The sequence below is a fragment of the Triticum aestivum genome, chromosome 6A (assembly GCF_018294505.1).
Source record: "Triticum aestivum cultivar Chinese Spring chromosome 6A, IWGSC CS RefSeq v2.1, whole genome shotgun sequence".
Lineage (NCBI taxonomy): Eukaryota > Viridiplantae > Streptophyta > Magnoliopsida > Poales > Poaceae > Triticum > Triticum aestivum.
In genome coordinates, this window is record NC_057809.1 from 21,984,617 (window position 1) to 22,128,795 (window position 144,179).

Here is a 144,179-nt window from a genome sequence, read left to right on the forward strand (position 1 = left end):
CCGAGTGGGAGAACTTAGGCGAGTACCGGACTGCAGCTAAGCCCCCGAGTGGGAGGATTGCTCTCCACTCGGTAGGATTTTTTCAAACTTAGGCGAGTGCTCGACTGCAGCTAAGCTTCCGAGTGGGAGAACTTAGGCGAGTACCGGACTGCAGCTAAGCCCCCGAGTGGGAGGATTGCTCTCCACTCGGTAGGATTTTTTTCAAACTTAGGCGAGTGCTCGACTGCAGCTAAGCTTCCGAGTGGGAGAACTTAGGCGAGTATCGGACTGCAGCTAAGCCCCCGAGTGGGAGGATTGCTCTCCACTCGGTAGGATTTTTTTCAAACTTAGGCGAGTGCTCGACTGTAGCTAAGCTTCCGAGTGGGAGAACTTAGGCGAGTACTGGACTGCAGCTAAGCCCCCGAGTGGGAGGTTTCCTCTCCACTCGGTAGGATTTTTTCAAACTTAGGCGAGTGCTCGACTACAGCTAAGCTTCCGAGTGGGAGAACTTAGGCGAGTACTGGACTGCAGCTAAGCCCCCGAGTGGGAGGATTGCTCTCCACTCGGTAGGATTTTTTTTTCAAACTTAGGCGAAACGGATTCGCAGCCAAGTCACCCACTGGGGGGTTTTGTATGCAAACAAAGTGATAGCAATTATTGGAACACTCTTGTCTTTGATAAAAATGAATTGTAGAATTTTTTTTCTTATCACATCTCATCTAAGGGAGAACTCAGGTGTAAAAGGGGCGGAGCAGTTCCGCGTTCCAAGCTCGTGGCTCGTCGATCTGGCAATCAACATTGTAGAGGTGGTACGCTCCATTGTGGAGGACTCTGGTGACTATGAAGGGGCCTTCCCAAGTAGGAGCAAGCTTGTGTGGTTTCTGTTGATCCACTCGGAGGACCAAGTCTCCTTCTTGGAAGGCTCGACTCTTCACATTTCGGGCGTGAAAACGGCGCAAGTCTTGCTGATAAATGGTCGATCTGATCATGGCCATCTCCCTCTCTTCTTCTAAGAGGTCGACTGAGTCTTGCCGGGCCTGTTCTGCTTCATCTTCGGTGTAAAGTTCGACTCGGGGTGCATTATGAAGAAGGTCACTCGGCAGGACTGCTTCGGCTCCATAAACCAGAAAGAATGGAGTTCGTCCAGTCGACCAATTAGGGGTAGTCCTTAATCCCCACAGAACTAACGGAAGCTCGTCGACCCAAGCGCCTGCCGCGTGCTTGAGATCACTCATCAGTCGAGGCTTTAGTCCTTTGAGAATCAGACCATTTCCTCTCTCAACTTGTCCATTCGACTGGGGATGGGCGACCGATGCGTAGTCGACTCGTGTGCCTTGAGAGGTGCAAAAAGCTCTGAACTTGTCCGAATCAAAGTTTGACCCATTGTCAGTGATGATGCTATGCGGGACACCATATCTGAATGTTAACCCTCTGACGAAACTGATAGCAGTGCAAGCATCGAGATTCTTGATGGGCTTAGCTTCGATCCATTTGGTAAATTTGTCGACTGCCACAAGCACATGAGTGAATCCACTCCTGCCCGTTCTTAGTGGACCAACCATGTCCAGTCCCCATACGGCAAAGGGCCAGACGAGTGGAATGGTCTTCAGGGCTGATGCAGGCTTGTGTGACATGTTGGAGTAGAACTGGCACCCTCCACACTTGTCGACTATCTCTTTTGCTATCTCATTTGCTCTTGGCCAGTAAAATCCAGCTCGGTATGCTTTAGCCACAATAGTCCGAGAGGACGCATGGTGACCACAGGTCCCCGAGTGGATATCATTAAGGATTATCTGACCCTCTTCTGGTGTTATGCATTTCTGACCGACTCCAGTCGCGCTCTCTCTATACAGCTATCCCTTTATGACTGTGAAGGCCTTGGATCGGCGGACGATCTGTCGAGCCTCTTCCTCGTCTTCCGGGAGTTCTTTCCTTAGGATATACGCGATGTATGGTATCGTCCAGTCAGGGGTGATTGCCAAGACTTCCATGATTAGGTCGACCACCGTAGGTACTTCAACTTCAGTCGGATCTGTGGCACTTTTCGGCTGCGGGGCTTCTTCTGTGAAAGGATCCTCTTGGACTGTGTAACGCCCCGAGACCGATGTGCCAGGTGTCCTCCAGTTATTCGCTGTTGTGGTGTTGTCATTTGCTTGCGTGTCATGCATCTCATATCATGTCATCATGTGCATTGCATTTGCATACGTATTCGTCTCATGCATCTGAGCATTTTCGCCGTTGTCCGTTTTGCAATCCGGCGCTTCATTCTCCTCCGGTGGTCATTTCAACCTTTCTTTTGTGTGTGGGGATTAAACATTTCCGGATTGGACCGAGACTTGCCATGCGGCCTTGGTTTACTACCGGTAGACCGCCTGTCAAGTTTCGGGTCATTTGGACTTCGTTTGACGCCCCAACGGATAATTATAGCGGCAATAGTAGCCGGTCTAACGTCGGACGTTTTCGGTCTCCGGAAACTGTTGTCGGGCTTTCCCTCTCTTCTCTCAGCTCGAGACCGTCCACACAGCCCACCACTCATCACCAGGCCCTACCTAACCTCTCTCGTTAGCCCGCAGCCCTCCTCGCGCGCGTCCGAAAGTTGTCCCGGACCCGACCCGGACTGTCGTTACCGTTGGATCCGGATCATCTCCAAACGTCTACAAAACGTCATTGTTTTTTTATTTGGACTTCCTAGTGTTTTATTATCGACCGCTCGATTTTAATTGGAGGGACGGATTAGCCCCTAAATTTCCCTCTTTTGTATATATATAGTCCACTCCTAGACTATTTTGGACAAACCCTAAAACCTAGGAGTTTGTCCCATCGCCGCCGCCACCTGACCAAATCCCCCCTCGGGATCTCCCCGCCCGATCCACTGATCCGGCCTTCCCCGCTCGATCTACGAGATCCACAGCTTCTCTTTCTGCAGCCTCGCATTCCCCTCCACGAGCTCAGCCTCGAGCCACTCCCGTGCCCGATGGCCTCCGCCCGCGCCATAGCTTGCCGCCGGTGATAGCAGCAGCAACACCGACCTCCCCTCCTCCTTTTTCCTCCTCGGTTCCCCCTCTCTCTCATGCTGTCTCTCTCTCCTTTCTCGTTGGACAGGGAGATCTCCATGGCCACGAAATGGAGCTCTGCCTCCATGGATCCTCGCCGGTGCCCCGTCCTGGACTCCTGGTGCCATCCCATGCCCGGGGCCGTCTTCGTTGCCTCCTTCGTCGCGTCGCCAGCCTCGCTCGCGCCCGGATCCAGGAGCCGCGCCAAGCTCCGCCGTCGCCTGCCCGCGTTCTGGTCGCCCGCTTCCGCCTCCTCTGCAACGAGCAGAAGCCCGTTCATCAGGCGCCCGCCTCCCCTGCTTCTGTTGTGCGAGGAGAAACACCGCAGCGATGTTGCCTCCCTTGCGCCGCCTTCTTGTGCCACTCCTGCGTCGCCGGTCTTCCTCCGTGATGCTGCCGCTCGAAGGGCCATGGCGCCTTGGCCTCCTCTGCTTCCCACATCGCCGGAGTCCATCGAGCCCCATCCGCCGCCGCGCCCTGCATCGCCTGAAACCGCGCCCGCGTTGACTTCGCTCCGTGCCAGATCCGCACCAGGCCCAGCCCAGCTCCCTCCGTGGTCTGCCCGCACCACGGTGGCGCCGAGTCCCAGCAGGCCCAGATCCGGTGGCCCACCTCCTCGCCTCGGCCTACCTCTCCCTCCTTCCTGGGCCGCGCCCGCCTTCGGCCCAACGCGCCGCCCCGCCTCGTCCGCCCTCTCTCCGCGCCGGCCTGCTTCCCTCCAGCTGGGCCGAGCCCATGGGTGAGGCCACACCCGCAGCGCCCCTCCTCTTTTTTTCCCTCACTGTTGGGCCATTCAGTTTCGGCCCGTCATGTTTTTTTTCCGTGCCTAGGTTTTTCCTATTATCCAGAGTATTACAGAATTGCAGAAAACCCCCTTTACTTCATGCATTTAATAACTAATTAACCGTGCATCGGATGTAAATAATTTATATATGAAACTTGACTAGAATTTCATATAGTTTAATAATATGTCATTTTCATCCATGTTCAAAATGTTTAAATTGTTGTTTGCATTATTTTGCTCCTATGCCATGCTAATATGATTTAATTCATAACTATTCAACCGTAGCTCCGAATTAAATAAACTTTATATGTAAATGGGGTAGAATTTTGCCTAGTTTAACATGGTGGCATCACTTTGCATGTTAAACAACTCTAAAATTGTGTTTAGGACAGATCAGGACCAAACCTAATATTTGCACATGGGGATTTTCCGGACTTGTTGTTTTGTTGTTCCGGCCTCATTTAAACTTGACTAGATAGGTAGTTTTCATTTGCTTCACCCCCTTGTCATGTTAATCAACATTTAATATTGTTGGGTACATAAACGAGAGAGAACTAAATAATTGATGTGGTGTTTTGTCAATATGCATCCCGATGCATATTGAGCTCCACTTAACTTGTAGTTTTGTTTGTGCTCTTTGCCATGCCATGCCTCTTTAAACCAGACATGCATCATACTTGATTGTGCATCATGCCATGTTGATGTGTTGGTTGTTTACTATGTTGTGTGCTTCTTTTCCGGTGATTGCTTCCTCGGGTTGTTTCCGGTAACGTCGTGATTGTGAGGACCCGTTCGTCTACGTCCGTTTGTCTTCTTCATGGACTCGTTCTTCTTCCTTGCGGGATTTCAGGCAAGATGATCATACCCTCGAAATCACTACTATCTTTGCTATGCTAGTTTGCTTGCTCTTTTGCTATGCCAATGCTACGATGCCTACCACTTGCTTGTCGGCCTCCCAAATTGCCATGTTCAGCCCCTAACCCACCATGTCCTAGCAAACCGTTGATTGGCTATGTTACCGCTTTGCTCAGCCCCTCTTATAGCGTTGTTAGTTGCAGGTGAAGATTGAAGTTTGTTCCTTGTTGGAACATGGAGATGTTGTTCCTTGTTGGAACATGTTTACTTGTTGGGATATCACCATATACCTTATTTAATTAATGCATCTATATACTTGGTAAAGGGTGGAAGGCTCGGCCTTATGCCTGGTGTTTTGTTCCACTCTTGCCGCCCTAGTTTTCGTCATATCGGTGTTATGTTCCCGGATTTTGCGTCCCTTACGTGGTTGGGCTATAATGGGAACCCCTTGACAGTTCGCCTTAAGTAAAGCTTTGCCAGCAATGCCCAACATTGGGTTTACCATTTGCCACCTAGCCTTTTTTTTCCTTGGGAGTCGCGCATCCCGAGGGTCATCTTTATTTTAACCCCCCCGGGCCAGTGCTTGTCTAAGCGTTGGTCCAAACTAGAGCCACTTGCGGCGCCACCTCGGGGAAACTTGAGGGCTAGTTTTAGCTGTACGTAGTGTTCATCCGGTGTTTCCCTGAGAACGAGACATGTGCAGCTCCTATCAGGATGTCGGCGAATCGGGCGGTGTTGCTGGTTTAGTTTTACCCTGTCGAAATGTCTTGTTGTACCGGGATACCGAGTCTGATCGGAACGTCTCGGGTGGAGGTCTATTCCTTCGTTGACCGTGAGAGCTTGTCATGGGCTAAGTTGGGACACCCTGCAGGGATTTGATCTTTCGAAAGCCGTGCCCGCGGTTATGGGCAGATGGGAATTTGTTAACGTCCGGTTGTAGAAAACCTAAAGTTGACCTTAATTAAAATGAATCAACCGCGTGTGTAACCGTGATGGTCTCTTTCCGGCGGAGTCCGGGAAGTGAACACGGTTGTTGGAGTTATGCTTGACGTAGGTAGTCCAGGATCACTTCTTGATCATACTTTTATCGATCGTGCTTTGCCTTCTCTTCTCGCTCTCATTTGCGTATGTTAGCCACCATATATGCTAGTCGCTTGCTGCAGCTCCACCTCATACCTTTACCTTACCCATAAGCTTAAATAGTCTTGATCGCGAGGGTGCGAGATTGCTGAGTCCCCGTGGCTCACAGATACTTCCAAAACCAGCTTGCAGGTGCCGATGAGTCCGAGCAGATGACGCAACCAAGCTCAGGAGGAGCCCGATGAAGATCTTGTCCTTTATGTTGTTTCGTGCTAGTTGATCAGTAGTGGAGCCCAGTTGGGGTCGATCGGGGACCTTTGTCGCATTTGGGGTTCTTCTTTTATTTTGGTTCCGTAGTCGGACCATGAGTGCATTTGATTGATGTAATGGTTATTCATGTAATTGTGTGAAGTGGCGATTGTAAGCCAACTATGTATCTCTTATTCCTTATTATATTACATGGGTTGTGTGAAGATTACCTCACTTGCGACATATGCCTTCAATGCGATTATGCCTCTAAGTCGTGCCTCGACACGTGGGAGATATAGTCGCATCAAGGGTGTTACAGACTGACGGCGAGTGAATGTGTTCCAGGAACACGTTGTTGGGAATGGCTTCTCTCTTGGAGCCTATCTTTGCCAAATCGTCAGCTGCCAGATTTTTCAGTCGGGGGATGTGATGAAGCTCTAACCCCTCGAATTTCTTTTCTAGCTTTCGCACTGCATTGCAATAACCAGTCATTGCTGGACTCCTGACGTCCCACTCCTTCATCACTTGATTAACCACCAAATCTGAGTCGCCATAGACCATGAGGCGATGGACGCCGAGTGAAATGGCCATGCGCAACCCATACAAAAGTGCTTCATACTCTGCTCCGTTATTGGAGGAATCGAAGTGAATCTGGAGAACATATCTGAGCTTATCTCCTCGGGGGGAGACTAGGACTACCCCCGCACCCAAACCATTCAGCATCTTGGATCCATCGAAGAACATGGTCCAGTGCTCCGAGTGAACTTGAGTTGGAAGTTGCTGTTCAATCCACTCGGCGATGAAATCTGCGATTGCTTGGGACTTGATAGCCTTCTTTGCTTCAAACTTGATATCTAAGGGAAGGAGTTCAATCGCCCACTTGGCCACTCGACCAGTTGCGTCTCTGTTATGCAGGATCTCTGATAGTGGGGCGTCGCTGACGACTGTAATGGAGTGGTCAGAGAAGTAATGTGCAACTTTCTTCGTGGTCATATAAATCCCATATACAAGCTTCTCGTAGTGAGGGTATCTTTGTTTTGAAGGGGTCAAAACTTCAGACACATAATATACTGGGCATTGAACTTTGAAGGCCTTTCCTTCCTCTTCCCGCTCGACCGTAAGTACTGTACTGACAACTTGTCCTGTGGCTGCAATGTAAAGCAGCAGAGGCTCTTTGCTGATTGGGGCAGTAAGCACCGGTTGGGTGGAGAGCAGAGCTTTGAGCTCTGCAAACATTGCATCAGCTTCTGGAGTCCACTCGAACTTGTCAGACTTCTTCATCAGTCGGTAAAGAGGCAACGCCTTTTCACCGAGACGAGAAATAAATCGACTTAAAGCGGCCAAGCAGCCTGTAAGCTTTTGGACATCGTGCACGCGTACAGGACGCTTCATCCGGAGTATGGTGCCAATTTTTTCAGGATTGGCGTCGATCCCCCGTTCGGAAACGAGAAAACCGAGTAACTTTCCACCTGGAACTCCGAAAGTGCACTTTGATGGATTGAGCTTGATATCGTACCTCCTGAGGTTGGCAAAGGTTTCAGCAAGGTCAGCCCGTAGGTCGGAACCTTTCCGGGACTTGACCACAATATCATCCATGTACGCCTCCACATTCCGACTGATTTGAGTGAGTAAACACTTCTGAATCATTCTCATGAATGTGGCTCCGGCGTTCTTGAGGCCGAACGGCATGGTGACGTAACAGAAGCATCCGAATGGAGTGATGAAAGCTGTTTTGATCTCGTCGGGCCCATACAGACGGATCTGATGGTACCCGGAATAGGCATCTAGAAAAGACAATCTCTCGCACCCCGCAGTTGAGTCAACTATTTGGTCGATGCGAGGGAGAGGAAAATGATCTTTCGGGCAGCCCCGATTGATATGTTTGAAATCAATGCACATGCGGAGTGACTTGTCCTTCTTGGGGACCATGACAACATTGGCGAGCCACTCGGAGTGGTAAATCTCTCGGATGAACTCTGCTGCTAAGAGCCGAGCCACCTCCTCGCCAATGGCTTGCTTCTTCTGGACGGCGGACCGTCGAAGATGTTCCTTCACAGGCTTGAATTTTGGGTTGACTCATAGACGGTGCTCAGCCAGCCCCCTGGGAACTCCAGGCATGTTAGAGGGTTTCCATGCGAAGATGTCCCAGTTCTCACGGAGGAGCTGGATGAGCGCTTCTTCCTATTTGGAGTCGAGCGTCGTCGAGATGTGAGTCGGAGCAGCATCGGGATCGGTCGGGTGAATGTGGACTGTCTTTGTTTCACCAGCCGACTGAAAAGCTGACTCAGAGGCAGGCTTCTTAGCTCGCAGCAATTCACTCGGATCGGCAGTCTTTTGGTACTCTTTCAGCTCGACCACTGCCATCTGAGCATCAGCGATCTTTGATTCCTTCTGAAAACACTCTTCTTCTTTCTTTCGGTTGCTCGTAACAGTGATCACACCCTTGGGGCCAGGCATCTTCAATTTGAGATACACGTAACATGGTCGAGCCATGAAGCGTGCGTAAGCTGGCCTGCCCAAAATGGCGTGATAAGCACTCTGGAAGTCCACAACCTCAAATATCAACTTTTCCTTGCGGTAATTCTTTGAATCACCAAAAACTACATGAAGAGCAATCTGGCCGAGTGACTCGGCTTTCTTCCCAGGAATGACTCCGTGGAAGCTCATGTTACTGGTACTGAGTCTGGACATCGGAATGCCCATTCCTTTCAAAGTTTCAGCATACAGTATGTTCAGGCCACTACCGCCATCCATCAGGACTTTGGTCAGTCGAGTGCCTTCGACAACTGGGTCGACCACCAAAGCTTGCCTCCCTGGGGTGGCAATGTGCGTCGGGTGATCAGACTGGTCGAATGTGATGGTAGTATGAGACCACTTCAGGTAACTGGGTGCTGCCGGAGCAACCATGTTCACCTCACGGTTAATGACTTTCAGTCGAATTTTGCTTTCGACTTCAGCAAAAATCATCAAGGTGGAATTGACTTGGGGGTATCCATCGTCACTATCGTCCTTGTCCTCAACTCTGTCTGGCTCTTTTTCCTTATCTTTGGGCTGCTTGCCCTGAAACTGCTGGATCAGGGGCCGGCATTGTCGAGTGGTATGTTTTGGGAAAATAAAATTACCCTCTTCATCTTTCTTGGTGTGGATGTGACATGGCAGGTCCAAAACATCATTCTCATCCTGATCCTTAACTTTCTTGGGCTTCCAGGTGCCCTTGGGTTTCCCCTTTAAGTTTCCCTAGGCCACGGCCACGGCCTCCCCAGGAGCGGCTGGCTCGGCCTTCCGTTTCTGCTTCCGACTGGAGTTTCCTCCGGTTTCCTGGGCGACTGATTTGAGTTTGCCACTTCGGAGTCGGTCTTCATCTTCACCATTAGCGTACTTGGTGGCAATCTCCATCATCCGATTCAGAGACATCTCTCCAGTTCGACCGAACTTCAGATTCAACTCTCTGTATTTGACGCCTTCCTTGAAAGCGCAAACTGCTTGATGGTCTGGCACATTCTCAACCGAGTGGTGCAGTGTGATCCACCTCTGGATGTATTCCCTCAGTGTTTCATTCGGCTTCTGTACGCAAGACCGCAACTCTGTAAGGCCTACGAGTCGCTTGCATGTTCCTTCGAAGGTTGTGATAAACACTCGGGAGAGGTCCTCCCAAGTGTAAATACTTCTGGGTGCCAACTGATTCAGCCACGCTCCGGCTGAGCCTTCTAACATGAGAGGCAAATGCTTCATGGCCACCTCATCATTGCCACCGCCAATCTGCACAGCCACTCAGTAATCTTCGAGCCATGTGTCGGGCTTGGATTCACCGGTGAACTTGCTGACTCCAGTCACCAGCCTGAAGTTGGGAGGAATCACCGTGGCCCTGATGGCTCGACTGAAACATTCTGGCCCCGAAGCATGTACCCTGTTGCCGGCGGGCACATCTCTGTTGTGGCCCTCTCGATGAGCTCTGTTCCTGTCCACCAAACCTTGAACGAGGATGGATCTCGCGTCAAAGCCTGGGTCCCTGGGGTCGACTGGAATCTTCTGCCCAACATTATGGGGGCGCCTGTCATCTCGATGTCGAGGCGCATATGACCCACTCCTCGGGGGAGGGGATGGCACTCGACGTCGATCATCACGGTCGGGTCGGTGATCATACTGCTCATTTCTCCTGTACTGATCGTGCCGGTCCCCACGTCCCTCACACCTCGGGGGCGATCTCGGGCTGTGAGCCGACTGGACTGTTTCTGTTGCAACGGACCGACTGTGGATCCTGTTCCGTGACTGAGAAACGGCGGAATTCTGATTTCCTGCCGCTCAGAGCAACGCTCTGATCTGCAACAAGCCCCTGCCAACCTCCGACTGGGAAGGCTGAATTGACTCCGCTATACGGGCCGCGGCGGCCAAATTCTGAACCGGAGTTCGGTATACCTGCGGCGGCGGGAAGAGCTGACGTCGACTAGATTCAGGAGCTTGCTGTCGTCGATTGGACTCGGGAGCTCGCTGACGCGCTTGCTCGTCGAGTATTCGCTGTAGATTCTCCAGTCGAGTGCGCTCGGCCAGGTTAGCCAAGCGCGCGTCCTCCAAGGCCCGGGCCTCGGGGGTTTCTCCAACAATAGGAGTGTGGAGCGCGTCCATGTTCCGGCGGCGAAGCTCCTCTCGCGGCAATGACGTGAGAGGTTCGGGGAGGTACTCGTCGTGGGGATGCGACGGGTCGCCTCTATCCGCACCACCATCAGCGCATTGGAATCCGGGAGGACTGTGTGTCCCCTCGACCGGCAGAACCTCATCCAAAGGGTCGCTGCTATCGCACTCGGATGCGGTTTCCGCGGAGCCAGTCGACAGGTCGAACAGGCCGCAGAGGGATTCGTCGGGCTCAATTACCGCGACTTGTGGGGCCGCCGACTGGCGGGCCATGGCGTGCCTCACCCACCGCTGGAGTCTCGACCGACCTGAGCGCTTGCGCTGGTGGGAGACAGGGCGGGGAGACGACACGGGGGCCGACCGATATTGGGTCGACGGCTGCCGCAGGAGGACGCCACGAATGCACGCGCGGAAGTGCGTCGCACCGCAGACGGGGAGCGCGTCGATGTCGAGCGGCGCCTCCTGGAGCCAGGCGGAGTCGTCGGCGATGAAGGTGAGCGCGCCGAGACGGATCTCGCGGCCCGCTACCAAAACTCCGCAGGAAACCATGATCAAATGGATCGGAAAAATCGCAACTTCTCCAATTAGGCGCTAAGACTAATGCTCCACGGTGGGCGCCAACTGTCGTGGTTCTAAGTCTGACAGTAATGTAGGGGGGTGTGTATGGAGAGGCTAGATCTTAGCTATTGGGAAGTTGTAGGCACACAATGTTTACGAGCTCAGGCCCTTCTTGGAGGAAGTAACAGCCCTACGTCTCGGTGCCCGGAGGCGGTCGATTGGATTATGCGTGTGTAGATAACAGGGGTGCGAACCCTTCATACTGAGGAGGGGGGTGGCTTATATAGAGTTCGTCGGCCCCCTCCTGCCCTCAGTAATGCAGGGTTTTAGGTACATTTAAGGTTGGGTGTTACTGGTAACGCCTCTAATAAGGTGTTATAATGACTATAAAGACTACTTAATAGCCGACCGTTTGCCTACGGAGTGACTTCAGGTCTTCTGACAGTCGAGTGGTTGGCTTCATGGTCGAGTGATAGTTTCTTTGGTCGAGTGTCTTGAACCCGTCAAGTGGGATACCTTCAAGTCGTTTGAAAGGTGACTCCTTCTAGGGATGTCCCCGGGTAGGGCTTTTTAGGACGGGTCCCCGTGCCCCTACCCTAGGTACATAGCTTCATCATCGCCGGGTGAAAGCGCGTCGTGGCGCGTGAACTGCGGCCCGCCGCCCCGTCCCGTCCGTCCCATCGTCTGCCGCCCCGTCCCCTCGTTTGTCGCGCCGCCGCCCTCGACTACCATCGAATTGATAGCCCAACCACCCGTCCGCCCGCTGCCCCGCCGTCTCCCTATAAATCTCACCCCCGTCCGCCCGTCGCCGCAAACACCCACCACTCCTCTCCCGTCTCCACCTCCCAAAAAGGCCACCGGCGACATGTCGTTCCACGGTGGGAGCAGCTCCGGCACCGGCGGCGATGACGGACCCAGCGCGTGGCCGTCGAGCCTGAGCACGCCGGAGACGGAGGAGCTTTACCGGTTCGGGCTCCTTGTGCCGCCGGGTTGCCGTCTTCCGCACGGCTGGAAATTTGACAAGGACGGCTACCCGAGGCGCAGGCCCGGCGCCACTGCGGAGGAGAAGCGGACCGGCGGCCGCAACAACATCGCCGGCCGTCATGCGTTCTGGGACGGCAAAGAATACGCCGCCATCATCGGCGCGTACCGGCTGGCAGAGTCCGGCGTCACGCCTGACCTCATCGGCGACCGTCGCCGCCTTCTTGTCCCGCGCCCCCGTCCAGCAGCGCGCGGCCGTCGGGCTCCTCCACCACCTGCGCCGGCGCCCCCCGACCCCCCCGCCCCGCCGGAGGTGGAACTGCCACCGGAGCAGTTGGTTCTTCGGGAGGACGGCGATCCCGACGATACGCCGGGTTACCTCGTCGCCCTGCGCGCGTCGGTGGCTGCAGCGGCGGCTGCAGAGGCGGCGGCGGCTGCAAGGGAGGCCGGCGAGCAGGCGGCAGCGATCCAGGCGGCGGCGGCGATTCCGCCAGTGGTCCCGCAGGCGGAGGCGGAGGCGTTGGAGTCGTCGGACGACGACGTCGTCGACTGGGAGCGGTTAGCCCAGGTCAGCGACGACGATGACGACGACGGCGGGGGTGACGGCGGTGACGGCGCGGAGGTCGTCGATCTGTTGGCTAGCGACGAGGAGGAGTAGTATTTTTTTTAAATGTTCTAACTATGAACTATGTATCGTTTAGGTTCGAAAAACCTCGTTTGGTTTCGGTATTGTTGAATGGACCATGTAAAATATCTCTATGTTCAATCTAGTTTGTTCGAGTCTTGTTTAAATTTGTCTTCAAAGTTTGTTCAAAAAATTAGCTAAATATTGAACGCTTATTTTGAGAAAAATTGAAAATTTTCCAACCCATGCATAAAATGTTCACAATATATTTAAAATTTTTGCATCGAATATACATAGCACAGAATAAGGTATGCAATTATCGAAAAAATTTAGAATAAAAAAATCATGAAAACACATAAAATAAAAAATAAAAAGTGTATCTAAATGTTTATAAAGTGTTTTAGAAATGTTCAGATTTTGTTTAAATATGTCCATATAGTAAAGCCGGTGGATGAAAAAATTGAAATTTTGAAATAAAATATATATAACAAATAAAAAACAAAAAAAATTAATAAGGTGAGATATTTTAATTCATTAACATTTTCTGAAATATTATTAAATTCATTAACATTTATGAATCAGAGAATATGTTTAAATTCATTAACATATATGAATACAAGAATTTGTTAAATTTTTTGTTTTATATATGAATAAGAAAATTAAAATATATGAATACAAGAATTTATTTTTTATTTTTTTAACATATATGAATAAAATACAAGAACTAAGAAGGTGAGAAATAACAAATAAAATACAAGAATTCATTAACATATATGAATACAAGAATTTGTTAACATATATGAATTTGTTATATATGAATACAAGAATTTGTTAAATTAAAAAGATTCATAAATATTTTTAAATTCTTTAAATTTATGAACCAGAGAATATTTATAATTCAGTAATATTTATGAATCCGAGAATTTTGAATTCATTAACATTATCTGAAAATTTTTTAAATTCATTAACATTTATGAATTTTCTGGAATGTTTTTAAATATTTGTAAACCCAATTTTTTAAATATTTTCTGGAAAATCGTAGAAAATCCATACGGACTCGAAACGGGACAAATTTTTGCGTGCGTGCCCTGCTAGGGCACAGTAGCACGTGGAAAAAAATTGGGCATGTTTGGCGGATGCGAAGCGGAGACGTGCGACCGAGGGTCCCCTCCGGCCATACCAGAATCACCCCTTCCACAGCAAGTACCTGAGCGGTTTGACGGGTTGCACCCAACTTTTGCCAGCGTGTGTGGGGCCCCACCCGGGCACCCCACGGCCAAAATGAACGAAATCCGACAACGAACGCACGTTGCGTCACGTCCGGACAGTATTTTCTGGGTTTTCGGCCCGGAAAATCGTAGAAAATCCATACGGACTCGAAACGGGACAAATTTTTGCGTGCGTGCCCTGCTAGGGCATAGTAGCATGTGGAAAAAAATTGGGCATGTTTGGTGGATGCGAAGCGAAGACGTGTGACCGAGGGTCCTCTCCGGCCATACCGGAACCACCCCCTTCAACAGCAAGTATCTGAGCGGTTTTATGTAATAGACTCTGCTTCCAAATAGTTATATGTAATAGACTCGGCACTTTTCCAAATGTCTTTTATGTCCACATGATATTTTGTTTCATAAATATTATATAATCAGTCTTTTTTTGTTTACATGATTTTTTTTTGCCGAATAGTTATATGTAATCATGTAATCGTGTCGTCGTTAAGTTTTTGTACACTAAACTATGGCAGCACACTGCGTGTTACTTTGTTAGCAAAAACTTGGTTTACAGCACACTGGGTGTTAGTCTAGTTCAGAAAAGCGTAAAAAATATTTTACATAAAAAAATTGCCCGCCCGTCCACAGCGTGTCTTAGTAAGCCCGTCGTTATCAAGCCCACCAGGCGATTACGACAGGCATTTCGGAGCACGCCGTGGAAACCAGGCCCAACAGGGCAGCATCGACGCGGCACATCGACGGGTAGTAATCAGAGGAGTTCAATGTGCCGACGGGAGATGAGTATATAAGCTGGTCGTCGTCCCCTTCGGCCGGCGAGGTGGGACTAAACTTGCGTCGGCCGCGGGGCGACGTGGACACAGCCACACGCGACGTTGGCCGGCCCAAAAAGGCAATGGACGGCGCGGTCTTCTCGACGGCTCGACGCGCCGTGGGCCGGCCCAGTTACCCCCGCTGAGACGCCGCGCCAGGGAAACTAACTAGTTTAGTCCCACCTCGCCGGCCGAAGGCGACGACGACCAGTTTATATACTCAGCTCCCGGCGGCACATTGAACTCCTCTGATTACTACCCCGTCGATGTGCCGCGTCGATGCTGCCCTGTTGGGCCTGGTTTCCACGGCGTGCTCCGAAACGCCTGTTGTAGTCGCCCGTTGGGCTTGATAACGACGGGCTTACTAAGACACGCTGTGGAGACGGGCGGGCATTTTTTTTCATTTTTTTTCAGCAACAGTTCGCAGAGTACTTCTCTTATTTTAATATATTTGACAGCCGACGGGACTGTAGTAAATACATACAGAATTCATAATGTAAACAATGAATAGTGAACATGTATATCAATAACAATGATGTCTCAACATAACAATTGTCACTACAGTAATTTTATTGTAGTGGACAGAAAATAACAAGTCTCAAATGACAACGGTCTTCTGTAGGCAATAATCTTGTTTCACACATATAAAATACTCAACACGAACATAAATTTAACAAATATTTTTCATATAAATGGAAGAGGTAAAACACTTGCTGAAGGAAATATGCCCTAGAGGCAATAATAAAGTTATTATTTATTTCCTTAAATCATGATAAGTGTTTATTCATGCTAGAATTGTATTAACCGGAAACATAATACATGTGTGAATACATAGACAAACAAAGTGTCACTAGTATGCCTCTACTTGACTAGCTCGTTAATCAAAGATGGTTATGTTTCCTAACCATGAACAAGGAGTTGTTATTTGATTAACGAGGTCACATCATTAGTTGAATGATCTGATTGACATGACCCATTCCATTAGCTTAGCACCCGATCGTTTAGTATGATGCTATTGCTTTCTTCATGACTTATATATGTTCCTATAACTATGAGATTATGCAACTCCCGTTTACCAGAGGAACACTTTGGGTACTACCAAACGTCACAACGTAACTGGGTGATTATAAAGGAGTACTACAGGTGTCTCCAATGGTAGATGTTGGGTTGGCGTATTTCGAGATTAGGGTTTGTCACTCCGATTGTCGGAGAGGTATCTCTGGGCCCTCTCGGTAATACACATCACATAAGCCTTGCAAGCATTATAACTAAGATGTTAGTTGTGAGATGATGTATTACCGAACGAGTAAAGAGACTTGCCAGTAACGAGATTGAACTAGGTATTGGATACCGACGATCGAATCTCGGGCAAGTAACATACCGATGACAAAGGGAACAACGTATGTTGTTATGCGGTCTGACCGATAAAGATCTTCGTAGAATATGTAGGAGCCAATATGGGCATCCAGGTCCCGCTATTGGTTATTGACCGGAGACGTGTCTCGGTCATGTCTACATTGTTCTCGAACTGTAGGGTCCGCACGCTTAACGTTACGATGACAGTTATTATGAGTTTATGCATTTTGATGTACCGAAGGTTGTTCGGAGTCCCGGATGTGATCACGGACATGACGAGGAGTCTCGAAATGGTCGAGGCGTAAAGATTGATATATTGGAAGCCTATGTTTGGACATCGGAAGTGTTCCGGGTGAAATCGGGATTTTACCGGAATACCGGGAGGGTTACCGGAACCCCCCGGGAGGCAAATGGGCCTATTGGGCCTTAGTGGAAAAGTGAAAGGGGATGCCCAAAAGGGCTGCGCGCCTCCCCCCTTCCCTAGTCCTATTAGGACTAGGAGAAGGTGGCCGGCCACCCCTTCTCTCTTTCCCCCTTGAGGATTCCTATTAGGAATAGGATTGGGGGGGGGGGAGTCCTACTCCCGGTAGGAGTAGGACTCCTCCTGCGCCCCTCTCCCTGGCCGGCCGAACCCCTCCCCTGCTCCTTTATATACGGGGGCAGGGGGCACCCCATAGACACACAAGTTGATCCTTGAGATCGTTCCTTAGCCGTGTGCGGTGCCCCCTGCCACCAAATTCCACCTCGATCATATCGTTGTAGTGCTTAGGCGAAGCCCTGTGTCGGTAGTACATCAAGATCATCACCACGTCGTCGTGCTGACGGAACTCCTCCGCGAAGCTTTGCTGGATCGGAGCCCGGGGATCGTCATCGAGCTGAACGTGTGCCAAGAACTCGGAGGTGCCGGAGTAACGGTGCTTGGATCGGTCGGATCGGAAGAAGACGTACGACTACTTCCACTACGTTGTGTGATCGCTTCCGCAGTCGGTCTGCGTTGGTACGTAGACAACACTCTTCCCTCTCATTGCTACGCATCACCATGATCTTGCGTGTGCGTAGGAAAATTTTCGAAATTACTACGTTCCCCAACAGTGGCATCCGAGCCTAGGTTTTATGGTTTGATGTTATTTGCACGAGTAGAACACAAGTGAGTTGTGGGCGATACAAGTCATACTGCCTACCAGCATGTCATACTTTGGTTTGGCGGTATTGTTGGGTGAGACGATCCGGACCAACCTTACGCGTACTCTTACGCGAGACCGGTTCCCTCGACGTGCTTTGCACATAGATGGCTTGCGGAAGACTGTCTCTCCAACTTTAGTTGAACCAAGTGTGACTACGCCCGGTCCTTGAGAAGGTTAAAACGGAGTCTATTTGACGAACTATCGTTGTGGTTTTGATGCGTAGGTGAGATGAGTTCTTACTTAAGCCCGTAGCAGCCACGTAAAACTTGCAACAACAAAGTAGAAGACGTCTAACTTGTTTTTGCAGGGCATGTTGTGATGTGATATGGTCAAGGCATGATGCTGATTTTATTGTATGAGATCATCATGTTTTGTAACCAAGTTATCGGCAACTGGCAGGAGCCATATGGTTGTCGCTTTATTGTATGCAATGCAATCGCGATGTAATGCTTTACTTTATTACTAAGCGGTAGTGATAGTCGTGGAAGCATAAGATTGGCGAGACGACAACGATGCTACGATGGAGATCAAGGTGTCGCGCCGGTGACGATGGTGATCATGACGATGCTTCGGAGATGGAGATCACAAGCACAAGATGATGATGGCCATATCATATCACTTATATTGATTGCATGTGATGTTTATCTTTTTATGCATCTTATCTTGCTTTGATTGACGGTAGCATTATAAGATGATCTCTCACTAAATTATCAAGAAGTGTTCTCCCTGAGTATGCACCGTTGCAAAAGTTCTTCGTGCTGAGACACCACGTGATGATCGGGTGTGATAGGCTCTACGTTCAAATACAACGGGTGCAAAACAGTTGCACACGCAGAATACTCAGGTTATACTTGACTAGCTATGCATATAAGATATGACCTCGGAACACAGAGACCGAAAGGTCGAGCGTGAATCATATAGTAGATATGATCAACATATCGATGTTCACCAATGAAAACTACTCCATCTCACGTGATGATCGGTTATGGTTTAGTTGATTTGGATCACGTGATCACTTAGAGGATTAGAGGGATGTCTATCTAAGTGGGAGTTCTTAATTTAATTAACTGAACTTAAACTTATCATGAACTTAGTACCTGATAGTATCTTGCTTGCTTATGTTGTTTGTAGATAGATGGCTCGTGCTGTTGTTTCGTTGAATTTTAATGCGTTCCTTGAGAAAGCAAAGTTGAAAGATGATGGTAGCAATTACACGGACTGGGTCCGTAACCTGAGGATTATCCTCATTGCTGCACAGAAGAATTACGTCCTAGAAGCACCGCTGGGTGACAGGCCTGCTGCTGGAGCAACACCAGATGTTATGAACGTCTGGCAGAGCAAAGCTGATGACTACTCGATAGTTCAGTGTGCCATGCTTTACGGCTTAGAATCGGGACTTCAACGACGTTTTGAACGTCATGGAGCATATGAGGTGTTCCAGGAGTTGAAGTTAATATTTCAAGCAAATGCCCGAATTGAGAGATATGAAGTCTCCAATAGGTTCTATAGCTGCAAGATGGAGGAGAACAGTTCTGTCAGTGAGCATATACTCATAATGTCTGGGTATAATAATCACTTGATTCAGATGGGAGTTAATCTTCCAGATGATTGCGTCATTGACAGAATTCTCCAATCACTGCCACCAAGCTACAAGAGCTTCGTGATGAACTATAATATGCAAGGGATGAACAAGACTATTCCCGAGCTCTTCGCAATGCTAAAAGCTGCGGAGGTAGAAATCAAGAAGGAGCATCGAGTGTTGATGGTTAACAAAACCACTAGTTTCAAGAAAAAGGGCAAAGGAAAGAAGAAGGGAAACTTCAAGAAGAACAGCAAGCAAGTTGCTGCTCAGGAGAAGAAACCCAAGTCTGGACCTAAGCCTGAAACTGAGTGCTTCTACTGCAAGCAGACTGGTCACTGGAAGCGGAACTGCCCCAAGTATTTGGCGGATAAGAAGGATGGCAAGGTGAACAAAGGTATATATGATATACATGTTATTGATGTGTACCTTACTAATGCTCGCAGTAGCACCTGGGTATTTGATACTGGTTCTGTTGCTAATATTTGCAACTCGAAACAGGGACTACAGAATAAGCGGACACTAGCAAAGGACGAGGTGACGATGCGCGTGGGAAACGGTTCCAAAGTCGATGTGATCGCGGTCGGCACGCTACCTCTACATCTACCTTCGGGATTAATATTAGACCTAAATAATTGTTATTTGGTGCCAGCGTTGAGCATGAACATTATATCTGGATCTTGTTTAATGCGAGACGGTTATTCATTTAAATCAGAGAATAATGGTTGTTCTATTTATATGAGTAATATCTTTTATGGTCATGCACCTTTGAAGAGTGGTCTATTCTTGTTGAATCTCGATAGTAGTGATACACATGTTCATAATGTAGAAGCCAAAAGATGCAGAGTTGATAATGATAGTGCGACCTATTTGTGGCACTGCCGTTTAGGTCATATCGGTATAAAGCGCATGAAGAAACTCCATACTGATGGGCTTTTGGAACCACTTGATTATGAATCACTTGGTACTTGCGAACCGTGCCTCATAGGCAAGATGACTAAAACACCGTTCTCCGGTACTATGGAGAGAGCAACAGACTTATTGGAAATCATACATACCGATGTATGTGGTCCGATGAATATTGAGGCTCGTGGCGGATATCGTTATTTTCTCACCTTCACAGATGATTTAAGCAGATATGGGTATATCTACTTAATGAAACATAAGTCTGAAACATTTGAAAAGTTCAAAGAATTTCAGAGTGAGGTCGAAAATCATCGTAACAAGAAAATAAAGTTTCTACGATCTGATCGTGGAGGAGAATATTTGAGTTACGAGTTTGGTGTACATTTGAAAAATTGTGGAATAGTTTCGCAACTCACGCCACCCGGAACACCACAGCGTAATGGTGTGTCCGAACGTCGTAATCGTACTTTACTAGATATGGTGCGATCTATGATGTCTCTTACTGATTTACCGCTATCGTTTTGGGGTTATGCTTTAGAGACGGCCGCATTCACGTTAAATAGGGCACCATCAAAATCCGTTGAGACGACGCCTTATGAACTATGGTTTGGCAAGAAACCAAAGTTGTCGTTTCTTAAAGTTTGGGGCTGCGATGCTTATGTGAAAAAGCTTCAACCTGATAAGCTCGAACCCAAATCGGAGAAATGTGTCTTCATAGGATATCCAAAGGAAACTATTGGATACACCTTCTATCACAGATCCGAAGGCAAGATTTTTGTTGCTAGATTCGGAAACTTTCTAGAGAAGGAGTTTCTCTCGAAAGAAGTGAGTGGGAGGAAAGTAGAACTTGATGAGGTAACTATACCTACTCCCTTATTGGAAAATAGTACATCACAGAAAACTGTTTCTGCGACACCTATACCAATTAGTGAGGAAGCTAATGATGATGATCATGAAGCTTCAGGACAAGATACTACTGAACCACGTAGATCAACCAGAGTGAGATCCGCACCAGAGTGGTACGGTAATCCAATTCTGGAAGTCATGCTACTAGATCATGATGAACCTACGAACTATGAAGAAGCGATGGTGAGCCCAGATTCCGCAAAGTGGCTTGAGGCCATGAAATCTGAGATGGGATCCATGTATGAGAACAAAGTATGGACTTTGGTTGACTTGCCCGATGATCGGCAAGCAATTGAGAATAAATGGATCTTCAAGAAAAAGACTGACGCTGACGGTAATATTACTGTCTATAAAGCTCGACTTGTCGCAAAAGGTTTTCGACAAGTTCAAGGGGTTGACTACGATGAGACCTTCTCACCCGTAGCGATGCTTAAGTCCGTCAGAATTATGTTAGCAATTGCTGCGTTTTATGATTATGAAATATGGCAAATGGATGTCAAAACTGCATTCCTGAATGGATTTCTGGAAGAAGAGTTGTATATGATGCAACCAGAAGGTTTTGTCGATCCGAAGGGAGCTAACAAAGTGTGCAAACTCCAGCGATCCATTTATGGACTGGTGCAAGCATCTCGGAGTTGGAATAAACGCTTTGATAGTGTGATCAAAGCATTTGGCTTTATACAGACTTTTGGAGAAGCCTGTATTTACAAGAAAGTGAGTGGGAGCTCTGTAGCATTTCTGATATTATATGTGGATGACATATTACTGATTGGAAATGATATAGAATTTCTGGATAGCATAAAGGGATACTTGAATAAAAGTTTTTCGATGAAAGACCTCGGGGAAGCTGCTTACATATTAGGCATAAAGATCTATAGAGATAGATCAAAACGCTTAATCGGACTTTCACAATGCACATACCTTGACAAAATTTTGAAGAAATTCAAAATGGATCAAGCAAAGAAAGGTTTCTTGCCTGTGTTACAAGGTGTGAAGTTGAGTAAGACTCAATGCCCGACCACTGCAGAAGATAGAGAGAATATGAAAGATGTTCCTTATGCTTCAGCCATAGGCTCTATCATGTATGCAATGCTGTGTACCAGACCTGATGTATGCCTTGCTATAAGTTTAGCAGGGAGGTACCAAAGTAATCCAGGAATGGATCACTGGACAGCGGTCAAGAACATCCTGAAATACCTGAAAAGGACTAAGGATATGTTTCTCGTATATGGAGGTGACAAAGAGCTCACCGTAAGAGGTTACGTTGATGCAAGCTTTGACACTGATCCGGACGATTCCAAATCGCAAACCGGATACGTGTTTACTTTAAACGGTGGAGCTGTCAGTTGGTGCAGTTCTAAACAAAGCGTCGTAGCGGGATCTACATGTGAAGTGGAGTACATAGCAGCTTCGGAAGCTGCAAACGAAGGAGTCTGGATGAAGGAGTTCATATCCGATCTAGGTGTCATACCTAGTGCATCGGGTCCAATGAAAATCTTCTGTGACAATACTGGTGCAATTGCCTTAGCAAAGGAATCCAGATTTCACAAAAGAACCAAACACATCAAGAGACGCTTCAACTCCATCCGGGATTTAGTCCAGGTGGGAGACATAGAGATTTGCAAGATACATACGGATCTGAATGTTGCAGACCCGTTGACTAAGCCTCTTCCACGAGCAAAACATGATCAGCACCAAGGCTCCATGGGTGTTAGAATCATTACTGTGTAATCTAGATTATTGACTCTAGTGCAAGTGGGAGACTGAAGGAAATATGCCCTAGAGGCAATAATAAAGTTATTATTTATTTCCTTAAATCATGATAAGTGTTTATTATTCATGCTAGAATTGTATTAACCGGAAACATAATACATGTGTGAATACATAAACCAACAGAGTGTCACTAGTATGCCTCTACTTGACTAGCTCGTTAATCAAAGATGGTTATGTTTCCTAACCATGAACAAAGAGTTGTTATTTGATTAACGAGGTCACATCATTAGTTGAATGATCTGATTGACATGACCCATTCCATTAGCTTAGCACCCGATCGTTTAGTATGTTGCTATTGCTTTCTTCATGACTTATACATGTTCCTATAACTATGAGATTATGCAACTCCCGTTTACCGGAGGAACACTTTGGGTACTACCAAACGTCACAACGTAACTGGATGATTATAAAGGAGTACTACAGGTGTCTCCAATGGTAGATGTTGGGTTGGCGTATTTCGAGATTAGGGTTTGTCACTCCGATTGTCGGAGAGGTATCTCTGGGCCCTCTCGGTAGTGCACATCACATAAGCCTTGCAAGCACTGCAACTAATATGTTAGTTGTGAGATGATGTATTACGGAACGAGTAAAGAGACTTGCCAGTAACGAGATTGAACTAGGTATTGGATACCGACGATCGAATCTCGGGCAAGTAACATACCGATGACAAAGGGAACAACGTATGTTGTTATGCGGTCTGACCGATAAAGATCTTCGTAGAATATGTGGGAGCCAATATGGGCATCCAGGTCCCGCTATTGGTTATTGACCGGAGACGTGTCTCGGTCATGTCTACATTGTTCTCGAACCGTAGGGTCCGCACGCTTAACGTTACGATGACAGTTATTATGAGTTTATGCATTTTGATGTACCGAAGGTTGTTCGGAGTCCCGGATGAGATCACGGACATGACGAGGAGTCTCGAAATGGTCGAGACGTAAAGATTAATATATTGGAAGCCTATGTTTGGACATCGGAAGTGTTCCGGGTGAAATCGGGATTTTACCGGAATACCGGGAGGATTACCGGAACCCCCCGGGAGGCTAATGGGCCTATTGGGCCTTAGCGGAAAAGAGAAAAGGGGCAGCCCACAGCTGGCCGCGCGCCCCCCCTTCCCCAAGTCCTAGTAGGACTAGGAGAAGGGGGCCGGCCCCCTCTTTCTCCTTTCCTCCTTGAGTCCTACTTGGAATAGGATTTGGGGGGGGGGGAGTCCTACTCCCGGTAGGAGTGGGACTCCTCCCGCGCCCTCTCCCTTGGCCGGCCGCACCCCTCCCCTGCTCCTTTATATACGGGGGCAGGGGGCACCCCATAGACACACAAGTTGATCCTTGAGATCGTTCCTTAGCCGTGTGCGGTGCCCCCTGCCACCAAATTCTACCTCGATCATATCGTTGTAGTGCTTAGGCGAAGCCCTGCGTCGGTAGTACATCAAGATCGTCACCACGCCGTCGTGCTGACGGAACTCCTCCCCGAAGCTTTGCTGGATCGGAGCACGGGGATCGTCATCGAGCTGAACGTGTGCCAAGAACTTGGAGGTGCCGGAGTAACGGTGCTTGGATCGGTCGGATCAGAAGAAGACGTACGACTACTTCCACTACGTTGTGTGATCGCTTCCGCAGTCGGTCTGCGTTGGTACGTAGACAACACTCTTCCCTCTCGTTGCTATGCATCACCATGATCTTGCGTGTGCGTAGGAAAATTTTCGAAATTACTACGTTCCCCAACACTTGCATCGTCTTCACTTGAGTCTTCAAGCCCAGCTACTGCATAGAATAAATAAAAAATTGTGAGAATCAATGTACGGTAGATGAATCAACGAAACTAACATAAACAAAGCAAAAGGACGTACAGTTACGTATAAATGGAAGTAATAAAACAGATGCACCGTCCTCACCTTCTGTCTTCAAGCCCAGTTGCTGCATACAAAAAAATATGAGAATCAATGGACCGTTAATGAAACAACAAAACTGACATAAGCAAATAATAGACATACTCTTCATTTTTGCTGCATGTGCTCCTGTTATGACCTGAGCCGCGGCATACGCTACATTTTCGTTCAGATTTCTCGTCAAATGCTTTAGGCCTCTCTGCTGTTCTGCTTAGGTGCGCCCTTGGTGGAAACCTTTACTGGATCACGAACTAGAATATGATCTCGGTTAGGCTCAAATGTATTATTGTTCACGAAGCTTCGCTGAATATCATCTTCATTTCCCTGAATGTCCTTATTCACTATAATATCATCCAGAGCTGCCATCAACTTGTCGAATAAGAAAGGATTATTGCATGCGACATGACATGCTTCTGAAGATTTGATGGTCAACTCACTATATCTAGCTCTGTCCTCACCACTCGACCAACCCCATGCAAACAAATCGCTGGTGCGCTTCACGGGCAGTCCAGCTCGTGCTTTTTTTGAGAATCTTCGCAGGACACAACACTTGGGTATCACAGGTAAGTTCAGTACATTCAAAACATGAATAATATGCTTGCAAGGAAGCCCTTTGCGAGTCATACTTCGACAACTGCACTTTATAGTTTCTGCCGAGTTACCTGGCGTATAGTCCACATTAAATCTGTGATCCCTGTTATTCTTCCACGCAACCACAAATCTCAAACTATCGGTCCATGTCAGTCTATCAATTACCTCAAGCTCCTGTACCTTCTTCATATCTTGTTGTAACATATAAAAGTTTGCCTGCGTGAATGCTTTCGCAGCATACGACTCAATGGCCTGACACTCAGTCACTGTTACTGGAAGAGTCTGTGAGGCCGTGTAGTCATCATAAGCTTCATTCTCACGGAGGCGAACAATACAATTCTCGTAGTGTACAATCATGTCAACGATCGTCATACCATAGTCAAGATGAAGGTGCAGGCTGGAGTTCAGACTCTCACTCCTCTGATTACTGCGCATACTAAGGAAAAACCCACCAGACAAATATGATGCAGCCCAAAGCGTCCTCTTCCTGTACATCCTATGGAGCCATGTTTTCGTTTTCTCCGTCTGCCATTTGCACACAAACGCGGCCCATCTCTCCTCAACAACCTTATGTGTAGTGGCATAGTACAATAATGCCCTAAACTCCTTCAATGACTTGTGGTTGAGGTGTTTCTGCATATTCTTTTCAATATGCCATGAACATAGACGATGCCACACGTCAGAAAGCACCTTCCTAATAGCCCTTATCATCGCTGCATCTCCATCTGTAATTACAGATTTGGGCCTCTTCTGACAGTTAGCTTTCAAGAACGTGTTAAGCAACCAAACATATGTAGCCTCAGTCTCGTCTGAATCAATGGCGCAGGCGAATACCGTAGTGCAACGGTGGTTGTTCAGACCCACAAAAGGGATGAACGGCATTCCATACCTGTTCATCTTGTATGTGCTATCGAACACAACAACATCACCATAGTCTAGATAATCCCGGCGTGACTGCGAATCACACCAGAAGAGGTTTTGGAGCCTGCCTTCAGCGTCAACCGTGTGCTCAAAGAAGAAGTCTGGATCTCTGTCCTTTCTGGTCAACATGATTCCTACGGCAGTATCGGCATCACCTTGTGCAAGCAATTTCATCTTCTCCCTATAGCACATGTTATACAGCTTTGTCCTCTGAAATGGTGACTTTGCATATGACCCATACCTGCTAACGATGTTGTCAAAAATGATATGTTTTCTTATCCCAGCTCCAGCCATAGCTAAGATCTCGGCTCTCTCAAATGCTTTGATCTGATTATGAGATCGGAGGAAAGGGACTTCGTCCGGTCGTGCAAGAGTGTGGCTGTGATCATCGGAGAAACTGCTGACATACCAAAGATTGAGCTTTTTATCAAGCTTAACTGTCAAATGGGCTTCGCATAAGAATCGACTCTCCGGTCTAAGCCTGCGGGTCCGGCCTTCCATGGTACAGAACTTGGCCTGTCGTTTTCCTGCGGCGGAACAAAGATACCTCCTCAAGCGCGGAGTCCTTGCGCGATCCTTCGAAAATTTTAGCGAGTCCTTCCTGATGCTGAACCCACGTTCTATCGCGTGCTTGTTGTAGAATGTGTACACCTCATCTAATGACCTGAATATCTTTACCATCACTGCCCAATGCCTATCAAGTGACTCTTGCTGATATTTATCATAGCACATTTCAAGGTCAAACTGATCATCATCGCTGTGCTCATCATTCCCGCTAGGACCATCAACACCTCCCTGCAAAATATGACATATAACCTTGCATGTCAATCTGTTCTTGTATTATTACTAACCATAAATAATGTAAAGAACTTACTTGGCTACCGCTCACACTACAAGATGCATCGACCTCGCTCTCGGCATTGTCATCATCTATATTATTACGCTCATTGTCACCATTAGCATTTATCTGTGCACATGTAAAGTAACATAAGTGGTCATACAATTTTAATGTCAATCATTTCTCTACAATTTTTTTAACATACCTGACTCACACTATCTGCATAAAATTGTTCATCTATATCATATTCCTCATCGTCAGCATTGCCATGTAGCTGTACAAATTTAAAAGGACATGTTAGTGTCAAATAACTAGTTTGTATTTAATATGTTTTGGTCAACATTGAAGGCACTTACATTACCACTGTACGATTCATCCTGACTCATATAGTTGTCTCCGAGAGGTTGGTTCGCATTCAATGACGAGGATCCATTATCGCTACCGGAATCATCACTGGCGTATCCGGTTACTTGCTCCATCTATGCACATACAAATAAGGTGTGAGATCAATGCCAAAATTCCACAAAACATCATCGCGAATACAGTAAATTCGTCAACAGTGACATGACTATGTGGCATGCATACAAATTTGAACATACAAATTCATTATGAGGTCATTAAGAGGTCACTACTCTCCTCTCTTATTTACCTAAGTAGGGAATCATTTTGCATAAAAAATGCACAAAAATACAATGGACAAATCAAAAAAGGTACAAAAAGAGCCATCCTAACCTACTGTGCACCGTCGAGGGGTCCTCGCCTGGGGTCGACGCCGATGCGTTGCTGCCACCCACGTCGTGGAGGGCGTGTACCAGGACAGAACGTTCACGGGAGCGCTGGGCGTTTCACCGGCGACACGGCGTGTGGGTGACTACGAACACCGTCGGTGCTCGCGACTAGACGGGCACGTCGGGGTCGACGTCGTGACGGCGGTGCACCACGGCGGCGTTGATGCCGCTATGGTTTCCTAGGCGGGGATGGGGTGTCGGTTTCATGGCGCGTGGGTGACTACAGACGCCGGCCGACGTCGTGACGGCGGTGGACCACGGCGGCGTTGATGCCGCTAGGGTTTCGTACGCGGAGATGGGGTGTCGGGGTGGGGCGTATTTTCCTTTCCCGATCGCACTATCGAACCGCACGCATACGACGAGGGAGTACGGGGCGCAACGTACACGGGCGGCCGGCCCTACGACGGACGGCGGGTACACTAATACATAATTTAGTACGGACAATACTACCCCTTATACGTTTATTGGGGGGGGGGGGGGGGGGTTGTATCGAAGTCCTTCTCTAATTTCCATACTTCAACAGAACGCTCCACTCAAGTCGCAGGTCGCAGTATTAGTTGATTATGTAGTGTTCACATTATCGGGACTTAAGATTGAACAAGGCATAATTAACCGATCACACTGATGGAGTGCCGATACAGAAGCTAGGAGATGCGCCTACAAACCTTCAGACCTAGCCTGCAAGTGGAAAGTACATGGAGTCGAGTTGGTCGCTTCTCCCAAGCCTGAGGAACAGGGAACTCAACATACACGCATCAAGTCCATGAGAGAATAGAATTGCCTTGAATAACAACCGTACCAGCATATGACCTCCATCCTGGGGCCGAGACCATCACCTCGATCTCGTAGCGTTCGTGCTAAAGCTGGACCAGCCATACCGATGGCCTCCATCTTCGGCATAGAGCACCACCTCCGTCTCATAGTAGTCAGGCCGAAATCGGAGTAGCCACATTGTGTCGTCGACTAATAAAAAAGTGACCCACCAAAAAAAGTAATACGTGCAAGCCTAGCTATTAATACACAAAATCAAATGAAGCATCTGGTTAATCCATTGTAAATTTTTTAGGAAGTTTAATTGATTACTCTAGATTTGTTAATTATTTACCTCAACAGACCATGGTTAATGCATGGTTTGAATGTTCAGCGAATGACCTTTTTTAACACTTGTACTATAGCCATAAGATCCACTAATTATGATAGCATGCAATTTCATCTCATGAATATCTGTAAGCTGAAATAAATAATAAAGTAAAGCAGTTACCATGATAGAGTTGAGTTAGGAGACGTGCAACCTGAGTACGATTAGACTGGCCGGCATCTCCGCAATCTTGAGCTCGCTGTGACAACTGCAAGTTTCTGAAAGAAAGTATGGTTATAACCCAAGGATAGGTTCTAACACACACATAAATAACTTTCATGCTAAGAAACTTATGCATAGAAAATACTTTTTTTGCAGGGTTACGCATAGAAAATACTTGATGCATGGTAGCTAATCTGGTAATGTAGAAAATATCAGGAACCTATATACAATCTTATCCTTAGCTATACTGCACGTTGAATCTTTCTAATTAATCTAATTAGTTAAGTCTTTACCCGTCCATCTTATACTTAGTTGAACCTATATACTATCTTATACTTAGCTATACTGCTATGAACGGCAACGAGTATCGGATTAAGGCTAGTTAAACCTTTCTAATCTAATTGCTCTCCGGCCCTCTGCAGTCCGCTCCCTACTATTTAATTTGTGAATCGATTATCTTCCATGACCCCTCTTGCATTGGTTCTAACGATGTTGTTTTCCAGGTAGTATGTACTGGAGCACAGGAAGCACTTGTGTGTGAGGAACCGACAACCGACCAGGATGAAGTTTTGGCATGTGCATGCTATGACCGAGCTGCATGTCAGCAGCGAATAAATTGAGCATCAAGCAAGCAGCAGGAACGGGATAGGTCGACCCAGCATGATGGCGCTACACTGCTGGTAGGGGCCCATGTCATCTGATTTTGTACGGGATTGCCTCCGTGCTTAAATCCATAAGCTTGCATAGGCTGTCAATGTGTAGCAGCATCAACTCGGCCATTAATTAGCGCAAGCAGATTAAGGTGTTTATATCGTGCAGGACGGTGAAACTTTGTTGGAGTAGGTGAACCACTACATGTAGATAACAATTGGCCAGCGACTTATATGTAGGTAACAACTGACCGGCAATGCGCACAAGATTCGTTGAGCTTAGATCAGCGATGTCATTGAGTACTTTCAGGAGTACCACCGTTGCGCGAACGTCCAGGCTGCAGCTCGCCTTCTCTGGCCAGCCGCCGTGCGCACTGGTTGTTTAGGGCTAGCCCCTTTCACTATGCTTTTCAGTGACGATTTAATGGCAGCACTTGATCGATCTAGCAGCCACTCATAGACGCATAGAGGGGAGCCGTTGCCATCTGAATCAGCCGCTAACGTCGCCCCGCGCCGTCCATCTTTTCGCAACAGTGTCACAAGAGTCGCTCTCCTCTTTCGTGATGTGGAAGCCTGCCCTCTATATTGGAGAGGAAGTCACCTTGCCCCATCGATCAGGAGGAGGGGGATATGAATCAGAAAGGAGGGTGGTGGAACAGGTAAATCAGAGCGGACAAAAATCGGATGAGTAAATCAAGCCGGTCCCGTGAGGAGAAGGGGGGAAGGATGAGGATTCGTCTGAGTCTGGAGGTGAGTCGGGAGGTAAAAGAAATCTGGCTCAGACTTTTTCTTTTTCTTGGCTCTATGTGTTGGCTTCAGGTTGAGGCTCAGCCGAGAGAAGTACGAACGAAGTAACGTATTACCTGGTCTCTATGCGAACCGTTTTTTGACTGCAGGTTATTTATTAAAATAGGTATATAGACGAATAAGTTACAGGTTAAAAGGAACAACGTCTTCGACTAGAAGCATATAAAAGGAAGACCATGATGACGTACAAAAAAGTCCAGGGCGTATACGAATCTCAGATGGGTACAAATAGATCTAGTTTTAATCTCAACCGTCAATCTTTATGGTTAACATAAAATTAACGGATGTAAAGGGGTGACGTATGAAGAACTATGAAAACCTCCGTATTTTATTACTCCCTCCGTTCCTTGATATAAGGTGTATAGATTTTTGAGAAAAAATCCAAAATATAAGGTGTATTACGTTGCACCACTCGTTTGGACAATTTTTTTAGGGATTTGATTACATTTCCTTATATCATGCAAGCTCCTCTATTTTCTCATGTCAATTAGTTAGGTGTAATCTCGCCCAAAACTTGTGAAATTTTCCCTTCACATACGTTCTTTAATTTCCGTGCCAGAAACTATACACCTTATATTTAGGAACGGAGGGAGTACTAGGTAAAGATATCTAAGTCATGCCCTGTTTCTTCACTTGAGTTAGTTCAGATGAAACTATGCTTCTTACTAATACATGGTATGATGGTAGGGAGAAGATCGGAACATACTTTTGTAGTATCTTGTTTGTCTACGTTTATAAGTTGTTCGCATATCTTTGAAATGTTCTCTAGTTCTTAAATCGTGCGTAATGAAAGGACAAGACCAATGTTTTGTTAGGACATGGACTAGTTTTGAATCTGTAGCATGTCTGCAGAATTCTGCTTTGCGGTGATAGTTGTACGAAAATTATTGTGCCACGAAACAGTATTTGTTCTTAACATAGACCTGGTGCCTCAGAGCAACATTTGTTGTCTCTCTTTGTGTTGTACTTCCTTCTTTCCGGTTTATAAGGCTCAAGTATCAAATCTCATCAACCAAGGCATTTTGTGAGTGGAGGAATGTATTTCGTATTTTACAAAACTACCTCAATTAAACTCATGCATTAATTTGGATCAATTGTAGTGCATGCATGCTTGGCCACTAGATGAATAGGAACATTACATGCATTGGTGTTGTTCCTCTTTAATCTTGCATGCAAAGATTTAATGCGCATTGGAAACTAAAATGAGATGGAGATGAGCCCTCTAAATTGGAAAAAAAAAGTTGAGATGAGCCTTATAAACAGGAAAGGAGGGAGTAGATGACATCTGAAACTTTTCGATGTACTTGTAGAATAAACATGCAGAATTACTTTGCACAGGGGGAATATACAAGCATATTCTGGCAGGTTGAACTCATACACCACTGTCTTGATCCGACAAACTCAACACTCTCCATAGCAAATCCTCACTATACATGAAGAACACAACTCTCGACGGGGCCTTGTTGTTGCTCTCTAAATTAAACTCCCAATGCATCTCATTCCATAGGAGATTACACCATCTAACCACTAATCGTCCTCATTATTTTTGCTCTCCTCTCGCACTTGGTCATTCTCCCTCTAGCAACTACTGCACATGATTGCCATGCATGTGAATCTATTTATTTATAGAAGGCCAGTGAATGGACATAGTGCGTGGCATGGACATTACTCTTTCACCAAACATCACATGTCAGTTGTTGTGGCCACTTATTTCTACCATGGGTGTCATCTATTTCAACTATGAGTGATTTAGTTTTTAAATAACCATTGACATCCTTAGTATGAATTGCTCATCTACAGTATGGGAAACCATACACCAAATATTGAAATCAAACCAGGACAAAGCAGTCAATGCATACTGGAGCAAGAGCAAAAACCTTGTTGGTATTATTTTAGAAAAATAGTAGGAGTGTCTTACTGTATATTACTGAAAAGTTATGCGTATGTAAACGAATAACGGGTGTTGATTGATTTCCCATTATGGATAGAAATGAAACAGATGCAATATGAAATCATGTTAGCAAGTTAAAAGACAAAAGTTGTCGAATTGTCAATTATGGACAAATAACTGCAATCTTCATAGACAGAAAAATCGTACGCCAGGTTTGATTATAAATGGTCACTAATTAGTAGTTCAATTTTGTATGTGACTAATGCAACGAATATTGACTCACCAAACTGAATAGCTTTATAGGGCTTTGCAATACGCCATTCTTCAAGATGATTGGATGGGAACCAGGGCAACGTTAATGGTTCTGTTTGGTTGATAATCATCTTCCACTAGTAGAAAAGGGGCCTATTGTCCCGGTTGGTGAGGGCCTTTAGTCCCGGTTCATGAACCGGGACTAAAGGGTCGGTACTAATGCCCTGACCCTTTAGTCCCGGTTCAATCCAGAACCGGGACTAAAGGGCGCGACCACGTGGAGCTCCACCTTTAGTCCCGGTTGGTAACACCAACCGGGACTAAAGGAAATTTTATGATTTTTTTTGAAAAAAAATTTGAATTTTTTTTGAATTTTTTTTATTTTCAAATTTCTAAATTATTTTAACCTCTAGTCTATAATCACCACCCCTCATCAGAACAGTCACCCATCCTCCCACTCCCCCAGCCTGAGCACGCTTAACTTCCGGTTTCTATTCTCCCTCGCTCCAAGTCTGCACTTGTTGTTTTCCTGACAATAGTAAGATGTCAATCCTATTAACCTTCAGGAATTTTGCTTGAGCATGAAGTGACACATTTCACTGTTTGAGTTTGAAACTATTGTTTTAAAAAATAATAATTATTTAGTAACACTAATATTTCTTGAATAATTAGTTTGACCACAGATTGACCAGATTTGACCAAAATTGAAATAACTAAAATAATTATTTAGTAACACTAATATTCTAGAATAATTAGTTTGACCATTGTTTGACCACAGTTTGCCCACTGTTTGAATATTTTTTGATTTTTTCCACTGTAGATCTTAAAAGCCCCGTAACTTTTTTTTCTATTAGGTTTTTTAGGATTTTGCAAATGTTTAACGGGGTTCCCCAGTTAAATTCGGATGTAACTTTTCGAGTAGATGATTTTTCATATAAAAAAAACTTTTTCATCCGAGTTAGTATGCAAAAGTTATGCCCATTTTTACAAATTTCAGAGAGATTTTGCAAATAAAGTCAAAATTCACATTTGCAAATTTCCCAACAACTAGACCACATATCACATGAGAAACTTATTTTCTTTTTTTTTTGACATTTCCATCATTTTTTTAAGACTAAAAGGGCGATCCACCGGGGGGGGGGGGGGTAGAGTTTGAAAATGAGACCTTTAGTACCGGTTCGTGGCACGAACCGTGACTAAAGGTCTCAACCCCATTAGTCCCGGTTCGTGCCTCAAACCGGGACTAAAGGTCTAATCTTTAGTCCCGGTTTGAGGCACGAACCGGGACTAAAGGTCATCGCACTCTTTAGTCCCGGTTCATGTCTTAAACCGGGACTAAAGGGCCCGAGTGAACCGGGACTAATGCCTTAGCCGCACGAACCGGGACCAATGCTCACATTAGTCCCGGTTCGTGACTGAACCGGGACTAATGTGAATATTGCCCCGTGACCATAGCCCTGTTTTCTACTAGTGTTCACAAACTAATTAAACACTCCCTTTTATGTGTACACCAGTCAGTGGCGGAGCTTGACAAAAACCTATGGGGGGGCCAAAGAGATTTTTTTTAACCAACTACAACAAACCAGAACTTTTAGCCTCCAGGCAAATTTATACTTATATTACCCATATTGGTCGCAAAATACATGTATGATTAGCAATATATACATCATAAGGAGCTAACTACACCAAAATATACGACTTCTCTATATGGATATACTGCTCATCCCTCAAACTTCAGAGACATTCTCTGAGCAAACCAACAACTACAAATTTGTGGTCGCAATGCAGGATCTTGCTCCAAGAATTCCATACCTCAAAACACAACATGAAGAGGAACTGGATTATTTGTTCCAATTCAAGAAGCAGAGGTAAAGGTTGCGCTGGTGGAGGATCTTCTCGTACTGCATCTTGTTGATCTGTCGTTTGTCTTTTGAAGTACTACTGAATGTTGCCGCTGCTGCCATTAACCATGGTCACTTGATCAATCTAATCCCGTTTTGAGATCAAATACAAATATGTGATGCAAACACAAAAAATCCCGAGTTAGATCAGATGAATAGGCATACTAATTGCTATATGACTGATCAAACTCCTACAGGAAGCAACAAAAATAACAAATTTTGGTGCTGCCCCAGTTTCCCCAGTTTCACTATCCTACTCGTACAGATCACACGGACGGGGGATCCAAATTGCAAGTTTCCAACAGTTGTGGGCGCAGCCGCATGGAGCACTTACAAATTCGTACGGGGAGGACCGGAGGAGTGGCCGGCCGGCCGTCCGATGTGGACGACCACCAGACCCGCGAGGCCAGTGGCTGTTCCTCCCTCCTCGGCGCCGGGATGTTCGACGGCGGCGTGCGCAGATCAGGGCGAGCTTCTAGTCGACGCCGCCGCGTCGAGCGAGTGCGGTGGCATGGCGGCAGGTTGACTGGTGGCTGGAGGCGAGCGTGGTTGTGGAATGGCCGAACAGGGAATAGAGGCGAACAGTGGACGGAAGCATGTTACGCTGGCTCTCAGCCTGCGGTGCGCGTGCGTGCACGATGGTCTGATGGGCCATTAGCCCATTACTTACATTAGTAATACCTAGTAAAAAAAAGTTCCCATTTGGGCTGGGGGGCCACGGCCCCCTCATACCTCTACATAGCTCCGCCGTTGACACCAGTAGAAAAAGGGCCATTTGTCCCGGTTCATAAGCGTCTTTAGTCCTGGTTCTGGAACCGGGATTAAAGGGTCGTTACTAAAGCCGCCCCCCTTCCCTCCCCCTTTAGTCCCTGTTCTAATACGAACCGGGACTAAAGGCCCTCCACGCTGCATGGAGGTCCACCTTTAGTCCCGGTTGACGCCACCAACCGGTACTAAAGGAAATTTTATGATTTTTTCAATTTTTTAATTATTTTTTAAAATTATTTCCCGAAATTTCAAATTTCTGGATTATTTTAACCTCTAATCTCTAATCAGCCCTCATCGCTGCTCAATTTAATCTCTAATCTCTAATTACCCCTCATCATTCCAAATCATCTAACTTCCTAAACGGTCACCCATCCTCTCACTACCCTAGCTTGAGCACGCTTAACTTTCAGATTCTATTCTCCCTCATTTTCCAAGTCTGCACTTGTTATTTTCCTGATAATAGTAAGATGTCAATCCTATTAACCCTCAAGAGTTTAGCTTGAGCATGAAGTTACACATTTCACTGTTTGAGTTTGAAACTATCGTTCTAAAAAACAATAATTATTTAGTAACACTAATATTTCTTGAATTAGTAGTTTGACCACAGTTTGACCAGATTTGACCAAAATTCAAAAAATTGAAATAATTATTTTGTAACACTAATATTCTTGAATAATTATTTAGTAACACTAATACTTCTTGAATAAATAGTTTGACCATAGTTTGACCAGATTTAACGAAAATTCAAAAAAACTAAAATTTGAGCATAACTTTTTTTTCCTTTTAGAATTTGAGAATTCTAAAAATTTGCAAACAGGCCGTAGGCTGTCAAAACCGGATGCGGATTTTCGTGCTGAACATTTTGATATATTACACGTTTTTTCTGACATTGTATGCAAAAGTTATAGCCGTTTTACATTATCCCTACACTTTTTGCAAAACATGTCCAAATTTAAGTTTTTAAATTTTCCTAACTAGTAGATGTAGTAACATAACTACATCTCGAAGGATTTTAACTTTTGAAGTTTTTATCATTTTCTTTTGCTTTTTACAAAACTGAAAAGGCGATAAACGGGAGGGGGGGGTATGTAACACCCTCGATGCGACTATATCTCCCACGTGTCGAGGCACGACTTAGAGGCATAATCGCATTGAAGGCAATGTCGCAAGTGAGGTAATCTTCACACAACCCATGTAATACAATAGGGGAAAAAGTTACATAGTTGGCTTACAATCGCCACTTCAAACAATTACATAAATAAAGCATTACATCAACCAAATACACTCATGGTCCGACTATGGAACCAAAATAAAAGAAGAACCCCAAATGCGACAAAGGTCCCCGATCGACCCCAACTGGCTCCACTACTGATCAACGAGAACGAAACAACACAACGGACAAAGTCTTCATCGAGCCCCTCCTGAGCTTGGTTGCGTCATCTGCACGGACTCATCGGCACCTGCAAACTGGTTTTGGAAGTATCTGTGAGCCATGGGGACTCAGCAATCTCGCACCCTCGCGATCAGGACTATTTAAGCTTATGGGTAAGGTAAGGTATGAGGTGGAGCTGCAGCAAGCGACTAGCATATATGGTGGCTAACATACGCAAATGACAGCGAGAAGAGAAGGCAAGGCACGGTCGATAAAAGTATGATCAAGAAGTGATCCTGGACTACCTACGTCAAGCATAACTCCAACAACCGTGTTCACTTCCCGGACTCCGCCAGAAAGAGACCATCACGGTTACACACGCGGTTGATTCATTTTAATTAAGGTCGACTTCAGGTTTTCTACAACCGGACGTTAACAAATTCCCATCTGCCCATAACCGCGGGCACGGCTTTCGAAAGTTCAAATCCCTGCAGGGGTGTCCCAACTTAGCCCATCACAAGCTCTCATGGTCAACGAAGGAATAGACCTCCTCCCGAGACATTCCGATTAGACTCGGTATCCCGGTACTCCAACACATCCTCGACAATGGTAAAACAAGTCCAGCAAGACCGCCTGATGCGCCGACATCCTGATAGGAGCTGCACATATCTCGTTCTTAGGGCAACACCGGATGAACACTACGTACAGCTAAAACCAGCCCTCAAGTTTCCCGGAGGTGGCGCCGCAAGTGGCTCTATTTCGGACCAACACTTAGACAAGCACTGGCCCGGGGGGGTTTAAAATAAGATGACCCTTGGGCTGGCCTAACCCAAGGGAAAAAAAGGCTAGGTGGCAAATGGTAAAACCAAGGTTGGGCCTTGCTGGAGGAGTTTTATTCAAAGCGAACTGTCAAGGGGTTCCCATATACCCAACCGCGTAAGGGACGCAAAATCCGGGAACATAACACCGATATAACGGAAACTAGGGCGGCAAGAGTGGAACAAAACACCAGGCATAAGGCCGAGCCTTCCACCCTTTACCAAGTATATAGATGCATTAATTAAATAAAATATATAGTGATATCCCAACAAGATAAACATGTCCCAACAAGGAACAACATCTCCATGTTCCAACAAGGAACAAACTTCAATCTTCACCTGCAACTAACAATGCTATAAGAGGGGCTGAGCAAAGCGGTAACATAGCCAAACAACGGTTTGCTAGGACAATGGTGGGTTAGAGGCTGAACATGGCAATTTGGGAGGCTGACAAGCAAGTGGTAGGCATCGTAGCAATGGCATAGCAGAAGAGCGAGCAAACTAGCATAGCAAAGATAGTAGTGATTTCGAGGGTATGATCATCTTGCCTGAAATCCCGCAAGGAAGAAGAACGAGGCCATGAGGAAAACAAACAGACGTAGACGAACGGATCCTCACAAACGCGACGATATCGGAACCAACCCGAAGAAGCAATCACCGGAAAAGAAGCACACAACATAGTCAACAACCAACACATCAACATGGCATGATGCACAATCAAGTATGATGCATGTCCGGTTTACAGAGGCATGGCATGGCAAAGTGCACAAACAATTCTACAAATTAAGTGGATCTCAATATGCAACGAGATGCATATTGACAAAACACCACATCAATTATTTAGTTCGATCTCGGTTAGGTACTCAACAATATTAAATGTTGTTTAAACATGGCAAGAGATGAAACATAAAGGGATTATCTATCTAAACAATTTAAATGGGGCCGGATATAGCAAACTACAAATCCGGTAAATCCCCATATGCATTAGTAAATTAATGCAAACAACAATTTAAACCATCTCAATGTTGTTAACATGATGCGGATGACATGTTCAAATTTATGCAATTTTAAGAAAATGTAGACAAGAGCATTATGAAGCATTGTCACCGTGGTGGAAGGAAAAAGGGGGTGCCACGGCAACGAATCCGAAAATGATGTCGCGGCAATATATCGGTTCCGGTAACTCGCGGAGATACCGGCGCAAAAGGAAAAGTGACGGGAGCGTGACACGCGATAGGAGGTGGGGTGATCCCGGATACCGGGTTCCCACAAGATGGTGGCAAGGCAAAAGAGGGGCAACGTGCAATGACAACTCGGCCATGGTTCGAACATGAGCATATCAAACAATGCAAGCATCCGTTCACGGGCGTCGTCTCGGTGGTTATACCTTCCAAGGGAGCATACTCGGAGCGGATCGGGTTCATAGAGGAAGTAGGCGTTCTCGCGATGGTAGAGGAAGTAGTGGTACACGTCTCGGAGAAGGACTTGACGCATTTGATGTTTCCGAAGGCGACGGTAGTGGAACTTGGTGAATCCGAGTTTGTCGTCATCGAACTTGGTCAAATACACGATGTGGGTAGACGTTCCCTCGACGTCTTCGGCGATGGCAGTTGTACACGGGTCTTCGGCCACGGAAGTAGTCGTGCACGTGTTCGTAGAGGTTCGGGGTCAACGACACGGAACTTGACGTCCACGAGGTCTTCGAGGGTCGACGGTAGTGGAACTCGGGTCATCGGCGACGTAGTCGTACACGGTTCGTAGACGAACTTGTCGGGTCCTCAACGTCCTGGTACTTGGCGTTCTTGACAATTCCGAAGATGGCGGTAGATGTACTTGGTGCAATATGGTCTTCGGGTACTTGACGACTCCGGACGGGGCAACAAATCCTAGTCGAACTTGACATTTCGGTGCTGTAGTGGAACGAACGTCCGTGTAACCTTGCCGGTGTAGGTACTTGACGGTATCCGTGCGTAGAGGTACTTGGCAGGTTCATGTAGACGAACTTGAGGCTCACGGGGTCTCGGTCATGCGCCGGTCTTGCGGGCAGCGTGAAGGAAATATGCCCTAGAGGCAATAATAAAGTTATTATTTATTTCCTTATATCATGATAAATGTTTATTATTCATGCTAGAATTGTATTAACCGGAAACATAATACATGTGTGAATACATAGACAAACAGAGTGTCACTAGTATGCCTCTACTTGACTAGCTCGTTAATCAAAGATGGTTATGTTTCCTAACCATGGACAAAAGAGTTGTTATTTGATTAACGAGGTCACATCATTAGTTGAATGATCTGATTGACATGACCCATTCCATTAGCTTAGCACCCGATCGTTTAGTATGTTGCTGTTGCTATTCTTCATGACTTATACATGTTCCTATGACTATGAGATTATGCAACTCCCGTTTGCCGGAGGAACACTTTGGGTGCTACGAAACGTCACAACGTAACTGGGTGATTATAAAGGAGTACTACAGGTGTCTCCAAAGGTAGATATTGGGTTGGCGTATTTCGAGATTAGGATTTGTCACTCCGATTGTCGGAGAGGTATCTCTGGGCCCTCTCGGTAATGCACATCACTTAAGCCTTGCAAGCATTGCAACTAATGAGTTAGTTGTGGGATGTTGTATTACGGAACGAGTAAAGAGACTTGCCGGTAACGAGATTGAACTAGGTATTGGATACCGACGATCGAATCTCGGGCAAGTAACATACCGATGACAAAGGGAACAATGTATGTTGTTATGCGGTCTGACCGATAAAGATCTTCGTAGAATATGTAGGAGCCAATATGGGCATCCAGGTCCCGCTATTGGTTATTGACCGGAGACGTGTCTCGGTCATGTCTACATTGTTCTCGAACCGTAGGGTCCGCACGCTTAAGGTTACGATGACAGTTATTATGAGTTTATGCATTTTGATGTACCGAAGGTTGTTCAGAGTCCCGGATGTGATCACGGACATGACGAGGAGTCTCGAAATGGTCGAGACGTAAAGATTGATATATTGGAAGCCTATGTTTGGACATCGGAAGTGTTCCGGGTGAAATCGGGATTTTACCGGATTACCGGGAGGGTTACCGGAACCCCCCGGGAGCCAAATGGGCCAACATGGGCCTTAGTGGAAAGGTGAAAGGGCAGCCCACAAGAGCTGTGCGCCTCCCCCTCCCCCCTAGTCCTATTAGGACTAGGAGAAGGGGCCGGCCACCTCTCTCCCTCTCTTTCCACTTGAGAGTCCTATTAGGAATAGGATTGGGGGGGGAGTCCTACTCCCGGTAGGAGTAGGACTCCTCCTGCGCCTCCTAGCTTGGCCGGCCAGCTCTTCCCCTCTCATCCTTTATATACGGGGGCAGGGGGCACCCCATGACACACAAGTTGATCCTTGAGATCGTTCCTTAGCCGTGTGCGGTGCCCCCTGCCACCAAATTCCACCTTGATCATACCGTTACAGTGCTTAGGCGAAGCCCTGCGTCGGTAGTACATCAAGATCGTCACCACGCCGTCGTGCTGACGGAACTCTTCCTCGACGCTTTGCTAGATCGGAGCCCGAGGATTGTCATCGAGCTGTACGTGTGCTAAGAACTCGGAGGTGCCGGAGTAACGGTGCTTGGATCGGTCGGATCGGGAAGAAGACGTACGACTACTTCCTCTACGTTGTGTGATCGCTTCCGCAGTCGGTCTGTGTTGGTACGTAGACAACACTCTCCCCTCTCATTGCTATGCATCACCATGATCTTGCGTGTGCGTAGGAATTTTTTTGAAATTACTACGTTCCCCAACAGTGGTATCAGAGCCTAGGTTTTATGGTTTGATGTTATTTGCACGAGTAGAACACAAGTGAGTTGTGGGCGATACAAGTCATACTGCCTACCAGCATGTCATACTTTGTTTCGGCGGTATTGTTGGACGAGACGACCCGGACCAACCTTACGCGTACGCTTACGCGAGACCCGTTCCCTCGACGTGCTTTGCACATAGATGGCTTGCGGGCGACTGTCTCTCCAACTTTAGTTGAACCGAGTGTGGCTACGCCCGGTCCTTGAGAAGGTTAAAACAGAGTCTATTTGACAAACTATCGTTGTGGTTTTGATGCGTAGGTGAGATGAGTTCTTGCTTAAGCCCGTAGCAGCCACGTAAAACTTGCAACAACAAAGTAGAGGACGTCTAACTTGTTTTTGCAGGGCATGTTGTGATGTGATATGGTCAAGGCATGATGCTAAACTTTATTGTATGAGATGATCATGTTTTGTAACCGAGTTATCGGCAACTGGCAGGAGCCATATGGTTGTCGCTTTATTGTATGCAATGCAATCGCGATGTAATGCTTTACTTTATTACTAAGCGGTAGTGATAGTCGTGGAAGCATAAGATTGGCGAGACGACAACGATGCTATGATGGAGATCAAGGTGTCGCGCCGGTGACGATGGTGATCATGACGGTGCTTTGGAGATGGAGATCACAAGCACAAGATGATGATGGCCATATCATATCACTTATATTGATTGCATGTGATGTTTATCTTTTTATGCATCTTATCTTGCTTTGATTGATGGTAGCATTATAAGATGATCTCTCACTAAATTATCAAGAAGTGTTCTCCCTGAGTAAGCACCGTTGCCAAAGTTCGTCGTGCCCAGACACCACGTGATGATCGGGTGTGATAAGCTCTACGTCCATCTACAACGGGTGCAAGCCAGTTTTGCACACGCAGAATACTCAGGTTAAACTTGACGAGCCTAGCATATGCAGATATGGCCTCGGAACACGGAGACCGAAAGGTCGAGCGTGAATCATATAGTAGATATGATCAACATAACGATGTTCACCATTGAAAACTACTCCATCTCACGTGATGATCGGTTATGGTTTAGTTGATTTGGATCACGTAATCACTTAGAGGATTAGAGGGATGTCTATCTAAGTGGGAGTTCTTAAGTAATATGATTAAATTGAACTTAAATTTATCATGAACTTAGTCCTGGTAGTATTTTGCAAATTATGTTGTAGATCAATAGCTCGCGTTGTTGCTTCCCTGTGTTTATTTTTATATGTTCCTAGAGAAAATTGTGTTGAAAGATGTTAGTAGCAATGATGCGGATTGGATCCGTGATCTGAGGTTTATCCTCATTGCTGCACAGAAGAATTATGTCCTTGATGCACCGCTAGGTGACAGACCTATTGCAGGAGCAGATGCAGACGTTATGAATGTTTGGCTAGCTCAATATGATGACTACTTGATAGTTTAGTGCACCATGCTTAATGGCTTAGAATCGGGACTTCAAAGACGTTTTGAACGTCATGGACCATATGAGATGTTCCAGGAGTTGAAGTTAATATTTCAAGCAAATACCCGAGTTGAGAGATATGAAGTCTCCAACAAGTTCTATAGCTAAAAGATGGAGGAGAATCGCTCAACTAGTGAGCATGTGCTCAGATTGTCTGGGTACTACAATCGCTTGAATCAAGTGGGAGTTAATCTTCCAGATAAGATAGTGATTGACAGAATTCTCTAGTCACCATGACCAAGTTAGTAGAACTTCGTGATGAACTATAGTATGCAAGGGATGACGAAAACGACTCCCGAGTTTTTCATGATGATGAAATCGATGAAGGTAGAAATCAAGAAAAACATCAAGTGTTGATGGTAGACAAGACCACTAATTTCAAGAAAAGGGTAGAGGGAAGAAGGGGAACTTCAAGAAGAACAGCAAGCAAGTTGCTGCTCAAGTGAAAAAGCCCAGGTCTAGACCTAAGCCTGAGACTGAGTGCTTCTACTGCAAAGGAACTGGTCACTAGAAGCGGAACTACCCCAAGTGATTGGCGAATAAGAAGGATGGCAAAGTGAACATAAGTATATTTGATATACATGTTATTGATGTGTACTTTACTAGTGTTTATAGCAACCCCTCAGTATTTGATACTGGTTCAGTTGCTAAGATTAGTAACTCAAAACTGGAGTTGCAGAATAAACAAAGACTAGTTAAGGATGAAGTGACGATGTGTGTTGGAAGTGGTTCCAAGATTGATATGATCATCATCGCACACTCCCTATACTTTCGGGATTAGTGTTAAACCTAAATAAATGTTATTTGGTGTTTGCGTTGAGCATGAATATGATTTGATCATGTTTATTGTAATACGGTTATTCATTTAAGTAAGAGAATAAATTGTTGTTCTGTTTACATGAATAAAACCTTATATGGTTACACACCCAACAGGAACAAGTTCGTTGGATCTCGATCGTACTGATACACATATTCATAATATTGAAACCAAAAGATGCAAAGTTAATAATGATAAGTGCAACTTATTTGTGGCACTGCCGTTTAGGTCATATTGGTGTAAAGCGCATGAAGAAACTCCATGCTGATGGGCTTTTGGAATCACTTGATTATGAATCAGTTGATGCTTGCGAACCATGCCTCATGGGCAAGATGACTAAGACTCTGTTCTTCGGAACAATGGAGCGAGCAACAAATTTGTTGGAAATCATACATACTAATGTATGTGGTCCGATGAATATTGAGGCTCGCGACAGGTATCATTATTTTCTGACCTTCACAGATGATTTGAGCAGATATGGGGATATCTACTTAATGAAACACAAGTCTAAAACATTTGAAAAGTTCAAAGAATTTCAGAGTGAAGTTGAAAATCATCGTAACAAGAAAATAAAGTTTCTACGATCTGATCGTGGTGGAGAATATTTGAGTTACGAGTTTGGTGTATATTTGAAAAATTATGGAATAGTTTCGCAACTCACGCCATCCGGAACACCACAGCGTAATGGTGTGTCCGAACGTCGTAATCGTACTTTACTAGATATGGTACGATCTATGATGTCTCTTACCGATCTACCACTATCATTTTGGGGTTATGCATTAGAAACAGCTGCATTCACGTTAAATAGGGCACCATCTAAATCCGTCGAGACGACGCCTTATGAACTATGGTTTGGCAAGAAACCAAAGTTGTCGTTTCTTGAAGTTTGGGGTTGCGATGCTTATGAGAAAAAGTTTCATCCTGATAAGCTCAAAACCAAATCGGAGAAATATGTCTTCATAGGATACCCAAAGGAGACTGTTGGGTACACCTTCTATCACAGATCCTAAGGCAAGACATTCATTGCTTATAATGGATCCTTTCTGGAGAAGGAGTTTCTCTTGAAAGAAGTGAGTGGGAGGAAAGTAGAAAACTTGATAAGGTAATTGTACCTTCTACCTTATTGGAAAGTAGTTCATCACAAAAAATCTGTTCTTGTGACTACTACACCAATTAGTGAGGAAGCTAATGATGATGATCATGTAACTTCAGATCAAGTTACTGCCGAATCTCGTAGGTAAACCAGAGTGAGATCCGCACCAGAGTGGTACGGTAATCCTGTTCTGGAGGTCATGTTACTTGACCATGACGAACCTACGAACTATGAGGAAGCGATGATGAGCCCAGATTCCGTGAAATGGTTTGAGGCCATGAAATCTGAGATATGATCCATGTATGAGAACAAAGTTTGGACTTTGCTTGACTTGCCCGATGATCGGCAAGCAATTGAGAATAAATGGATCTTCAAGAGGAAGACGGACGCTGATAGTAGTGTTACTATCTATAAAGCTAGAATTGTCGCAAAAGGTTTTCGACAAGTTCAAGGTGTTGACTTCGATGAGAGCTTCTCACTCGTATCTATGCTTGAGTCTGTCCGAATCATGTTAGTAATTGCTGCATTTTATGAAATCTGGCAAACGGATAAACAAAACTGCATTCCTTAATGGATTTATTAAAGAAGAGTTGTATATGATGCAACCAGAAGGTTTTGTCAATCCGAAAGGTGCTAACAAAATGTGCAAGCTCCAGCGATCCATCTGTGGACTGGTGCAAGCATCTCGGAGTTGGAATATACGCTTTGATAAGTTGATCAAAGCATATAGTTTTATACAGACTTGCGGTGAAGCCTGTATTTACGAGAAAGTGAGTGGGAGCACTACAGCATTTCTGATAAGTATATGTGAATGACATATTGTTGACCAGAAATAATGTAGAATTATTCTGTAAAGCATAAAGGAGTGTTTGAAAGGAGTTTTTCAAAGAAAGACTTCGGTGAAGCTGCTTACATATTGAGCTTCAAGATCTATAGAGATAGATCAAGACGCTTGATAAGTTTTTTCAATGAGTACATACCTTGACAAGATTTTGAAGTAGTTCAAAATAGGAGCAGTCAAAGAAAGAGTTCTTGCCTGTATTACAAGATGTGAAGTTGAGTAAGACTCAAAGCCCGACCACGACAGAAGATAGAAAGAGAATGAAAGTCATTCCCTATGCCTTGGCCATAGGTTCTATAAAGTATGTCATGTTGTATACCAGATCTATTGTATACCCTGCATTGATTTGGCAAGGGAGTACAATAGTGATCTAGGAGTAGATCACTGGACAGCGGTCAGAATTATCCTTAGTGAAATAAGGATATGTTTCTCGATTATGGACGTGACAAAAAGGTTCGTCGTAAAGGGTTACGTCGATGCAAGTTTTTGACACTGATCCAGATGAATCTAAAGTCTCAATCTGGATACATATTGAAAGTGGGAGCAATTAGCTAGAGTAGCTCCGTGTAGAGCATTGTAGACATAGAACTTGCAAAATACTTACGGATCTGAATGTGACAGACCCGTTGACTAAAATTATCTCACAAGCAAAACATGATCACACCTTAATACTCTTGGGGTGTTAATCACATAGATATGTGAACTAGATTACTGACTCTAGTAAACCCTTTGAGTGTTGGTCACATGACGATGTGAACTATGGGTGTTAATCACATGGTGATGTGAACTGTTGCTGTTAAATCACATGGCAATGTGAACTAGATTATTGACTCTAGTGCAAGTGGGAGACTGAAGGAAATATGCCCTAGAGGCAATAATAAAGTTATTATTTATTTCCTTATATCATGATAAATGTTTATTATTCATGCTAGAATTGTATTAACCGGAAACATAATACATGTGTGAATACATAGACAAACAGAGTGTCACTAGTATGCCTCTACTTGACTAGCTCGTTAATCAAAGATGGTTATGTTTCCTAACCATGGACAAAAGAGTTGTTATTTGATTAACGAGGTCACATCATTAGTTGAATAATCTGATTGACATGACCCATTCCATTAGCTTAGCACCCGATCGTTTAGTATGTTGCTGTTGCTATTCTTCATGACTTATACATGTTCCTATGACTATGAGATTATGCAACTCCCGTTTGCCGGAGGAACACTTTGGATGCTACGAAACGTCACAACGTAACTGGGTGATTATAAAGGAGTACTACAGGTGTCTCCAAAGGTAGATGTTGGGTTGGCGTATTTCGAGATTAGGATTTGTCACTCCGATTGTCGGAGAGGTATCTCTGGGCCCTCTCGGTAATGCACATCACTTAAGCCTTGCAAGCATTGCAACTAATGAGTTAGTTGTGGGATGTTGTATTACGGAACGAGTAAAGAGACTTGCCGGTAACGAGATTGAACTAGGTATTGGATACCGACGATCGAATCTCGGGCAAGTAACATACCGATGACAAAGGGAACAACGTATGTTGTTATGCGGTCTGACCGATAAAGATCTTCGTAGAATATGTAGGAGCCAATATGGGCATCCAGGTCCCGCTATTGGTTATTGACCGGAGACGTGTCTCGGTCATGTCTACATTGTTCTCGAACCGTAGGGTCCGCACGCTTAAGGTTACGATGACAGTTATTATGAGTTTATGCATTTTGATGTACCGAAGGTTGTTCGGAGTCCCGGATGTGATCACGGACATGACGAGGAGTCTCGAAATGGTCGAGACGTAAAGATTGATATATTGGAAGCCTATGTTTGGACATCGGAAGTGTTCCGGGTGAAATCGGGATTTTACCGGATTACCGGGAGGGTTACCGGAACCCCCCGGGAGCCAAATGGGCCAACATGGGCCTTAGTGGAAAGGTGAAAGGGCAGCCCACAAGGGCTGTGCGCCTCCCCCTCCCCCTAGTCCTATTAGGACTAGGAGAAGGGGCCGGCCACCTCTCTCCCTCTCTTTCCACTTGAGAGTCCTATTAGGAATAGGATTGGGGGGGGGGGGAGTCCTACTCCCGGTAGGAGTAGGACTCCTCCTGCGCCTCCTAGCTTGGCCGGCCAGCTCTTCCCCTCTCATCCTTTATATACGGGGGCAGGGGGCACCCCATGACACACAAGTTGATCCTTGAGATCGTTCCTTAGCCGTGTGCGGTGCCCCCTGCCACCAAATTCCACCTTGATCATACCGTTACAGTGCTTAGGCGAAGCCCTGCGTCGGTAGTACATCAAGATCGTCACCACGCCGTCGTGCTGACGGAACTCTTCCTCGACGCTTTGCTGGATCGGAGCCCGAGGATCGTCATCGAGCTGTACGTGTGCTAAGAACTCGGAGGTGCCGGAGTAACGGTGCTTGGATCGGTCGGATCGGGAAGAAGACGTACGACTACTTCCTCTATGTTGTGTGATCGCTTCCGCAGTCGGTCTGCGTTGGTACGTAGACAACACTCTCCCCTCTCGTTGCTATGCATCACCATCATCTTGCGTGTGCGTAGGAATTTTTTTGAAATTACTACATTCCCCAACACAGCGAGGGAAGGAGCAAGGGCTCACTAGGACTTGGCGCAGGCTGCATCCCGCAACGAAGCAGAGAGGAGACGAACGGCGCTGCGGGTCGAAGCAAAGGACGTAGTTGTCGCGGCCGGGACGAACAGCGAGGTAGAAGAAGAAGAACTCCGGCGATGACGGCGAACTGCAGGATGCGGCGAGGAGGAGGCCGCAGGTGACCGGATGCTGCTTGTCTTGCGCTCAGGAGGACACGAACAGGGGCGTGCTCGTTCTGAGGAAGCGCTCGGGGTCGGCTTGGGTTCGAGCTCCTCTTGACTGGAACACGGAGGGAGCAGGAGGCAGCGGGGCTTGACGGAGGAAGCTTGTGAGGGCCATGGCGAGGAGGCAGAGCTCGCGGGAGGAGGTGGTGCGCCACGGTCTGCTGCTGCTCCTGTTGGCGAGGCAGCGAGGCCGCTCGGAACCAGAGACGGAGGGAGTTGGTGATGGAGACTCTCCAGGCGGCAGCAGCGAGCACGGGAGCTCCTCTCCCTGGTGCGAAGCGTGCGGCGGCGCCAAGAGACGAGAGGGACAGGGTCGGGCGCGATGGAAGGAGGGACCGGTGCGGGATCTAGGCAGCAGAGGGAGGAGGGGCACGAATCGGGAGGCGCGGGCGCTCTCCTGGAGCTTGATGCGTGTGGTGGCGGCGCTGAGACAAATGGATGGGAGGAGGAGGGAACGTGAGAAAGGGGATTGGGCAGGGAACGAGAGGGAGATAGGTTAGGGTTTACAGCGGGGCGTGCCTGGGCCTTAGAGGCCGGCCCGGTAGTGAAGGAAGTGGCCAGAAGCCTGGCTGGGCTGCTGGGCTCTCTTCTCCTTCTCTCTTAATTTCTCTTTTCAGCAAAAGAGATAGGCCAAAAATAATTAAGAGAAGAGGCCATGGAGAAGAACAAAATTATGGAACATTTTTGTATGACTTTATGGAATATTTCCACCTCAACAAAAATAGTTCCGACAAGTTAGGAGAATTTAAATTCAAACTCATTTGATTTAAAAATCGAATGGTTTGAATAGGAAGTGAGGGTTAGGAAGGTCCAAAAATGATCGGATTTTTGGTGGAGCTCCAGAAAACGACGAAAGAATTTATGGGCAAAGTTAGAGGCCAAGAGTAGAATAATGAAAGGCATTGGGATTTTTGCAAGTGTGTTATGGTTAATTCCAAGAGAATGGAATATTTATTATAGCTCCCTAATATTGGGAGGATATATTATAAAGAGAAGTCATCCTTCCCTCGATTTAAATGGATCGAAGATCCATACGATTTATTTAGTTGAGATGCAACAATAAATGATATAATGGCATGATGACATGATGCAATGCACATGATGACGTGACATGATGCAACACGCAAGCACATGACAACGCAACAACATCGAATAACTGCACGACACCTGGCACATCGGTCTCGGGGCGTTACAGGGTAGGATTTGAAAATTGCACCATTAGTACCGGTTGGTGCCACGAACCGGTACTAATGCCTCAACCCCATTAGTACCGGTTCGTGCCATGAACCGGTACTAATGGGCATCGCACCCTTTAGTCCCGGTTCGTGGCACCAACCGGGACTAAAGGTCCCATTTGAACCGGGAGTAATGCCTGTACGGTGCCCTAGCCGATCAAACATTAGTCCCGGTTCGTAATGCAACCACTACTAATGCTCTTTTCTGGCCGAACCAAAGCCCTTTTTTCTACTAGTGGTAGAATACAATTAAATTACTGCACCACACAGTTGACGATGTATGAACAAGTTTCCTTGCACTAAAGAACTTTGGGTTGATTACATGTCTAGTCTTCTTTCAATTTGGAGGAAAGGAAAATTGCATATCACAAAATTGCAATTAGCTAAGAAAATACTCCCTCCGTTCCTAAATATTTGTCTTTTTAGAAATTTCAAATGGACTACCTCATTTTGCTCCGTATGTAGAAATCTATAGAAAGACAAATATTTAGGAACGGAGTGAGTAGTTTATTTCTGGCCTAGACCATTGATCAAGTTTAAATTTTGATTGTAAACTCTAAAGCTAGACAAACTTGACCCTTAACCCTAAAAACTGGACTGATTTGGTATCTCACCCCACTAAAGGTGGCTAGACGGACTAACATGGTACTGGTTTCTCACATACAGTGACCCGATCGATACAAAAAAAATGAGTTGTAGATAAATCACTCTTGCGTAAGAAGATGAAGGTTCATAAAATGAATATTAGACTCTCCCTAAAATGGTCTTTTAGTAAATAAAACTAGAATAATTATTTGAGAAACAGAATAATGATAATCTATATATATATCTATATCTATATCCATACCTACTATTAAAGGGAATAGGTATTCTTAGTTTGGTTTCGCTTTGTTTCGTCCCATTTAGGTGATTTTTTTAGGTTTCGTGTACGTTTGTTATCCTATCTCCTTACTTGCCCAGTTTAAACCAATTGGAAATCAACTCAACCAACGAGGCAAGCAATGAGGCAACAATCCAGAAGTCCATCTAGCGGCAGAAGGCCAGCCTTTTTTTTCCAGGGCTAGCAGTAGCAGCCTAGCCTGGCCTTTTTTTCTAACGAGCTAGCGGTAGCAGCCCTGTCGATGGATTGAAGGCGGCCAGGCCAGCACACATACATACGTAATCAGTTTTAGCTAAATTCGTTGCCTAAAAACAACTAAATAGTTCCGCCATGCTTTCTTACATTAAATCGTGTCAGTTTATATACATCATTAACTTGCTAGGTAGGAGGAACTGAAGTAAATATGCCCTAGAGGCAATAATAAAGTTATTATTTATTTCCTTATATCATGATAAAAGTTTATTATTCATACTAGAATTGTATTATCCGGAAAAATAATACTTGTCTGAATACATAGACAAACTAAACGTCATTAGTGTGCCTCTACTTGACTAGCTCGTTAATCGAAGATGGTTATGTTTCCTAACCATAGACATGTGTTGTCATTTGATTAACGGGATCACATCATTAGAAGAATGATGTGATTGACATGACCCATTCCATTAGCTTAGCACCCGATCGTTTAGTATGTTGCTATTGCTTTCTTCATAACTTATACATATTCCTATGACTATGAGATTATGCAACTCCCGTTTGCCAGAGGGACACTTTGTGTGCTACCAAACATCACAACGTAATTAGGTGATTATAAAGGAGCTCTACAGGAGTCTCCAAAGGTACATGTTGGATTGGCGTATTTCGAGATTAGGATTTTTCACTCCGACTGTCGGAGAGGTATCTCTGGGCCCTCTTGGTAATGCACATCACATAAGCCTTGCAAGCGTTGCAACTAATGAGTTAGTTGCGAGATGATGTATTACGAAACGAGTAAAGAGAGTTGCCGGTAACGAGATTGAACTAGGTATTGAGATACCGACGATCGAATCTCGGGCAAGTAACATACCGATGACAAAGGGAACAAAGTATGTTGTTATGCGGTCTGACCGATAAAGATCTTCGTAGAATATGTGGGAGCCAATATGAGCATCCAGGTTCCGCTATTGGTTATTGACCGGAGACATGTCTCGGTCATGTCTACATTGTTCTCGAACCCGTAGGGTCCGCACGCTTAACGTTACGATGACAGTTTCATTATGAGTTTATATATTTTGATGTACCGAAGTTTGTTCGGAGACCCGGATGTGATCACGGACATGACGAGGAGTCTCGAAATGGTCGAGACATAAAGATTGATATATTGGACGGCTATATTCGGACACCGGAAGTGTTCCGGGTGATTTCGAAGAAAACCGGAGTGCCGGAGGGTTACCGGAACACCCCCCCTACCCGGGAGAAGTAATGGGCCTTATGGGCCCTAGTGGAGAGAGAGGGGCGGCCAAGGTGGGCCGCGCGCCCCCTCCCCCTCTGGTCCGAATTGGACTAGGAGAGGGGGGTGGCGCCCCCTCTTTCCTTCTCCCTCTCCCCATTCCTTTCCCCCTCCTAGTAGGAGTAGGAAAGAGGGGAGTCCTACTCCTACTAGGAGGAGGACTCCTCCTCCTTGGTGCGCCCTAGGGCCGGCCGGCCTCCCCCGCATGCTCCTTTATATACGGGGGCAGGGGGCACCTCTAGACACACAAGTTGATCCTCGTGATCGTTTTCTTAGCCGTGTGCGGTGTCCCCCTCCACCATACTCCTCGATAATATTGTAGCGGTGCTTAGGCGAAGCCCTGCGATGATAGAACATCAAGATCGTCACCACGCCGTCGTGCTGACGGAACACTTCCCCGACACTTTGCTGGATCGGAGTCCGGGGATCGTCACCGAGCTGAACGTGTGCTAAAACTCGGAGGTGTCGTAGTTTCGGTGCTTGATCGGTCAGGTCGTGAAGACGTACGACTACTTCAACCGCGTTGTCATAACGCTTCCGCTGTCGTTCTACGAGGGTACGTAGACAACACTCTCCCCTCTCGTTGCTATGCATCACCATGATCTTGCGTGTGCGTAGGAAATTTTTGAAATTACTACGTTCCCCAAATGTGGCATCCGAGCCTAGGTTTTATGCGTTGATGTTGTGCAGGAGTAGAACACAAGTGAGTTGTGGGCGATATAAGTCATACTGCTTACCAGCATGTCATACTTTGGTTCGGCGGTATTGTTGGATGAAGCGGCCCGGACCGACATTACGTGTATGCTTACGCGAGACTGGTTCTACCGACGTGCTTTGCACACAGGTGGCTGGCGGGTGTCAGTTTCTCCAACTTTAGTTGAACTGAGTGTGGCTACGCCCGGTCCTTGCGAAGGTTAAAACAACACCAACTTGACAAACTATCGTTGTAGTTTTTGATGCGTAGGTAAGATTGGTTCTTGCTTAAAGCCCGTAGCAGCCACGTAAAACTTGCAACAACAAAGTAGAGGACGTCTAACTTGTTTTTGCAGGGCATGTTGTGATGTGATATGGTCAATACATGATGCTAAATTTTATTGTATGAGATGATCATGTTTTGTAACCGAGTTATCAGCAACTGGCAGGAGCCATATGGTTGTCGCTTTATTGTATGCAATGCAATCGCCCTGTAATGCTTTACTTTATCACTAAGCGGTAGCGATAGTCGTAGAAGCATAAGATTGGTGAGACGACAATGATGCTACGATGGAGATCAAGGTGTCGGGCCGGTGACGATGGTGATCATGACGGTGCTTCGAAGATGGAGATCGCAAGCACAAGATAATGATGGCCATATCATATCACTTATATTGATTGCATGTGATGTTTATCTTTTATGCATCTTATCTTGCTTTGATTGACGGTAGCATTTTAAGATGATATGTCGCTAATTATCAAGAAGTGTTATCCCTGAGTATGCACCGTTGCGAAAGTTCTTCGTGCCGAGACACCACGTGATGATCAGGTGTGATAGGCTCTACGTTCAAATACAACGGGGGCAAAACAGTTGCACACGCGGAATACTCAGGTTACACTTGACGAGCCAAGCATATACAGATATGGCCTCGGAACATGGAGACCGAAAGGTCGAGCGTGAATCATATAGTAGATATGATCAACATAGTGATGTTCACCAATGAAGCTACTCCATCTCACGTGATGATCGGACATGGTTTAGTTGATTTGGATCACGTGATCACTTAGAGGATTAGAGGGATGTCTATCTAAGTGGGAGTTCTTTAGTAATATGATTAATTGAACTTAAATTTATCATGAACTTAGTACCTGATAGTATCTTGCTTATTTATGTTCGATTGTTGATAGATGACCCGTGCTGTTGTTCTGTTGAATTTTAATGCGTTCCTTGAGAAAGCAAAGTTGAAAGATGATGGTAGCAATTACATGGACTGGGTCCGTAACTTGAGGATTATCCTCATTGCTGCACAGAAGAATTACGTCCTGGAAGCACCGCTGGGTGCCAGGCGTGCTGCTAGAGCAACACCAGATGTTATGAACGTCTGGCAGAGCAAAGCTAATGACTACTCAATAGTTCAGTGTGCCATGCTTTACGGCTTAGAATCGGGACTTCAATGACGTTTTGAACGTCATGGAGCATATGAGATGTTCCAGGAGTTGAAGTTAATATTTCAAGCAAATGCCCGGATTGAGAGATATGAAGTCTCCAATAAGTTCTATAGCTGCAAGATGGAGGAGAACAGTTCTGTCAGTGAGCATACACTCAAAATGTATGGGTATAATAATCACTTGATTCAATTGGGAATTAATCTTCCAGATAATTGCGTCATTGACAGAATTCTCCAATCACTTCCACCTAGCTACAAGAGCTTTGTGATGAACTATAATATGCAAGGGATGAATAAGACAATTCCCGGGCTCTTCGCAATGCTGAAAGCCGCGGAGGTAGAAATCAAGAAGGAGCATCAAGTGTTGATGGTCAACAAGACCACTAGTTTCAAGAAAAAGGGCAAAGGGAAGAAGAAGGGGAACTTCAAAAAGAACAGCAAGCAAGTTGCTGCTCAGGAGAAGAAACCCAAATCTGGACCTAACCCTGAAACTGAGTGCTTCTACTGACTGGTCACTGGAAGCGGAACTGCCCCAAGTATTTGGCGGATAAGAAGGATGGCAAGGTGAACAAAGGTATATATGATATACATGTTATTGATGTGTACCTTACTAATGCTCGTAGTAGCACCTGTGTATTTGATATTGGTTCTGTTTCTAATATTTGCAACCCGAAACAGGGACTACGGATTAAGCGAAGATTGGCTAAGGACGAGGTGACGATGCGCGTAGGAAATGGTTCCAAAGTCGATGTGATCGCGGTTGGCACGCTACCTCTACATCTACCTTCGGGATTAGTATTAGACCTAAATAATTGTTATTTGGTGCCAGCGTTGAGCATGAACATTATATCTGGATCTTGTTTGATGCGAGACGGTTATTCATTTAAATCAGAGAATAATGGTTGTTATATTTATATGAGTAATATCTTTTATGGTCATGCACCCTTGAAGAGTGGTCTATTCTTATTAAATCTTGATAGTAGTGACACACATATTCATAATGTTGAAGCCAAAAAATGCAGAGTTGGTAATGATAGTGTAACTTATTTGTGGCACTGCCATTTAGGTCATATCGGTGTAAAGCGCATGAAGAAACTCCATACTGATGGACTTTTGGAACCACTTGATTATGAATCACTTGGTACTTGTGAACCGTGCCTTATGGGAAAGATGACCAAAACACCGTTCTCCGGTACTATGGAGAGAGCAACAGATTTGTTGGAAATCTTACATACAGATGTATGTGGTCCGATGAATGTTGAGGCTCGTGGCGGATATCGTTATTTTCTCACCTTCACGGATGACTTAAGCAGATATGGGTATATCTACTTAATGAAACATAAGTCTGAAACATTTAAAAAGTTCAAAGAGTTTCAGAGTGAAGTTGAAAATCATCGTAACAAGAAAATAAAATTCCTACGATCTGATCGTGGAGGAGAATATTTGAGTTTGGTGTACATTTTAAACAATGTGGAATAGTTTCGCAACTCACGTCACCCGGAACACCACAGCGTAATGGTGTGTCCAAACGTCGTAATCGTACTTTATTAGATATGGTGCGATCTATGATGTCTCTTACTGATTTACCGCTATCATTTTGGGGTTATGCTTTAGAGACGGCCGCATTCACGTTAAATAGGGCACCATCAAAATCTGTTGAGACGATGCCTTATGAACTGTGGTTTGGCAAGAAACCAAAGTTGTCGTTTCTGAAAGTTTGGGGCTGCGATGCTTATGTGAAAATCTTCAACCTGATAAGCTCAAACCCAAATCGGAGAAATGTGTCTTCATAGGATATCCAAAGGAAACTATTGGATACATCTTCTATCACAGATCCGAAGGCAAGACTTTTGTTGCTAAATTCAGAAACTTTCTACAGAAGGAGTTTCTCTCGAAAGAAGTGAGTGGGAGGAAAGTAGAACTTGATGAGGTAACTATACCTGCTTCCTTATTGGAAAGTAGTACATCACAGAAACCGGTTTCTGTGACACCTACACCAATTAGTGAGGAAGCTAATGATGATGATCATGAAACTTCAGAACAAGATTCTACTGAACCTCGTAGATCAACCAGAGTAAGATCCGCACCAGAGTGTTATGGTAATCCTGTTCTGGAAGTCATGCTACTAGATCATGATGAACCTACGAACTATGGAGAAGCGATGGTGAGCCCAGATTCCGCAAAATGGCTTGAAGCCATGAAATCTGAGATGGGATCCATGTATGAGAACAAAGTGTGGACTTTGGTTGACTTGCCCAAAGATCAGCAAGCAATTGAGAATAAATGGATCTTCAAGAAGAAGACTGACGCTGACGGTAATGTTACTGTCTACAAAGCTCGACTTGTCACAAAAGGTTTTCGACAAGTTCAAGGGATTGACTACGATGAGACCTTCTCACCTGTAGCGATGCTTAAGTCTGTCTGAATCATGTTAGCAATTGCCGCATTTTATGATTATGAAATTTGGCAGATGGATGTCGAAACTGCATTCCTGAATGGATTTCTGAAAGAAGAGTTGTATATGATGCAACAAGAAGGTTTTGTCGATCCAAAGGGAGCTAACAAAGTGTGCAAGCTCCAGCGATCCATTTATGGACTTGTGCAAGCCTCTCAGAGTTGGAATAAACGCTTTGATAATGTGATCAAAGCATTTGGTTTTGTACAGACTTTGGAGAAGCCTGTATTTACAAGAAAGTGAGTGGGAGCTATGTAGCATTTCTGATATTATATGTAGATGACATATTACTAATCGGAAATGATATAGAATTTCTGGATAGCATAAAGGGATACTTGAATAAGAGTTTTTCAATGAAAGACCTCGGTGAAGCTGCTTACATATTGGGCATTAAGATCTATAGAGATAGATCAAGACGCTTAATTGGACTTTCACAAAGCACATACCTTGACAAAGTTTTGAAGAAGATCAAAATGGATCAAGCAAAGAAAGGATTCTTGCCTATGTTACAAGGTGTGAAATTGAGTAAGACTCAATGCCCGACCACTGCAGAAGATAGAGAGAAAATGAAAGATATTCCCTATGCTTCAGCCATAGGCTCTATCATGTATGCAATGCTGTGTACCAGACCTGATGTATGTCTTGCTATAAGTCTAGCAGGGAGGTACGAAAGTAATCCAGGAGTGGATCACTGGACAGCGGTCAAGAACATCCTGAAATACCTGAAAAGGACTAAGGATATGTTTCTCATATATGGAGGTGACAAAGAGCTCATCGTAAATGGTTACATTGATGCAAGCTTTGACACTAATCCGGACGATTCTAAATCGCAAACCGGATACGTTTTTACATTAAACGGTGGAGCTGTCCGTTGGTGCAGTTCTAAACAAAGCGTTGTGGCGGGATCTACACGTGAAGCGGAATACATATCTGCTTCGGAAGCAGCAAATGAAGGAGTCTGGATGAAGAAGTTCATATCCAATCTAGGTGTCATACCTAGTGCATCGGGTCCAATGAAAATCTTTTGTGACAATACTGGTGCAATTGCCTTGGCAAAGGAATCCAGATTTCACAAGAGAACCAAGCACATCAAGAGACGCTTCAATTCCATCCGGGATCTAGCCCAGGTGGGAGACATAGAGATTTGCAAGATACATACAGATCTGAATGTAGCAGACCCGTTTACTAAGCCTCTTCCACGAGCAAAACATGATCAGCACCAAAGCTCCATGGGTGTTAGAATCATTACTGTGTAATCTAGATTATTGACTCTAGTGCAAGTGGGAAACTGAAGGAAATATGCCTAGAGGCAATAATAAATTTATTATTTATTTCCTTATATCATGATAAAAGTTTATTATCCATGCTAGAATTGTATTATCCGGAAACATAATACTTGTGTGAATACATAGACAAACTAAACGTCAATAGTGTGCCTCTACTTGACTAGCTCGTTAATCGAAGATGGTTATGTTTCCTAACCATAGACATGTGTTGTCATTTGATTAATGGGATCACATCATTAGGAGAATGATGTGATTGACATGACCCATTCCATTAGCTTAGCACCCGATCGTTTAGTATGTTGCTATTGCTTTCTTCATAACTTATACATGTTCCTATGACTATGAGATTATGCAACTCCCGTTTGCCGGAAGGACACTTTGTGTGCTACCAAACGTCACAACGTAACTGGGTGATTATAAAGGAGCTCTACAGGTGTCTCCAAAGGTACATGTTGGGTTGGCGTATTTCGAGATTAGGATTTGTCACTCCGATTGTCGGAGAGGTATCTCTGGGCCCTCTCGGTAATGCACATCGCATAAGCCTTGCAAGCGTTGCAACTAATGAGTTAGTTGCGAGATGATGTATTACGAAACGAGTAAAGAGACTTGCCGGTAATGAGGTTGAACTAGGTATTGAGATACCGACGATCGAATCTCGGGCAAGTAACATACCGATGACAAAGGGAACAAAGTATGTTGTTATGTGGTCTGACCGATAAAGATCTTCGTAGAATATGTGGGAGCCAATATGAGCATCCAGGTTCCTCTATTGGTTATTACCGGAGACATGTCTCGGTCATGTCTACATTGTTCTCGAACCCGTAGGGTCCGCACGCTTAACATTACGATGACAGTTTCATTATGAGTTTATATATTTTGATGTACCGAAGTTTGTTCGGAGTCCCGGATGTGATCACGGACATGACGAGGAGTCTCGAAATGGTCGAGACATAAAGATTGATATATTGGACGGCTATATTCGGACACCGGAAGTGTTCCGGATGATTTCGGAGAAAACCGGAGTGCCGGAGGGTTACCGGAACCCCCCCCCCCCCCCGGAGAAGTAATGGGCCTTATGGGCCCTAGTTGAGGGAGGGAGAGAGGGGCGGCCAGGGTGGGCTGCGCGCCCCCTCCCCCTCTGGTCCGAATTGGACTAGGAGAGGGGGGGGGGCGGCACCCCCTCTTTCCTTCTCCCTCTCCCCCTTCCTTTCCCCCCTCCTAGTAGGAGTAGGAAACAGGGGAGTCCTACTCATACTAGGAGGAGGACTCCTCCTCCTTGGCGCGCCCTAGGGCCGGCCGGCCTCCCCACCTTCCTCCTTTATATACGGGGGCAGGGGGCACCTCTAGACACACAAGTTGATCCTCGTGATCGTTTTCTTAGCCGTGTGCGGTGCCCCCCTCCACCATACTCGTCGATAATATTGTAGCGGTGCTTAGGCGAAGCCCTGCGACGGTATAACATCAAGATCGTCACCACGCCGTCGTGCTGACGGAACTCTTCCCCGACACTTTGCTGTATTGGAGTCCGGGGATCGTCATCGAGCTGAACGTGTGCTAAAACTTGGAGGTGCCGTAGTTTCGGTGCTTGATCAGTCAGTCCGTGAAGGCGTACGACTACATCAACCGCGTTGTCATAACGCTTCCGCTGTTGCTCTACGAGGGTACGTAGACAACACTCTTCCCTCTCGTTGCTATGCATCACCATGATCTTGCGTGTGCGTAGGAATTTTTTTGAAATTACTACGTTCCCCAAAAGTAACCAGCTAGCTGATTTGAGAATCAGTAACCAGCTGATTAAGGCATGGACATAGAAAGCAATCAAATCTATGGGCACCGGTTGTGGCCAAATTTATCTGTATTCATGATATGCGTGCATATGATGCACAAGAAGAAATTAAGTCTACATTCAGTCCGGTGGTGGACTAATTAAACTGGATTCACGACATGCATGCATATGATGCACAAGAAGGAATTAACTTTGAATGACCCGGTACTGGTCTAATTAGGGGCTATGGGATTTATGAGATGCATAATTAAAATATTAAAAGAAAGAATTGCATGTCATGACCAGTTGGACATTGTGAGAGGGAGTTAAATCTGAATTCCAAGGAAAGACGAGAGATGAAATCTCCTAGATTTTAATAGAAGGAAAAATAGTGCATAGAGAGATTAAATACGGATTGGGCTAAGGGCACTTTTGAACACATTATATGTACTTATTTAGATTTAGATACTCCCTCCTTTTTCCCTTTAAAGCGAGTAGTAGCTTCTTTAACGAACACCGTTCAAAAGCTGTTTCTCACCAAATTTAATTACACATTAATTTTTTTTCTTTCGTTGCAACGCACGGGCATTTGTGCTAGTAAATATTACATAAAAATATAAACAAAACATGAAATCTAAAAAAAATCATAAGCACTCTGCAAAAACTAGGCAACCTAGAAAGCTCATGGATAATTACTAAACCTTCTTGATGTTTCATCATTTTTGTTCTAAATTGTCGGTTGTAGGATTTTCCAATTTCTCTTCAAATTTATGTTTTTTGGGGCATCATCGACGTACAAATATCTCAACTTCACCTAAGCTTTCTAAAATTTCAAAAACAAACATGACCAATAATTATGTTTTATCGTATTTAGTTTCTGTTTTCATGAACCTCGTTCCTATATATGTGATTATATTGCTTCTTTTCTACCTTTATTGTATTTAGTTTCCGGCCGTATGGTATCGATTTTACCGTCCATGAGTGTGATGCCTTGGATATATGATCACTTCCCTTATTTCTGCAAGTACATTTAGCTTCTATATCTGGTTCCCTGCTGCCGTGGAGGATGTACTCCGAAGGAGTGGTTATCCTTCTACTCGGTGGATGTCCCTTTCACTTCAATTTAAAATCACTTGACAAATGAGAAATTTATCAATCTCGCTACTTTAGTTTTGCTCATATCAGTACAATTTGCTCATATCAGTACACAGGAGATGCAAGGTGGTATACGAGTTTATAGGTCTAATAATGACCAATACGTGTTTACTTCATCAGCCTTACTATATCAAAGGATATGTGGACAAGATAAGTCCTGCTTGACTGGAATAAATGTTTCTAAGATAAAACAATCTAAAGGTGATCCGGTAGCAATGTTCTGATTTAAAAGTGTATTCCTCGTGCATTAGCTTAGCCATAACAATTGCTGCAATCTAATGCTAACTACAGTTCCATGATGCCTAACAGTTGAGCACAAATTATTTTGCTATTTGAAAGGTGAGTCCATGGAACAATATTTTTGGCAGAATAATTGCTTGGGAAATTAATTAAGCTTGCTAATTTAACTTTGCTCATATCAGTATACAGAAGACACATCAGTGGTGGCAACGGCTTAGGCCTAACAATGACCGAATACGAGTTTTCTGATTCGGTGCCTCCTTATATCTCTATCAAAAGAAGTGCCGACAATAAGTTCTGCTTGACTGGAATAGATTTTCCTGCTAACGTAAAACAATCAAAAGGTGAACTGGTACCAGTGTCCTGATTTGAACTTGTAAGCTTGCCATAAAAAAACACAATAATTATTGTGATCTAGTGATTTGCACAATTTCATGATGTCTAAATAATGCTACTCATGTCTCAGTGTGCAAGATCCTTCCTTTACTAATCTAACTACCATGAAATGATAACTAGAACATACAAATAAAGAAATCAGTGCTACGCTCCTAAGCTCGTTACCACATAGTACTTGACTAGTTCCATTCTGATCACAATCACGCGGACGCTTCTAAAATGGTCTTAATTAACTTACATATTGTGCAGAAACTAAATATCGTTAATGCTCCTGCCACCTTATCCGACAGGCAGACACACCTATCATTATACAGACTACACAAGATTAACTCCAGTTTAATCTAGATGATCATATTACTGAACAGAGGCATAAGCACCCTATTTCTGAACAACATGTGGTTAACTGTTGAGGAGCAGCATAACCTCAATCAACACCATCTTCAATCCTTGACACACCCTGCCGACCTGCAGAATTCGCATCTATGGGCTCGTCAGCTCACAGCGCCTCCATTCTTTGCTCCAGCATCTCCTTCTCAGAAACTTCCTGAGTACCTTCCCAATATACCAAAATTATTAGACATTAAGGAGCTCTCGAGAGAAGTAATATGTGGAAAATAAGCGTTCAGAACTCTGCCTATTCATAGTCACATTGGTATAATATTGACCACAACAAAATTTCAGATATGTAACAGCATATACAAGATATGAAGTGTTTACCATTGTGATCTGTAATACAAGTTGGAATATATAGCCAGACAAAGACAAGTGCACATAAAGAGATGGATCCTAAAAGAACTTAATAGTCATGAAATAGAAAATAGCTTCGTGTAGCAGGACTTCATAAAAAAATCTTTTCACCAGAATAATTGTTGCAATCTAGTGCGCTTTACAATTTTACATGACTTCAAAGTACTACTCAATGGATTACAATGTTCTTTATCACTCCAATACACAACTCAGTGTTACTGTTTGGCTCGAGTGGTTTTATCTGAATCCTAACGTGTTCATACCCAGAAGAAACAGAGAGCGTGTTATATCTACAGCTTCGGCGTTGGCAGCTGCACGTCATCCAACTCCGACAGGCCAGCGACGAGCGCTCACTGGTACAGCAACGTGCAAAACAAACGGTTTTTAACCCCTTTCTACGACAGCACTTGGAACCGTCGCCAAGTGAGTGTGGGCGGTAGGGGGTCCTTCCCGCACGACCCAGAAATCGTCGGGGATAGGCCCTCCTGAGACCCAGGCTGGGGCCGTGTGCGATCGGGTGAGGCATCGAAACTCAATCATTTCCGTAGGTATGTACATCCTACATGGTGAATCCCAGAAATCATTTTCATAGATATGTACATCTCACACGGTGAATCCCATAAATTATTTCCGTAGATATGTACATCCCACACGGTGAATGCCCGAAAATCATTTCCGTAGGTATGTACATCCCACACAGTTCTTTGTGTGGAAACATGTGTGCAAGGTGGCCTAACGCGAACAGTTCGCTGCCGAAAGCCGTGTGTGATTGTTAGTTGATCGAACACGCCTACTTTCTAGAAACCGTGCGGGTTGTTTGAGTTCGTCGCCCACGGTGTTGTCTGAGTAACCGTTATGCCATTACACAATAAGCAAGGTAATTAGCCTATTATTGACAATCCATGTACTAATCAAACTGATAACATGTCAGATATTTCATATCCGTATAAAAGCAACCAGAATTTCATAATCGAATTACATCAGATAGCTTCGGCACTCAGTTACGCCATTACACAACGGCATCAAGTTTCACATGCAGCATCAAAAACCTTTGGAAAGTAGCATCATACACGGTAAATAGACAGATGAATCTCATATGGGAAAATGCAGAAGCGGAAGGCAAATATTGAGCCTTCGGTGATGTTGAATGTCCTTGCAACTTTAGGCCAGTGGCTATGGATAATTGCCCGCCCAACCTTCGTCCTCTTTAGCAAGACTTCAATATTGTACCATGGGTGTTGAATGAATACATTCCTCACCTCTTGACCATGCAGGTGGTTTGAGAGGTAATCATCGGTGAACAGCTTTGAAAAGTACTGAAAACAAAGCTATGCATAAATCACTGTTGTAAATTTTGAAATGGCACAAGGGGTAAAAACAAGGTAAAAGAGTTGATACCATCCTATAGTTGACTGATGTCTTTTTCATTGTGCAAATAAAGGTCTTGCTGTTATTTGTCGCAAGTTTCTTTATCCTAACAATCTTTCTGAGTTTCTTGACTTGACTGATATTCATGTACATCTCATTTCCCCATATGCACAATGGATCGAACAGTGGGTCTAAGCCTCTGACAGCAAGACCTACATGTGCAAGACCAAATTGTAAGAAACCTAAATATTAGAATGATTCCTGCAACTGCACAATAATGCGCTATTAGCCAAAGGACCCTGCTTGAACAAACCTCGATGGTAAACTGGAATGTCTCCCATTGTTCACTACAACACACATATGGAAGATCTTGATCAGGTTAACTGAGAGTTGCCATACTATCAGTAGAATATGTATTGAGTACAACCAAATTGTAGAACTGAACCATACAGTTAAATGGACAGCAGACCAAATGAACCAAAATAGTTAACTGAGCACAACATTGCAGGGTAGAAACATGTATGAGAAGATAAGACAATTAACAAAACAAGAAATGCTTGAGAACAATATTACAAAATGTAGCAATTGTTGGACCAAAGTGTTAACTGAACATTACATTTCAGAGGACCAAACTGTTAACTAAACATCAGATTGCATATTAACATTATAGATGACAAATCACTAGAAGGCACTAGTGGTGGCCTCGAGAAAACATCACGAACTGTATTTTAAAGTAAACAACCGCGTGGCGGTGTCGACGGTTGATATCCCACAAGTATAGGGGATCAATTGTAGCCTCTTTCGATAAGTAAGAGTGTGAACCCAACGAGGAGCTAAAGGTAGAACAAATATTCCCTCAAGTTCTATCGACCACCGATACAACTCTACGCACGCTTGACGTTCGCTTTACCTAGAACAAGTATGAAAGTAGAAGTACTTTGTAGGTGTTTTGGCATAGGTTTGCAAGATAATAAAGAACACGTAAATAAAAAGTATGGGCTGTTTAGATAAAAAAGCAATAAATTTAGTATAGCGAGTGTGGAAAAGTGGTGGTAGGAGTTGCGAAATTGCCCCTAAGCATTTGACTACTCCCTCCGTTCCTAAATATAAGTCTTTGTAGAGATTTCACTATGGACTACATACGGAGCAAAATGAGTGAATCTAGACTCTAAAATGCATCTATATACATCCGTATGTGGTCCATAGTAGAATCTCTACAAATACTTATATTTAGGAATGGAGGGAGTACTTTACTAGACCGATAGCAAGTTTTATGTGGGAGAGGCCACTGCTAGCATGTCATCCCTGACTTGGAATTCTATGCACTTATGATTGGAACTATAAGCAAGCATGCGCAACTACTAACGTTCATTAAGGTAAAACCCAACCATAACATTAAGATATATTGGTCCCCCTTCAACCCCGTATGCATCAATTTCTATGCTAGGCTGAAGTTTCTGTCACTCTTGCTCTCCAATACATAGTCCTATCAACATACAACTAACCCTATGGTGTGATCCACGCGCGCGCTCATATGATGGGCACCAAAGGACAACAACATAACCACAAGCAAATTAAACCAATCATAGCAATTCATCAACCACGGATAGGACAAAGAAAATATACTCAGACATCATAGGATGGCAACACATCATTGGATAATAATATGAAGCATAAAGCACCATGTTCAAGTAGATTGTACAGCGGGTTGCGGGAGAGTGGACAGCTGTAGATAGAGGGGGGAAAGTGATGGACATGTTGGTGAAGATGGCGGAGGTGTTGGTGTAGATTGCGGTGATGATAATGGCCCCGGCGGCGTTCCGGCACCACCGGAAGCGAGGGGGAGAGAGCCCCCTCCTTATTCTTCTTCTTTGACCTTCTCCATAGATGGGAGAAGGGTTTCCCCTCTGATCCATGGTATCCATGGCATGGGAGGGTGAAAGTGCGTTATATCGACTAGAGGGGGGGGGGGTGATGAAGGAAATATACCCTAGAGGCAATAATAAAGTTATTATTTATTTCCTTATATCATGATAAAAGTTTATTATTCATGCTAGAATTGTATTAACCGGAAACATAATACATGTGTGAATACATAGACAAACTAAGTGTCACTAGTATGCCTCTACTTGACTAGCTCGTTAATCAAAGATGGTTATGTTTCCTAACCATGGGCAAAGAGTTGTCATTTGATTAAACAGGATCACATCATTAGTTGAATGATCTGATTGACATGACCCATTCCATTAGCTTAGCACCCAATCGTTTAGTATGTTGATATTGCTTTCTTCATAACTTATACATGTTCCTATGACTATGAGATTATGTAACTCCCGTGTGCCGGAGGAACACTTTGTGTGCTACCAAATGTCACAACGTAACTGGGTGACTATAAAGGTGCTCTACAGGTGTCTCCAAAGGTACATGTTGGGCTGACGTATTTCGAGATTAGGATTTGTCACTCCGATCGTCGGAGAGGTATCTCTGGGCCCTCTCGGTAATGTACATCACTTAAGCCTTGCAAGCAATACAACTAATGAGTTAGTTGCGAGATGATGTATTACGGAACGAGTAAAGAGACTTATCGGTAACGAGATTGAACTAGGTATTGGATACCGACGATCGAATCTCGGGCAAGTAAACATACCGATGACAAAGGGAACAACGTATATTGTTATGCGGTCTGACCGATAAAGATCATCGTAGAATATGTGGGAGCTAATATGGGCATCCAGGTCCCGCTATTGGTTATTGACCGAAGGCATGTCGCGGTCATGTCTACATTGTTCTCGAACCCGTAGGGTCCGCACGCTTAAGGTTTTGATGACAGTTATATTATGAGTTTATACGTTTTGATGTACCGATGGTTTTTCGGAGTCTCGGATGTGATCACGGACATGACGAGGAGTCTTGAAATGGTCGAGGCATAAAGATTGATATATTGGAAGCCTATGTTTGGATATCAGAAGTGTTCCGGGTGAAATCGGGATTTTACCGGAGTACCGGGAGGTTACCGGAACCCCCCGGGAGCTATATGGGCCTTAGTGGGCCTTAGTGGAAAAGAGAAGAGGCAGCCTAAGATGGGCCGCGCGCCCCTCCCCTCCCTTGGTCTGAATAGGACAAGGAGAGGGGGCCGGCCCCCCTTTCTCTTTCCCCCCCCTCCGCGAATCCTATTCCAACTAGGATTGGGGGGGGGGGAATCCTACTCCCAGAGGGAGTAGGACTCCTCCTGGCGCGCCTCTCCTAGGCCGGCCGCACCCCCCCCCCTTGAGCCTTTATACACGGAGGCAGGGGCACCCCAGAGGAACACAAGTTGATCCACGTGATCATATTCTTAGCCGTGTGCGGCGCCCCCTGCCACCATAGTCCTCGATAATATTGTAGCGGTGCTTAGGCGAAGCCCTGCGACAGTAGTACATCAAGATCGTCACCACGCCGTCGTGCTGACGGAACTCTTCCCCGACACTTTGCTGGATCGGAGTCCGGGGATCGTCATCGAGCTGAACGTGTGCTAGAACTCGGAGGTGCCGTAGTTTTGGTGTTTGATCGGTCGGGCCGTGGAGACGTACGACTACATCAACCAAACGCTTCCGTTGTCGATCTACAAGGGTACGTAGATCACACTCTCCCCTCTCGTTGCTATGCATCACCATGATCTTGCGTGTGCGTAGGAAATTTTTTGAAATTACTACGTTCCCCAACAGGTGAATAGGCGATTTTTATGAAAGTCTTCAAAACGTGGAAGTTATGAAGACAAACAGTAGAGATATGCCTATTACTATGCAGCGGAAGGTAGACTACACTAGGCAAGCCATGGTCAAGTATTCAATAGAGTGAAAGCACAATGACAAATAGCTGAAGTGTAATAAGGATCAGGTAGGAAGATATTATGAAGCCAAACAGAACATACATTCACGTTGTGAAGACAAAAGATAGAGCAAACATGCAATGACTTCACAATGAGTAACAGTAAGTAAAGGGAAGTGAAGATGAAACCAGTGACTCGTTGAAGACAATGATTTGTTGGACCAGTTCCAGTTGCTGTGACAACTGTACGTCTGGTTTGAGCGGCTAGGTAATTAAACCTTAGGACACACAGTCCCGGACACCCAGTCCTGAACACGCAGCTCAGGACACCCAGTCCTCACCGTATTCTCCTTGAGCTAAGGTCACACAGGCCTCGCCCAATCACTCCGGTAAGTCTTCAAGGTAGACTCCCAAACCTTCGCAGACTTCGTTCACCGGCAATCCACAATGTCTCTTGGATGCTCAGAACGCGACGCCTAACCGGCTGGAGGATGCACAGTCCTCAAGTGTAATAAGTCTTCAGATCACTCAGACAAGAAGACTTAAGTGATGCCCAATTCTCTCTGGCTCTGGGTGGTTAGGGCTTTATCCTCGCTAGGTATTCTCTCTCTCAAAGGCTTCGAGGTGGGTTGCTCTCAAACGACAAAAGCCGTGCACTGAATCTGAGCAGCCAACCGTTTATGGTTGTAGGGGGTAGGCTATTTATAGCCACTAGGCAACCCGACCTGATTTGTCCGAAATGACCCTGGGTCACTAAGGAACTGACACGTGTTCCAACGGTCAGATTTCAAACCCACACGGCAACTTTACTTGGGCTACAAGCAAAGCTGACTTGTCCGACTCTGGAGAAGATTTGCTCTCATAGTCTTCACTCGAAGACATAGGTTTTTGTTTAGGCATCACTTCAGTCGTTCTGACTGGTTCTCTTGGACCCCACTTAACAGTACGGTGGTTCCTATACCTCAACACAAATGAAAAAGAACTACGAAAGATCTAAGTCTTCGAGCTCCATAGGCTTCATGTGGTGTCTTCTCTTGTCATAGTCTTTAATGTGAATATCTTCATATACCACCATTGACTTCAATGTCTTCATACATTTTTAGGGGTCATCTCTGGTAGGAAAACCGAATCAATGAGGGACTTCTACCTGTGTTATCCTGCAATTCTCACAAACACATTAGTCCCTCAACTAGGTTTGTCGTCAATACTCCAAAACCAACTAGGGGTGGCACTAGATGCACTTACAATCTCCCCCTTTTTGGTGATTGATGACAAACTAGTTGAAGTTTTCAACGGGAATATAATCTGTGAAATTTTAAAGGATAAGGAATTGTCTTCATAAGTTGCAAGGGCTCCCCCTGAAGATGTGCATATAAGTAATTTGCTTTTGGAATGCAAATGCACATGGCATGTTGTACTTGTGGAGATCCACTTCACCTTATGATGACACTCCACTATGCATGTGAAAGTATATGAAGATAATGACATGCATAATGAAAAATGGACATCTGCAGAATGATCTAAGTGCGTAATTTATCGTCGCACATGCGGAATTTATCATCGCAAAACAAGTTGGAAAATAAGTAGCAGACGACCATCGAGTTTAAGTGTTACAACTCAAAGAACCAAATGTAGCAAAACGAGAGTTGTAAGCACGAAGCAAAATATAAAGCACCCGCCCATATGGACCCACTTGAAGACTATCAACCTCATATGCTTCTCCCCCTTTTGTCAGTGAGGACCAAAAAGGTTTGAAGACATAGAGCATCTACTCGTTCCCATGAGGAGTAGGTGAAGTAGCAGGGTCTTCGGTGGTTTTTGGCGATGCAGACGAACTTGGAGCAGTATCGATGTGTGCTGAAGGAGGTGGCGGTGAAGTAGCATCATCTTCATCCTTGATAACTCCGGCGGTCACTGTGGCAGCAGAGGAAGAAAACTCAGAGTCTTCATTGGATGGTGTTCCTCGCAGCACAGCCCTTCTAGGAGGTGTGGAGTCAAACTTGAATCGCTCAGTGAAGCCATCCTCTTGAAGATTAGCTTCAGAACACATCATCGTTAGCCCTTTCCATGTGGGGCGACAGGTTTCATGGGTAACGAAAGCATTCTTGGTGGCAAGATTTCGAATGCAATTAACATCCACCAAGAGGCTTTTCATCTGACGCTTCAACCAGTCATGATGCCTATCCTGTTTTTGATGAAGGGCCACAAGAAGCTCTCGGTCATTGAGAACACGAGTGTGCTTCTTGGGTCTGGGAGCAGCTGTGCTGTCAGTGGCTTCGGTGGAAGCAGGGCGTGGTGCACGGGTAGTGCCAGCCAAAGGATACATCCGAGAGACTGCTTCAACTCCTTCAATGTTTTGAGTGAAGCTCTGGTGTTCTGCATTCTGAAGGCTTAGAGGTTGCTTCGCAGGCTCAGGATAGATGGCTTCAGCAGAGGTATCCACATCAGGCAAGAAGATACAATGGTTGCGGGCTGAGGGCTGATACGAGATAGCAGAGTGAAGCTTGATCAGTCGCATGACCCAAGGGGCATAGAACTTCAAACCAAACAGATCAGTGCATGATGCAGCTAGTTGGCGTATGAAGAAGTCCTCTGCATTGAAGCATTTTCCATGAAGGATATAGAATATCAAAGTCTTCATTACACCCTCGATCTTGGCATTTGGAGAGTGTCCTTTAATGGGCCAGAGAGTCCGCCTGATGATGTGATAGATGGTTCTTAGAAGATACTCAAGGTCTTCAATGAAGAACTCTGTGGGATAAGCAGCATCTTGGGGCAATGGCTTCATCATGCTGAGCATCTGACTCATATCAGGTTCAGGCCTCTGAAAGATGCTCTCAATAGCTTCAGTATGCAGCTGACAGCCTTGCTCGAAGAGATCGCCAGGAGTGGGCAAGCGAGTGAGCTCAATGATGTCAAATGCATTGGCTTCGTGATGAACATTGCCGGTCATCCACTCCAGGACCCAAGTCTTCAGATCTATGTTGTACCCACGGATGTGGAGTGTGGCATAGAATTGGAGCAGCAGCTCTTCATTCCAATGCTCTTGGTCAGTTATGAATGGCAGCAGTCCAACTTGCTTGAAGCAATCCAAAGCTTCTTCTAGGCAGGGCAGACCAGCTATAGCTTCGACGTCAAGGCGCTTGTGTGGGAAGATGTGACCTTGGTTGTACATTATGCATGAGTAATAACTTCGCTGAGGATAGCTCTAGAACCGATCTGATGAAATCCTTTCCCTTGAGTAGGGGTTCTTGGAGCTATTGAAGAATGTATTGTCTGCCCTAAGGCCATTGATGTTGAAGAGGCAGGTGCTGATGCAGGACCTGGGAACCTTGGCAGTCTTGGGATTGGCTTCTGTACCTGAGGCCTGTGCTCAACATGATAGTCGAACTGGGGACCGGCAGCAGACTCAGGAACAGAAGTGTCAGGATTAGTGGCTTCGCTGTCTTCTGATGCTTTTGGTGGGGAGGGCTCCACATTAGCTTCATTGTTAGTTGTGGCAGCCACACGATTTTCATCCTCCACTTGACGAGCTGGAGGATCGGACACAAGAACGTTCTCTGTAAGAACTGCTTCTTGGTGAGACGAGGGGACTTGTGGTACTTCTTCTTCTTCGGCTGATGCAGCCGGAATGTCTTCGGCAGAGACTTGAGGCCTTGGACCTTTGCGAAGCCTACGCAACGCAGGCGACGCATGTGCAAATGAAGTTGGCTGGGACTCATTGTCTTCTTCCTTTTGTGGGCGATCCGCCCATGAAGCATCCTGAGCGATTGGCGTCAGAGGACGACCAATGCTGATTAGTTCGCTGTTCTCGAACTGAGGAAGGACTGCACCATCTTCTACATTGTCATGTTGACCAATGTCTTCGGCAGCGATGGGATCAGCTGCTGGAATGTCTTCAGCTCCACGAGCCTCTGTGAAAGCAGGCACATGGATGGTCAGTTGGCGTTCTTGTGGATTGGCGTCGGGGTGAACCATGGAAATGGGTTCAACAACCAAGGGCTCTGTGGGAGCAGCCCTATCTTTCTTGGTCTTTCTCTTTTTCTTGGAGGGGGCAGTAGGAGAGGCTTCAGGATATTTCCTTTTCCTCGCTTCAGCCTCAGCAGTCCTCGTCTTCTTGAGCTCTGAAGCTGTTGACTGGCTTTTTCGCTTCGAGCCAGTCATTCTTGTGGGGAAGACAATCGGAACTGCTTCCTGCCTTGGTGCATCGGGTTCAGCTGTAACAGGCTTCTTCTTCTTCTTTGCGGCCATCCTGGGGTCAATGCCAGGACACCCAAGTGCCTTGCGCTTCTCAGCCTCATTGTAGGCTTGCACACATCTGTCAGCCAGAGTCTTCATGCGCTCACGCGAACCCTGAGCTTCTGCACGTTTCTTTAGAAAGGCTTCCTTGTGCTCGTGCAGCATGATCTTGAAGTTCTTCACATCTTGCACGCTCAGCTTGGCCATATGCTTTTGAACTGAGCCTTTTCATAGTCAATCTTCGGCTTTAGCTCAACTACGCGCTGGGCGATGGCTAGTTCTAAAGCAATGGCGCCATGGAAGGCGACACTGAGGCCAATGGGTAGCTGCAGATCATCAAAGCTGATATTTGGCGTGTCAAACCATTCATCAATGAAGTTGTGAATGATTGTGACATCAAAGAGCGGCTGATCATTGAAGATTTCTGCCTCTTCTTTGCTCTTGATGAGTTGCTCAAGAGCGTCATCTGCGAGATCTTCGTCACTTGATAGATCAATGTCATCATTGCGCGGAATGGCAGTAGCTGTAAGCTCTTGGCCGGTGTGTGGCTGAGGCATCTTGCTCTTCAGGGGCTTGGAGATGCGTGATAAGTCTTCAGACTGCACACTGTCTTCAGGAGGTGCAGTTGCCAGTGGCTTCGCCCTTGAGATTTTCGGTGAAGGGGCAGGCTGTGAAGCTTGAGGCTTGTTCACCTTCTTTGGTTTCAGCACTGCAGGAGCTTCTTCGGATTCAGTGTCAACTGGAGGCTCATTCACTGCAGACCCTTGAACTAAGATGCAGGTGATGAGGCCTTCAAGGTTGGCGAAAGGACCAATGACATTGGTTTCTGCTTCTCGTGTGCCATCTGCCCTTGGTGCTGAGGGACCAGGGTTGAAGTCTAACCCAAATTTCTTCTTGTTCTGCTTCGCTGAGTTTTGGGCAAACTGGAAGTTGCGCTTGAACAGATTGTCGTCACGACAGCAGAGTAGTGACAACGGATGTGCATCATCAGGCTGTGGCCCACGGACCATGCATGGATAGAAGCCTTGGGCAATGGCTTCATCTCTGGACCTGGGTAGAAGATTCTTGTATAGGATGTCTCCCCACGGACTTTTGATGGCACTTTTCTCAGCATACTCTTGGGTTATGAAGCGGTATTTGAACCATTGTTCTGCCCAATATCGTCGAATCCATTGTATTCGGGTCTTGCGCTGACTGTAATCCTCTTCGGAATCTGTCTTGTACATTTCTCCGAGTTCATCTAGCAGATCTCTGGATGTGCCACCATGACGCTATCTGCCCCCCTTCCTTGCTGCTTTCTCTGAAGCCATAAACTTTAACTTGAAAGGCTTCAAGACGTTCAAAGGCTTCAAAGGCTTTCTCTTGCTGGACCAACAGGAACTGGCTTCAGGAGAATTTATGTGATGCTGTAAGAATTCTGCAAATGAATGCAGACTATGAGAACCAAAGGATTCTCCCACAGACATGTACCTGTGACAGCATTAAGGTGTGAGGGAAGGGGAAGAGGTCATATGCATTCTTAGAAGATTTTGAAGATAAATCAGTTTAGAAGACATTGACCTCATCGTGCAAAGACATTCACTCATAGATAAGAAGTTGGTTCCAGATTTATACGAATCCACAGATCAGTACAAGTGAGGAATCTAACTACTTTGTGAAGCACAAGTGAATATACTAGGCATGTTATGAGATGTAGTATGAGGGAGATCTAAATTGTGTGAACAGAAACTGCTTGTGGTAGAAAGTGATAAATCCATAGAATCAACAGTGTTGTAAAAAGGGAGTCTTATTTACCACACTAAGAACTGCTAGACGAAGTGGGAGATGAGGCCGAGCAGTTCAATCTTCCGTGCCCTAACTTGGCGACGGAGGACACCTACGGCGACGGCGGAGAGGACGATGTCCGCGATCGGCGTGAAGACGGCGTCGGAGAGGTTGCGGCAGCGAAGCGCTTCGTCACCGGCGTCGTCGAGGGCTAGCGATGGCGCTAGGGTTCGTGCGAGGGTGGAAGAAGGGATAATTGAAGGAAATATGCCCTAGAGGCAATAATAAAGTTATTATTTATTTCCTTATATCATGATAAATGTTTATTATTCATGCTAGAATTGTATTAACCGGAAACATAATACTTGTGTGAATACATAGACAAACTTAGTGTCACTAGTATGCCTCTACTTGACTAGCTCGTTAATCAAAGATGGTTATGTTTCCTAACCATGAACAAGGTGTTTTTATTTGATTAACAAGGTCACATCATTAGTTGAATGATCTGATTGACATGACCCATTTCATTAGCTTAGCACCCGATCGTTTAGTATGTTGCTATTGCTTTCTTCATGACTTATACATGTTCCTATGACTATGAGATTATGCAACTCCCGTTTTCCGGAGGAACACTTTGTGTGCTACCAAACGTCACAATGTAACTGGGTGATTATAAAAGAGCTCTGCAGGTGTCTCCAAAGGTAGATGTTGGGTTGGCTTATTTTGAGATTAGGATTTGTCACTCCGATTGTCGGAGAGGTATCTCTGGGCCCCCTCGGTAATGCACATCACTTAAGCCTTGCAAGCATTGCAACTAATGAGTTAGTTGCGGGATGATGTATTACGAAACGCGTAAAGAGACTTGCCGGTGACGAGATTGAACTAGGTATTGGGTACCAACGATCGAATCTCGGGCAAGTAACATACCGATGACAAAGGGAACAACGTATGTTGTTATGCGGTCTGACCGATAAAGATCTTCGTAGAATATGTAGGAGCCAATATGGGCATCCAGGTCCCGCTATTGGTTATTGACCGGAGACGTGTCTCGGTCATGTCTACATTGTTCTCGAACCCGTAGGGTCCGCACGCTTAAGGTTTCGATGACAGTTATACTATGAGTTTATGAGTTTTGATGTACCGAAGGAGTTCGGAGTCCCGGATGAGATCGGGGACATGACGAGGAGTCTCGAAATGGTCGAGACGTAAAGATCGATATATTGGATGACTATATTCGGACATCGGAAATGTTCCGAGTGATTCGGGTATTTTTCGGAGTACCGGAGAGTTACGGGAATTCGCCGGGAGAAGTATTGGGCCTTCATGGGCTTTAGTGGGAAGAGGAGAAAGGGCCTGCTGCGCCCCCCCCCCTCCCCTCTAGTCCGAATTGGAATAGGGAAAAGGGGGCCAGCCACCTTTCCTTCTCCTCCACTTCCTTCTCCCTTCCTCCCCTCTTGGTGGACTCCTACTAGGACTTGGAGTCCTAGTAGGACTCCACATCCTGGCCGCACCTAGCCATGGCCGGCCTCCTCCTCCTCCATCCTTTATATACATGGGCAGGGGGCACCCCATAGACACACAAGTTGATCCATGTGATCTTATTCTTAGCCGTGTGCGGCGCCCCCTGCCACCATAGTACTCGATAATATTGCAGCGGTGCTTAGGCGAAGCCCTGCGACAGTAGTACATCAAGATCGTCAACACGCCGTCGTGCTGACGGAACTCTTCCCCGACACTTTGCTGGATCGGAGTCCGGGGATCGTCATCGAGCTGAACGTGTGCTAAAACTCGGAGGTGCCGTAGTTTCGGTGCTTGATCGGTCGGGCCGTGAAGACGTACGACTACATCAACCGCGTTGTCATAACGCTTCCGCTGTCGATCTACAAGGGTACATAGATCACACTCTCCCCTCTCGTTGCTATGCATCACCATGATCTTGCGTGTGCGTAGGAAAATTTTGAAATTACTACGTTCCCCAACAGTGGCATCCGAGCCTAGGTTTTATGGTTTGATGTTATTTGCACGAGTAGAACACAAGTGAGTTGTGGGCGATATAAGTCATACTGCCTACCAGCATGTCATAATTTGGTTCGGCGGTATTGTTGGACGAGACGACCCGGACCAACATTACGCGTACGCTTACGCGAGACCGGTTCCCCCGACGTGCTTTGCACACAGGTGGCTTGCGGGTGACTGTCTCTCCAACTTTAGTTGAACCGAGTGTGGCTACGCCTGGTCCTTGCGAAGGTTAAAACAGAGTCTATTTGACAAACTATCGTTGTGGTTTTGATGCGTAGGTGAGATTGGTTCTTGCTTAAGCCCGTAGCAGCCACGTAAAACTTGCAACAACAAAGTAGAGGACGTCTAACTTGTTTTTGCAGGGCATGTTGTGATGTGATATGGTCAAGACATGATGCTAAATTTTATTGTATGAGATGATCATGTTTTGTAACCGAGTTATCGGCAACTGGCAGGAGCCATATGGTTGTCGCTTTATTGTGTGCAATGCAATCGCGATGTAATGCTTTGCTTTATCACTAAGCGGTAGCGATAGTCGTGGAAGCATAAGATTGGCGAGACGACAACGATGCTACGATGGAGATCAAGGTGTCGCGCCGGTGACGATGGTGATCATGACGGTGCTTCGGAGATGGAGATCACAAGCACAAGATGATGATGGCCATATCATATCACTTATATTGATTGGATGTGATGTTTATCTTTTTATGCATCTTATCTTGCTTTGATTGACGGTAGCATTATAAGATGATCTCTCACTAAATTATCAAGAAGTGTTCTCCCTGAGTATGCACTGTTGTGAAAGTTCTTTGTGCTGAGACACCACGTGACGATTGGGTGTGATAGGCTCTACGTTCAAATACAACGGGTGCAAAACAGTTGCACATGCTGAATACTCAGGTTATACTTGACGAGCCAAGCATATACAGATATGGCCTCGGAACATGGAGACCGAAAGGTCGAGCGTGAATCATATAGTAGATATGATCAACATAGTGATGTTCACCAAAGAAACTACCCCATCTCACGTGATGATCGGACATGGTTTAGTTGATTTGGATCACGTGATCACTTAGAGGATTAGAGGGATGTCTATCTAAGTGGGAGTTCTTTAAGTAATTTGATTAATTGAACTTGAATTTATCATGAACTTAGTCCTGGTAGTATTTTGCAAATTATGTTGTAGATCAATAGCTCGCGTTGTTGCTTCCCTGTGTTTATTTTGATATGTTCCTAGAGAAAATTGTGTTGAAAGATATTAGTAGCAATGATGCGGATTGGATCCGTGATATGAGGTTTATCCTCATTGCTGCACAGAAAAATTATGTCCTTGATGCACCGCTAGGTGACAAACCTATTGCAGGAGCAGATGCAGACGTTATGAACGTTTGGCTAGCTCAATATGATGACTACTTGATAGTTTAGTGCACCATGCTTAACGGCTTAGAATCGGGACTTCAAAGACGTTTTGAACATCATGGACCATACGAGATGTTCCAGGAGTTGAAGTTAATATTTCAAGCAAATACCCAAGTTGAGAGATATGAAGTCTCCAACAAGTTCTATAGCTAAAAGATGGAGGAGAATCGCTCAACTAGTGAGCATGTGCTCAGATTGTCTGGGTACTACAATCGCTTGAATCAAGTGGGAGTTAATCTTCCAGATAAGATAGTGATTGACAGAATTCTCTAGTCACCATGACCAAGTTAGTAGAACTTGTGATGAACTATAGTATGCAAGGGATGACGAAAAAGACTCCCGAGCTTTTCATGATGATGAAATCGATGAAGGTAGAAATCAACAAAAACATCAAGTGTTGATGGTAGACAAGACCACTAGTTTCAAGAAAAGGGCAGAGGGAAGAAGGGGAACTTCAAAAAGAACAGCAAGCAAGTTGCTGCTCAAGTGAAGAAGCCCAAGTCTGGACCTAAGCCGGAGACTGAGTGCTTCTACTACAAAGGGACTGGTCACTGGAAGCGGAATTACCCCAAGTGGTTGGCAGATAAGAAGGATGGCAAGGTGAACATAAGTATATTTGATATACATGTTATTGATGTGTACTTTACTAGTGTTTATAGCAACCCCTCAGTATTTGATACTAGTTCAGTTGCTAAGATTAGTAACTCGAAACGGGAGTTGCAGAATAAACAGAGACTAGTTAAGGGTGAAGTGACAATGTGTGTTAGAAGTGGTTCCAAGATTGATATGATCATCATCGCACACTCCCTATAAATTCGGGATTAGTGTTGAACCTAAATAAGTGTTATTTGGTGTCTACATTGAGCATGAATATGATTTGATCATGTTTATTGCAATACGGTTATTCATTTAAGTTAGAGAACACTTGTTGTTCTGTTTACATGAATAAAACCTTCTATGGTTATACACATCAACGAAATGGTTTGTTGGATCTCGATCATAGTAATACACATATTCATAATATTGAAGCCAAAAGATGCAAAGTTAATAATGATAGTGCAACTTATTTGTGGCACTGCCGTTTAAGTCATATTAGTGTAAAGCGCATGAAGAAACTCCATGCTGTTGGGCTTTTGGAATCACTTGATTATGAATCACTTGATGCTTGCGAACCATGCCTTATGGGAAAGATGACTAAAGACTCTGTTCTCTGGAACAATGGAGCGAGCAACTGACTTATTGGAAATAATACATACTAATGTATGCGATCCGATGAGTGTTGAAGCTCACGGCAAGTATCGTTATTTTCTGACCTTCACAGATGATTTGAGCATATATGGGTATATCTACTTGATGAAACATAAGTCTGAAACATTTGAAAAGTTCAAAGAATTTCTGAGTGAAGTGGAAAATCATCGTGACAAGAAAATAAGGTTTCTACGATCTGATCGCGGAGACAAATATTAGAGTTACGAGTTTGGTCTACATTTGAAACAATGCGCAATAGTTTCGCAACTCACCCCACCTGGAACACCACAGCATAATGGTGTGTCCGAACATCATAACCGTACTTTATTGGATATAGTACAATCTATGATGTCTCTTACTGATTTACCGCTATCGTTTTGGGGATACGCTCTAGAGACGGCCGCATTCACATTAAATAGGGCACCATAAAAATCCGCTGAGACGACGCCTTATGAACTATGGTTTGGCAAGAAACCAAAGTTGTCATTTCTGAAAATTTGGGGCTGCGATGCTTCTGTGAAAAAGCTTCAACCTTATAAGCTCGAACCCAAATCGGAGAAATGTGTCTTCATAGGATATCCAAAGGAAACTATTGGATACACCTTCTATCACAGATCCGAAGGCAAGACTTTTGTTGCTAAATTCAGAAACTTTCTTGAGAAGGAGTTTCTCTCGAAAGAAGTGAGTGGGAGGAAAGTAGAACTTGACGAGGTAACTGTACCTACTCCCTTGTTGGAAAGTAGTACATCACAGAAAACTGTTTCTGCGACACCTACACCAATAAGTGAGGAAGTTAATGATAATGATCATGAAACTTCGGAACAAGATACTACTGAACCTGGTAGATCAACCAGAGTAAGATCCGCGCCAGAGTGGTACGGTAATCCAGTTCTGGAAGTCATGCTACTAGATCATGATGAACCTACGAACTATGAAGAAGCGATGGTGAGCCCAGATTCTGCAAAATGGCTTGAAGCCATGAAATCTGAGATGGGATCCATGTATGAGAACAAAGTATGGACTTTGGTTGACTTGCCCGATGATCGGCAAGCAATTGAGAATAAATGGATCTTCAAGAAAAAGACTGACGCTGACGGTAATGTTACTGTCTATAAAGCTCGACTTGTCGCAAAAGGTTTTCGACAAGTTCAAGGGGTTGACTACGATGAGACCTTCTCACCCATAGCGATGCTTAAGTCTGTCAGAATCATGTTAGCAATTGCCGCATTTTATGATTATGAAATTTGGCAGATGGATGTCAAAACTACATTCCTGAATGGATTTCTGGAAGAAGAGTTGTATATGATGCAACCAGAAGGTTTTGTCGATCCAAAGGGAGCTAACAAAGTGCGCAAGCTCCAGCGATCTATTTATGGACTCGTGCAAGCCTGTTGGAGTTGGAATAAACGCTTTGATAGTGTGATCAAAGCATTTGGTTTTATACAGACTTTCGGAGAAGCCTGTATTTACAAGAAAGTGAGTGGGAGCACTACATCATTTCTGATAAGTATATGTGTATGACATATTGTTGATCGGAAATAATGTAGAATTATTCTGCAAAGCATAAAGGAGTGTTTGAAAGGATTTTTTCAAAGAAAAACTTCGGTGAAGCTGCTTACATATTGAGTATCAAGATCTATAGACATAGATCAAGACACTTGATAAGTTTTTTCAATGAGTATATACCATGACAAGAATTTGAAGTAGTTCAAACTGGAGCAGTCAAAGAAAGAGTTCTTGCCTGTGTTACAAGCTGTGAAGTTGAGTAAGACTCAAAGCCCGACCACGGCAGAAGATAGAAAGAGAATGAAAGTCATTCCCTATGCCTCAGTCATAGGTTCTATAAAGTATGCCATGCTGTGTACCAGATCTATTGTATACCATACACTGGGTTAAGAGAGGGAGTACAATAGTGATCTAGGAGTAGATCAATGGACAGCAGTCAAAATTATCCTTACTGGAATAAGGATATGTTTCTCGATTACGGAGGTGACAAAAGGTTCGTCGTAAAGGGTTATGTCGATGCAAGTTTTGACACTAATCTAGATGGATCTAAGTCTCAATCTAGATACATATTGAAAGTGGGAGCAATTAGCTAGAGTAGCTCCCGTGCAGAGCATTGTTGACATAAATATTTGCAAAATACTTACGGATCTGAATATAACAGACCCGGTGACTAAAATAATCTCACAAGCAAAACATGATCACACCTTAATACTCTTTGGGTGTTAATCACATAGCGATGTGAACTAGATTACTGACTCTAGTAAACCCTTTGGGTGTTGGTCACATATCGATGTGGACTATGGGTGTTAATCACATGGTGATGTGAACTATTGCTGTTAAATCACATGGCGATGTGAACTAGATTATTGACTCTAGTGCAAGTGGGAGACTGGAGGAAATATGCCCTAGAGGCAATAATAAAGTTATTATTTATTTCCTTATATCATGATAAATGTTTATTATTCATGCTAGAATTGTATTAACCGGAAACATAATACATGTGTGAATACATAGACAAACTTAGTGTCACTAGTATGCCTCTACTTGACGAGCTCGTTAATCAAAGATGGTTATGTTTCCTAACCATGAACAAGGTGTTGTTATTTGATTAACGAGGTCACATCATTAGTTGAATGATCTGATTGACATGACCCATTTCATTAGCTTAGCACCCGATCGTTTAGTATGTTGCTATTGCTTTCTTCATGACTTATACATGTTCCTATGACTATGAGATTATGCAACTCCCGTTTACCGGAGGAACACTTTGTGTGCTACCAAACATCACAACGTAACTGGGTGATTATAAAGGAGCTCTACCGGTGTCTCCAAAGGTAGATGTTGGGATGGCGTATTTCGAGATTAGGATTTGTCACTCCGATTGTCGGAGAAGTATCTCTGGGCCCCCTCGGTAATGCACATCAGTTAAGCCTTGCAAGCATTGCAACTATTGAGTTAGTTGCGGGATGATGTATTACGGAACGAGTAAAGAGACTTGCCGGTGACGAGATTGAACTAGGTATTGGATACCGACGATCGAATCTCGGGCAAGTAACATACCGATGACAAAGGGAACAACGTATGTTGTTATGCGGTCTGACCGATAAAGATCTTCGTAGAATATGTAGGAGCCAATATGGGCATCCAGGTCCCGCTATTGGTTATTGACCGGAGACGTGTCTCGGTCATGTCTACATTGTTCTCGAACCCGTAGGGTCCGCACGCTTAAGGTTTCGATGACAGTTATATTATGTGTTTATGAGTTTTGATGTATCAAAGGTGTTCGGAGTCCCGGATGAGATCGGGGACATGACGAGGAGTCTCGAAATGGTCGAGACGTAAAGATCGATATATTAGACGACTATATTCGGACATCGGAAAGGTTCCGAGTGATTCGGGTATTTTTCGGAGTACCGGAGAGTTATGGGAATTCGTCGGGAGCAGTATTGGGCCTTGATGGGCTTTAGTGGGAAGAGGAGAAAGGGCCTGCTACGCCCCCCTCCCCTCTAGTCCGAATTGGACTAGGGAAAAGGGGGCGCCCCCTGCCACCATAGTCCTCGATAATATTGTAGCGGTGCTTAGGCGAAGCCCTGCGACAGTAGTACATCAAGATCGTCACCACACTGTCGTGCTGACGGAACTCTTCCCCGACACTTTGCTGGATCGGAGTCCGGGGATCGTCATCGAGCTGAATGTGTGCTAAAACTCGGAGGTGCCGGAGTTTCGGTGCTTGATCGGTCGGGCCGTGAAGACGTACGACTACATCAACCGCGTTGTCATAACGCTTCCGCTGTCGATCTACAAGGGTACGTAGATCACACTCTCCCCTCTCGTTGCTATGCATCACCATGATCTTGCGTGTGCGTAGGAAAATTTTGAAATTACTACGTTCCCCAACAATAATGACCGCTATGAGTGTGTATCTATAGGTACAGGGGTGGCACTGCGCTATTACACATGTGCCCCTGGCAATTCGCATTTGAGTAACACGTGGCCATCATGCAGAATTTTGGGGTTTGTTCCACATCTGACGCATGCCTGGATTGTCGGGTGGTCGTTCGTACTTCTCCGGATTTCATGTGGATGAATGAGCATTGAAAACGGACTTAAAGGTTGTCTCTGTGTCGTCTGCTAACAAGGGCGCAGAGAAGACATTCGATAGTTTCAATAGAATGCATATGACTTGGAGAGATAGAATTTGAGAGAGAAAGCATAGAGAGGTTAGGGTCCGATCACATTCACTTAGTTCAAAAGATTCAAATAAGAAGACATAGCTATAAGTGAATGCTGTAGAGGACAGAACACTGGTATTTAAATATCTATATAATCAACATAGTGAAGATAATCATAAAGACATGTTGAGATTGAAGCCAAACCAAATGTGAAGACATTGCAAGGTAACGCCATGAGTGAAACACTTCAAAATAGAACGTTTGGTGGTGGCGTTACCCACCGTATAGGAAGTATTAGACCCAGACACGGCGCACAATTATCGTGGCGCTCCGAAGTCAAATTCCACATTAATGTATTCACACTTAGAATGTATGTCTTCTCTGACTGAAGATATACGTTACTTCGTTTGTTGCACATCTAAGTCATTAATATGCATAAGTGTTAGGATGTGTGCCTGATCACAGGACATTTGAGGATTCCAGGATATTTAGCTCACACCGTAACTTGCAAAATCTCTTCTCATCCAAGGGCTTGGTGAAGATATCTGCCAATTGCTCTTCAGTGTTGACGTGTATGATATCAATATCTTCCTTCACAACATGATCTCTGAGAAAGTGATGACGAATTTCTATGTGCTTTGTCTTCGAGTGCTGAGCTGTGTTGTTGGCAATCTTGATGGCGCTCTCATTGTCGCAGTAAAGTGGCACTTGCTTCAGATGAATTCCATAGTCCTTGAGAGTTTTCTTCATCCACAGAAGCTGAGCGCAGCAAGATCCAGCAGCAATGTATTCAGATTCAGCAGTGGAGAGGGATACACAGTTCTGCTTCTTTGAAGACCAACATACGATCGTCCCAGAAAGTGACATGTGCCTGATGTAGACTTCCGATCAACCTTGTCACCAGCATAATCAGCATCCGAGAATCCAACCAGATCAAACTCTGAGCCCTTTGGATACCATAATCCTAGAGTTGGGGTGTGAGCCAAATATCGAAGAATTCGCTTCACAGCTAAGTGATGCGAATCCTTTGGTGCCGCTTGAAATCGAGCACACATGCAAACACTAAGCATAATATCTGGCCTAGATGGACATAAATAAAGCAAAGAACCAATCATGGAGTGGTATACCTTTTGATCGAACTCTTTACCATTGTCGTCGGGACCCCGATGATGTTTGGCTGGCATTGGTGTTGTGAAGCCTTTGCAGTCTTGCATACCAAACTTCTTCAGGCACTCTTTGAGATACCTCTCTTGAGATATGAAGATGCCGTTGCGTTGTTGTCGTATTTGAAGACCGAGGAAGAACTTCAGCTCCCCCATCATGGACATCTGATATTGCTCTTGCATCATGTATCCAAACTCTTCACTATACTTCTGATTGGTGCAGCCGAAGATAATGTCATCCACATATATTTGGCACACAAACAGTTCATCATCATATGTCTTCGTGAAGAGAGTGGGGTCTAGGGAACCAGGTATGAAGCCTTTGCTCTTCAGGAAATATTGAGTGTGTCATACCAGGCCCGAGGGGCTTGTTTGAGGCCATACAGTGCCTTTTTGAGCTTGTATACCATGTCAGGATGTTTTGGATCTTCAAAGCCAGGCGGTTGTGCAACATATACTTCTTCTTCAATCTTGCCATTGAGAAAGGCACTCTTCACATCCATTTGATATAGAAGTATGTTATGATGATTTGCATAGGCCAGCAGTATACGTATGGCTTCAAGTCTAGCCACAGGAGAAAATGTTTCATCGAAGTCAATGCCTTCCACTTGAGTATATCCCTGAGCAACGAGACGAGCTTTGTTTCTGACAACGTGACCATGCTCATCGTGCTTGTTGCGGTATATCCATTTGGTGCCTATTATATTGTGCTTCCGTGGATCAGGACGCTTAACTAGTTCCCATACATTATTCAGCTCAAATTGTTGAAGCTCTTCTTGCATAGCTTGAATCCATTCAGGTTCCATGAAGGCTTCTTCAACTTTCTTGGGTTCTCTTATTGAGACGAACGAGAAATGCCCACAGAAATTTGCCAGCTGAGTTGCCCTTGATCGAGTGAGTGGACCAGGTGCATTGATGCTGTCAATTATTCTCTCAACCTGCACTACATTGGCAACACGAGGATGTACAGGGCGAAGACTTTGCTCTTGCTGATCATTGTCGTTGTTGGAGAGATTGTCTTCAGGTTGATCTGGTGCAGAGATGATGAGTTCCTCTTCAGGATGAGCTTCAGAAGGTATGATTTCTCCAGTTCCCATTAGCTTGATTGATTCACAGGATGGAACTTCATCTAGCACATTTGGCAGGTGCTCTCTTTGTGAACCGTTAGTCTCACCAAACCGCACATCCACTGTTTCAACCACTTTATAATGAAAGAGGTTGAAGACTCTGTAGGAGTGTGAATCCTTTCCATATCCAAGCATAAAACCCTCATGTGCTTTTGGCGCAAACTTTGAAGTGTGATGTGGGTCCTTGATCCAGCACCTTGCGCCAAATAATCTGAAGTAACTGACATTTGGCTTCTTGCCAGTGAGGAGCTCATACGATGTCTTGTTCAGAAGCTTGTGAAGATAGACACGATTAATTGTGTGGCATGCAGTATCAATGGCTTCAGGCCAGAATTTTCTTGGAGTCTTGTCACTAGTAGAAAAAGGGTCAAACGTGAAGCACATTAGTGCCGGTTTGTATTTGAGCCGGCACTAATGTATACATTAGTGTCGGTTCCTACGGCTAGCCGGGCCGCTTTCATTAGTACCGGTTCGTGGCGAACCTTTAGCACCGGTTCGTGCCACGAACCGGTACTAATGAGAGTGGTGGCAGGATGTTGTCAGAATGGGGCCCCTCCAGCCCCTTTAGTACCGGTTCTTGGCACGAACCGGTACTAAAGGTCGTCCTACATAAACCCTTCGTCCACCCGAGCTCACTCTGTTCTTCCCCTTTCCCCTCTCCTCTCTGTTCTTCCCCTCTTCCTCTCGAGCTCATCACACATTTTGCCCAAAATTTGTCAAGATTTGAAGGCCCCCATCCATTCAAATGATCACAAAGGTTAGCAACTTTGTCCTTTCATCTCTCATTGCTAGATTAGCTCTTGCAATGCTTTATATAGTGATTAATTTGTGAGTTTAGTAATTTGGGAGGATATATATATATATATATATATGTGCTAGTATTTGATTTATATGCAATTTGAGGTCAAAAATAACACTTAGTTTGCATATGTAGGTGTGGTTTACTTAGTGCCTTCTAAATCTCCATCGTAGCCACCGTCGATCGCCCGCACCGTCCCGTCGCCGGCACCACCTTGTGGTGAGCCTCTTGTTCATGAAATTTTATATAAAAATTGATGTTTGTGTGATTTGGATATATAGTTACTCGTATAATTATCTTACCCGTACGTTGTTTGTTATACATATAGTGCCATGGTTTTGATATCCGTCCCCGTCGGCCCTAGTCCTTGTTATGATTCGGATGTGGTATGTATATTCTCTTTTAAAACTAGTTGCATTTTGTGTTTATGACAAATTATGCCCATCAAGTTGACATAGAAATTTTTTCTAGGAGGTATGTGAACCGGAAATTCCAACCGACCCTATTGCCGAGAGGTTAAATTTAGTTGAAAGAGAAAACGAGTACTTGAAAGAAAAGTTGAAAAGAATTGAGGGGGAGAAGATGGAATTGGAGTTGCATGTTGCCGATGTCGTCGATGATCACAAGATCAAGATGGAGAAAATGCGCTTGAAGATTAGAAAGATTAGAAAATATGCCATCGATAGTGAGGCTTGGTATCATTATGCTGTTGGATCCATTGTTACCTTAGTTGCGATCTTGATCGTATTTGTTGTTGCATTTAAATGCTTTAGCTAGAGAGTTATTTGTTTGTTGCATTTAAGTGTTGTATGAACTTTATGTATGAACTTGTATTAATTTGGTCTATTCGGTGTTGTGTAATGAAGATGAGCCGGCAATGGATGTACGATGACCGATGCTCTCCCCAGTTCGTTGAGGGCGTGCATACTTTTCTGCTTGCGGCTGAGGCAAACAAGCGGGCGGATGGTTTTATGCCTTGTCCATGTGCTCCCTATAAGAATGGTAACAATTACTCTACATCAAGAACCATTCATGTCCACCTGTTTAAGTCCGGTTTCATGCCCCATTATAATGTTTGGACCAAGCACGGAGAAAGAGGGGTTATGATGGAAGACAATGAAGAAGAAGAGGACGACGATAGCTATCCTGGCCATGGGTTCCCTGAATATGATGATACAACAATGGGGGAAGAAGCTGAGCCGGTAATGCGGGAAGAAGCTGAAGAAGAGGCATCAGATGAGCCCGTTGATGATCTAGGTCGGGCCATTGCCGAAGCAAAGAGAAACTGTGGAAGTGATTTGGAGAAGAAGAAGTTGCAGCGCATGTTAGAGGATCACAAAAAATTGTTGTACCCGAATTGCGTAGGTGACAAGAGAAAGCTGGGCAGCACACTGGAATTGCTGCAATGGAAGGCAGAGAATAGTGTATCTGACAAGGGATTTGGAAAGTTGCTGGTAATGATAAAGGATATGCTTCCAAAGGACAACGAATTGCCCAAGAGTACGTACGAAGCAAAGAAGGTTGTCTGCCCTCTAGGGTTAGAGGTGCAGAAGATACATGCATGCCCTAATGATTGCATCCTCTACCGCGGTGAGTACGAGGATTTGAACGCTTGCCCGGTATGTGGTGCATTGCACTATAAGATAAGCCACGATGACCCTGGTGATGTCGAGGGCCTGCGCCCCAGGAAGAAGATTCCTGCCAAGGTGATGTGGTATGCTCCTATAATACCACGGTTGAAACGTTTGTTCCAAAACAAAGAGCATGCCAAGGCGATGCGATGGCACAGAGAAGACCGTAAGAAAGACGGAAAGTTGAGAGTACCCGCTGACGGGTCGCAGTGGAGAAAAATCGAAAGAAAGTACGGGAAGGAGTTTGCAGATGACGCAAGGAGCGTATGGTTTGGTCTAAGCGCAGATGGCATTAATCCTTTTGGGGAGCAGAGCAGCAACCATAGCACCTGGCCTGTGACTCTATGTTTGTATAACCTTCCTCCTTGGTTGTGCATGAAGCGGAAGTTCATTATGATGCCAGTGCTCATCCAAGGCCCTAAGCAACCCGGCAACGACATTGATGTGTACCTAAGGCCATTAGTTGAAGAACTCTTACAACTGTGGAATGGAACAGGTGTACGTGCGTGGGATGAGCACATGGGGGAAGAATTTGACCTAAAGGCGTTGCTGTTCGTGACCATCAATGATTGGCCTGCTCTCAGTAACCTTTCAGGACAGACAAACAAGGGATACCACGCATGCACGCACTGTTTGGACGATACCGACAGTATATATTTGGCTAATAAGAATGTGTACCTGGGACATCGTCGATTTCTTCCGAGCAGGCATCCCGTAAGAAAGAAAGGCAAGCATTTCAAAGGTGAGGCGGATCACCGGACGAAGCCTCGCCACCGTACTGGTGCTGATGTACATGATATGGTCAAGGATTTGAAGGTGGTCTTTGGAAAGGGTCCTGGTGGACAACCTGTTCCGAATGACGCTGACGGACACGCACCCATGTGGAAGAAGAAATCTATATTTTGGGACCTGCCCTATTGGAAAGAGCTCGAGGTCCGCTCCGCAATCGACGTGATGCACGTCACGAAGAATCTTTGTGTGACCCTGCTTGGCTTCTTGGGCGTGTATGCGAAGACAAAAGATACACCTGAGGCACGGGAGGACCAGCAACGTATGCACGGAAAAGACGGCATACATCAGGGTCATGCAAGCTACGCTCTTACCAAAGAAGAGAAGGAAATCTTCTTTGAATGCCTGCTCAGTATTAAGGTACCGTCTGGCTTCTCGTCGAATATAAAGGGAATAATAAACATGGCAGAGAAAAAGTTCCAGAACCTAAAGTCTCATGACTGCCACGTGATTATGACGCAACTGCTTCCGGTTGCATTGAGGGGGCTTCTACTGGAAAACGTTCGATTAGCCATTGTGAAGCTATGTGCATTTCTCAATGCAATCTCTCAGAAGGTAATCGATCCAGAAATCATACCAAGGTTACAGAATGATTTGGTGCAATGTCTTGTCAGTTTCGAGTTGGTGTTCCCACCATCCTTCTTCAACATCATGACGCACGTCCTAGTTCACCTATGCGAAGAGATTAACGTTTTGGGTCCTGTATTTCTACACAATATGTTCCCCTTTGAGAGGTTCATGGGAGTCTTAAAGAAATATGTTCATAACCGTGCTAGGCCAGAAGGAAGCATCTCCAAGGGCCGTCAAAATGAGGAGGTCATTGAGTTTTGTATTGACTTTATTCCTGACCTTAAGCCGATTGGTGTTCCTGAATCGCGGCATAAGGGCAGACTGGATGGAAAAGGCACGCTAGGAGGGGAACAAATAATATGTATGGACGGACATTCTCTCACTGAAGCACACTACACAGTTCTACAGAATTCCGCCTTGGTGGCTCCGTATATGGATGAACACAAGAATTTGCTACGCTCCAAACACCCGGAGCGGTCTGATGACTGGATTACACGTGAACAAACCAGGAGTTTCGCCAGCTGGTTGCAAGCACGTACCATGCATGACACCTCTATTGAAGATGACCTGTACTTGCTGTCCCAGTTACCATCTTCGAATATAATGACTTTCAAAGGGTACGAGATAAATGGTAATACATTTTACACGATCGCCCAAGATAAGAAGAGCACCAACCAAAACAGTGGTGTCCGCTTTGATGCAGAAACCAAGACGGGAAAGGAAACATATTATGGTTATATACAGGACATATGGGAACTTGACTATCGACGTGGTTTGAAGGTCCCTTTGTTTCGGTGCAAATGGGTCAATATGACACGAGGCGGGGTAACGGAAGACCCGCAGTACGGAATGACAACAGTGGATCTCAACAATCTTGCGTATGCAGACGAACCATTCGTCCTAGCCAATGATGTGGCACAGGTTTTCTATGTGAAGGACATGTCTACCAAGCCAAGAAAAAGAAAAGATAAGGAAGCGAATGCATCGTACGATGAGCCAAAGCGGCACATAGTTCTTTCTGGGAAGAGAAACATCGTGGGAGTGGATGACAAGACAGACAAGTCAGAAGATTATGAAAAGTTTGATGAAATTGCTCCATTCACAGTGAATATTGACCCGAGCATCCCGTTAAATGATGAAGATTTTCCATGGCTACGACGCAAAGGGACACACGCGAAGAAAAAGTTTCACACCCAAAGATCTGGGATGTGATCGGCTTAACTATCATCACTTTCTTCTGTGTTTCACACCCAGGAGGGAATCTCTGTAATAGTTAGGGTAGCTAGTTATGTGTTTTGGCATTTGAAACGCGAAGAAATTTTATGTGCAAGCAAATTCTTTCATGCATTTACTGATTTTTTCAGCTAAATGACCCTGAAATTGAAAAGCATTTCAAATGAACTCAGAAAAGGATGAAAGTTGGCATGGTATCATAATTTCACCCACATAGCATGTGCAAAAAAGTAGAGAGGGTTACCGCAAAAACTGGATGCACTTCGTGTACAAAATGGACAATCTGTTTCGAAGTATCAGGGTTTCGGACGAAAACTCATCCGTTACAAAGGCATTTCATTTTTTAAATAACTTAAGCATTACCAAATTGAATATAATGATAAAACACACTAATATTAAACATAAGAAAAAAGAATCACTGGAAAATGTATTTTTAAAGTTAAGTTATTCACAAACTAGTGATTCACACAAATTTCAAATAATTCAAAATTTAAACTATTCAAATTTAAAAACTACCGGCACTAACTGAAAGTTTCTAAAAACTATCAAAAATATTCACAAAGAAACTCTAAATACAGCAAAAAACAACTAAAAATAAATAAAACAAAATAAATAAAGCAGAAAAGAAAAAAGTAAATGAAAAAAGCCCACCTACCGGGCCACAGCGGCCTGCATACGACTAGAAACCCAACCTGTTGTTGGGCCAGGATGCAGGCCCGCAAGCCCAATAGGCCCCACAGGGCAGAGTAGCAGAGGTAGGCCCAGAAGGCCTGCTTTAGAGAGGAGCTCGAGACAGCAGCGGCGGCGGGGCTTATAAGCAGGTGCGAAAGCCCTTCGGCTAGCGAGGTGGGACTAAACTTCTGCGCCCCTCGCCTGGCAGCGCACACCCTTTAGTAGCGGGTCGTGGCTCCAACCGGTACTAAAGGGGGGGCCTTTAGTACCGGTTGGATCCACCACCCGGTACTAAAGGGGGTCGCTTCCCGCCGCTTGGGCTAGCCAAAACAGACCTTTAGTACCGGTTGGTGGCTCCAACCGGTACTAAAGGTGCCTTCTATATATACAACACCTCAAAAAATTTCATTCTCCCCCTGTGTTTCTTCCCGATCGATCGACGCCGCCACCGTCTTACGCCGCCCCCGTCGCGCGCCGTTGCCGTCACCGCCCCCTTCCTCGTCGCCGCCCTCGTCTCCGTCGCCGTCGCCGCCCTCGTCTCCGTCGCCGCCCCGGGCCCGTCACCGTCCCCGTCGCGCCGTCCCCGCGTCGCCGCCCCATCACGCCCCGGGCCGTCGCCTCGCCGTCGCCGTCGCCCCGCTGTGAGCTCTCCCCCTCTAACCCCTCTCCGATCCCTTGCCCCCGGTGGCCGCCGCCCCTCCCCGAGCCCACACACACACAAGCATGAACACACACACACGCACATTTCCTTAATTAAGTTAATTAGTATATACGTATTTTGTATGTTTAATTAGTTTAGATTTTTCAGATTATTATTTTTTCACTAGTATATATGTATGAATGCATGTTAGATGGATATAATTAGTGTTTAATTAGTATGGAATTTTTTTATATAATGTTGTTTTTCTGTTTTTAATGGATGTATAGAAGTTTTTTTTCTATTTTTAGTGTTAGATGCTTAATTAGTATGAAACAGCATATAGAATTTTGACATATGCAATGATATCATAATTAGTGTTACATTTGCATATAGTATTTGTTGTCGATGATGCCCGGCCCGCATCCTCGCCGTCGACCCGTTCACGACGACGTCCTGCTTCAGAGGACCCATGTCTGGGACTGGGCTCCGCCGGGCTGGCACTGGGAGGTGCTACCTTCAGGGGCGCGACGCTTGGTGTGGAATCCGGCCCCGGGTCCCGTCGTCGACCCTCATCTCCTTTGGTGGCATTCGCGTGGGCCACTTTCGGTGCGGAGGGAGCCGGCCCCGCCGGAGGTGGTACGTCACCGTGTCAGGGAGGAGGACGAGCACGTCCATCGCTACATGGCTGCTATGGACGTCAGGTTCTCCAATACCTGGCAGGTTCTTTGGGGTGATCACCCGAGCTATGATCCAGTGCTGGTTCCTTCAGTTTGGTTGTCCACCGCCTAGATTACTCTCTAGTATTCGATCTTTATTAGCTAGCTAGCTAGCTAGTGATGTATTCGATATATAATATTTGAGATGATTTATTCGAGATTATATATATTATTTGAGATGATGTATTCGAGATTATATCTATTATTCGAGACGACGTATTCGAGACGATGTATTCGAGATTATATCTATTATTCGAGAGGATGTATTCGAGATTATATCTATTATTCGAGATTATACTAAATTGTTTTATATTTCTTTTGGCATAGTTAAATAAAAGCTATGGCGGACAATACCGACAGAGAGAGAGAACAGAACATGTTCGATATCATATGCGGGCCAGATGATGATCAGAATGAAGAAGATTTTGACGGCTCCGAATTTCTAAACAACACCGGAGAGGGTGATATGATATTCGATCGTGACGACCGAGAAGATGAAGTCATGAACTACGACGAAGAACATGTTAATCCTGAAACAACAAACACCGGCGAGGTATATATATTTATATAAGCAGGAATCTGGTGATCATCGCATGTTTTAAATGAGTTGAAGATATATTAACGAATCGATCTTTCTTCTTTCAGCCATCCGGATCGAGCAAATCTTCAGGCAAAAGGACGAAACGAGGCCCGAACAAAAAGTTGAAGGAGGGCGTAAAGTACAATATCGAGGCATTCAAACCTAATGGCGAACCATTAGCGCCTAAGAAGATTGCGGACAAGTTCGTTCGTCAGTGCGGAGTTCTTGTGAAGGACCAACTCCCGATCTCCCTTCAAGAATGGAGAAAGCCAGCAAATCCACGTCCAGATGTTACTTTTGTCGACGAGAATCAAAAAAATCTGCTTTGGGATACTCTCATGGAACATTTCACCCTACCAGATCATTTCACAGAAGCAGATGTGCGGAAAGTCAAGAACGCTGCTTTTAGGAAGATGGCGGTTGCATTCAAGAACCACAAGAGAATGACGTGGGAGAAGTACGTCAAGGGAGGAAGGAAGACTCCAGTATTCGAGGGGATACTAGAGAATCAAAGTGCTCATTGGGACGATTTCGTGAAATTCAAGGATTCAGAATTAGCTAAGGAACGGTCGAGAATAAACAAGAAGAATGCCGAAAAAAAGGATAAGTTCCATAAGCTGGGGCCAGGTGGCTACGCGGTGGCAATGCCTAAGTGGGATAAGTCTGAGAAAGAGATGGAGGATGCAAGTGTCACTCTGGTTACTAAGAGATGGCCCCCCAGGTGCAGGACTTGGTTCTATGCGCATGGGGGGGAGTTGGACCCGAAGACAGGCAATGTTTCGACGAAGGCATGTCTGAACGGAGCCGACAATGCGCTACTTGTTGCAATAGAAGAGGCTCGATCGGGGATGTTCCAGCCCAACAGAGAGAACGACGAGCTTACGCGTGCCCTGGGAAATCCTGAACACCCGGGAAGAACACGAGGCAAGGGCGCTATTCCGTGGTATGAGGGGTTTTCGGACTGGAACGCCGACTACAGAACCCGTGCGAGAAAGAAGATTGCGGAGGAGAAGAAGAGGAAGATGGAGGAGGAGCAGAGGAAGCGGGACTATGAACGCCTTCAAGGCCTAGAAGCAAGTCAAGCGGAATTGGCAGCTAAATTCCAGTGGCAGCAGGAGCATATCGACTCACTTAGCCAGCAAAGGGGGTCTCAGCAGCTGCAGCAGCTAGCGGATGATCCAGCATTGGATACCACCGCCCCATCCATGCCGAGAAGCAGCGTGGGTTCCGCCCCGGGCGACGCAGTAGTGCTGGATAGATACCCCGTGGATGACATCACGGAGAACACTAACTGCGAGCTACACTTCAAAATGGAGAACATATCCATGAAGGTGGCGGACGCCGTTGCTTTTTCAAATTCCCCCGAGGCAACCTTCCATTGCAACCCGATTCCAGCGGGCTATGCTCGTGTCTTGGTTGATGAGGTGGTGGACCCATATTCGGAGCTACAGCTTGACATTCCTGGAGGTGACGACGAGCACACATTGGGAGAGGCCATACATCATGTCATCCTATGGAGAAAGGATTGCATCATCTTTCGAAGGCCACTGACACCACGTCACCCGACTCCTCGTCGAAGTCCGCCACCGAGTCAGCAGACTCCCGCTCCTCCAAGTCCACCAACGCGTGAGGCCACTCCTCCTCCTCCAAGTCCGGCAAAGTGTTAGGCCACTCCTCCTCCAAGTCCGACATAGCGTCAGACGTCCACTCCTCCTCCAAGTCCGGCACAACCTCAGGCCACTCCTCCTCCAAGTCGGGCACAGCTTCAGGCCACTCCTCCTCGTCCAACTCAGCCCCGTCAGCCGTCTCCGCCGCCTCAGCAATCGCAGAAGAGACACCCCGCAGCTATGGTGCGTAGCGGTACGAGTCAAGGTGATAGTACAGGAAGTACAGGCGGAGGCAAGCGATATAAATATGGTCCAAACCTCAGTACTCCTCTTCCTGTGAGGGCTTACGACAGGACCGAGGAGCAAACCAATGCCATAGCGCGGGCAGAAGTCGACGCCCATTTTGGACCGAAACCGCCACCGCCGCCAAGGGAGAAAGTGCCTGTGGAAGTAGTTGACCACTTCATTCGTATGGCTCAACCACCAGCTCCTAAGCCTGTTGACTCAGACTATGAGCGCCACATCAGGAAGTTACATCGACAACGTCTACAGAAGGAGGCGAGCTCGAGCTCGAGCAAACAACAAGCAACTGTCAAAAATGCGGGAAAATCGTTGCCCAGCTAGGAAAACAGGCAGCGCAATCGATCCCCCCGCTTGTTGTGCCGCCAACAACACGTGACAGTACGCGCGCCCAATATTGTTGTGGCCAAACGGTTTACGTTCCCGAGGTGGGCGATGTGGTAATAACCCAGGAGCATATAATGCAGGCTAAAGAACTCAAGATCACTGTTGGACAACTCCTCGAGATCGAGGACATGCCTCTGATTACAGAGGAGGAAATAAAACGGAAATTTGTCCGGGGCCAACCTTTGGTCAAGCCAGAAGATGTCAACAAGCTCCCAATGAGAATGTATGAATTGCATCAATGGTACATGGACATTATCAAGAGATCCGATCGAGAGTCCCTCATGGTGTATGTCAAGAAGGATGATTACTACCATGAGAAAGTTGTGGCCGTTGAGTATTCTGAATTGTTTCAGTTATATAATCAAGACGCACTCGACAAATCTATCGTCAGTTACTATTGTCTGTAAGTGATTTCTTTCTGTAATTTAAGTCTCAAGCTAGCTGTAGTGATCCTTTTGATCAATCATTACGTGTAATTATCCTCACTATATTCTTTTCTGTGGTATTATGCAGGATGAAGATGTATGAAATGAAAAAAGGTGGACGCTATGGCATTGGGTTCATTGACCCAAACACCGTTAATGAATACACATGGAAATTAGATGCATATTATGAACAAGAGGTAGAGGCAGCATGTTCGAGTTCTTGAAGCGCCTCAAATACAATGAAGATATACTACTTCCTTACAACTTCCAGTGAGTCACACTTTCTTGTACTACAAATTCTCTGTTTTGCCTACTAGCTAGCTACATGTTTTTGCTTACATATGCCCGCTTAATTAAGACATGCAAACGTGTGTGCATGCAGATATCACTGGATCTTGTGTATCATTAAAGTTGACGCCGGAACAGTTGAAATACTGGACTCGCTACTCAAAGCAAATAGTGACTATAACATCTTGTTTGGGATAGTCAACAGGTAATTTCAATCATTATTAACTATATATCTCGGCCTATTTAGTTCGTCATTTCATGATATGAACTATTTAATAACCCCTTTATTTATTTTCTTTGTCGGCGGGCAGGGCTTGGGCAAGGTTCATCAGCGTCACGGAAGGCGAATGGAAACCAAAGCTGAAATGGTTTCGAGCCAAGGTAAGTAATTAAGTAGTACTAGCTAGCTAGCTAGCTGCCATCTCTTTAATTATCATGCTTGATTAATTATTATCTGATCAAATTAAATTCCATTCTCGTAATAAAGGCCCTGAAGCAGGCGCAGGGGATTGATCTACGTGCATTCTGCGTTTGCGAGAACATTCGCATGATGGCGTCCGAAAGGAGCAGATCTCAAAGACGGGAATGGGTACGCTTGTCAGAACACTATTCACAATTTTTACACCATTATCGATATCTAGTCACACAACTAATACACATGCATATTGATCTCCTTCTTAATAGTTCAAAGAGGTGCGGGACAAGCCCCTACCAACGGAGCGCGTAGAAGCACTTCAAGAGGAAATAGCGGGATTTTTGCTCGACCAGGTCATAAATCCGAAGGGAGAATACTATTACTCGCTACTGCCCCCATCGAAAAAGACATGAACCACTTCCAATTGTCATCGTGCTCCGAAGGCACCAATCAGGCTAATGCCACTGGCTCCGAAGGCAACATGCATATGTAGGAGAAATTGTATATAGCTATACATGTGTGTATGTGTGAATTAATATGGTGGTTTGTGAGACATGATTGATGATATATATATGATTGGTTCTACTAGAAATTCTATTTATATATATATATATATGCATAACGTGTGCAATGTGTAGTACCGTAAAATGCCAGCAAACGAAAAAGAATTAAAATGGAAAACTAAAAATTAAATGAAAAAGAAATCATAAAACCAAAACCCCCCGAACATTTTAGTACCGGTTGGTGTTACCAACCGGTACTAAAGGGCTCCCGGCCCCCGGAGCTGGCTCGTGCCACGTGGTTGCCCTTTAGCACCGGTTCATGCTACACCGGTACTAAAGGGGGGGGCTTTAGTGCCAAAATTTTAGTGCCAGTTACCTAACCGGCACTAAAGGGCCTTACGAACCGGTGCTATTGCCCAGTTCTGCACTAGTGTGTATTCATCTAGCATTGTTCTGGCCATCTCAATGAGTGTTCTGTTCTTGCGTTCGACGATGCCATTCTGCTGTGGCGTGTACGGGGCTGAGAATTCATGTGTGATGCCCAAGGTATCAAGATATGTATCAAGGCCAGTGTTCTTGAATTCAGTGCCATTGTCACTTCTGATGTGCTTTATCTTGGCGTCATAGTTGTTCATTGCTCGATTGGCGAAGCGTCTGAAGACATCCTGCACTTCTGTCTTGTAAAGGATTATATGCACCCAAGTGTATCTAGAACAATGACAAAGCCGTAGAGACAAGCAGTAGTAGTAAGAGTTGAGTAATGAGTAGGACCAAAAAGATCCATGTGAAGCAGCTCGAAGGGTCGAGTGGTGGTCACGATTGTCTTCGAGGGATGTTTGGCCCTTGTCATCTTTCCTGCTTCACAGGCACCGCATAAGTGATCTTTCTTGAACTTGACTCCCTCGATGCCTATGACATCCTTCTTCTTTGCAAGGGTGTGGAGGTTCCTCATGCTAGCATGCCCAAGCCTCCGATGCCAGAGCCAGCATTCTGAAGCCTTTGCAAGAACACATAGAGAAAACTGTGGCCCTACTGAGAAATCTACCACGTACAAATCATCTTTCCGATACCCTTCAAACACTAGAGACTTGTCAGATTCCATTAGAACAAGGCAGTGATATTTTCCAAATATTACGACCATGTTCAAATCGCAAAGCATTGAGACAGACATTAAGTTGAAGCCAAGGGATTCAACAAGCATGACATTATCCATGTGTTGATCCCTTGAGATTGCAACTCTACCTAGACCCAATACCTTACTTTTACCAGTGTCAGCAAATGTGATGTGGCTCTTGTCGGATGGACGTAAGGTTGAGTCCATAAGAAGGCTTCTCTTGCCAGTCATGTGATTTGTACACCCACTGTCAATAATCCATTCTGAAGACACTGGTGTCGTACCCTACAGTGCAGTTAGGGGGATAGGCTTCACGAAGAGAATTGTGAAGCAAAAACATTTGATGAGCCAGTGGGTTATGAAAACTTAGATCCAGATTAGGACTAACAGGGAGAGTGGCATGCGATCCAGGAACGAAGTACATAGTAATGCCATTCGGGCATTTGATCTTGTGCCCTACAAGATGTTTAAGGTCCCCAGCAATAGTGTCAGACGATTTTGGTTTTCTGCTAGAGACCTTTCCCTGCAAAAGAGAGTTAAGCTTTCTTAGCCACCCACATCTTCAAGGGTGGCTTAGAAGCAATAAGTCTAAGTGCAGCATATGGGAACTTTGGCTTTGGAGCCCTAGCAAAAAGTCTCGCAGGTGGACAATAATACTCATAAGAATAAGCAGAATAGTTTTTGGTCTTATGCACATGGCGGTTCGATGAATCACGCTCATATTCATAGGCCTGAGTATGGTTTCCCTGCAAAACATTTGCATTAGTGTGACTCAGATGAGTTCTTTGTCTATATGAAGCCTTTGGGCCATATGAAGCTTGTGGTCTGGGGTATGTCTTCTTCATATGTGGTGTCATGATGACATTCACAGGAAGATTTTCCAAACACCTTTTGGGCACCCAGATCTTCTTCATAGGTGGCCCATTCCTGCAGTTAGTACCAATGTACCTGGCAAACACTTCACCATTCTGATTCTTAAATAGTTTATAGTTTGCATCAAAGGATTCATCAATGATAATGGGGTTAGCGCAAGTGAAGCCAGATAGATTGGATGGATCAGCTGAAGGTTCCTTTGCGGCAACCCACGTGGTTTTGGGGTACTGCTCAGGCTTCCAGTAAGAGCCATCAGCATTCATTTTCCTTACGAACCCAACACCCTCTTTCCTAGGGTTTCGGTTCAGAATCTGCTTCTTGAGGACATCACATAGTGTCTGATGCCCTTTAAGACTTTTGTACATCCCTGTTTCAAGCAATGTCTTCAACCTAGCATTCTCATCGGAAATGGCGGTGGTATCCTCTGCAGAGGGGTTAGTTACCAAATCAATAGTTGAAGACATAGCAACAGTAGCAGCAGTAGAACATTCAGCAACAGAAGCAGCATTATCACGCTCAATGCATTTAAGACATGGTGGTTCAAATCCTTCCTGAGCGGAACTGATCTGTTCGGCGCGAAGTGACTCGTTTTCCTTTTGAAGATCTTCATGAGCCGCTCTCAATTTCTCAAGATCTTGCTTCCTTTGAAGATAATCATAGGAAAGCTTTTCATGAGTTGTTGAGAGCGTTTCATGATGACTTACAAGTTCCTCATACTTAACATGAAGATTTTTTATGTCTTCAATTAAGGATTCAGATCGAGTCATTTCAGCGCCCAATAGATCATCGCTTTTGTCTAACAGTTTTTGAATATGTTCCATGGCTTTCTGTTGTTCAGTTGCAATTTTTGCAAGTGTTTTGTAGCTGGGTCTTGAATCACAATCAGAGTCATCGTCACTAGATTTTTGATAGTGAGTAGTGTGTGTGTGTTTACCTTGGCACCGTGTGCCATGAAGCAGTAGGTAGGAGCAGAGTCGTTCTTGTCATTTGCATCAGCGTCGGTGGTGAGGTCATTGTCTTCAGTGTTGAAGATGGACCTAGCAATGTATGCTGTAGCCAGACTTGCCACACCAGAATCAGACTCCTCCTCAGACTCCACCTCCGCCTCCTCAGAAGTAGACTCCTCCTCTGAATCCATTTCCTTGCCAACAAACGCACGTGCCTTGCCAGATGAACTCTTCTTGTGTGATGAAGACTTTGAGGAAGACTTGTATGTGGACTTTGAGAATTTCTTCTTCTTCTTGTCGTCAGAGTCATATTCCTTGCTCTTCTTTTTCTTTCTGTTCTGATTGTCCCACTGTGGACACTCAGAGACGAAGTGTCCAGTTTTCTTGCACTTGTGGCATGTTTTCTTCTTGTAGTCATGAGCAGAAGCTTCATCATTTCTTGAGCTTGATCGTGAAGACTTTCTGAAGCCTTTCTTCTTGTTGAATTTTTGGAACTTCTTCACAAGCATTGCAAGTTCCCTTCCAATGTCTTCAGGATCATCAGAACTGCTGTCAGATTCTTCTTCAGATGAGGAAACAGCTTTTGCCTTCAAGGCACGAGTTCGTCCATAGTTTGGACCGTAGATATCTCTTTTCTCAGAAAGCTGAAACTCATGTGTGTTGAGCCTCTCAAGTATGTCAGACGGATCGAGTGTCTTGAAATCAGGACGTTCTTGAATCATCGGGGCTAGGATGTCAAACGAACTATCAAGTGATCTCAGCAGCGTCTTGACGACTTCATGTTTGGGGATCTTAGTAGCGCCGAGGGCTTGAAGCTCATTTGTGATGTCAGTGAGTCAGTCAAATGTGTGCTGGACATTCTCATTGTCATTTCGCTTGAAGCAGTTGAAGAGGTTGCGAAGGACACTGATTCTCTGATCTCTCTGGGTTGAGATGCCTTCATTAACCTTGGAGAGCCAGTCCCAGACCAGCTTGGATGTCTTCAAAGCACTCACACGGCCATACTGTCCGTTGGTCAGATGACCACAGATGATATTCTTGGCAGTAGAGTCCAGTTGAACGAATTTCTTGACATCAACAGCAGTGACACCTTCTCCAGCCTTGGGAACGCTGTTCTCGACGACATACCATAGGTCGATGTCAATGGCTTCAAGATGCATGCGCATCTTATTCTTCCAGTAGGGATATTCAGTTCCATCGAAGACGGGGCACGCAGTGGAGACTTTAATTATCCCTGCAGTCGACATAGCTAAAACTCCAGGTGGTTAAACCGAATCACACAGAACAAGGAAGCACGTCACTCTGATACCAATTGAAAGTGCGTTATATCGACTAGAGGGGGGTGAATAGGCGATTTTTATGAAAGTCTTCAAAACGTGGAAGTTATGAAGACAAACAGTAGAGATATGCCTATTACTATGCAGCGGAAGGTAGACTACACTAGGCAAGCCATGGTCAAGTATTCAATAGAGTGAAAGCAGAATGACAAATAGCTGCAGTGAAATAAGGATCAGGTAGGAAGATATTATGAAGCTAAACAGAACATACATTCATGTTGTGAAGACAAAAGATAGAGCAAACATGCATTGACTTCACAACGAGTAATAGTAAGTAAAGGGAAGTGAAGATGAAACCAGTGACTCGTTGAAGACAATGATTTGCTGGACCAGTTCCAGTTGCTGTGACAACTGTACGTCTGTTTGGAGCGGCTAGGTATTTAAACCTTAGGGCACACAGTCCCGGACACCCAGTCGTGAACACGCAGCTCAGGACATCCAGTCCTCACCGTATTCTCCTTGAGCTAAGGTCACACAGACCTCGCCCAATCACTCTGGTAAGTCTTCAAGGTAGACTCCCAAACCTTCACACACTTCGTTCACCGGCAATCCACAATGTCTCTTGGATGCTCAGAACGCGACGCCTAACCGGCTGGAGGATGCACAATCCTCAAGTGTAATAAGTCTTCAGATCACTCAGACAAGAAGACTTAAGTGATGCCCAATTCTCTCTGGCTCTGGGTGGTTAGGGCTTTATCCTCGCTAGGTATTCTCACTCTCAAAGGCTTCGAGGTGGGTTGCTCTCAAACGACAAAACCCATGCACTGAATCTGAGCAGCCAACCATTTATGGTTGTAGGGGGTGGGCTATTTATAGCCACTAGGCAACCCGACCTGATTTTTCCGAAATGACCCTGGGTCACTAAGGAACTGACACGTGTTCCAACGGTCAGATTTCAAACCCACACGGCAACTTTACTTGGGCTACAAGAAAAGCTGACTTGTCCGACTCTGGACAAGATTTGCTCTCATAGTCTTCACTCGAAGACATAGGTTTTTTGTTTAGGCATCACTTCAGTCGTTCTGACTGGTTCTCTTGGACCCCACTTAACAGTACGGTGGTTCCTATGACTCAACACAAATGAAAAAGAACTATGAAAGATCTAAGTCTTCGAGCTCCATAGGCTTCATGTGGTGTCTTCTCTTGTCATAGTCTTCAATGTGAATATCTTCATATACCACCATTGACTTCAATGTCTTCATACATTTTTAGGGGTCATCTCTGGTAGGAAAACCGAATCAATGAGGGACTTCTACCTGTGTTATCCTGCAATTCTCACATACACATTAGTCCCTTAACTAGGTTTGTCATCAATACTCCAAAACCAACTAGGGGTGGCACTAGATGCACTTACAAAGGGGTGAGAGCCCCTCCGAGATTGGATCTATCTCTCTGTCTCCCTCTGTTTCTGCGTTCTGGGATTCTGCCCTTTCACCGTTTCTTATATATCCGGAGATCCGTAACTCCGATTGGATTGAAACCTTCGCCCCAATTTTTTTCCCGAAAATTAGGTTTCTTGCGGCCAAAGAAGAGCAGTAACCGCCTTACGGGGGCCCCACGAGGGTCAGGGCGCGCCCAGGGAGGTGGGGCGCGCCCCCTTGCCTGGTGGCTCCCTCGGGCACTGTCTCGCGTTGCTTTTCTTCCCATATTTCACATATATTTCAAAAATATTCTCCGTCCATTTTTATCCCGTTTGGACTCCGTTTGATATGGATTTTCTGCAAAAACAAAAAACATGCAACAAACAGGAACTGGCACTGGGCACTGGATCAATATGTTAGTCCCCAAAAATAGTATAAAAAGTTGCCAAAAGTATATGAAAGTTGTATAATATTGGCATCGAACAATCAAAAATTATAGATACGACGGAGACGTATCAGCATCCCCAATCTTAATTCCTGCTCGTCCTCGAGTAGGTAAATGATGAAAAAGATAATTTTTATGTGGAATGCTACCTAGCATAATCTTGATCACATATCTAATCATGGCATGAATATTAAGACACGAGTGATTCAAAGCAATAGTCTATCATTTGACATTAAGACAATAATACTTCAAGCATACTAACCAAGCAATTATGTCTTATCAAAATAACATAGCCAAAGAAAGCTCATCCCTATAAAATTATATAGTCTCGCTATGCTCCATCTTCACCACACAAAGCATTCAAATCATGCACAACCCCGATGACAAGCCTAGCAATCGGTTCATACTTTTTGACGCGCTTCAGCCTTTTCAACCCTCACGCAATACATGAGCGCAACCCATGGACATAGCACTATGGGTGGAATAGAATATGATGATGGAAGTTGTGTGGAGAAGACAAAAAGGGAGAAAGTCTCACATCGACACAGCTAATCAACGGGCTATGGAGATGCCCATCAATTGATGTCAATGTGAGGAGTAGGGATTGTCATGCAACGGATGCACTAGAACTATAAGTGTATGAAAGCTCAAACTGGAAACTAAGTGGGTGTGCATCCAACTTGCTTGCTCATGAAGACCTCGGGCATTTGAGGAAGCCCATCATCGGAATATACAAGCCAAGTTCTATAATGAAAATTCCCACTAGTATATGAAAGTGATAACTCAAGAGACTCTATATGAGGAGCATGGTGCTACTCTGAAGCACAAGTGTGGTAAAAGGATAGTAACATCGCCCCTTCTCTCTTTTTTCTCTCATTTTTTTGTTTTGTTGGCCTTCCCTTTTTTTGGCCTTTCTCCTTTTTTCTTTTTTGTTCTTTTTTTTCGTCCGGAGTCTCATCCAAACTTGTGGGGGAATCATAGTCTCCATCATCCTTTCCTCACTGGGACAATGCTCTAATAATGATGATTATCACACTTTTATTTACTTACAACTCAATATTACAACTCGATGCTAGAACAAAGGTATGACTCTATATGAATGCCTCCGATGGTGTACAGGGATGTTCAATGATCTAGCGTAGCAATGACATCAAAAAACGGACTAGCCATGAAAACATCATGCTAGCTATGTTACGATCATGCAAAGCAATATGACAATAAATGCTCAAGTCATGTATATGATGATGACGGAAGTTGCATGGCAATATATCTCGGAATGGCTATGGAAATGCCATGATAGGTAGGTATGGTGGCTGTTTTGAGGAAGATATAAGGAGGCTTATGTGTGATAGAGCGTATCGTATCACGGGGTTTGGATGCACCGGCGAAGTTTGCACCAACTCTCGAGGTGAGAAAGGGCAATGCACGGTACCGAAGAGGCTAGCAATGATGGAAGGGTGAGAGTGTGTATAATCTATGGACTCAACATTAGTCATAAAGAACTCATATACTTATTGCAAAAGTTTATTAGCCCTCGAAGCAAAGTACTACAACGCATGCCCCTAGGGGGATATATTGGTAGGAAAACACCATCGCTCGTCCCCGACTGCCACTCATAAGGAAGACAATCAATAAATACCTTATGCTCCAACTTCGTTACATAACGGTTCACCATACGTGCATGCTACGGGACTTGCAAACCTCAACACAAGTATTTCTCAATTTCGCAATTACTCAACTAGCACAACTATAATATCACCACCTTTATATCGCAAAACTATTGCAAGGAATCAAACATATCATATTCAGTGATCTACAAGTTTTATGTAGGATTTTATGACTAACCATGTGTAAGTGCATCTAGTGCCACCCCTAGTTGGTTTTCGATTATTGACGGCAAACCTGGTTGAGGGACTAATGTGTTTGTGAGAATTGCAGGATAACACAGGTAGAAGTCCCTCATTGAATCAGTTTTCCTACCAGAGATGACCCCTAAAAATGTATGAAGACATTGAAGTCAAAGGTGGGATGTGAAGACATTCACATTGAAGACTATGACACGAGAAGGCATCATGTGAAGACTATGGAGCGCGAAGACTTAGTTGTTTCGTCGTTCTTTTTCTTCTTCGTTGAGTCATAGGAACCACCGTACTGTTAAGTGGGGTCCAAGAGAACCAGTCAGAATGACTGAAGTGATGCTTAACCAAAATCCTATGTCTTCGAGCGAAAACAATGAGAGCAAATCTTATCCAGAGCTGGATAAGTCAGCTTTTCTTGTAGCCCAAGTAAAGTGGCCGTGTGTGTTTGAAATCTGACTGTTGGAACACGTGTTAGTTCATTTCGGACAAATCAGGTCGGGTTGCCTAGTGTCTATAAATAGCCCACCCCTACAACCATAAATGGTTGGCTGCTCAGAGTTAGTGTACGGCTTTTGTCATTTGAGAGCAACCCACCTCGAAGCCTTTGAGAGAGAATTCCTTGCGAGGATAAAGCCCTAAACAACCAGAGCCAAAGAGTGTTAGGCATCACTTAAGTCTTCCTGTCTGTGTGATCTGAAGACTTATTACACTTGAGGACTCTGAATCCTCCAGCCGGTTAGGCATCGCGTTCTGAGCATCCAAGAGTCATTGTGGATCGCCAGTGAACGATGTCTATGAAGGTTTGGAAGTCTACCTTGAAGACTTACCAGATTGATTGGGCGAGGACTGGGTGTCCCTAGCTCAAGGGGAATAAGGTGAAGACACGGTCTTCTGAGTTGAATCTCAGCCTCCCTAACCAGACGTACAGTTGTCACAACAACTGGAACTGGTCCAACAAATCATTGTCTTCAACGACTCACTGGTTTCATCCTTCCCATTCCTTTACTTACTGTTGGCTCTGGTGAAGTTATTGTATGATTGCATTATCTTTTGTCTTCACTAAGTGACCGCTTGTTTTGATTGGCTTCACACTATCATCCTACCTGATCTATACTGCCTAGCTGCTATTAGTCGTTGTGCTTTCACTTTATTGAATACTTGACTATGGCTTGCTTAGTGTAGTTTACCTTCCGCTGCATGATAATAGGTTTATTTCTATCATTTGTCTTCAAAACTTCCATGTTTTGAAGACTTTCATAAAAGATGCCTATTCACCCCCCCCTCTAGTCGATCACTAGCACTTTCAATATCAGAGCAAGGTACTCCCTTGTTCTGTGCGATCCGGTTTAACCACCTGGAGTTTTAACTATGTCGACTGCAGGGATAATCAAAGTCTCCGATGCGTGCCCAGTCTTCGATGGAACTGAATATCCCTACTGGAAGAATAAGATGCGCATGCATCTTGAAGCCATTGATGTCGACCTATGGTATGTCATGAAGAATGGTGTTCCCAAGGCTGGTGAAGGTGTCACCGCTACTGATGTCAAGAAGTTCGTTCAACTGGAATCCACTGCCAAGAACATCATTTGTCGCCATCTAACCAAAGGACAGTATGGCCGTGTGAGTGCTTTGGAAACATCCAAGCTAGTCTAGACTGGCTCTCCAAGGTCAACGAAGGCATCTCAACCCAGAGAGATCAGAGAATCAGTGTCCTTCGCAACCTCTTCAATCGCTTCAAGAGAAATGACAATGAGAATGTCCAGCTCACGTTTGATCGACTCACTGACATCACAAATGAGCTTCAAGCCCTCGGCGCTACTGAGATCACCAAGCATGAAGTCGTCAAGACACTCCTGAGATCACTTGACAGCTCGTTTAACACCCTAGCCCTGATGATTCAAGAACGTCCTGACTTCAAGACACTCGATCCGTCTGACATACTTGAGAGGCTCAACATACATGAGTTTCAGCTTTCTGAGAAAAGAGACATCTACGGTCCCAACTATGGGCGAACTCGTGCCTTGAAGGCAAAAGTTGTCTCCTCATCTGAAGAAGAATCTAACGGCAGTTCTGATGATCCTGAAGACATTGGAAAGGAGCTTGCTATGCTTGTGAAGAAGTTCCAAAAATTCACCAAGAAGAAAGCCTTTAGAAAGTCTTCACGATCAAGCTCAAGGAATGATGAAGCTTCTGCTCATGACTACAAGAAGAGAACATGCCACAAGTGCAAGAAACCTGGCCACTACATCTCTAAGTGTCCGCAGTGGGACAATGAGAACAACGAGAAGAAGAAGAGCAAGGAGTATGATTCTGACGACAAGAAGAAGAAGAAATACTCAAAGTCTTCTTCCAAGTCTTCCTCAAATTATTCATGACACAAGAAGAGCTCATCTGGCAAGGCTCGTGCATTTGTTGGCAAGGAAATGGATTCATAGGAGGAGTCCGCTTCTGAGGAGGCAGAGGTGGAGTCTGGGGAGGAGTCCGATTCTGGTGTTGCAAGTCTGGCTACAACATACGTTGCCAAGTCCATCTTCAACACTGAAGACAATGACTTCATCACCGACACCGATGCAAATGACAAGGACTACTCCGCTCTCACCTACTGCCTCATGGCACGCGGTGCCAAGGTAAACACATGCACTACTCACTATCAAACATCCAGTGAAGATGACTCTGATTGTGGTTCCAAACCTAGCTACAAAACACTTGCTAAAATTGCAACTGAACAACAGAAAGCTATGGAACATATTCAAAAACTATTAGACAAAAGCGATGACCTGTTAGACACTGAAATGACTCGATCTCAGTCCTTAATTGAAGACATAAAAAATCTTCATGTTAAGTATGAGGAACTTGAAAGACGTCATGAAACGCTCTCAACAACTCATGAAAAGCTTTCCTATGATTATCTTCAAAGGAAGCAAGATCATGAGAAATTGAGAGCGGCTCATGAAGATCTGCAAAAGGAAAATGAGTCACTTCGCTCCAAACAGATCAGTTCCGCTCAGGAAGGATTTGAACCACCATGTCTTAAATGCATTGGGCGTGACAACACTACTTCTATTGCTGGGTGTTCTACTACTGCTAGTAATGCAATATCTTCAACTATTGATGTGGTAACTAACCCCTCTACTAAGGATACCACTGCTATTGCTGATGAAAATGCAAGGTTGAAGACATTGCTTGAAACAGGGATGTACAAAAGTCTCAAAGGGCATCAGACACTATGTGATGTTCTCAAAAGGCAGATCCTGAACCAAAACCCTAGGAAAGAGAGTCTTGGGTTCGACAGGAAAATGAATGCTGATGGCTCTTACTGGAAACCTGAGCAGTACCCCAAAACCAAATGGGTTGCTGCAAAGGAACCCTCAGTGGATCCATCCACCCTGTCAGGCTTCAATTGTGCTAATCCCATTGTTATTGATGAATCCTTTGATGCAAACTATAAACTGTTTAAGAATTAGAATGGTGAAGTGTTTGCCAGGTATGTTGGTAGTAACTGCAGGAATGGGCCACCTATGAAGAAAGTCTGGGTGCCAAAAAGATTGTTGGAGAATCTTCCTGTGAATGTCGTCATGACACCACAAGTGATGAAGACAAACCCCAGACCACATGCTTCATCTGGTCCAAAGGCTTCATACAGACAAAGGACTCACCTGAGTCGCACTAATGAAAATGTTTTGCAGGGAAGCCATACTCAGGCCTATGAATATGAGCGTGTTTCATCAAACCGCCATGTTCATAAGAACAGGAACTACTCTGCTTATTCTTATGAGTACTATTGTCCACCAGCAAGACTTTTTGCTAGGGCTCCAAAGCCAAAGTTCTCAGATGCTGCAGTTAGACTCATTGCTTCGAAGCCACCCTTGAAGATGTGGGTGGCTAAGAAAGCTTAACTCTATTTTGCAGGGAAAGGTCTCCAGCCAAGAATCAAATTCGTCTGAAGCTATTGCTGGGGACCTTGAACATCTTGTAGGGCGCAAGATCAAATGCCCAAATGGTCTTATTATGTATTTTGTTCCTGAGTCGCTTGCTACTTGCCCTATCAGTCCTATCCTCGATCTAAGCTTTCATAATCCACTTGCTCGTCAAATGTTTATGCTTCACAATTCTCTTTGTGAAGCCTATCCCCCTAACTGCACTATAGGGTACGACACCAGCTGCTTCAGAATGGATTATTGATAGTGGGTGTACTAATCACATGACTGGTAAGCGAAGTCTTCTCATGGACTCAACTTTACGTCCATCTGACAAAAGTAACATCACATTTGCTAACACTGGTAAAAGCAAGGTATTGGGTCTAGGTAGAGTTGCAATCTCAAGGGATCAATACATGGATAAAGTGATGCTTGTTGAATCCCTTGGTTTCAACTTAATGTCTGTCTCAATGCTTTGCGATTTAAACATGATTATGATATTTGGAAAATATTGTTGCCTTGTTCTAATGGAATCTGACAAGTCTCTAGTCTTTGAAGTGTATCCGAAAGATGATTTGTACGTGGTAGATTTCTCAGCAGGACCACAACTTGCCGTATGTCTTCTAGCAAAAGCTTCTGAATGCTGGCTCTGGCATCGGAGGCTAGGGCATGCTGGCATGAGGAACCTGCACACTCTTGCAAGGAAGAAGCATGTCATAGGCATCGAGGGCGTCAAGTTCAAGAAGGATCACTTATGCGGTGCCTGTGAAGAAGGAAAGATGACGAGAGCCAAGCATCCCACAAAGACAATCATGACAACAACTCAACCCTTCGAACTGCTCCACATGGATCTTTTCGATCCCACTCATTACTCAACTCTTACTACTACTGCTTGTCTCTATGGCTTTGTCATTGTTGATGATTATTCAAGATATACTTGGGTGCATATAATCCTCTACAAGACTGAAGTGCAGGATGTCTTCAGACGCTTCGCCAATCGAGCCATGAACAACTATGGCGTCAAGATCAAGCACATCAAAAGTGACAATGGCACTGAATTCAAGAACACTGGCCTAGACACTTATCTTGATACTTTGGGCATCACACATGAATTCTCAGCTCCGTACACGCCGCAATAGAATGGCATCATGGAACGCAAGAACAGAACACTTATTGAGATGGCCCGGATGATGCTCGATGAATATAAGACTCCAAGAAAGTTCTGGCCTGAAGCCATTGATACTGCATGCCATATCATCAACCGTGTTTATCTTCACAAGCTTCTGAACAAGACATCCTATGAGCTCCTTACTGGCAAGAAGCCAAATGTCAGTTACTTCAGAGTATTTGGTGCCAAGTGCTGGATCAAGGATCCACATCTCACTTCAAAATTTGCACCGAAAGCACATGAAGGTTTTATGCTTGGATATGGAAAGGATTCGCACTCCTACAGAGTCTTCAACCTCTTTCACTATAAAGTGGTTGAAACTATGGATGTGCGGTTTTCGATGAGACTAACGGCTCGCAAAGAGAGCACCTGCCAAATGTGCAAGATGAAGTTCCATCCAGTGAATCAATCAAACTTATGGGAACTGGAGAAATCATACCATCTGAAGCTCAGTCTGAAGAGAAACTTATCATCTCTGCACCTGATCAACCTGAAGACAATGCTCAGCCAGAAGACAATCCTTCTAACAATGACAATGATCAGCAAGAGCAAAATTTTCGTCATGTTCCTCCTCGTGTTGCAAATGAAGTACAGATTGAGAGAATAATTGATAGCATCAATGCACCAGGTCCACTCACTCATTCAAGGGCAACATAGCTAGCAGATTTCTGTGGGCACTTCGCATTCGTCTCAATATCTGAACCCAAGAAAGTTGATGAAGCCTTCATGGAACCTGAATGGATTCAAGCTATGCAAGAAGAGCTTCAACAGTTTGAGCTGAATAATGTATGGGAGCTGGTAAAGCGTCCTGATCCTCGTAAGCAAAATATAATAGGCACTAAATGGATATATCGCAACAAGCAAGATGAGCATGGTCAAGTTGTCAGAAACAAAGCTCATCTCGTTGCTCAAGGATATACTCAAGTTGAAGGGATTGACTTCGATGAAACATTTGCTCTTGTGGCTAGGCTTGAAGCTATACGCATACTGCTGGCCTATGAAAATCATCATAACATTCTTCTGTATCAAATGGATGTGAAGAGCGCTTTTCTCAATGGCAAGATTGAAGAAGAAGTGTATGTTGCACAACCGCCTGGCTTTGAAGATCCAAAACATCCTGACATGGTGTACAAGCTCAACAAGGCACTGTATGGCCTCAAACAAGCCCCTCGGGCTTGGTATTACAAACTCAAAGACTTCCTGAAGAGCAAAGGCTTCAAACTTGGTTCCCTGGATCCTACTCTCTTCACGAAGACATATGATGGTGAACTGTTTGTGTGCCAAATATATGTGGACGACATTATCTTCGGCTGCACTAACCAGAAATACAGTGAAGAGTTTGGATATATGATGCAAGAGAAATATCAGATGTCCATGATGGGTGAGATGAAGTTCTTCCTTGGTCTTCAAATACGTCAGCAGCGCAACGGCATCTTCATATATCAAGAGAAATACCTCAAAGATTGCCTAAAGAAATTTGGAATGCAAGACTGCAAAGGCTCCATGATGCCAATGCCAGCCAAACACCATCTGGGTCCCGACAGCAATGGTAAAGAATTCGATCAAAAGGTATACTGCTCCATGATTGGTTCTTTGCATTATTTATGTGCATCTAGGCCAGATATCATGCTTAGTGTTTGCATGTGTGCCCGGTTCCAAGTGGCACCAAAGGAATCGCATCACTTAGCTGTGAAGCGAATTCTTAGATATTTGGCTCACACCCCAACACTAGGATTATGGTATCCAAAGGGCTCAGAGTTTGATCTAGTTGGATTTTCGGATGCTGATTATGCTGGTGACAAGGTGGATCGCAAGTCTACATCAGGCACATGTCATTTTCTGGGACGATCACTTGTATGTTGGTCTTCAAAGAAGTAGAACTGTGTATCTCTCTCCACTGCTGAATCTGAATACATTGCTGCTGGATCTTGCTGTGCTCAGCTTCTATGGATGAAACAAACACTCAAAGATTATGGAATCCATCTGAAGCAAGTGCCACTCTACTACGACAACGAGAGCGCCATCAAGATTGCCAACAACCCAGTTCAGCACTCGAAGACAAAGCACATTGAAATTCGTCATCACTTTCTCAGAGATCATGTTATGAAGGAAGATATTCATATCATACATGTCAACACTGAAGAGCAATTGGCAGATATCTTCACCAAGCCCTTGGATGAGAAGAGGTTTTGCAAGTTACGGTGTGAGCTAAATATCTTGGAATCCTCAAATGTCCTGTGATTAGGCACACATCCTAACACTTAAGAATGTTGATAACTTAGATGTGCAACACACGAAGTAAAGTATATCTTCAATCAATGAAGACTTACATTCTGAGTGTGAATATATTAACATGGAATTTGACTTCGGAGCGCCACGATAATTGTGCGCCGTGTCTGGGTCTAATATTTCCTATACAGTGGGTAACGCCACCACCAAAATTCTTCCCTTTGAAGTGTTTTTCTCATGGCGTTACATTTGCAAAGTCTTCGCATTTTGTTTGTCTTCAATGTTAACATGGCCTCATGTTTATCTTCAATTTGGTTTCTGTCCTCTACAGCATTCACTTATAGCCATATCTTCATGTTGAATCTTTTGACCTAAGTGAATGTGATCGGACCCTAACCCCTCTATGCTTCTATCTCAAGTCTATCTATCCAAATAATATGCATTCAATTGACACTGTCAAACTGTCTTCTCTGCGTCCTTGTCAGCAGAAGACACAGAGACAAACATTAATCTGTTTTTCAATGCTAAATCCTTCAACCTGACCCCCGGAGAAGTGGGAACGACCACCCGACAATCCAGGCATGCGTGGGAACGTGGAACAACCTCCGATGTGTTGCATGGTAGCCACGTGTCCTTTAGATGTGAACCGTCAGGGGCACCTGTGTAATAACACTGTGCCGTCCCTGTCCCTATATATACACGCCTCACCACAGTCATTATCCTTTCTTCCACTCTCGCACAAACCCTAGCACCACCGCTAGCCCTCGACGGCGCCGGCGATGAAGCGCTTCGCTGCCGTGACCTCACCGACACCGTCTTCACGCCGACTGCGGACATTGTCTTCTCCGCCGTCGCCATAGGTGTCCTCCATCGCCATGTTAGGGAACGGAAGATTCGAACTTCTCGGCCTCCTCTTCCACTCCGTCTAGCAGTTCCTCGTGTGGTAAATAAAACCTCCTTTTTACGGTCCCTTTGATCCGATAGATTCATCCTTTTCTACCACAAGCAGTTTCTATTCACACAAGTTGGATCTATTTCATACTACATCTCATATTATGCCTAGTATGTTCACTTATGCTTCACAAAGTAGTTAGATTCCTCACTTGTACTTATTCATGGATTCGGACAAATCTGGAACCAACTCTCTATCTATGAGTGAATGTCTTCGCACTATGAGGTCAATGTCTTCTAAACTGATTTATCTACAAAATCTTTTGAGAATGCATATGACCTCTTCCCCTTCCCTCGCACCTTAATGCTGTCACAGGTACATGTCCGTGGGAGAATCCCTTGGTTCTCATAGTCTGCATTCATTTGCAGAATTCTTATAGCATCTTATAGATTCCCCTGAAGCCAGTTCTTGTCTGACCAGTAGACGGAAGACTTTGACAATTTTGAAGCCTTTCAGTCTAAACTTCATGGCACCAGAAAAATCTGCAAGGAAGGGTGGCAGGCAGCGTCGTGGCAACACCTCAAGAGATTTGCCTCAAGACCTCTATGAGCTGTACAAGACATCCGAAGGAGGACTACAATCAGCGGAAAACTCGAATCCAACGGATTCGAAGATATTAGGCAGAACAATGGTTCAAGTACAGGTTCGTGACCCAGGAATATGCTGAGAAGATGTAGCGACCAGACCTCAAATAGTCTGATCTCTGTGCTCCGGTGTCATCCCTGGATCAGTAATGCTGACACCACACAGTACTCGAAGGATTTATAACAGAGTAGCAATCACACACTTATTACATCGAGTGTCTCCATAGAGAAATTATTACAATAAATATGGCTTAAGGCCATCTAATAACAATAACAGCGGAAGGCTTGGAAGATAAGTGCGTCCATCAACTCCAACGGCATCACTGAGTATAGAACCACGACCTAAAAACTCCTTAATCGTCGTCTGAAAAGTCTACAACATTAACGTTGCAGCCCGAAACGGGTCAGCACATGGAATATGCTGGCAAGGTAACACATAGAGAGTAATGGAATGAAACAACTATACTATATGCATATTTGGCAGCTGGAAAGCTCTATGGTTACAGTTTTGTGTAAAGCCAATTTTTCCCTACTACAAAGGAATAAATTTATTTAACTATCATGGTAGCTGTTAAACATTGAGAATGGTTGACAGCATCCTCAATCCTAATTAAAAATATCATTAACAAAACCCAACAAAATTAATTTAGAGTAACATGTTGTGATTCACATGATAATCCAAGTACTAGATACTCAAGATGTCCATAACCGGGGACACGGCTAACCATGATTAGTTTATTACACTCTGCAGAGGTTTGCGCACTTTTCCCCACAAGACTCGATCGCCTCTGTTTGGTTTCTCGCACTACATGGTGTTTGAGAAGACGGATGACCAAGACATAGTCTTTCAGAAGCGCTAGCACCTTACGATAGATAGACCGTTACACCTACTTTCCCCTACATCTGCTAGTCTACCCTGTAAGAGTTCGCACGACTTAATCAACTATGCTAGAGCCCATATTAGCTTGTGGCTGCACAGGGAAGTTTCTAGTATGAATAATCTCATGATCCCTTTGAGCCTAGGTGGCGGTCCAAAAGAAAACAGGCAAGTCCTGGATTAACCAGGTGCCTCAATCCACCCAGATGTGTGTTTAAGTTGCCACCTTAGATAAACCATTAATTAACAATACTCACATCTGTCATGGATATCACTCACCCAATCCACGTCTACTAGCATAGCATGGCACAGTAAGCAAACGTAGAAGTAACTCCCAAAGGTTTGGTAATAAATAGGTAATAGGTACTACCTCAACTACTTCCCATCCCATGATTTAATTAGATCCTAATCATGCAATGTGTGAGGATTGATCTAATGCAATGAAACTGGGTAGTAGAAAAGGTATGATCAAAGTGTTAGTTGCCTTGCTGATGATCCGAGAAACCTAGCGATTCGAAGTAACAGGCGGCGCACTCCGGGTATTCTACCGCAGACAAACAAACAAGCATACAATAAGTACTCATCTAATGCACAGGTAAAACTCAAATAAGAGAAACTAACCCGAAGGTTCAACTTAAGAACTCCGGTTGGCAAAAAGTATAAAATCGAACAAAGCAACGAAAGTCAAACGGCGAAAGAAAACAACTTCGTTCTACTAATCTGGATCTAAGTCAAATTTTACAGTAGCAAAAACTTGTTTAAGTCGGTTAAACGAATAGAGGGTTTCGAGATGAAACTCCAGGCGCTTGAATCGCCTGATTCCGATAAACGAGCGAAAAGTTATACTAAAACGAAAATCGGATCAGGAATCGCGATCAGAAAAATCGCGGATTTAATCCGGGAAAAAAAACGACGAACGTTCGCTAGAACGAACGAACGGACGAACGCTCGCTAATTAAATAAATCGGAAAAACCGATCTATTAAAAAAACGAAACTCAAAACCGACGTAAAACCGACGAAAAGCCGAACGGTTTTTTGAAAAAAATATATAAAAAAGGCGTGGATTTCGAGGCGACCTCGGGCGGCGTGTGGCGGCGAGGCGACGGCGTCCGATGGCGGCGGCGGTGTGTGGTTCGAGGGCGGCGGCTTAGGGTTTCGGCTGGGCCTCCTCCCCCGGCTTATAAAGCATAGTCGGGCCAGAGTCCGGGTCAGACACGGCCCGTTAGGTCGGTTCGATTTTTTTTATTTTTTTAATAATTACGCGCGGAAAAAAATAGAAAGAAATACTAAACGGACTCCAAAAATCCTGAAATAAATTTTCCCGGGCTTTTAAAATCAAGCCGCACAAGGTGGACATTTATTTGGGGCCTAAATGCAATTTTGAAAAACACACATTTTTCCTAAATTCAAATAAAATAACGAAAAACTCCGAAATAAAATCTTATTTGATTTGGTTATTAAATCCTCAATATTTCTATATTTTGGGAAAGTCATTTTATTCCCAAAATGATCCTATTCTCAAAATTTGAGAAAACTCAAATATGAAAATAACGAAATCCCCAACTCTCTCCGTGGGTCCTTGAGTTGCGTAGAATTTCTAGGATCAAACCCAAAAGCAAAACAAAATATGATATGCAATGATGATCTAATGTATAACATTCTAAATTGAAAATTTGGGATGTTACAAACCTACCCCCCTTAAGATGAATCTCGCCCTCGAGATTCGGGTTGGCTAGAAAATAGGTGAGGGTGGTCCTTGAGCAAATCTTCCTCTCGTTCGCAGGTGGCTTCATCCTCCGTGTGGTGGCTCCACTGAACTTTGCAAAACTTGATAACCTTGCTGCGAGTGACTCGGCTGGCAAACTCAGGAATCTTGATTAGTTTCTCCTCATAGGTCAAATCGTTATCCAACTGAATTGTTTCCAATGGCATTGTGTCTCTCAAGGGTATGTCAGCCATCTCCGTGTGACACTTCTTCAACTGAGAAACGTAGAACACATCATGAACTCCTGACAATCCTTCGGGCAATTTCAACTTGTAGGCCACTTCTCCCATACGCTCCAAAACTCGATATGGTCCTACAAATCATGGCGCTAACTTTCCTTTAACTCCAAAACGCTTTGTTCCGCGAAGTGGAGATACTCGAAGATAAGCTCTATCTCCAACTTCATAAACAGCCTCCTTGCGTTTAGAATCTGCATAACTCTTCTGTCTGGACTGAGCTACCTTGAGCCTATCGCGAATCAATTTCACCTTCTGTTCAGACTCTTTAGTCAAATCAGGTCCAAACAACTGGCGGTCTCCAAGTTCGTCCCATGACAACGGTGTCCTGCACCTCCTTCCGTACAAGGCTTCGAAAGGGGCCATCTTTAAACTGGTTTGGTAACTGTTGTTGTAAGAGAACTCTGCATATGGCAAATTATCGTCCCAACTAGATCCGTAATCTAGCGCACAAGCTCTCAGCATATCCTCCAAAATCTGATTGACTCTCTCGGTCTGTCCATCTGTCTGTGGATGAAAAGCTGTACTGAATTCTAGCCTGGTACCCAAAGTTTCATGCAACTGCTTCCAGAACTTTGAGGTAAACTGGGTTCCTCTATCTGATACGATACTCCTCGGAACTCCATGCAGACATACGATCCTGGTCATGTATATCTTTGCCAACTTAGCACTGGTGTAAGTGGTCTTTTACCGGGATGAAATGAGCTACTTTCGTCAATCGATCAACTACAACCCAAATTGAGTCATAGCCTGAACGAGTCCTGGGTAATCCCGTGATAAAATCCATGCCTAACTTATCCCACTTCCATTCGGGTATCGGCAATGGTTGTAACAATCCTGCTGGCTTCTGATGCTCTGCCTTTACTCTCTGACATACATCACAGACTGCTACGTACTTTCCAATATCCTTCTTCATTCCGGTCCACCAGAAAATATCTTTGAAATCCAGATACATCTTGGTATTTCCTGGATGAATCGAATATGGTGAATTGTGTGCCTCTTGCAGTATCAACTTCCTGATCTCTGGGTCATTGGGCACGTAAACACGGTCTTCAAACCATAGGGTGTCGTGCTCATCCTCACGAAATCCTTTAGCCTTTCCTTTGCTCAGTTTCTCCTTAATAGAGGCAATCTCCTTGTCAGTCTTCTGAGCTTCTCTGATTCTATCCATCAAAGTTGACTGAATCTCCAATGCTGCTACATAGCCTCTAGGAACTATTTCCAAACATAGTTCATGAAGATTTTCTGCTAACTCCCTTGGTATTTCTCCCATCATTAATGTATTGAGGTGGCTCTTACGGCTCAATGCGTCAGCTACTACATTAGCCTTTCCGGGATGGTAATGCAATCTCATATCATAATCCTTGATGAGCTCCAACCATCTCCTTTGTCTGAGGTTTAACTCCTTCTGCGTGAAAATGTACTTCAAACTCTTATGATCCGTGTACACCTCACAATGGTTTCCAATGAGGAAACGTCTCCATGTTTTCAACGCATGCACTATGGCTGCTAACTCCAAATCATGCGTAGCATAATTCAACTCATGAGGCTTCAGTTGTCTTGAGGCATATGAAACAACTCTCCCTTCCTGCATAAGCACTGCTCCAAGTCCTCGATGTGAAGCGTCGCAATACACCTCATAGTCCTTGGTCTGATCTGGCAAAATCAACACTGGTGAAGTAACCAAGCGTTTCTTCAACTCCTGGAAACTAGCCTCACATTCCTCAGTCCATTTGAACTTGGTATCCTTCTTTAATAACTCCGTCATAGGCTTCGCAATCCTTGAGAAATTCTCAATGAATCTCCGGTAGTATCCTACGAGTCCAAGAAAACTCCGGATCTCTCCAACCATGGTTGGTGCTTCCCACTTGGTCACTGTATCAACTTTTGTAGGATCAACTGATATTCCTTCTCTGGATATAACGTGTCCGAGAAATCCTACTTCCTTCAGCCAAAACTCGCATTTGCTGAACTTGGCATACAACTGATGTTCTCTGAGCTTTTCAAGTACCAATCGCAAATGTTCCGTATGCTCTTCTTCATTCTTCGAGTAAACTAGGATATCATCAATGAACACCACGATGAACTTATCCAAGAACTCCATAAACACTTTGTTCATCATGTTCATAAAATAGGTAGGTGCGTTAGTCAGACCAAATGACATAATGGTATACTCGTACAGCCCATACCTGGTGGTAAAAGTTGTCTTAGGAATATCCTGTTCTCGACTCTTCAACTGGTGGTATCCTCATCGTAGATCGATCTTGGAAAACACCTTAGCTCCTTGCAATTGATCAAACAGATCATTAATCATTGGTAGTGGGTACTTGTTCTTGATCGTTACTTCATTCAATCCTCGATAATCAACAACCATCCTTAACGATCCATCCTTCTTCTCCACTAGAAGTACTGGCGATCCCCAAGGCGAAGAACTTGGGCGAATATATCCTTTATCCAATAACTCCTTAATCTGCTTCCTAATTTCCACCAAATCCTTTGCTGGCATCCTATATGGTCTCTTCGATATTGGCCCGGTGCCTGGCAATAGCTCAATCAAAAACTCAATATCTCTATCCGGTGGCATGCCTGGCAACTCTTCTGGAAATACTTCAGGGAAATCCCTTACCACTGGTACTTCCTCATGCACTACTCCTGTTAAACAATTTACTTGAGTCCTCTTGGGCACATGCCGGGATACATACTTGATCCTTCTCCCTTCTGGGGTGGTAAGCAAAATTGTCTTACTGGCGCAATCGATGTTTCCTTCGTACATCGACAGCCAATCCATACCCAGAATTACATCCAATCCTTGTGATTCCAAAATGATTAAATCCGAGGGAAACACATGCCTACCTATACTCAATGGCACTTGAAAACATCCTTGACTGGCCATATACTTCGCTCCTGGTGAGCTTACTAGCATAGGTGTTCTAAGAACCTTAGTGGGCAGGTTATACTTATCCACAACTCCCCTTGATATGTATGAATGCGATGCACCAGTATCAAAAAGAAAGAGTGCAGTAAATGACTTAACCAAAAACTTTCTGATGACGGCATCTGGCTACTCTTCAACCTCCTCCACGTTTACGTGGTTCACCTGTCCCCTGTTGAAAGGGTTCGGCTTCTTCCCAGAGCTTCCATTGTTATTTCTATTTTGTAATTCAGGACATTCATTTGCATAATGTCATGTCTTCGAACACTTAAAGCAAGTGACTTGGCTCAGGTCCTTCTTGGCTGGGGTTGATGGGTTGGTGCAATTCTGGCCATTGCTTCCTCCATTCCCATTACCATTCCTGGTGCCATTGTGATTGTGAGAGCTACCTCCTCCATGGGTATGCTGAAAATGTCCTCCCGGTCTAGGGGTAAAACGTGGCTTCTGCTGAGCTCCTGAATTGTACTTCCCTTGTTCATACTTCCTCTTGCGATTCTCAATTTGCTGCTGCTTGCCTTCAATCATAAGATCATGGTCTACCAACTCCTGGTAGTTGTTGAAGGTTGCTACCATCAACTGTATGCTCAATTCATCATTCAGTCCTTCCAGAAACTTCTCCTGCTTAGCCGCATCTGTAGCAACGTCATCTGGGGCATAACGTGCTAACTTACTAAAGTCCTCCACATACTGGCCTACTGTCCGTCCTCCTTGGCGCAAGTTGTGAAACTCACGCTTCTTTATGGCGATAGCTCCTGCTGAAACATGGGCAGTGCGAAAGGCCTGCTGAAACTGGTCCCATGTGACAGTGTCGACAGGGAAAGTGGCTGTGAAATTCTCCCACCATGATGCTGTGGGTCCTTCAAGATGATGTGCGCCAAACTTCACCTTCTCCGCATCCATGCATCCTGCTGTGGTCAACTCTCTAGCTGTCTTGCGGAGCCAATCATCTGCTACTATCGGCTTGGTGCTACTAGAAAACAACGGCGGATTCAGCCTAAGAAAATGGGCTAAGTGATCAGCAGGTGGTGGTGGTGGTGGGTTGTTGTTGCTGTTCCCCTGGTTCTGATTCTGGACTAGCAACTGCATCAATGTGTTCTGCTGCTGGATCAACTTTGTGAGCTCCGGTGGGAAGGTAAATCCGGGTCACGTCTCGGAGGCATCTGAGGGTTTAGAAAAGATGAGATGTAAGAATAGAGGGGGTCTAAAGAGAAAACACTACCCATATGCACATGAGGCAAAAGCAAACAATTCACTTCATTCAATCAAACAAGGGCATACAATTGATCTAACTATCGCAAAAGTGCTCGGACTACTATATTTACATGGTGGACTACTACTACTGATGAGGTGGTCTACTAGAAATATTCTTCGGTTGCAGACTCCATGATATCTGCTCCGGCTTCATCAACATAATCATCATCGCTATCATCTGGGTCCGAGTCGGTGTCGTCGATGATGATGTAGTCTTTCGGGCTAATCTCCTTGGGTTCTTCGTCTTCATCTACTGGTGTAGGGTCTCCCATAAATACTGCTAGCTTCATAGTTAGGTCGGCATTCTTATCCACCAATACTTCAATTTCCTCTTCATAATCTTCACGTGTAGCCTTGAGTTCTTCATTCAGTTCCTTGATTCTTGTCTTAGCCCTCTTCAGATCTATCATGTTGGTGCACATCTGGTTCTCCTGTCGTCGAATGTGCTGCTTTAACTCCTGGATAAAAGCTGCAATTCATCTATCCTTCCTGGTGCTGATCATCTCCCAGTGCTCATCTCGGCGCCCACAAATCTGGTAGATTGTATCCTTGAGATCATTGCGGTAGACTTCTCCAATGCGTCCCATGGCGATGTGAGCTGCCATGCTCTTTCCTAGACTCCAAGTTGGTGCATCAAAAGAAAACTCTATGGGCTCGGTGACTGGCATGAACGTCCTTCCTGGAACTTGAACTTGAATCATCCAGCGCTCTTCTTCAGGTAAAGTGGCGTTGTAGGTTCCGGTGAAGCTTGGTACTCCTATGTTTAGGTATCAAGTGACTTCCTTAAAGTGACGTCCAAAGGGTGTATCTTCATCTGGTTGCGTGAACTTGTTCCTTGCGTCCGCCATTCTAAAAGAGTAGAAAAGATGAGAGGTCGGATGAGAAGAGAGTGGATAGTGATCTAGGTCATTTAGCTTAGTGGTCGTGTCCTACAGTCAGCGTGTGCTCTGATACCATCTCTGTAGCGACCAGACCCCAAACAGTCTGATCTCTGTGCTCTGGTGTTATCCCTGGATCAGTAATGCTGACACCACACAGTACTCGGAGAATTTATAACAGAGTAGCAATCACACACTTATTACATCGAGTGTCTCCATAGAGAAATTATTACAATAAATATGGCTTAAGACCGTCTAATAACGATAACAGCGGATGGCTTGGAAGATAAGTGAGTCCATCAACTCCAACGGCATCACTTAGTATAGAACCACGACCTAAAAACTCCTTAATCGTCGTCTGAAAAGTCTGCAATATTAACGTTGCAGCCCGAAACGGGTTAGCACATGGAACATGCTGGCAAGGTAACACATAGAGAGTAATCGAATGAAACAACTATACTATATGCATATTTGGCTGGTGAAAAGCTCTATGGTTACAGTTTTGTGTAAAGCCAATTTTTCCCTACTGCAAAGGAATAAATTTATTTAACTATCATGGTAGTTGTTAAACATTGAGAATGGTTGACAGCATCCTCAATCCCAATTAAAAATGTCATTAACAAAACCCAACAAAATTAATTTAGAGTAACATGTTGAGATTCACATGATAATCCAAGTACTAGATACTCAAGATGTCCATAACCGGGGACACGGCTAACCATGATTAGTTTATTAAACTCTGCAGAGGTTTGCGCACTTTTCCCCACAAGACTCGATCGCCTCTGTTTGGTTTCTCGCACTACATGGTGTTTGAGAAGACGGATGACCGAGACATAGTCTTTCAGAAGCGCTAGCACCTTACGATGGATAGACCATTACACCTACTTTCCCCTACATCTGCTAGTCTACCCTGTAAGAGTTCACATGACTTAATCAACTATGCTAGAGCCCATAATAGCTTGTGGCTGCACACGGAAGTTTCTAGTATGAGTAATCTCATGATCCTTTTGAGCCTGGGTGGCGGTCCAAAAGAAAAGAGGCAAGTCCTGGATTACCCAGGTGCCTCAATCCACCCAGATGTGTGTTTAAGTTGCCACCTTAGATAAACCATTAATTAACAATACTCACATCTGTCATGGATATCACTCACCCAATCCACATCTACTAGCATAGCATGGCACCGTAAGCAAACGTAGAAATAACTCCCAAATGTTTAGTAATAAACAGGTAATAGGTACTACCTCAACTACTTCCCATCCCACGATTTAATTAGATCCTAATCATGCAATGTGTGAGGATTGATCTAATGCAATAAAACTGGGTAGTAGAAAAGGTATGATCAAAGTGTTACTTGCCTTGCTGATGATCCGAGAAACCTAGCGATTCGAAGTAACAGGCGGCGCACTCCGGGTATTCTATCGCAGACAAACAAACAAGCATACAATAAGGACTGATCTAATGCACAGGTAAAACTCAAATAAGAGAAACTAACCCGAAGGTTCAACTTAAGAACTCCGGTTGGCAAAAAGATTCAAATCGACCAAAGCAACGAACGTCAAACGGTGAAAGAAAACAACTTCGTTCTACTAACCTGGATCTAAGTCAAATTTTACAGTAGCAAAAACTTGTTTAAGTTGGTTAAACGGATAGAGGGTTTCGAGACAAAACCCCTGGCGCTTGAATCGCCTGATTCCGATAAACGAGCGAAAAGTTATACTAAAACAAAAATCGGATCAGGAATCGTGATCAGAAAGATCGCAGATTTAATCCGAGAAAAAGAAAAACGATGAACGTTCGCTAGAACGAACGAATGGACGAACGCTCGCTAATTAAATAAATCGGAAAAACCAGTCTATTAAAAAAACCGAAACTAAAAACCGACAGGAAAACCGAACGGTTTTTTAAAAAAAAATATAAAAAACGACGCGGATTTCGAGGCAACCTCAGGCGGCGTGCGGCAGCGAGGCAACGGCGTCCGGCGGCGGCGGCGGCGCGAGGTTCGAGGGCGGCGGCTTAGGGTTTCGGTTGGGCCTCCTCCCCCGGCTTATAAAGCCTAGTCGGGCCAGAGTCCGGGTCGGACACGGCCCGTTAGGTCGGTTCGATTTTTTTTTAATAATTACGCGTGGAAAAAAAATAAAAAGAAATACTAAACGGAATCCAAAAATCCCGAAATAAATTTTTCCGGGCTTCTAAAATCAAGCCGCACAAGGTGAACATTTATTTGGGGCCTAAATGCAATTTTGAAAAACGCACATTTTTCCTAAATTCAAATAAAATAAGGAAAAACTCCGAAATAAAATCTTATTTGATTTTATTATTAAATCCTCAATATTTCTATATTTTGGGAAAGTCATTTTATTCCCTCTCTCATATTTTTGTAATAGAAATAATTGATGATAAAATAAATAAAATCAAATGATCCTATTCTCAAAATTTGAGAAAACTCAAATATGAAAATAACGAAATCCCCAACTCTCTCCGTGGGTCCTTGAGTTGCGTAGAATTTCTAGGATCAAACCCAAAAGCAAAACAAAATATGATATGCAATGATGATCTAATGTATAACATTCAAAATTGAAAATTTGGGATGTTACAGAAGAATGCCATCAAGCGACCCTGGGGAGACATCTTGTATAGAAACCTTCAACCCAGGTCCAGAGCTGAAGCCATTGAACAAGGCATCTATCCTTGCATGGTCCATGGACCACAGCCTGCAGATACAGACCCATCTTCATTAGTATGGTGCCGTGATGATAATTTGTTCAAGCGTAACTTCCAGTTTGCCAAGAATTCGGCCAAAGAAAACAAGAAGTCGCCGGGATTAGACTTCAATACAGGCCCCTCTGCTCCTCGTGTCGATGGCACACGCGAAGCTGAACCCAATCTTGTTGGGCCCTTCTACAACCTAGAAGGTCTCATCACTCATATTATGGTTCAAGGGACAGCCATGGATGAACCCGCAGACGACGTTGATTCTGACGAAGCGCCTGCACTACCGAAGCCAAAGAAGTTGAAGAAACCTCAAGCTTCGAAGCCTTCCCCAGCACCAAAGGCCTCATGGGTGAAGCCTCTGGCCACTACACCTCCTGAACTCAGCTTGTAGTCTAAAGATTTGTCACGCATCTCCAAGCCCTCCAAAGTGCAGATGCCCTTGCAACCCACTAGCCAAGCACTGACCGCTGCTGCTATTCTGTGCAATGACGCCATTGATCTGTCAAGCGACGACGATCTTGGCGATAATGCTCTTGAGCAGTTGATCAAGAGAAAGCAAGAGGCAGAAATCTTCAACGACCTTCCTCTCTTTGATGTTGAAATCATCAACACATTCATTGATGAGTGGTTTGACAGCCCAAATGTCAGCTTTGATGATCTTCAGCTTCCCATTGGCCTCAGTGTCGCCTTCCACGGAGCCATTGCTGCTGAGCTGGCTCTAGCTCAGAGGATTGTTGAACTGAAGCATAAGATAGATTATGAAAAGGCTCAGTTCAAGAAGCACATGGCGAAGCTCAATGTTGAAGACATTCAGAATTTCCAGACCATGATGCATGAGCTTAAGGAAGCATTCCGAACCAAACGCGAGGAAGCCAAAGGTTCTCACGAGTGCATGAAGGATCTTGCTGCTAAATGTGTCCAAGGATACAATGAGGCTGAAAAGCGCAAGGCCTTGGGGCGACCAGGAATCAACCCCAGAATGGCGGCCAAGAAGAAGAAGAAGCCAGCCGTGGCAGAACCCGAAGCACCAAGGCAGGAAGTACATCCAATTGTCTTCCCAGCCAGTATGACAGACTCGAAGCCTAAGGTCCCCACAGTGGCTTCAGAACTAAAGAAAACAAGGGCTGCTAAAGTTGAAGCCAGAAAGCGCAAAACTAAGGGCACTACTGATGATGCTCCTCCATCCAAGAAACGCAAAACCAAGAAGAGATCGGGCTGCTCCCACAGAGCCCCTTAATGTCGAGCCAATCTCAGTGGCTCTTCCTGCGTCTAAACATCGAGAGCGTCGGTTGATGTTCATGAGCCTGCTTCCACAGAGGCTCCTGAAGCTGAAGACAATCCTGAAGATAATCCAGCTGTTGACCCCACCGCAGCTGAAGACATTGGTCCTCACGACAATGTTGAAGATGATGAAGTCCTTCCTCAGATCGAGCACCAATTGGTATCATCGCATGTGCTAAAGCATAGCGAACTCATCAGCATTGGTCGTCCTCTGGCGCCAACTGCTCAGGATGCATCGTGGGCTGATCACCCACAATGACAAGACACTCCAAGCTCTCCCCAATCGCAAGCTACCCCACCAGTGCAAGATGACGATGACTTTGAGGCCCAGCACACTCCATCTCCACAAGCGTCGCCCGCACTAAGCAGGCTTCTCAAAGGACCAAGGCCCCAAGTCACTCCACTATGCACGAGTCTGAGTCCGAAGACAAAATGGCTGAAGATATTCCGGCTGCATCAGCCGATGAAGAAGAAGCACCAAGAGTTGAAAGAGTTGCTACACCTCCATCCCACCAAGATGTTGTTCTCGAGGAGAACGTGTCCAACCCTCCAGCTCCTGAAGTGGAGGTTAACAACCCTGAGGCGGCCACCAACATCACTGCTGAAGCCAATGACGTCATCATGGCTGAAGCTAATACGGTGCCAGAAGTCCAAGCACTTGAAACCACTGCAGCACACCCGAAGTCAATGCTTAAGCACCTAAGGTACAAGCACCTGAAACCAATGTGGCCCCTAAAGCCCATGAAGACAATGCCAATGCTCCTGTTCCCCCTCCAAGACCTCATACAATTGAGTTGGCAGTGGATCGTGGTCAGCCTGTTATGGTCCGCTGGCCTGTTCTGGTTCCTCCACCTGCTATGGGTCCACAATTTGAGTATCATGTCGAGCACAGACCTCAAGTCCAAAAGCCCAAGCCAAGACTTCCACGATTCCCAAGCATTGCCACTTCACCTGGGGTCTTCAATGTGAATGGCTTCGTGGCACATAACACCTTCTTCAACAGCTCCAAGAACCCTTATACCAGACCTCGCATTTCATCAGATCGGTTCTGGAGCTATCAGCAGCGCAGCTACTATTCCTGTGTCCTATACAATCAAGGGCGCATATTTCCACATATGCGCCTCGACTCTGAAGCTATAGCTGGCCTGCCCTGCCTTGAAGAAGCGTTGGATTGCTTCAGAAATGCTGGACTGTTGTAGTTTGTCACAGATAAGGAACACTAGAATGAAGAGCTTCTGCTACAGTTCTATGCAACTCTTCACATTCGAGGATACAACAGGGATCCAAAGACTTGGGTCCTTGAGTGGATGACAGGCAATGTACATCATGAAGCTAAAGCTCTTGATATCATTGAGCTCACAGGCCTGCCCACTCCTGGTGAATACTATGAACCAGGTTGTCAACAAAACCAAAATGCCTTGGAAAGCATCTTTTAGAAGCCAGAACCCAACATGAGTGAAATGCTGAGCATGATGAAGCCTCTGCCTCACGACGCTGAATACCCATCTGAGTTCTTTGTTGAAGACCTAGAGTACCTTCCTCGCACCATTTACCATATCATCAGGAAGACTCTATGGCCTGTCAAAGGACATTCATCTCCAGCGAAGCTTGAAGGAGCAATGAAGACTTTGATTTTCTATATCTTCAATGGCATTAGCTTCAATGCTCAAGACTTCTTCATCAGGCAGTTGGTTGCATCTGGCTCCGACATTTTTGGGTTGAAATTCTATGCTCCATGGGTCATGCGTCTTATCAAGCGTCACTCAGCCTTCAACTATCAGCCGTCTGTGCGCAATAATCTTATATTCTTGCCAGAGGTTGATCTGTCAGTTGAAGCTATTTACCCAGTGCCTGCTAAGGATCCTATTTATCTTCACAATGTTGATCACCAAAGCTTCACCCAGCCTATTGAAGGAGTTCCGGCAGTTTCTCGTGTTTATCCCCTTGCTGGCAACACACGTGCCCCTCGCGCTCAAACTGACGCCACTGGTAGCACCATTGCGCAAAGGACTCGAAGGCGATCTCGTGTCCTAAATGACCAACAGCTTCTCGTCGCGCTGCACCAGAAACAGGAAAAACATCATGACTGGCTTAAGCATAAGATGCAAAGCCTCTTGGTGGATGTCAACCACATTCACAATCTTGCCACCAAGAATGCATTTGTCACTCATGAAACCTGTCGGAGGTCGTTGAAGAGTTTGACCTTACTTAGTGCTGAAGCTGATCTGCAAGACAATGGCTTCACCGAACGGTTCAAGTTTGACTCAACTCCTCCCAGAAATGCTCACTTGCGTTGGACTCCCTTACTTGAAGACTCTGACTACTCGTCCTCAGCTGCAACAGTGAATGCCAGAGTCATCGATGACCAAGATGATGCAACTTCACCTCCTCCAACTTCAGCGCGTGTCGACACTGCACCAAGTTCTTCTGCACCACCGGACCCCAACGACGACCCTACTGCCTCACCTGCACCTCATGGGAACGAGTAGGTGCTCTATGTCTTCAAACCTTTTTGGTCCTCACTGACAAAAGAGGGACAAGCATATGAGTTGATAGACTTCAAGCGGGTCCATATGGTTGGTTTACTTTTTGCTACTTTTGCCAAGTGCTTACAACTCTCGTTTTCGATACATTTGGTTCTTTGAGTTGTAACACTTAAACTCGATGGTCGTCTGCTACTTATTTGCTATTCTGTGATGCGATGATAAATTCCGCATGTGCGATGATAAATTCCGCACTTAGATCATTTTGCAGATGTCCATTTTCCATTATGCATGTCATTATCTTCGTTACATCATATCATGCATGATGAATTGTCATCATAGGTTGAAGAGGATCTCCACAAGTATAACCTGCCATGTGCATTTGCATTTCAAGAGCAAATTACTTATATGCACATCTTCAGGGGGAGCCTTTGCAACTTATGAAGACAATGCCCTATCCTTTACAATTTCACATATTTTATTCCCGTTGAAAACTTCAACCGGTTTGTCATCAATCACCAAAAAGGGGGAGATTGTAAGTGCATCTAGTGCCACCCCTAGTTGGTTTTGGAGTATTGATGACAAACCTGGTTGAGGGACTAATGTGTTTGTGAGAATTGCAGGATAACACAGGTAAAAGTCCCTCATTGATTCGGTTTTCCTACCAGAGATGACCCCTCAAAATGTATGAAGACATTGAAGTCAAAGGTGGGATGTGAAGACATTCACATTGAAGACTATGGCACGAGAAGACATCATGTGAAGACTATGGAGCGCGAAGACTTAGTTGTTTCGTCATTCTTTTTCTTCTTCGTTGAGTCATAGGAACCACCGTACTGTTAAGTGGGGTCCAAGAGAACCAGTCAGAATGACTGAAGTGATGCTTAACCAAAATCCTATGTCTTCGAGCGAAGACAATGAGAGCAAATCTTATCCAGAGCTGGATAAGTCAGCTTTGCTTGTAGCCCAAGCAGGGACGGAGCCAGGAATTTGGTATAGGGGGGCGAGCTCTACACTTGAGCTCTTACGGAATAATGAGCATCGAGTTTCAAATAGCGGCGATAGCATCCACTATTGTGCCTGCAGTACCGTCCGCTACCTGCTCGCTATCCTCTATTTAAAGCTATTCGACCCAACTATAGAACATTTAAACCGTGAAAAATGCCTAAACCTAAATCATGTTTTCGTTGATGTAAACACTAGAAGAATACTACCAAATTGTCCATCTTGATACAGAAAAATTCATTTTTTGAATTTATATAGAAAAATTTGGCACATTGTACTATAAATAATTTATTCAAATCCAACTTTCAGGTCCATCAATCAATGATCATTCATGTTAGACAAATTAAATTAGAAATTTGAAGTTGTTGAGAAGGGACGTACCATGAAGGCATAGAGGATGTAATGCATAGTTCCATGGTCGCTCATCGTGATGGTGCTTCCGTTGATCCTCTTTATATAGGCTAACACATTTGTCGATGGGGACGTACAAGGCTTGGATGATCAGGTTCAGCATCACCTTCAACAGGACAAGGGTTGTTCTCTTGGCTAGGTTGCACATCTATTGCATCTGCATCATGCTCACATGACTGACAGATTGAACCAATTGGCTAGAGAAAAATATAAATTTATTCATCTCTCTTCCTCTTCATGTCTACACAAACACAATTAGACAATTGAAAATTGAAAATTAGTTTTCAATGTCTGTGGTTCTATAATTACATTATATAAGACAAAGTAATCTAATCCTAAAGATAAACTAACCTTTTTCTCATTTGGTCGTTGGTTCGTGTAGCCGGCCGGCCAGAATGCTCCTGTGTATCGGCACAACGGCGGCACGGCGCTTGCCTGTCACATTCCCTTTTCAACCGCAGACGATCTACTAGGCAACCGGCTGCCGCAAGCAGTTTTTTCCGATCGCAGGAACAGGAACTCACATATTGGAAACGAAGAGACTAGAGGAGAAATAGAACTATCGTGTACGTGCATCCTGCTTAAGTCTGGATCCTTTCTCTTCCACGATGGGCTGCTTTTTTCTTTTCCTCATATTGGGCCTTTGAACCATTGCCTGCAATCACACATGGGCTTTCACTATGGGAGGCACAGGGGGGGCGAGACAAGCCTCAAATCGTGTGTGTACAAGAAAAAACTGCTACTAACCAATCGTTATTAAGGGGAAACGTGATCGTTAGGGGGGGTCTCGCCCCCTCCCCCCTCATCCCCCCTTGAAATCGTCCCTGAGCCCAAGTAAAGTTGTCATGTGTGTTTGAAATATGACCATTGGAACACGTGTCAGTTCCTTAGTGACCTAGGGTCATTTCGGACAAATTAGGTCGGGTTGCCTAGTGGCTATAAATAGCCCACCCCCTACAACCATAAACGGTTGGCTGCTCAAAGTTAGTGTACTGCTTTTTTCGTTTGAGTGCAACCCACCTCGAAGCCTTTGAGAGAGAATTCCTTGCGAGGATAAAGCCCTAAACACTCAGAGCCAAAGAGTGTTAGGCATCACTTAAGTCTTCATGTCTGTGTGATCTGAAGACTTATTACACTTGAGGACTCTGAATCCTCCAGCCAGTTAGGCGTCGTGTTCTGAGCATCCAAGAGTCATTGTGGATCGCTGGTGAATGAAGTCTGTGAAGGTTTGGAAGTCTACCTTGAAGACTTACCAGAGTGATTGGGCGAGGACTGGGTGTCCTTAGCTCAAGGGGAATAAGGTGAAGACACGATCTTCTGAGTTGAATCTCAGCCTCCCTAACCAGACGTACAGTTGTCACAACAACTGGAACTGGTCCAACAAATCATTGTCTTCAACGAGTCACTGGTATCATCCTTCCCATTCCTTTACTTACTGTTGGCTCTGGTGAAGTCATTGTATGATTGCATTATCTTTTGTCTTCACTGAGTGACCGCTTGTTTTGATTGGCTTCACACTATCATCCTACCTGATCTATACTGCCTAGCTGCTATTAGTCGTTGTGCTTTCACTTTATTGAATACTTGACTATGGCTTGCTTAGTGTAGTCTACCTTCTGCTGCATGATAATAGGTTTATTTCTATCATTTGTCTTTGAAATTTCCATGTTTTGAAGACTTTCATAAAAATCGCCTATTCACCCCCCCCCCCCCTCTAGTAGATCACTAGCACTTTCACCATGTGAATGACCAATTCCTGTCGTCTCTCTAAATAGATATAAGTGAAGCAAGAGAGTTTAATTCTTTATAAAAAAAGATACGCCCACGCTCTAACAAATATAAGTGAAGCAAAAGAGCATTCTACAAATGGCAGTTTTCTATGTGAATAGAAACAGGCAATCCAATGAAATGATATAAGCGAAGCACATGAAGCATTCTATAAAGCCATACTCAAAAGATTTAAGTGAAGTGCAAAGACCATTCTATAAATCAACCAAGGACTATCTCATACCAGCATGGTGCATAAAATAAAAATGAAAACTAAATGCAAAAGACGCTCCAAGATTGCACATATCAGATGAACGAAACAAATCCGAAAACATACCGATACTTGTTGAAGAAAGATGGGATGCCTTCCGGGGCATCCCCAAGCTTAGACGCTTGAGTCTCCTTGAATATTTACTTGGGGTGCCTTGGGTATCCCCAATCTTGAGCTCTTGACTCTCCTTCTTCTCCTCAGATAGAGACATCCTCGATCTTCGAACACTTCATCCACACAAAACTCAACAGAAAGCTCGGTAAGATCCGTTAGTATAATAAAGCAAATCACTACTCTAAGTACTGTTGCAAACCAATTCATATTTTGTTTCTGCATTTTAGCTAATGTAATATAACTTTTCCATGGCTTCATCCACTGATATAAATCGATAGTTTCATCAAAACAAGCAAACTATGCATCAAAAATAGGATCTGTCTAAAACAGAACAGTCTGTAATAATCTGAACATTCACCATACCTATGGTACTCCAAAAATTCTACCAAAATTAGGAAAAATAAACAATTTTTATAGAAAGACAGTGCAAAAAGTTTGAGAACCATTTGGAACTTTCCAGTAAAAAATTTAAGATCGCGCACTACAGCCAAAGTTTCTGTCCTGCACCGTACAAACCAACAAGTAATCTAAAACATCCTAAAGGCAAACCTTGGCACATTATTTTTATTTTTGAACTTTATAAAAGAACACAACAGAAATAAATGACTCTAAAACTTCCGGGTTGTCTCCCTGGCAGCGCTTTCTTTAAAGCCATTAAGCTAGGCATAAAGTGCTCAAGTAATGGATCCACCCGGATCCCAAGGTATATCAAAGCCAATTTGAATTAGCAATGATTTGGCATTAAGTAGTGAGCACAAAGAAACATATATCAAGTAATGACGAAGTCTAACTCTCTTCCTATGCATCGGCATGTCATACAAGAACAATTCATGCACATCAAGTAAAGGCCAATACATATCATAAGCAGTTTCTTGCAATTTTATCGTGTCGGAAACACAGAGAGGTGGAGATATAGTTACTCTCTCATAATAATTGCAAGTAGGAGCAGCAAGCACATGCATATTATATCTATCAAAATCATCATGTGTGGTAGTAAAACGCGACCCATCAATATAATCCTTAACAAGAGTAAACTTCTCCAATATAGTGTAATTGGGAGAATTCAAAAGGATAATAGGACTATCATGCGTGGGTGCAATAGCAACAATTTCATGTTTAACATAAGGAACTATAGCAAGTTCATCTCCATAAGCATAATTTATATTGGAATCTTGGCCACAAGCATAGCAAGCATCATCAAAAATGGATATTTCAAAAGAATCAACGAGATCATAACAGTCATCATAGAAATCATCCTTCGGTAAGCACTAAGGGAAATTAAACAATGTATGAGTTGGAGAGTTACTATCATTAGAAATTGGGCATGGGTGATCAATCCACTCTTCCTCCTTTTGTTCTTCGCTCTCCTCCTCATCTTTTTCATCCAATGAGCCCATAGTTTCATTAATTTCTTCTTCCATGGACTCCTGCAGAATATTAGTCTCTTCTTGGACAGCGGAGACTCTCTCAATAAAATCATCAATATCGGAATTGAATTCATAATTCTCATAGCAATATTTAAGGATAGCTTAATTTCCATGTCTATAAACTGAATCATCAAAATATTCAAACTCTTTAAACAAAGATTCAATTTCATAAGCACCCATAAAAGCAATGAATTCTTCTATTTGTTCCACATCACAGTAATCATATATACCATTAGCATAAGAAGCCAAGTTTTTATCATCATTGAATTTGCATGAAAAGGGAAGGTGTGGAGCCTTCGTCCTAGACCAACAAGTATAATCATATCTCAAGCAAAGTTGCCAAGCATACCAATGCAACAGATGAATTTGATGCCATAACAGTTTGCCTTTTTGACTCAAGTGATAATCCCTAAAGTATTCACGTTGATCCAGCGTGTCTCCCATAACATAATGGAATGGGGTTTTTGTAAGTGCATCTAGTGCCACCCCTAGTTGGTTTTGGAGTATTGACGACAAACCTAGTTGAGGGACTAATGTGTTTGTGAGAATTGCAGGATAACACAGGTAGAAGTCCCTCATTGATTCGGTTTAGCTACCAGAGATGACCCCCAAAAATGTACGAAGACATTGAAGACAATGGTGGTTCGTGAAGACATTCATGTCGAAGTCAATGACATATGAAGACTCCCCATGACGCCTTTGGAACTCGAAGACTTAGATCCTTCGTAGTTTTACTTATTCATGTTGTGTCATAGGAACCACCGTACTGTTAAGTGGGGTCCAAGAGAACCAGTCAGGATGACTGAAGTGATGCCTAATTCAAATCCTATGTCTTCGAGTGAAGACAATGAGAGAAAATCTTGTCCAGAGTCAGACAAGTCAGCTTTACTTGCAGCCCAAGTAAAGTTGCCGTGAGAGTTCAAAATCCGACCGTTGGTACACGTGTCAGTTCCTTAGTGACCCAGGGTCATTTCGGACAAATCAGGTCAGGGTTGCCAAGTGGCTATAAATAGTCCACCCCCACAACCATAAACGGTTGGCTGCTCAGATTTCAGTGCACGGCTTTTGTCGTTTGAGAGCAACCCACCTCGAAGCCTTTGAGAGAAAATCCTTAGTGAGGAGAAAAGCCCTAACCACCCAGAGCCAGAGTAATTGGGCATCACTTAAGTCTTCTTGTCTGAGTGATCTGAAGACTTATTACACTTGAGGACTGTGCATCCTCCAGACGGTTAGGCGTCGCGTTCTGAGCATCCAAGAGGAATTGTGGATTGCCGGTGAACGAAGTCTGTGAAGGTTTGGGAGTCTACCTTGAAGACTTACCAGAGTGATTGGGCGGGGTCTGTGTGACCTTAGCTCAAGGAGAAAACGGTGAGGACTGGGTGTCCTGAGCTGCGTGTTCAGGACTGGGTGTCCGGGACTGTGTGTCCTTTGGTTTAAATACCTAGCCGCTCCAACCAGACGTACAGTTGTCACAGCAACTGGAACTGGTCCAACATATCATTGTCTTCAACGTGTCACTGGTTTCATCTTCACTCCCTTTACTTACCAGTATCATTGTGAAGCCATTGCATGCTTGCTTATCTTCTGTCTTCACAACTGACTGTATGATTGATTGGCTTCATAACTTCTTCCTACCTGATCCTCATTACACTGAAGCTATTGTTACTGTGCTTTCACTCTATTGTATACTTGACCTAGGCTTGCGTTGTGTAATCTAACTTCCGCTGCATAGTGATAGGCATATTCACTGTTTGTCTTCATAACTTCCACGTTTTGAAGACTTTCATAAAAATCGCCTATTCACCCCCCCTCTAGTCGATATAACGCACTTTCAATTGGTATCAGAGCAAGGTGCTCCCTTGTTCTGTGTGATTCGGTTTAACCACCTGGAGTTTTAGCTATGTCGACTGCAGGGATAATTAAAGTCTCCGCTGCGTGCCCCGTCTTCGATGGAACTGAATATCCCTACTGGAAGAATAAGATGCGCATGCATCTTGAAGCCATTGACGTCGACCTATGGTATGTCGTCGAAAACGGCGTTCCCAAGGCTGGAGAAGGTGTCACTGCTGCTGATGTCAAGAAGTTCACTCAACTGGACTCCACTGCCAAGAATATTATCTGTGGTCATCTGACCAAGGGACAGTACGGCCGTGTGAGTGCCTTGAAGACATCCAAGCTGGTCTGGGACTGGCTCTCCAAGGTCAATGAAGGCATCTCAACCCAGAGAGATCAGAGAATCAGTGTTCTTCGCAATCTCTTCAACCGCTTCAAGCGAAATGACAATGAGAATGTCCAGCACACATTTGACCGGCTCACTGACATCACAAATGAGCTTCAAGCCCTCGGCGCCACTGAGATCACCAAACATGAAATCGTCAAGACGCTGCTAAGATCACTTGACAGTTCATTTGACATCCTAGCCCTGATGATTCAAGAACGTCCAGACTTCAAGACACTCGATCCGTCTGACATACTTGAGAGGCTCAACACACATGAGTTTCAGCTTTCTGAGAAAAGAGATATCTACGGTCCAAACTATGGGCGAACTCGTGCATTGAAGGCAAAAGCTGTGTCATCATCTGAAGAAGAATCTGACAGCAGTTCTGATGATCCTGAAGACATTGGAAGGGAACTTGCTATGCTTGTGAAGAAGTTCCAGAAATTCACCAAGAAGAAAGGCTTCAGAAAGTCTTCACGATCAAGCTCAAGGAATGATGAAGCGTCTGCGCATGACTACAAGAAGAAAACATGTCACAAGTGCAAGAAAATTGGACACTTCATCTCTGAGTGTCCACAGTGGGACAATGAGAACAGAAAGAAGAAGAAGAGCAAGGAATATGACTCTGACGATAAGAAGACGAAGAAATACTCAAAGTCTTCATCCAAGTCTTCCTCAAAGTCTTCATCACACAAGAAGAGTTCATCTGGCAAGGCTCGTGCGTTTGTTGGCAAGGAAATGGATTCAGAGGAGGAGTCCGCTTCTGAGGAGGCAGAGGTGGAGTCTGAGGAGGAGTCTGATTCAGGCATTGCGAGTCTGGCTACAGCCTATGTCGCCAAGTCCATCTTCAACACTGAAGACAATGACTTCATCACCACCACCGATGCAAATGACAAGGACGACTCTACTTCTACCTACTGCTTCATGGCACGTGGTGCCAAGGTAAACACACGCACTACTCACTATCAAACATCCAGTGACGATGACTCTGATTGTGATTCAAAACCCAGTTACAAAACACTTGCTAAAATTGCAACTGAACAACAAAAGGCCATGGAACATATTCAAAACTGTTAGACAGAAGCGATGATCTGTTGGGTGCTGAAATGACTCGTTCTGAATCCTTAATTGAAGACATAAAAAATCTTCATGTTAAGTATCAGGAACTCGAAGATCGTCTTGAGACTCTCTCAACTACTCATGAAAAGCTTTCCTATGATTATCTTCAAAGAAGCAAGATCTTGAGAAGTTGAGAGCGGATCATGAAGATCTTCAAAAGGAAAACGAGTCACTTCGAGCCGAACAGATCAGTTCTGCTCAGGAAGGATTTGAACCACCATGCCTTAAATGCATTGAGCGTGATAATGCTATTTCTGTTGCTGAATGTTCCACTGCTACTGCTGTTGCAATATCTTCAACTGTTGAAGTGGTAACTAACCCCTCTGCTGAGGATACCACTGCTATTGCTGATGAAAATGCTAGGTTGAAGACATTGCTTGAAACAGGGATGTACAAAAGTCTCAAAGGACATCAGACATTATGTGATGTCCTCAAGAAGCAGATTCTGAACCGAAACCCTAGGAAAGAGGGTGTTGGGTTCGTGAGGAAAATTAATGCAGATGGCTCTTACTGGAAACCTGAGCAGTACCCCAAAACCACATGGGTTGCTGCAAAGGAATCCTCAGCAGATCCATCCAATCTATCTGGCTTCACTTGTGCTAATCCAATTATCATTGATGAATCCTTTGATGCAAACTATAAACTGTTTAGGAATCAGAATGGTGAAGTATTTGCCAGGTACATTGGTACTAACTGCAGGAATGGACCGCCTATGAAGAAGATCTGGGTTCCAAAAACGTGTCTGGAGAATCTTCCTGTGAATGTCCTCATGACACCTCACATGAAGAAGACAAACCTCAGACCAAAGGCTTCATATGGTCCAAAGGCTTCATACAGGCAGAGGACTCACCTGAGTCACACTAACGCAAATGTTTTGCAGGGAAACCATGCTCAGGCATATATGAGAGCGGTTCTTCAAACCGTCATGTCTCATATGACCAAGAACTATTCTGCCTATTCTTATGAGTACTATTGCCCACCTGCTAGACTGTTTGCTAGGGCTCCAAAGCCAAAATTCTCAGATGCTGCACTTAGACTTATTGCTTCTAAGCCACCCTTGAAGATGTGGGTGGTTAAGAAAGCTTAACTCTCTTTTGCAGGGAAAGGTCTCCAGCACAAAACCAAAATCTTCTGATGCTATTGCTGGGGACCTTAAAAAACTTGTGGGGCGCAAGATCAAATGCCCGAATGGCATCACTATGTATTTCATATCTGAATCGCATGCTACTCTCCCTGCTTGTCCTAACCTGGATCTCAGTTTTCATAATCCACTGGTTCGTCAAATGTTTTTGCTTCACAACACTCTTCGTGAAGCCTATCCCCCTAACTGCACTGTAGGGTACGACACCAGTGACTTCAGAGTCTTCAGTATGGATTATTGACAGTGGGTGTACAAATCACATGACTGGCAAAAGAAGTCTCTTTATGGACTCAACCTTATGTCCATCTGACAAGAGCCACATCACATTCGCTGACACTGGTAAAAGTAAAGTACTGGGTCTAGGTAGAGTTGCAATCTCAAAGGATCAACACATGGATAAAGTCATGTTTGTTGAATCCCTTGGCTTCAACTTAATGTCTGTCTCAATGCTTTGCGATTTAAACATGATTGTAATCTTTGGAAAATATCGTTGTCTGGTACTAATGGAATCTGACAAGTCTCTAGTGTTTGAAGGGTATCGAAAAGATGATTTGTACGTGGTAGATTTCTCAGCAGGGCCACAGCTTGCAGTTTGTCTTCTCGCAAAGGCTTCAGAATGCTGGCTTTGGCATCGAAGACTTGGGCATGCTGGCATGAGGAACCTCCACACCCTTGCTAAGAAGAAGCATGTCATAGGCATCGAGGGCGTCAAGTTCAAGAAAGATCACTTGTGCGGTGCCTGTGAAGCCGGGAAGATGACAAGGGCAAAACATCCTTCGAAGACAATCATGACCACTACTCAACCCTTCGAACTGCTTCACATGGATCTCTTCGGTCCTACCCACTACTCAACTTTCTCCACTACTGCTTGCCTCTATGGATTCGTCATTGTTGATGATTACTCTAGATATACTTGGGTGCACATAATTCTTTACAAGACTGAAGTGCAGGATGTCTTCAGACGCTTCGCAAATCGGGCAATGAACAATTATGGCGCCAAGATAAAGCACATCAGAAGTGACAATGGCACAGAATTCAAGAACACCGGCCTTGACACATATCTTGATACATTGGGCATCACTCATGAATTCTCAGCTCCATACACGCCACAACAGAATGGCATCGTCGAACGCAAGAACAGAACACTCATTGAGATGGCCAGAACTATGTTAGATGAGTACAAGACACCAAGAAAATTCTGGACTGAAGCCATTGACACTGCATGCCATACTATCAACCATGTATATCTTCACAAGCTGCTGAACAAGACATCTTATGAGCTTCTGACTGGCAAGAAGCCAAATGTAAGTTACTTCAGAGTATTTGGATCAAGATGCTGGATCAAGGACCCTCACCACACCGCAAAATTTGCTCCAAAAGCACATGAGGGCTTCATGCTTGGATACGGAAAGGATTCGCACTCCTACAGAGTCTTCAATCTCTTTCACTACAAAGTGGTTGAAACAGTGGATGTGCGGTTTGATGAGACCAATGGGTCACAAAGAGAGCAACTACCAGATGTACTAGATGAAGTTCCAGCCAGTGAATCAATCAAGCTAATGGGAACTGGAGAAATTATACCTTCTGAAGCTCGTCCTGAAGAAGAACTTATCATCTCAGCACCTGATCCACATGAAAACAATGCTCAGCCTGAAGACATTCCTCCCCATGACAACGTAGATCAGCAAGAGCAAAGTCTTCGACCCCTACATCCTCGTGTTGCCAATGAAGTGCAAATTGACAGAATAATTGATAGCATCAATGCACCTGGTCCACTGACTTGTTCAAAGGCAACTCAACTGGCAAACTTTTGCGGACACTTCGCATTTGTTTCAATCACAGAACCCAAGAAAATTGATGAAGCCTTTATGGAACCTGAATGGATTCAAGCTATGCAAGAAGAGCTTCAACAATTTGAGCTGAACAATGTATGGGAGTTAGTTAAGCGTCCTGATCCACGGAAGCATAACATAATAGGCACCAAATGGATATACCGCAACAAGCAAGATGAGCATGGCCAAGTCGTCAGAAACAAGGCTCGTCTCGTTGCTCAAGGATATACTCAAGTGGAAGGCATCGACTTCGATGAAACATTTGCTCCTGTGGCCAGACTTGAAGCCATCCGTATACTGCTGGCCTATGCAAATCATCACAACATAATCCTGTATCAAATGGATGTAAAAAGTGCCTTCCTCAATGGCAAAATTGAAGAAGAAGTGTATGTTGCACAACCACCTGGGTTTGAAGATCCAAAACATCCTGACTTGGTGTACAAGCTCAAAAAGGCACTATATGGCCTCAAACAAGCCGCTCGGGCCTGGTATGATACGCTCAAATACTTCCTGAAGAGCAAAGGCTTCATACCTGGTTCCCTGGATCCCACTCTCTTCACAAAGACATATGATGGTGAACTGTTTGTGTGCCAAATATACGTGGATGACATTATCTTCGACTGCACCAATCAAAAGTACAGTGAGGAGTTTGGATATATGATGCAAGAGCAATATCAGATGTCTATGATGGGGGAGCTGAAATTCTTCCTCGGTCTTCAGATAAGGCAACAACGCAATGGCATCTTCATATCTCAAGAGAAATATCTCAAAGACTGCCTGAAGAAGTTCGGTATGCAAGACTGCAAAGGCTTCACAACACCAATGCCAGCCAAACATCATCTGGGTCCTGACGACAATGGTAAAGAGTTCGATCAAAAGGTATACCGCTCCATGATTGGTTCTTTGCTTTATTTATGTGCATCTAGGCCAGATATTATGCTTAGTGTTTGCATGTGTGCTCGGTTTCAAGCGGCACCAAAGGAGTCGCATCACTTAGCAGTGAAGCGAATTCTTCGATATTTGGCTCACACACCAACTCTAGGGTTATGGTATCCAAAGGGCTCAGAGTTTGATCTGGTTGGATTTTCGGACGCTGATTACGCTGGTGACAAGGTTGATCGGAAGTCCACATCAGGCACATGTCACTTTCCTGGGCCGATCTCTTGTCTGTTGGTCTTCAAAGAAGCAGAACTGTGTATCTCTCTCCACTGCTGAATCTGAATACATTGCTGCTGGATCCTGCTGCGCTCAGCTTCTATGGATGAAGCAAACCCTCAAGGATTATGGCATTCATCTGAAGCAAGTGCCACTTTACTGCGACAACGAAAGCGCCATCAAGATCGCCAACAACCCAGTTCAGCACTCGAAGACAAAGCACATTGAAATTCGTCATCATTTTCTCAGAGATCATGTTACAAAGGAAGACATTGATATCATACACGTCAACACTGAAGAGCAATTGGCAGATATCTTCACCAAGCCCTTGGATGAGAAGAGATTTTGCAAGTTACGGTGTGAGCTAAATATCTTGGAATCCTCAAATGTCCTGTGATCAGGCACACATCCTAACACTTATGCATGATGATGACTTAGATGTGCAACACACAAAGTAACGTATATCTTCAATCAATGAAGACATACATTCTAAGTGTGAATACATTAACGTGAAATTTGACCTCGGAGCGCCACGATAATTGTGCGCCGTGTCTGGGTCCAATACTTCCTATACGGTGGGTAGCGCCACCACCAAAAATTTTCTGCTTGAAGTGTGTTACTCATGGCGTTACATTTGCTATGTCTTCACATTTGGTTTGGCTTCAATCTCAACATGTCTTCATGATTATCTTCACTATGTTGATTATATATGCACTGGTGTTCTGTCCTCTACAGCGTTCACTTATAGCTATGTCTTCTTGTCTGAATCTTTTGAACTAAGTGAATGTGATCGGACCCTAACCTCTCCATGCTTCCTACCTCAAACTCTATCTCTCCAAGTCATATGCATTCTATTGAAACTGTCGAATGTCTTCACTGCACCCTAGTCAGCTGAAGACAAAGAGACAAACTTTAAAACCGTTTTCAATGCTCCGGAGAAGTAGGAACGACCGCCCGACAGTCCAGGCGAGCGTGGGATGTGGAACTTCCCCCGAGATTCCGCATGATGGCAACGTGCTGTTCAGATGCGAACCGCCCGGGGCACCTAAGTAATAGCGCAATGCCGCCTCTGTCCCTATAAGTACACGATTCACAGCGGTCACTATTTCTTCTTCCACCCTCGCTCGCACGAACCCTAGCGCCACCGCTAGCCCTAGACGACGCCGGCGACGAAGCGCTTCACTGCCGCGACCTCTCCGACGCCGTTTTCACGCCGACCGCGGACCTCAACCTCTCCGCCGTCGCTGTAGGTGTCTTCCGTCGCCAAGTTAGGGCACGGAGGATCGAACTGCTCGGCCTCAAATCCCACTTCGTCTAGCAGTTCCAAGTGTGGTAATTAAAACCCCTTTTTACAGCCTCTTTTGATCCTATAGTTTAGTCATTCTCCTCCATAAGAAGTTTACTGCTATCACAGGTTACATCTCTCTCAGTCTGCATCTCATAAACTGCCTAGAATCTTCACTTGTGCATCCTGAAGTAGTTAGATTCCTCACTTGTACTTATCTGTGGGTTCGTACAAATCTGGAACCAACTTCTTTTCTCTAAGTGAATGTCTTCGCATAATGAGGTCAATGTCTTCTAAACGAATTTATCTTCAAAATCTTCTGAGAATGCATATGACCTCTTCCCCTTCCCTCGCACCTCAATGCTGTCACGGGTACATGTCCGTGGGAGAATCTTTTGGTTCTCATAGTCTGCATTCATTTGCAGAGTTCCTACAGCGTCACATCAATTCACCCGAAGCAAGTTCCTGTTGGTCAAGCAAAAGGAAGCCTTCGAAGCCTTTGAATCCTTTGAAGCCTTTGAATCTTTTGAAGTCTTCCAAGTTAAGCTTCATGGCTTCCCAGAAACAATCAAGGAAGGGAGGCAGACAGAGACGTGGTGACACATCTAAGGATCTGCCTGAAGATTTGGCAGAAATGTACCATACAGATCCTGAAGAAAGCTATGGTCAGTGCAAGACACGAATCCAATGGATTCGAAGGTATTGGGCAGAGCAGTGGTTTCACTATCGCTTCGTCACCAAGGAATACGCAGAGAAGTACGCCATCAAGAGGCCGTGGGGAGATGCCTTGTACAAGAATCTAGTGCCACGAACCAGAGACGAAGCCATTGCTCAAGGCTTCTTCCCATGCATGGTCAGGGGACAACAGCCAGCTGATGCACATCCATCATCCCTTCTCTGGTGTCGGGATGACACTCTGTTCAAGCGCAACTTTCAATTTGCCCAGAAATCTGCGACGCAAAACAAGAAGGAGTTCGGGTTGGACTTCAACCCTGGTCCCTCCAAACCAAGGGCAGATGGCACACGCGACGCTAATCCCAATGTCATCGGGCCATTTGCCAACCTCGAAGGCCTCATCACTCGCATTATAGTCCAAGGGACTGTCGTGAACGACCCTCCAGCAGACACTGAGTCTGATGATGCTCCTGCTGCTCCGGAGCCGAAGCTGAAGAAGTCGAAGAATCCAAAAGCTTCAAAGCCAGACGCTTCCCCAAAAATCTCCAGAGCGAAGCCATTGGCAACTGCACCTCCTGAAGCCAGTGTGCAGTCAGAAGGCTTATCTAGAGTCTCCAAGCCCCAAGAAGCCAAGAAGCCTCATCCAGACACAGGGAAAGAGCTCACCGCTGCTGCTATCTTGCGCTGCGAAGCCATTGATCTTTCAAGCGATGAAGATCTTGGAGATGATGCCCTTGAGCAGCTCATCAAGAGCAAGGAGGAGGCCGAAATCTTCAACAATCTGCCTCTTTTTGATGTCGCCATCATCCACAAGTTCATTGATGAATGGTTTGACTCCCCAGACATCAGCTTCGATGACCTGCAGCTGCCCATTGGCCTCAGCGTTGCCTTTCAAGGAGCAATTGCTTCAGAACTTGCAATTGCCCAGCGCATCGTGGAGCTGAAGCAGAAGATAGACTTTGAAAAGGCTCAGTTCAAGCAGAACATGGCTACGCTCAGCATCCAGGAAATCAAAGACTTCAAAGTCATGCTGCACGAGTTGAAGGAAAACTTTATGCAGAAACGTGCAGAGGCTCAGGGTTCACGCGAGCGCATGAAGAATCTGGCTGATCTCTGCGTACAGGCCTACAATGAGGCCGAGAAGCGAAAGGCACTTGGGCGTCCCGGCATCGACCCCAGGATGGCCGCCAAGCAAAAGAAGACGCCCACCGTGGCTGAAGAAGAGGCCCCACGCCAAGAAGCTATTCCAATTGTCTTCCCCACCGCCAAGCCTAGCTCGAAGCCAAAGCGCTCACCCGCTTCAAAGCTTAAGAAGACAAGGATAGCCGAAGCTAAAGCAAGGAAGAGGAAACACTCTGAAGCTTCTCCTTCAGACCCCACCATCAAAAAGCGCAAGTCCAAGAAGTCTCGGGCTGCTCCCACAGAGCCCTTGATAGTTGAACCCCTTTCCGTTCGCCATCCTCATGAAGATCGTCAGATGACTGTCCATGAGCCTGCTCTCACCGAGGCTCAGCATGATGAAGACATTCCAGCAGCCGACCCCACCGCTGCTGAAGACATTGGTCTCCAAGACAATGTACAAGAAGATGCAGTCCTTCCTCAGCTCGAATCGAGTGAATTGCTCAGCATTGGTCGTCCCCTGACGCCAATCACACAAGCTGCATCGTGGGCAGATCGCCCACAGGAGGAAGAGGATGAGCCATAGCCCACTGCAACTCCACCGGCGTCGCCTGCATTCCGTAGGCTTCGCAAAGGACCAAGGGCTCCGACTGCTGACGACATTCCGGCTGCATCAGCCGAAGCACAAGCAAAAGAGCATGAAGAACCTCAAGCTCCATCTTCCCCACACCAGCAAGAAGAAATTCTCAAGGAGGCTGACACCACTGCGGCTGCCATACATCATACTGAAGCATTCGTGGAGCCAGACCAACCAACAGCTTCAAGAGATACTGAAGCAACTGCCTCTGACCCTTCTGTGCCTGTGTCTGCTGCCGGACCACAGTTCAATTATCATATTGCGCACAGGCCCCAGGTACAGAAGCCAATCCCACGACTACCAAGGTTCCCAGGTCCAGTCACTGCTCCTGGCTCCTTCAATGTCAATAGCTTCAGGGCAGACAACTCTTTCTTCAACCGCTCCAAGAACCCTTACTCAAGGGAAAAGATTGTGTCAGATAGGTTCTGGAGCTACCCACAGCGCAGCTACTACTCCTGCGTCCTCTACAACCAGAACCGTATCTTTCCACATCAGCGCCTTGAAGTTGAAGCTCTTGCTGGTCTGCCTGGTCTGGAAGAAGCCCTGGACTGCTTCAGGCAAGTTGGCCTGCTGCCGTTTGTCACGGATGAAGAGCACTGGAACGAAGAGCTTCTGCTTCAGTTCTATGCCACATTGCACATTAAGGGCTACAACAGAGATCCGAAGACTTGGGTCCTGGAGTGGATGACCGGCAACGTCCATCATGAAGCCAATGCATTTGATATCATTGAGCTCACCGGCCTACCCACTCCAGGTGAACTCTTCGAAGAAGGCTGCCCACTCCATACTGAAGCAGTTGAGAGCATATTTCAGCGACCTGAGCCGAATATGAGTCAGATGCTCTCAATGATGAAGCCATTGCCTTCTGACGCACCTTACCCAACGGAGTTCTTCGTTGAAGACTTAAAGTACCTGCCTAGAACTATCTATCACAT